A 144,179-nucleotide genomic window follows, 5' to 3' on the forward strand; every position below is an offset into this window, starting at 1 on the left:
GGACATCAGTAAAACTGTATATATATTTTTGGGTCCCAATTCTGCATGCTTTTTCCCACAGGACGATGAACTCGTCAGGAAGCTCACGGAGCTTGATTTACAACCAAAAGAACACACAATGTAAAGCTAATGTACTACTGCCATGGACACTACTGCGACAGCTCCATCATTTTCACCCCTACGCCTAGTTCAGATACAACTGCACATCTAAAAACAGGTCCTTCCTACTCAATGATTACCTTAACTGCAAGCCAGAAATCATCAAAGATGCAAGCAAGGAACCACAGATGCTAATGAAAGCACTGAGCCACTCCTACTACTATCTGCAGTGTTTGAGCACTATAGAGCCTAATAAATGCTACTTTCTTGCTATGAAAATAGAGCGCAAACAGAGAAACAGCAGTATCTGAAACTCAAACATTTCCTTGTATTTATATTATCACTACCACTTCTGTGAAGTTCTAAATGCTTTGAAAATCAGCATAAGCAACCACCATGCTTTAGAAGTTTAATAGCTTTGGTGATTTAATACATTTGGTGAAATTTTTCTAAAACACGAATCTCACCTTTTGTCATTAAAAGAACATCCAACCCAAATCAAAAAGGTGCACACACTCAGTCCACTATGAATCTTCAAAGGCTATTCAGATAATATTGAAAGTTTTGGACTAAATAATACAATTAATTGCAGGCAGACAGTTTATGTACCGTTTAGCTTACAGAGAGGTGGTTATGCTGAAGTTATAAATTCATTTGAATCAGAAAAAAATAATGGGGTGGAGCTATCATGAACAAAGCGTTAGTCCAACTGTGAAACACTGAAAAGGGTGACAGTGCAAGCACAAACTACTTATTTGCTAATACACTGTAGTCATCTGGAAACACTCCTCTCCTCGCTGTAGGACAGTGCTCTGCAGAGGTTATCATCGCTGACCAAGCCCTTTGTAACATTTTTGAGGCTATCGTAAAGGCAAGCAAGAAGCATGTGTTGATACAGAACTGATTTGAAATGTCAGCCTTATGGGAGAAGGTGCCAGCTGAGCTAGCTGGCTTTTTTGTGTGGTTTTTTTTTTTTTTTTCTTTCTTCTTTCACAAGTACAGGTGGATTAAAACCTTCCTGGTCAGGAAGCAAACCCTGAGGAAAAGAAGCCAAAAGTCTGACAGGGCTGTGAACCTCATAGCCATAGCAATAATTTTGCAAATGACTAATAATGAGTCGATAATCCAAAGGATGATCTCTGAAGTGAAGAGCACCAAATTACTTCTGGGAGAAAATCAATTATCTCCAACGCAGTTTTGTGGCTGCACAGCCTACAATATGCAAATGCACAGAAGTTACCATAGTCACAGAAACCTGAATATCAAACTTAAAAGAAAAAAATCCAAGGAATTTTACAAGAATCACTGAAAAAATGCCCTCCTCATGAATGGACGCATATCTGTTTTATTGACACAGATACAATGTTATTCTAATATTCTTCATCACAAAGGCTGACAGCCGTCTAGAGATGTCAGCATCTATGAAAGAGATGCTGCACCATGGTGAAAGCAGAACGGGGTGACTGGGTCTGGGAGGCAGTACAGAAATCAAATTATCATCAAATACTGTGCGCAGATTTTTAACATCTTTCAGCTTGCTGAGTGGTGTCTTACTCCATAACTGGGTCACTGAAATTAATGGAACTACTTGCAAGTAAAAGAGTACTCAAAGTGCCTTACAGCATCAGAGTCTGACCCACAGTACATATTCAAATGTCACCTTGTATTTTAATGTATCTCAGACTGGAGGGGTTTTTAAAATTATTATTAATTTAGAAATAGATTCCTTATTGGGATCAGACTCTTTTTTTTCACTAGAAGCACAAATGTCTTTAGAGGAGACGTCTGAACATTTGGCCACTTGTTACTAAAAATCCCATTTCCATGCGTGTGTAATCCACATTCCCTGAAGGTTTTGAGAGCAAGGAGCTTATTGTTGATGAAAAGGGAAAAGCGCAGCCTAAGGGGGGCTTGTGAACTCCAGATGGATGGAGGCCTCCAAGGGGAGGGTGCGTTCCTTAAGCATCTGCTGGTGAGCCAGGAAAATGACTGTATGGGACAGACCTCATTTACATTGCAGTTAAGCATTGGGTTTGGGCACTTTGGTTAAAACGCATTTAACCTTTGGATTTAAGGATCATAAAATACTATTATCCCTGTTGGGGGACAATTGGCAAAAGGACTGTATCAATTGTGCTTGGAATGAAGAGCTTCCCTAATTACAAGCACCGCCTTTACGACCACACGAGGGAAACCTCTGAAAAGACTGGGAAAGAAATGAGACAAAAAAAATTTCTTCCAGAACATCTTATTTAGGAGCAAGGATTTTTCTCAGCCTCAGTGTATCACTGGTATTTTCTAAAAATGGGAACAGGATGGTGTCACTTCTGAGATGACGAAAAGAGGTGAAAGTACTTGGACTCCAGCCATGGAGAGAGAGCAACCTAACTGAGGGACATGGATAAGGACCTCCTGGCCTTATTACACGAGCCGAGAGAAGTGACAGACAATCCTCTCAGGGTTAAAAAAAAAACCAAAAACAAAGGCAAGCAGTTATAGATCTTTGTGCCCCACACACGAATTTCCCCAATTCCAGACAACAAATTTTTAGGCATAACAGAGAAGACGGAAAGAGTATTTGCGAATTGCCTCAGTACTTACGGCTGTAAGAGAAGGACCGGGGTTGAGACTTCACTTGGAGGAGGAAGTCTCAACTGATACCATTTCACTGTTTCTCAAGCTTATTCTGTGACCCCTTTTATACGTGCCGATAATGGGCTCTTCAGAGACACTCACCAACATTGAACGTGTGGGGCTGAGGCTACCTTCAGAGGTAACTTCATTCAGTGTCCCAGGCTGCTGGCATAGGCCACTAAGCTGGAGTCATTTAAATATTCTTTTTTTAAAAAAGTAACTCCTAAAAACTTGAATACAGACCTTACTGTTACCTGTAGTACTTCGCGGAAAGCGCAGTGAGTTGCAAGAAGCTGCAAACTTGTCCAGTCCAAGATCCAGTCAAGTACATGTGCGCCCCAGGCCACATGCCATGAGACCAAAGATGCCTCCAAGGATGGTTTAGGTCAGCTCATGAAGTTCTGGGCTTTCAGACACCCTCCCTGCTGGGGTGTCATTGCTAAGTTAATTTTCAATCCCGAATTAAACTGACACTGCATCAGCATAAGCGCTAAATACCCACTGAGGGAACTCTTCTTTCTTCATTGGGTATGAATTATAGCTGACTGGTCCTCAAAATACACATTTATGGCAAAACCCAGTCAGTTGTGGCTGAGATAGCTGCATGGGAACTTACTGTGTAAGTAGTGCCTCAACTACACTCTTCACTCTTTTGGAGCAGCACTGAGTTATGCACACTTTCTTGCTACAGTATATGACGTGTTCCAATATTGAAAATATGTATATGGAAATAAATACTAACAGCAAGATGTAGAGACTACCCATCATACTCCATGCCTCTGCTTAGGCTCATTAGTAACAAGAATTACCATACTAGAGAAATATATTGGTCCGCCTAACACGGCAAGCAAAAAGAGCTGTCTCAGAAAGAGGTGCTATGAAATATTTACGTACATGAATTCTGTGAAGGCACTTATGGCATACATAGGCCTTAGAACAGTTTTGTCCTAACACCTATTTTGTACAAGTTGGACAATACTCTGCAACTTGAAAAACATTAGCCTTTCTATCAGCTTCTCTTCTTACTTTTATTGTCAATCCAAAAGTCCAGCCTGAGGCACCCACAACATTTAGCCTTTTATAAGGCAGATCTCATCAAGAATTCAGTTCATCAAATCTCAAAAAGAACTTTTTATTTCGAGTAGCATAGGGAGTACGTATATATATTTAACAATAACATTGGAGTTGGTTGCCTTAGTAACAGGATCTTTCAGCCATTGTGTTTAGTATTTACTCAGCACTGGAAATGTACACTATTGAGAAGAAATGTAGTATTTTTATTAGTCTACCCCTGTGTATATGCCCATCAGCAGCAAATGCGTGCTGTGTAGTTTGACTTTCCATTTCTGAGCTCTGTGAAACCTTTGAGAAGAGAGCATGCAGAAATGAAACCAGGGCACCTGGTGCAATGTATTTTTGTTACAAGTTATTTTGAGAGAAAAAAATGTTGTGAGAGTTTAAAGCACTGCACTGAAGACATTCCTTGTCTCACAATTACATCTCCAGCAGCAGAAGAGTGTAAAAGCATTTCTATTCCATGGTTTCATAGTCTTATGAAAAAATCTACAGAAAATAGTTATGAAAGAGGATATTTCTACAGTGCCAGTTTCTACAACTGTGTTACTGTGCAGTACAAATTTAACAAGCACCGTTAAATGCTGTTTTACCTGACATCTGGGGGGAGGAGTAAGGGAATATATATTCAAAGGGCTGTTTCAAAGCTTGCTTCAGTTTGGGAGAAGCAAGGCATCAGTTACAGCTGCATCAATTAAAATGCAGGAGAAATTAGATAGAACAGATCCATTTAATTTTGGGTCCAGCCAGGATACAAAAAGGTTTATATCCCTCCCTCTGCAAACATACCATGGGATTTTTCATCCTCCCAGAAAGACTTCAGAGTTGCCTTTAGATGCTAAGCAAAAATACACCACCTCCAGCTGCCCAGTGCCTCCTGCAAGGGTGCGGGGACGGAGGCCAGGCTGACTGGGGACAGAGTGCCACCTACCGCGGCACCAAGCCCTGTCCTTCCCTCCAGGGCTGTGCAGAGCCCTGGCATCAGTTTGCTCCGAAATCACAGGCAAAACTCCCCTCGGCTTTGAAGGATTTTGTTTCAAGAGCTAAGGACTGCATCAGCCCCTTCCCATTTGGCTAGTGAGAGCCGATGGGATCACAGCATGCTGCCGGTGATGCAGGAGCGGGTTGCTCGGAACCTTGCAATCCCAAACGCACAGGGATGACGCTGGAGAGGGCTTAACTGCATGAACTAACCCGGTGGTCTGTTCCTTGTAATATTCTGGGCATTACCTCTTGCTCCTAGGGTAACCCAGCTATTGCACCAACAAGAAATCCACTTCTGGGCTGCTCTCTCTCCTTATAATTTCAGATAGTGTAAAACTATGATATCCATTTAATATCTGATATGGCCTCTGTCACAGCATTATGTCATACCCCTACAGCATGATGGACTCCAGTCTAATACGGCTTTTCCTTCTCTAACTATTGCGATCCTCTATCCATTTTGGCATTCAGACGGAACAGAGCCTGCTCACACAGAAAAGCAGAATGTTACAGTCACATAGAATAATTTAAATGTAATGGTAGACAGAACATTTATTCTATATTAAAAAAATGAGAGCTTGAAAATAGACATGGAAAGGCACAACGGTGGTGAGAGCAGGTGGAATCAGACAGTTCAGCTGGTGAAAGCGCTAACCAACAAATGCAGCCTTTTCCTTTCATCGTGAACAGTTCTCTTCCCAATCCTGACTTTCTCGATTTTTTTTAACATAGATGGGTTTGCAATGGACTTTTTGGTTAACTGCTGAAAATGAGCCAGGAAGACGATGTTACTGGATGGCACTATTGGACTGTGTGCTCCCCCCAGAGGGGCAGGTACCTGATTCACCATGTTTTGTGTGCAGGGCTCTTCTGATGCTCCACGAGCTGGAAAAGCCGGCGATGCCACACAGCACGGGTGCAAGGGAGGTTGCAAAGCACCCAGCTGGGTGGAGATCAGCACCAGGAGCTGCAGAGAGGTGGATCAGTTTCCCAGCAACAATCACTTTCCCCAAGTCGTTGAAAATGTTTGTGTTTGAAAAGAAAACTGCTTTTTTTTCCCCCCATTTCTTTTGCCGTCCTTTAGAAAGGGTAGAGAAAGCTTCATGTTTCTGTCAAAAGAGAAGGAAAAAAAGATAGACAATACATGTTGTTTAAAAATGGCATAGAGATGGTAAGCTGATTTTCCTGACAGGCCCTCCATGAATTATCTCATTAAGATTATCATAGGCTGCAAACTAAACCACGTTTTCCTTAGGACTGTCTTTTACAGGAAGAGCTCTGCTCCTAACTGTTTATCACACATTTGGGCTAAAATCTATCAATCTATCTGCACTAAAAAAAATAAAGAGTTCTTCTGAGAACCAGGGCAAGGTTTAAGCTAGTGAAGCTTTTTGGCTAATGAACTTTCCTGAAAAAAATTAATAGGCTTTGCTTGTCCTGATCAGATTTTAGGGCCACACAATTCAAAACTAAAATACATAAACCAGTCACACAGAAACAGGCTTACCCATAGCATTCTTACCCACACACAGAAATCAGAACGTAGGAAGGGAATGGCAGTGAATTACTAGCCCTCAGTGACTGCAGGTAACAGTCAACTCAATGTTATTTTATGGAGATACACTGTACGAAATCAAATTACCAAAGAGGTTTAACTATTTGGCTCCCAATCACATACCCTTTGGAACTATCCAGACATACCATATTTTCCCTATATTCAGACCGAACGTGCAATCCAACTTCAAAAAGCTGCATATTACTAACTGTGTCCATACACAGCGTGATATACAACTATTGTTCTGTTCTAAACGAATGCCATAGCGACAAGAATGCAGGCACAGATCCTTCAATTTAAACTATTTACCACTGAAATGGCAAAACCTTTCTTAACATTTGTTTTTGTTTTATTTTGCTGATATACAAATATCGCAGGTGTTGTAGATGTGTAGCAGTTGCCTAACGATATTCTTTTAGAGTGGCACATCGTTACATATCTGTATCTATCCTACAGTTCTTCTGTCATACCTAACTGCTTCTGAAATGGAAGCATGGAAGACGGTTACCGTAGCATATGGCAGACAAAGAAGGACAGGTAGCACATTGCATTGTACCTTGGATCCTTTTCAGCAAAGTGAGAGTAAAGTATTGATGTTGCATGATACGAACCGAATCTACATCTCCTTGTACAGCTACGGTGGGAGTAAACAGGTAAGGAAAAAAAAAAAAAAAGGAATAGTTTTGTTATTCCTGCAGATGAAGCTGCCAAGGACCTTACGAAAGGGAAAATATGAAAGAATCAACATCTGTCAGCTCTGCTCACTTTGGAACTGACTGACAGCAAGGAAAGAGCTATTATACTGAGATGGGAAACATTTGGGGCTTCTCTAGAACATACGAAGGGATGTATTCTCTCTCCCAACAATTCAGCAGAAATTAATATACTTCTATTACATCTTTCCGAGATTGCAAAATCCTTCCCTCGCACTGTTGTTTAATTGCAATTATTGGTACCGTAGGAGCAGCTCAGCATGCTGACAGCCCCAGTCCCCTTTGTGCTATGTGCTAAGAACAGCAAAAAAAAAAGCAGTCCAGCCCAATGAGACTGTTTGCACATAGTCAGAAATGTTTCTTAGAACCACGACATAAACATACTGTTGTATTTTTATCAGTATTTTGTATTCGGTAAAAATATTCTGAAGCTTAAGGGCTCAGTGCCCACAAATATGCTGGCACGCAGATTTCACATATCTTGTAAAGTCTACTACTGTGCTGGTGTGTGCATATGCAATAGCTGATTTTTCAAATGGGCAAAAGCATGTAGTTGCATATCTGAGCAGCAGGACTGAGCCAAAAGCATGGCAACGAATTATTGGCTGCAAGAAGGTATTGATGCAGTCTAGCAGACCTATGCACAGCACAATCATTCAAGAAAGAGAGAGAAAGCTGGCATGGGACTTTTATTTCATTGTGATTGCACAGAAAGACTCATTTCTGCTTCGGTGGATGGATCATTTTCCCTAGCGGTGCACGCATCTTCTAGAATGGCTCTAACTTTACAGTATCTCCTTCCAACAAACTTCTCTCCAGGCTAAACAGACACTTGCTACTCACATGACAGTGCATGGGGGAATGATGCTGAGAAAAGAAGACACGCTGTGGCTAACATCTTTGCTTGTCTTGTAAGAATAATCTGACTAATGTCGGAATGATTCCATCAATATTGTCAGAAATAGGTTTAAGAACCCTCCAGGTACGTTGCAAGCCTTGGCACAGGAAAAGACTAATGCGAAGTGGATGCCAATTGACCAGGGGTTCTGGGAAGGTACGATGCAACACCAAGGACCTTGACTTAGGCTGATAAGCTCGAGTTTTCTTCTTCTGTGTTCTCAACATTTCCCTCCCTATTCCAGATGGACTAGAGTATACAAGAGGCATTGTGGGATATGCTGTCAAGTGCTATTGGTTTCACGTATCGCACTCAGAAATAAAACCAAACTGAGTTTGTATAATGCTAGATGAGCTTGCTCGCATCTTAGTCATATTTGAACTATGTCTCCATTAAACTGAAGTATGCTGGATATTCATACAATAATGACAACTCTCGTTCCTGCAGGACAGATATGTGCTATAAAAATCATTTGGAAATGCCACTACCACTTTGCCCAAACAGCAATTATAAATGAGGGCACTTCTCTCCCATCAGATTTTTGCTGACCCTCCTTAATACAGATTCCTTTCCTTAAAAGAATGGAAGAAGGCTGATGTTGTTGTGAGCTCTCTGGAATGGCGTTTGAGACATCTTGCTTCAAACTGTATTTGGCCTCCAGGCTTGTTTGTTCTTGAGTCGAGTCACTGAATTTCTGTGTTACTCTGCTTCACGCTAGGTAAAGAGGAATAATACATTCTCCTACCTATTATTCTCCTTTATATTTGGATTAGAAATAATCTGGGTCAGGACTAGCTCTTCTATGAAAATAGGCATGGCATAGTTGCTCCTAGAGTACCATAACACTATTTATAAGGGATAATTGAAATAGATCTTTTGTGTCATTGGAAAGAATCACCATAAAGGCCCAAAAGTTCTTATCCAGTGTACAAACCCACTGATGTACTCTAGGTGATACCTTCAGGAAAAGAACAATCGTAAAAGAGAGATTCTGAGACTTTAGACTCAGTACCCCACAAAAAGAAAAGCAGGACTTCTCTATCCACCCATATTGCAAAACCTCTTCTCCTTTGCCTGGGGAGCTCACTGTTCAGGCAACTATATTTGAGTGTATTCCTCCGTTTATCCTTTTGTTGTCATCCCTAATAGATAAAATTGACAAGCCTGACTGACATCCGTATGGATTTCATATACACAGCAACAACTTGAATGAGAAAATGGCCTCCTGGGAGACTGCTGGGACTCTTGTTCATCATCATTATCACTATCATGATTCATGCAGATGATGAGACTCCCAGCCATATCATCCTCCTTGTGCTCTACGCTGCACTTTGCAGCACCTTGCTGTCACTGAACAGTTGTACAAGCAATCAGTTTTCCTGTCACCCCCGGAGTTACTGCAGTATCGTTCTCCCTGCTTCCACATAGGATACCTGAGCTGAGCAGAAGGTGGATGATGTGGTCCTGACATCAGCACGAATCCAAGCCAAGACACGATTCAGCCCCGCTAAACCAGGCTGTCGGTGGCTGGGGAGAATTCAGCCAGTCTCACAACTGCCATTCAGCCACTGGCCTTGCAACACCTACACAAAATGGCATTTGGGTGAAGCAGGAAGAGAAGCTCTCAGGTACCAGACCAGTAAGTACCGAACCTGTTTCGTCTCTTCAATAAAAGGCCTCTGCTTCATTTTTCACACCACAGCAAGCTATATCAGCATGCAGACCAACTGAAAATCAAGCAGAGAAGTGGGAGAGAGACCAGTGAAAATCTCATTTCTCTTCCAGACTGTTTTTCCTGGACATCAACTGGGTTACATTACACTGCTATCACTGCAGCTGTATTCATGAAAGGGGAAATAGTAATTTCATTGTTAACCTCAGAATGATTTTATGAGGGTTCAGTGAAATGGCTGTGTTAAGGTAATTAAACAAACTGTAATGAAAAATGAGGCACCGTTTTCATGACTTATGTCTTTACAAGAATTTGGATAACGATTGCAAAAGGTTCATGTGCTTTACATGAATCTGCAGGTATCTGTCAAATACGGAAAGAGGTCCAGGGAAGCAACACTGCACGGCAGAGACATCTGCTGGAAGCTTCTCGCACTTGCCTCACGACTCGAGGTTCAGCTCTCCGGGGCTACGCAGCCTCTCAGCAGCCCCAAGCTGCTCCTGCTGTCTCCGGCTCGGGAGCGGGTTTCTGGCTAATGAAGAATTCAGCGCACACCTGCCTGGCGATGGCCAGTCAGCCACTCAACAGGAGCCAGAAATCTTTACGCTGGAATTTCAGTGGAAACTTTTGCATCTAAATTGAAGGTTGTACTTCTCTTCCAGCTGCCTGACATTGAACTGTCAGAGGAGGACTGGGCACTGGTTTAATCCTTCCCTTTCCCGACTGTATACAGTAAATCAATGTTTTAATTAGGGAAAGGAACTACCAGTGAAGTTCTCTGCAATTTTGATGATGTGATTACACACAGGCTAAGAATCTACTTTTACCTAAGTTAAAAACTGAAAATGAAGTTTCAGATTTTAGCATCTAAATAACTTGCCTCCCTTCACATGGAGACACTGACTACACTCTCCACCTAAGAATCAGATCCAAATCCTTCTCCCCTTTCCTCCTTCACAGTGGGAAAACACAGCTTGATCATACTGGGTTGCTGGGATCACGCTGTGCTTTGACCATATCCTGACACCCTGTGTTTCAGTTTTAGACATTGTCTGAAAAATGATTGAGACAGTGCAGAAAGCACTCACTGAGTAAACCCTAGGAAGAGGAAGCCCTGTTTGGTACAACGGCAGAAAAGAGGATGCTTTGCAAATTCAATTCCCTTTCCTCCAAGTGCAGGGATACAGCTGATGCAAAGCATCCTACAGGTGAAAATGAGCCGTATTTGATTCCACGCACACCAAATGCTTGAACTGTGTTTAGCACATCACAGGTCTACAGTCTGAGCAATACTCCCCAGTGTAGCAGGTTTCTTCCTGCAGACACCAGTTCACATCTGATGGGAGAGCATTTTAAAACCAGCCCCTACTCTTACATTGTAAGAACAACTCTCTCCCTCAAGCTACTCAGACAGAAACGTGTTTATCTCCACCTATCAAAGCACTGGGGAAAAACAACAGCCCCTTGAAGGAAATTAACGCCCCAAACCCTTTTGAAATGTTATAAGCTGCTTACTACCAGAGTAAATAGATGCACTAATAAGGATAAACAGCCACTTGTCCCCAACCCTCGGAGGGAGTTAGCTGCATGCCCACCTTCCACTCAAGCCAGTGGCAGGTGAGTGCTGAGGGCCTGGTGCGTGGTCGCCACAGGCTGGTTGATGCCACGCAGCCAGCACAGCCCAGGTACCCAAACCAGCAGATACCAGAAGCTGTTCAGTTCTAGTAGCCCATGTCACCACAGCACCTCGTTTCCCCTCATTCAGCTACATCCCAGGAAGCTTTATCACAGCAATGGGCTTTTCCAAAGGGGTTGTATGGGTCTGACCTTGCATTGCCCACCCTCAGGTGAGGATGTTCAACACAGCAGTACGATCCTTGCCTGCCATTACAGGGAAGCGGCTAAAGCACGTCGTTTCAGGAAAAGATGACCTGTCGTCCAGTGTCTGTCCCTAACTATGTCTACATATTTCCCACAAGGCAGCCTGTGGGGTGGGGGCTACCTATAGCTTTCCCCTCCCAGTCAAATAAGGCTCTCCCTCCATTGGCCAATGAATATTTAAATATTCTGTGCAAAATAAAGCAATTTTGTCCAGAAATACTGAATATTCGCTTCTGCTCCTGAACAACCCACTCCTGGGTGTAGCACCCCCTCAGATAACGGACGAAAGTGGAAACTGGTCTCATTCCCCTGGACAAAAGCTCTGTGAGGGTAGGTAAAAGAAGCTGATACAGAAGATACTCTAATAATGTCCCCCCCCCCAAAAAAAAAGAAAAAGGGCAAGCTCACTAGGATTAGTTCTGCCAATTTTGCAGATGCAAGAGAAGTCTGGCATGGCTGTGCAGAGCCTAAGAGTATCCACGAGCAGGTCCTGATAGGTCATGGAGAAGATGTGGGGAAAAAAATTAGGCACTTTCGGACATCATCTGAGCATGGGTGCTGGAGATCAAATGTTGCCTTCAAGGGACTACAGAGTATGTATGGTGGATCCAGCCTTCAAATGACACAAAAGCCAAAAACAGCTACAGGGAGGAAGGTGGCTTCTGAAGAAGTTTCTGGCACGATATACCTTTGCTGCAAGGCAGAAAGCCTGCTAAGATGCTCTCCTTGATTTGACTCCCAGGCAGGTGGCCTGTGCTGTGTAATTCTGCAGGGAACAGCCAGGCCTCTAGGGAGTCAGTCAGGTGGGGAGGCCTTGACTAATACACTGAATTCATTAAGCAGCTTTGTTTTGAAGAAATACAATGGAAGCTATATAGGAAAGGGCATTTGAATTCTGTCCTTCGGCAGGTATGTTATCAAGTGGTCCCAATGTCTTTCAGAGTTTTAACCTCCACAATGAAAAGCAGAGCCTGGCCTATGCTTTAAAAGGATGAAATCTCTGAAATAAAGTTTTGTATAAGTAGTTTTAAAAAACATCCCTATATATCTGCGTTCTGCAGAGTGACATTTCAAATGTTGCCTACGTATTAGAACATATGGTTGCTATTAAATATCAAAAGTATGAGCAAACCCCAGTTTAATTGTATGCCTTGTTTTCTTGTTTTCGCTAATCTTTTTTTTTTTTTATTCTGCTCACCATCCACTGCCAGTTGCATAAAATACACAGTGCCCGTGCTTGAGTTACACAAGTGAAGAAATACTGTAAACAACAGTTACGAATTTTCCCCCACTTGAATAACTTAAGAATGATCACAATTACAACAATGGCACTTCAAGAAACGTGATTAAAGTATTGAACTCCGATGTATGGAAAAGAATGTAGTCAGATATGTAATTAGAAATCAGTCAGATCATAAGTCATTAAGAAGGCTGAATGGCTTCTCTTCCCTTACCAAGGAGTTTCTACCTTCTCATGCAGGGAATGAACCACATCACTACATTAACAATAAATGGAGAATGCATACATTTTTTATGTGGTGGTGCTTTCTGCATAAAGCAGCATCTTAGAAGAAGCTCGCTCCTGGGAATTACTTTTGGGTTATGTGTCTTTCCATCAGAGGAGGAGTAGAGGTGCCAGAGATAGTAACTGCAGTAGAACACAGGAAGTTCCACCTAAACATGAGGAGGAACTTCTTTCCTTTGAGGGTGGCAGAGCACTGGAACAGGCTGCCCAGAGAGGTGGTGGAGTCTCCGTCTCTGGAGACGTTCAAAGCCCGCCTGGACGCGTTCCTGTGCAGCCTGCTCTGGGTGACCCTGCTCTGGCAGGGGGGTTGGACTAGATGATCTCCAGAGGTCCCATCCAACCCCTGCCATTCTGTGATTCTGTAACTCAGCCTAACTTTTCTTACACTACGCTATTTATTATTAGCTATTCATCTATCAATATTTTCTATTAAAAAAGCGTCTAACTTGAACCACATTAAGAGAACACCAGATTCTCACAATTCATTTCGGCCTGAAACAGACACCCAACCTGCAAGAACCTGAAAACCAGTCACTCCTCCCGAGAGCAGAGCTCGGCAGCAGACAAGGAGCCAACCCGCGCTGCGCTTCACGTCCCATTGATTGGATTAATTGCTAGTTCTGCTCCTCCCGGGTCCGCTTGAGGGGCAGGTTTCCTCCGCACTCTCCCTACTTGTCTAACCCTCAGGTGGGCCAGAAGGAATCCCCCCCTTCACCGCTGCCGATGCGGCACCGCCGCACCTGCGGTCTCTAACGCCTCACGCCGGCGGGAGGGAGCTAGGGGGAGGCGGCGACGGCGGTGGCGGCGACGACAGCCGGCCTCCCGGGCCGGGCCCCCGCAACCGCTCCCTGCCCGGCACAGCATCGTGCCGCCTGCCCCAGCCCCAGGAGCGGAGGACGCCAGAGGCGGGCGGGAAGCTGGGCGCCCTAACCGCCCCAGGCACCCCATCCTCACGTAGCCATGGCGGCCGGAACACTAACCGAACTACCGCTCCCAGCAGGCACCGCTACCCGGCCGGCCCGGATGTGCGCATGCGGCCGGAGGAGTTGGCGTGCATCCTCCCCAGGCTACCGCAAGCCTCTTCTCTCAGCCCCGTTGGCTGGTGCCCGCCGGAAATGCCCGCCCCGATGCCTCCTGGGAGTTGTGGTTCTCTCGCACACTTACAGTAGTCTCGCGTCAGCGGGGTGGCCGGGACGAGCGTACCACCGGTCCCGGCGTGCCCCGCGACCCGGCCCGGAAGGAGCCGTCAGCAGTCGGCGGTGGCGGGCGCTGGCGGAACCGGCGGGCGGCGATGGCGGGGCAGATGGCGGTGTTGGGTAAGCGGAGGCCCAGGGGGTCCAGGGGCCCGGACCATCCCTCAGGCTGCTGAGGGGACGGTCCCCGCGGCGGGACGGGCGGTGGGGGGGCCGGCGGAGTGCTGGGGAGCCTGCAGAGCGCTGGGGAGCCCCCGCCCCGCCGGTGGCCGCCTCCGCCTGGCAGGGCCTAGGCGCGCCTCGTCACCGCCGCTGGCTGGGGCTCTCCCCGGCCTTCTGCCAGTGTTACCGCCCCGGGGTGGCTGTTCGGGGTGGCACGGCTCCCTGTGGCGTGCTCGGTGTGCTCTGCTGTTTGGAAAGGTGAAGTCGCCTGTGGCAAAGAAATGCCTTGGGAGATTCATGGCCAAAAGTCAACCTGTTCTTTGTCACTGGTCTGTCTGAAGCACAGCTCTGACCATCCTTCCCTGATGGGGAAAAGAGCTTATCCAGGCTTTGAAACTTAAGCTAGTTAGATTCTTCTTGAGATTTTGTTTGTTTGTTGGTTCTTTTTCTCTTTTTTTTTTGCCCACCTCTGAGACGTTGCTTTATGTTAGATTTTTGGCTTTCTTGCTTTGTCCGTTGGTTACATGTAAAAGAAAATCCCACTACTCTGCACTTAAGCTAGTCTACCCCTTGATTTCAAGGTGTAGAAAAGCGTCAGAGCTGTGGGAAGATGCTCTTTGGGAGCTATGACTGAAATAGGAGTTAGCGTCTCCTCATTTTAGACTTCCAGTGAAGCTGGAGGAGATGTTTGAATCAGGAGTTTGTCATTTCACTGTAATTTTGTGTAGCCTCATTAGATGTCCCTTAGGGGTCATTCATAGGCAATTCCCCCAAAATACTAATTGGCCTATATTTGTGAAGTACCTTGGAGAGCGAAAAAGAATTATTACAGGGTGGTGATATTTTTGGTTTTGCTGTACCTCTTGGGCTTTTAAAAATCAATTTAGTTTTTAATGCCTGAGACTTTTGACTCTTCTAGCCACTTTTTATTGAATTAAGACACTCTTGAACTTGCTGGTGACCTTTGAAGAAACTGAAAACTAATTAGGTAGCTGACAGGCTTCAGAGCGTGAAATAAAACTGCATGAGGTGTAATGTGTAATACTGTGTAATTTGCATTGACTTCTAAGTTTGCAGCAGTAGATACTCTAACCCTGTTTTTTTTAAAATCTGTGTTCCAGGTTCGGCTGTTCTGGCTCTCTTGTTAGCTGGTTATCTAGCACAGCAATATTTACCAATGCCTACACCAAAAGTAATTGGGATTGACCTTGGCACCACTTACTGCTCGGTCGGTGTCTTTCTTCCTGGAACAGGGCAGGTGAAGGTTATTGCAGATGAAAATGGGCACAACAGCATACCAAGTATAGTCTCTTTCACAGACACGGATGTGTATGTAGGATATGATGGCCTAGAACTGGCTGATTCAAATCCTCAGAACACCATATATGATGCAAAAAGATTCATTGGGAAAATCTTCACTTCAGAAGAATTGAAAAGTGAAAGTAGCAGGTATCCCTTTAAGGTAAGTAGCCATCTTCTCCAGTTCTCCCCAAGCAGTAGGCTATAGGATTCTTTAAACATGTAATAGGTGAACACTTTGCCTCACCTTCAGTCATTTGGCTAAATCTGATATGCCTGAAAACTGTAGAGGGGGGAGGAGGAGGAGGACGCTGTTGTGGAAGTAACATACCTCTGCGTGAGAGCTGATAGTGATTTTCCAGAGGACCCTGTCCTCTACTGTGAAATGTGTTTCTGGGTAACCTTCCATCCCCTTCTCTTAAAATATAAATTTCAACTTGAAATTCTAACTCTGCTTTGCTGAAACTTCACTTTTTTCCTGAGATTAAAAAAAAGTCACCACTTCTCTGTCCCAGTGCATTTTTTTCCCTGGCACTTTTCTAGTTCTTGCTTGACCAGCAGCAGATCCTGAAAGCTGCCTTTTAAAAAAAGTATTGCATTAATTTAGCATGGTGCAGTATCTGTTGAAAAGAGATACATTTTCAGGTACTGGAAACAGTCTTTGAATTCTTTACTTGTTAAGAGAAGCTGTTCCAGTACCAACCTGTTTGCTTCCTTTCAGAAAGAAGAACCCGTGGGAAGCTTTATCAGTAGGATAAACGTAATGATTGAAAAGCGTTACTTTTATCTTTGAATGTGGTGTTAAAGTTGATTACACAGTTGCTAGGTCTTAACTTTTTTTAATGTGTTTTATCTGGGCACAGTGGGTATCAGTACTTTGGATATACTTGGACCCCTTAAGTGGCTTGTTTTGCATAATACTGGTAGTCAAGGAATAAAAGTGATTCAGGAAGTAGCAAAAGCACATTCATATTTTTCCAGAATAAACAGACTATATGCAAACAAAATGCTTGGTGGGAGCAGGGTGGGAAGCATAAGAAAAAGACTTCTCACCTGTGGGTTGTGTTGCTTTTTCCTCCTAGGTTTTCAATAACAATGGATCAGCTGAATTTTCTGTGACAACTAGTAAAACCTTTCATGTCACTCCAGAGCATATTGGCTCTCAGCTGCTACTGAAATTGAAGAGAATGGCAGAAAAGAATCTTGGCATGCGCATTTCGAAGGCGGTCATCTCTGTGCCAGCAGAGTTTGATGAAAGGCAACGGAATGCTACCATTAAGGCAGCTAACCTTGCAGGTGATGTCTCTTTATTCCAGTGTTTTTCTGTGAAACCTTCATGTCTCTGTCACTAACAGTGAACTCTTTGGGGAGGATGTAGAAACAATGAATCAGTGATAGTGAATCTTGGAATGGATTTATTTATTTTTTTTAACAAACCATTAACAATTGTGAGGAACAGCAGAGAACTCTTGGGTACTGACAGGTGCAGCTGACTGATGCAAACAGAGATAGCTAGAAGAAGTAAGTTTTACTTCAGGGAAAATAGTCTTTTTGATAATCTCCAAATAAAAAGACTATACAGAGCATCCTTGGACGATAATTTAAACATAAATAGAACATGTGAAATAAGTCTCCTTAGCAAGGTTTCTATGGAAGAAACGTGGGTAATCATGGTTCATGACTTCACCCTGATGCTGAAATATACTACTTTAGGCTTAAATAAGGAAAAGAGTTCATTGAGTATCACTGCCTAGAAAACTGTTTCCTTTAGATCTGACATTTTACTTAAGGTTAGTTAAAAAAAACCCAAAACAACAAACCCAACCAGCTAATTCTAAATGTCATTACGATGTGAGAGCTGCAGTGTTCTGAAGCGTACCTGACTGTTGCTTGGTATCTTTGCTCTTTGTAGGGCTAGAAATTTTGCGAGTAATCAATGAACCCACAGCTGCAGCTTTGGCTTATGGACTCCACAAAGCTGATGTGTTTAATGTTCTGGTGGTGGATTTGGGTGGAGGAACTTTGGATGTGTCTCTGTTGAACAAGCAGGGAGGGATGTTCCTCACACGAGCCATGGCAGGTGAGAAAAATGCTTTACTTCCTTAAGGAGTGGGGGGGAAGGAAAAGTGCACCTAGAGTCACCGTTAGAGGGACTGTGGAATAATTATCTTAGAAATTTCTCTAGAGAATCTCTACCCTACATTTATAGCCAGGCTGTATCGTTTATAATTTTGTCGCGCGTTTGTATACTTAGCAATATCTTTATTTGCACGTGCTTTGCAGACAGTGTATTTATCACCGGCAATCCAAAAGAACCTGTATATCTGTTGTTTAAATAAACTGCACTGTTTAAGTAGCTAGCCGTTTCGCTTTCTCACTGAACGCGACCAAAACTTGAGAGAGGCCGTGCTAGTTCAGGAGCACGACTAGACTGAAGGTGCAGTCCACTATTAGTGTATCCAAATCGTAATAGTTTAATACACATTAAACGCGATTGGACTGATAGTGCTGAATTGGGCATCACTCAGAACTTAAACCTAGCCGCACCTAGCCTCCCACCTCGGTGAGGAGTGTTAGAATGCAAGGGGGTTTATCTTCTGCCAAAACCGCTTGGCCCCGTTTCACGCAACAGGGACTTTTTAAAACATACCAACCTTGTCACAAAGTGTTATCCGAATGCGTTCTCAGCTGCCTTTCATACAAATTAAGATAAATTTACCGGTTTTGGCTGACTGAAACAAATAAGTTGTGGTTCCATTTTATCCACGGCTGTTTTGTGCCATGGTTAAAATTGTGGTGACATTTTGTGCTGGTGCATGTTACAGTTACTTCAACTGTAACACCCCCAGCCCTCAAAAGTCCAAATCTTTCTGTTACCTTTGTCCAAACTGGAAATACTTGCCAAATCATTGACTGGCGCTTTAGCGCATCCTTGCCTTCTGTTTGGCTACAGTTCAGTTGGGCAGGATTTGGGAATGCATATGCTGTTAATCTAGAAGTAAGTTTTGTGGTACATATATGCCAAAGTGATTCATCACTTGGCAAAGAGTTCTGGCAGCAACATTTAGTGAAACTGTAGTGAATACACAACTGCTTTTCAGGTGACCTGGATTCAGAGAGGTCTGAGAAGCAGCGCGAACTATCTGCGTTGCCTTCAATAAGTTTTGATTTGAGCTGATGCTCAGTCCAGTAAAAGCGGAACAGCAAGAAATATTCAGCAGCTTCATTCTGATTTATTTAGATAGAGGTCTAATCAGTGAATTCCTGGTTTCAGTCAAAACAAAGTGGTGGAAACGTTGAGAGTATTGTTCAACACACAGGAAAACCTGCAGGCCATTTTTTTATCTCTGTTGAATGGAAAGCATGAAGAATGTTTGAAAGGTTTGGAAAACGTGGTGCGAGAATAACCTTTCAGTAAAAATTGGTTATATATTATACTTTTTCTTTCCCGCTCTGTCTCTCTGAAGGCTAATATAAGATATACCTGTTAATAGAGCTTGAAGTTCACTGCTTGCACTTTATCACTTTCTTCCGCTTTCAGCAGGGTATATATATATACTTCAGTAGCGTGTATTTTTTTTGTGTGGGTGCAGCAAGAAGATCTTGAATACCTTGAAACTGTTAAAACAATAATCCCGATAAGCTGTACTGTGGAAGGGCTAAGAGAAAAATCCATTCTGGGCAGAGAATGGATTCCCATTGAAACTGGGAATTTTAGCTAGCAAAACAATTTGCTGTGAGAGATTGCACTTCGATTACAAGGGTTCCAGCTAGAAATGTATTGTTACATGTCTTCTTCTCTAGAGAATACCTCTGAGTTAACAACCACTGCTTTTTTTCTGTTACAGTGGTGCAGAGCCGTTCCAGAGGGAAAACACTGAGGGAGGGGGTAGATTCTAAAATAGTTGCTGAAAAAATACCTGGAGGTTACTATCCATCATGTGTTCTTCAGAGGACAGCAATTATGTCTATTTTCACAGCTTTGTGAGCTCTAGCGCTATGCCTACGGTCCTAGTATCACTGTTCTGGCCCTTGCACACGGTCTCCCCGTAAAAGAGAAGATGTGTGCTGCTTTCTGAAGCTGTGAAGGTGATGTGTCTCATGCCTTCTGTTCTGATGTTTCAGGTAACAACAAACTTGGAGGACAGGACTTTAATCAGAGGTTGATGCTGTATTTATATGATCAGCTCCATCAAATGTATGGTTCTCTGCCAACAAGAAAAGAAGAAATACATCGCCTCAGACAGGCTGTGGAAGCAGTTAAATTAAATCTGACTGTTCATGAGGCAGCTACACTAAGGGTGTTGTTGACTATGCCAGAAAGGAAGCTTACAAAAGAACTTCCAGAAAGTGAGGTGAAAACAAATGATGTGCTAAAAGGCAAGCCTTCACAGAAAACAGAAGATCTGAAAAATCCTGGAGATGCTTCAAAAGTAGAGAACAACTTTGTCACAGTTGTGTTTGAAACAGAAATCTCTAGGAAGCTATTTGAGATGTTAAATGAGGACCTTTTTGAGAAGATTCTTGTGCCCATTGAACAAGTGTTGAAGGAAGGTCACCTACACAGAGCAGAAGTGGATGAAATTGTGTTAGTTGGAGGCTCCACCCGGATTCCTCAAATACGCAAAGTTATTCGGGATTTCTTTGGAAAGGAACCTAACACCTCTGTAGATCCTGATCTAGCAGTTGTAATGGGGGTAGCTATCCAAGCAGGAATTGTTGGTGGGTCCTGGCCTCTTCAAGTCAGTGCAATAGAAATTCCTAATAAGAATTTACGGAAGACTAATTTTAACTGAAAAGAAACTCTTCCCCATTGCATTCCATCTCTCCAAAAGTGTACTCTGATGGTGCATACTTCTCTGACTGGCAGTGGAGCCTAATCTTAGCTGTATTATATTCATTTTTTTTATCTCTTCCTGTTAGGTGTTACTGGACATCTAACTGTGGTAAAGCTACGTGTTACTTTAAAGGTACGAGTGATTTTTGAAGTTCTGAAGTGCCCTGTATTTGCTTGTCGATTTGGATATTGGATGAAAATGCTAGTGATGACGCACCCGCGTTTTCTTGCTAAATTTTATTAGCAAATCCTGAAGAGATGTATGTTTAAAATACAAAGGGAGCGTGACCAAAGATTAGAGGTAATGTGGTATGCTACTGTAGGTATTCCCAGGTCCAATATATTTACTTTGAAAGAATGTGAAGCAGTATTAACGCACATAGCACTAGCAGTGTTGAGCTTAAATTTATTTATTAAATTGAGTCATTTGAGCATTTAAGCACCTTTCCAAAAGGCATGTTGCAGCTTGAATGAGACTTACGCATGCACTTGATTCTTCTGCTGTTCATAACAGCATAATGGTATTACTGAGGCTGTATGGCAAATTGTCTCATGTTTCAGCCGAACCATATTCAGAAACCTGTCTCTTGCCAATTTAGAGTTACTTGGTATGTCTCCAAGGGCTTACTTCCTCATCTGTTTTTTTACGGTGAACATACAGGTGCTGCTGTCATACCACTGATGTTCTCCACAGAGAGCAAGGGCATACCGCCAACTATCTATACGTCCCCCACCTTCTTTGAAAACTGCTGTAATTTTTTGTATCTTAAAGCCACACCTGAGTATCTTCCCTTGAATTTGGCCAACACATATTTCATTGTTGCGCATCTACGAGTGTGTGATGTCTTTCCCCTGGAGTACCCCAAGCCATACTGTTTTCAGGGAGAAAGTGTGGGACAGAAGGGACAGCCTGGATGAAGTCTAGTTCCTGTAGTCCTAGTAAATGAAAATTCACCCAGTTATTTTGTACTTTTGAGCTCGTATCTCTGGTTTAAGTTTTGTCATTATCCCCACTCTAAACCGAACATAGATCGGAGAACCTGGCTGTTCTTTTGCGAAGGAAGCAGTGTGTGGAACTCAAGATTTGAGGTAGCACTTTTTAGGACTTTATTTTAGGCAAACTGTTTGCTACCCAGATGTCTAGCAAATGCACGAGGAGAAAAAAAATTAAGGATTTGAAAAACAGACTAAAAATTGGTGACAGTTGTACTCTCTTTGGAGGGTTAAATCCATACTTAAAGGCCAGTTGAATTCTTTTATCTCTGTAGAACTTTCTACAATGAAAACACTTCATTCAGCTAAGACTGGCTTCTACATCCATCAACCCAGTCTTAGTCAGGTAAACTCTAGTAACAGGTGGTTCTAAGCATTTTCTTGTATTCTCCAGAACAATTTTGGTTTTATTAAGCTTGCCAAGATAAAGTGTGGGGCTTAGGTTTATTGTTTAACCTATGACTATATTAAAATAAGCTTATTATTCTCCTGGCAGTAGGCCTGATTTATGATGCTGCTGTAAATCAGTTGTGTTGATTCAGCTGTTTGCATAGCTATTGTCTAAACATATCTTTGAAGTAATCCAATTAAAAAACTCTTAAATTGAAGCATAGTTGCCCGCAATCATTCCATCAGCATTGTTTAACTTCACAGGGGATTCCCAAAATACTGCTAACACCTGTTTAAATTCCCTAAATTGAAAGCCAAAGTGATTTTTTTTATTTGAAGGATTTTCCTCCTTTGTACCTCTTTGAAAGCAACCCTCTTAAGTCTGTATGGAACTTCCAGTAACTAAAACTCCTGCGTTGAAAGAAGTGCCTCTTTAGTGAATTCATGGATGAATGCCAATATACAGTACAGCTCTCGTGCAGTTGCTATTTGGGGCCTTTGCTTTGCAGATATAAATGTATGTATTTAATTCAACGTATATTCCAGTGTCTTTGGAGTCATTGTGGCCTTTCCTTCTGCCCTGCTGTAAATTCATCTCAAAGTCTACTGGAGTTACAGGAGGTCTTTAGTCTTCATTTTCTTTAATGCACTGTGTAAAATGAGCAGACGTGTCTAAAAATAGAACCGCATTACAGTGAAGTGAAAGTATTAAAAGGTTTTTGCAGTCGTGCAAAAGGGTTGGAGGGACAGTTGGAGAAAATTTAAACTGTTAAACTTTCAATGCAAATAAATGAAGTACTTCCCCCCCCCCCTTTCTTTCTTTCATATACTCCCTCCCTCTGGAGGAGTTAAGTCTCCTTCAGTGTTAACCTGGGAATTGTAAGGGGAGGGTGGGTTTTCACTTGTTAAAAAAAAAAAAAAAAATTAAAAATTCACAAAAGGCTATTTATTCAGATTTCTGTACAGTTTGGGGTTTTTTGAGTAGAGAAGTTACTGTACATTGGATATCTCACAATGCATCCTTATTTATTAAATAACTTTTTTGAATTCTGCAATCAATTTATTTATTTTGGATTTTTGGATTTTAATACTGTATTTTGGCACAAACCGTTGAATTTTAAAGATGAGTCCACTGCACTACGTGGGTATTTCCCGGTATGCACATGACTGCTTTTCAAAAGTCTCTCTTTTAAACAATTTGTTATTTGAAGGCTGAAATCTTTCTACAACCAACCATTGAAATCTGAGTGTGGTTGCCTGTGGTGTCAGGTGTGTAACAAGTTTATACAGATAGCTAAAGCTTGTTTTGTGAGTTGAAATGCTGAAAGTATAAGTTGCCTCATGGATTCTATGTCCCTGAATTGTTTCCAAGTGCAGATTAAATGCATTTTATAAATAACCTTTTAGAATGTTTTTAATAAAAGCCATTTCTGTCCCTTGGACATGTCTTGTTTCAGTTTCTCACGGAAGTACTAACGGCACTATTTCCCCGTCTTCCTCAAATTCCTTTGGAGGTTAAAGGATGAGGTTGTAATCCCTCAAGTTGTCAAGGGGTTGCTGTACCCTGGAGAGACAGATCTTTTCTGGGAAGTGGCACAGAGGAGTGTTAGGAACTGGGGTGGGAGGGGAAAGAACCTTTTCTCCTCAAGCCACAGTTTGGGGTGGAAGAATGGAATGGAAAAGAGAAGTGCAAGTTGGTACAAGGAAAAGCAAGGAATAACTGGGAGGAAGGAGAAAACAACAACAGGGAGGGAAACCCTGGTCAAGGGGGTGGCAATGAAGTCCTTGCTCCTGAAGGGAGTGGGAGCAGTTCCAACCCCTTCTCTGCGTATGCTCCTTGTGCCCGGCCTGCTGGGTCACAGCGTATGGGGCAGGACCTTTCCTCCTGTTGGTCAACAGCTGCAGGAGGGACGTGGGGAAAGGAAAAACAGAGTCATGGTGCCCTTCTGGGCCTCATTCTTACTTTAGACTCTGCCCTGATACCCTGGCTCTCCCACCATTCCTTTCCCTAACCCAAGCAACCTAGCTGGAAAAGGAGGCTGTGCAGTAGCTCCTCAAGGGGATCCCTCATACTATCTCCAACCATGTGAAGGTCACCTGCCCAATCAGGTGGCCCTTTCAGAACAGCCCCAAGTGGCCCATATGGGGCACCGCCTTTCACAGGTGGTGGGTGCCTATGAGTAGCCTCATGGGATGAGGCTGGGACCTGATCCCCAAATGCCCTGGAGGCACTTGGTGTCTGGAAAAGAAAGTGCAGGAGTGGGGAGGTATGTGCTGAGCTGGCCTGCAGGGCTAGGACGTGGCTTTGTCTATGCTGTCAAGGGAGTTCACTGGTGACATTGTGTTTGGTGGGTTGTGCTGGGTACTGCAAAACCTGAATTAATATTGACTTTGAGGCAGCCAAGTAGTCCTTCTTTGTTTCTTAGAGTGAGTCTCTGATTCAGGCATGTGAGCAGAATAGAGGCTGCAGACCCTGAGTGATAGTCTTACTGCGAAGTTGCCTTTTCCTGCCTATGCTAAGCCTGTTAGATCATAGAATCATTTAGGTTGGAAAAGACCCTTGGGATCATTGAGTCCAACCATCAACCCCACTCTACAAAGCTCTCCCTTACACCATATCCCCTAACACCACAGCTAAATGACTCTTAGACACATTCAGGGATGGTGACTCCACCACCTCCCTGGGCAGCCTATTCCAGTGTCTGACCACTCTTTCTGTGAAGAATTTTTTCCTAATGTCCAGCCTAAACCTACCCTGCTGCAGTTTGAACCCATTCCCTCTTGTTCTACCGCTAATTACCTGTGAGAAGAGACCAGCACCAACCTTTCTACAGTGTCCTTTCAAGTAGTTGTAGAGAGTGATGAGGTCTCCCCTCAGCCTCCTCTTCCTCAAACTATTGCTTCATGAAAACATAGCAGGAGCATATCATGCTGCCTCTGCCTTCACTGCATCTCCTTTTTCAAAGTATGGCTATATACGAGGTCTATGGCTTGCTGAGAGAGAAGGAATGGCTACTTGGCTTCTGCTGACAGTAGGCCACCATTTTCTTTTCTCTCACACTTTGGAATTATTCAGTCTGCAGCTTTTCCCAACTGTGTTCTGAAGGTAATCTGAAGCTGAAAGACTATGTCAGACTACCAGAAAGCACAGAAACCCTTTCTCTCCACAAATAAATAAAAAAAGTAAAAATTACCATGCACTGATGCCAGTCCTCAGGTTATTGTCTCTGGATCTTGCGAAAGTGTTTGGTCTCTGAGGTACCAAAGTCTACCACCCCTAGCCTTACGCCTAAAACTTATTAATCAGTTTAGAAATGGCTTTTCCAGTCCTTAACAGTTCTGAAATACTTCCAGGTAAGGTGGGGCTTGGAGGGGAGCATGACGGTGGGTAAGGGATGGGGACAAGATTGGGGGAAGTGGAACCCCAGAAGGGCCTGCCTGTGGCACTTTGAATGTTGCAGGGAAATTAAATATTGGTATGAGAAGGTTCTGCACTGTTGGGAAGGTACTGTTGGCCTCACCTGGGGAAAGGAGAGGAAACCAGATGAAAAGCAGAAAGCTGTTCTCTCTCCTGAGAAACATCTGTCACACCAGTGTTTTCAGCACTTTCAGAAGATAATAGTTACTTGGGCAGGGTTGTCCTAGTCTAAAATCGTTAGATGCTTCTAATAGTTTTGTGCAAGTGATAGGGTATTTAGTTGGGTTTTGTAGTCAATTAAACTAGACAGTTTGTAGCATAGGAAGACAGGCGTTTTTTTTACCTTCAGGAAAGGGTAGAGAAATCATTCACCTTCACTGTAGCAGAATCACATCTTGGTGATTTTGCTTCGAGGAACTCTCTTCAGAGAGGCTCCATCACTTCTCACCACCTTTCTAAAACAGCAAATATGGTTTGCTTACTATCTGGCAAGAAATTAAGATCCTACTCAATATTAACCAGATGTCAATATTAAAGTAATGTAACAGGGCTGTAGCCTGAAACTTTAGTCATGTTCTTTGGGGTTTTTTTATTTTTTTTAAAGCAACTGATGAGGATCTTCTCTCTTTTTGAAAATAACTTTGCATTGATTGAGTTGATATTAAATTTGAGGAGTTTTAGGAACTGTAATAAAAATGAAAATTAATATTTATGAAGCCTACAGAAGCATAGGCATGTTTAATGGGCACTTTCAGTAAATGTACATAACTTGTCCTGCTGCTGTAATTAGTACTGAGGTTTGCATTAAAATTTAGTAGCAAAGAGACAGCCGTATCTGACTCCATTTTTCTGGGATTCTTTCACAATGTGATTTTGTAATACTCAATCAGGTACATAAGACATGGTTTTCGGTTATTTGAAATCATTTTTCAGTTATTCAGAAATCACAAGGTCAAATGGAAAATTAACTTTATGTGGCAAGTTTATTGCCTCAAGAATTACCTAAGTATACATGCAAATATGCATGTCCTAAAAATCAGCACCAAGTCCACACCACAAGCAGTTTTGTTGTTTTATGAATTTTGCAATTATAATAAGAAAGTATTAACAAAATGTGCATAATGCCAGAGCAACTTAATGAAGTACTAATTTTTAATTAAAAACAGTGTGTGAACAGCAAGATTTTTTTTCCATCAGTCTTTACCAGTGCAACAGTTAAAATATGCCATGAAAATTACTGCTTCATTGTGTTGTTCCAGTACCAATATGATGAAAATTTTTAAGTGATTTGCACAAAATCAGAAAGTTATGTTAAGAAACCTGATCAATATATGCAGATTGTAGTTTAGTAAACAGCAATGCTGAGAGAAGCTTTTGAGTCAGCTAGCTGTTTTATATGGAATATAAAATATTCCATGTATATGTGGAATGCCAGATATCCCTTGAGTGATTACTGGAGTAAGGAATTCTCGTCTTCATGAGGAATTCATTCATTAGTTTTCTTTATCTCCTTATCCCAGCCTCTGCAACCATTTCAGAAAAGGCACCTTTTACTTGTAACAAATTATGTGGTGTATCATATTCTAGAATCCTTCCTGCGTCCAGAACAAGCACTCTGTAACACAAAAGCAGAAAGATTACAGGAGAAGAAAAATCAGCTCTTCAACCATATTTTCCAGTCCTAATAGAGATATCTCTGGATAATGGGAACTCTTGTTCGGAAGAAATATCATCGCACTAGGTAATTCATTGGCTTCTAAAGCTAGGAACTCCTGTATTAAAGCCTTTTGAAAATGGCATTTTTTCTTTATTGGTAAAAATGCTACAGTATAGTCCATGTACTCTGGACAACTAAGCGGTCTTAATAGTACCTTATACCTGTATCCTAGCAGGAAAAATATTAAATTAATTCTGTAATTAGAAGGGGGAAACAGAACACAGGTTATCGATATTTAATTAATACCGACAATGAAGTCTTTTGTGATACCTTGGATTGTACAGATACAAAGATACTAAGGTAAAAAGTGTTGGAGTATAAAATTTAGTAAGTCTGAAAACTGTTGCCTTTAAAAGAAACCATTTACTTTTTAAAATGTCTTACCAAAACATACTTACCTCTCTGAATCCATGACTGTATGTAACCTGTGGGCTATAGTTAATATTGTGCAGTTGTAAAACTCTTTTTTGATGGTGGACTGCACCAAGTTATCTGTTTCCATGTCAACAGAAGCTGTTGCCTCATCTAGGACCAGGATTTTTGTCTTTCGTAGCAAAACACGGGCCAGACAGACCAGCTGTCTCTGCCCAACACTGTTAAAAATACATTTGAGAAGGTCAGGTCAGGCACATAGAAGAAGGGAGAACAACATACATCTGAGATTACTGCGGAGCCTATTTGTTCTGTCTTTCTTAACAACACTTTATGCTTCTGAAAAGATTAGTGAAATGTGTTCACCTTGTTTAGGAAGTTTTGATTTCTTCTTGCTCAGCATACTAATAATAGTTAAAGTGTGACTTTTAAACACCTGTGACTGAACTTTGTACCGTAAACCTAGCCTTGCCTTCAGTTTCTATATTCACATTATAATAGACAGATTGAATACTAAACCACTTTTTAACAATGTTCAGTGTAAAAGTTTGGATACTCCTGTATCCAAATGTTAGCTGTGGTGTATGCGTTCTAGAAACTTCCTCCTGAAAATGATCTGTCAAAAAAATTCAAGTTGATATTCAGTATACTCTATTTAAGACCTGCCCCTTTGCCGCTGAAAGCTTGAGTATTTGTCTCCGAGAGCTTAGAGTCCTTTTATTTTGAGTGTCACCCTCCTTACAAAACTATGGGTTAATGTTTTACAAGGAAAAAATCAGTAGCTTTGCCTAAGCAGATAAAGCAAAGAATAAGCTCTCTGCAGTTTTTCCGTCTTTCCAGGTTTGGAGGGGATTTTTTTGTTTGGTTTTACTTTGTTGCTTTGGTGGGGTTTTTTTATTTGTTTTGTGGTTTTTGTTTGTTTGTTTTGGGGGGGGTTGGCTTGGGTTTTTTTGTTTTTCTTTTGTTCTGTTTTGCTGTTGTTTTTTTAATTTCAATAAATGAGCACTTTTCTATCCAAATCTAATTAGGTGGTGCATGAGTTGCCTGTCCCCCCCGGCCCCCCTTTACACCTACTGATACACTTGAGCTGAAAACAGTCTACTTCCTTGGCTTCCCATACAGCACAGGCCATAGGACTTTATACAGTTGTGACACTTTATACAGTACACCCCAATGAAACTCGTACGACCAGAATAATTCTACTTAGAATGATGGGAGAAGCGTCATTTTTATACTGATACTTTCTGAAGTAAATTCTCTGGAAAGAATGCATAGTTTTACAGTACCAGAAAATAACTGCAATAGCATGTTCTTGTTTATATACCTGAGATTTTCACCACCTTCTGAAATCTCATGAAGGAGCTTCTTTGGGAGTGACTGGACAAAATCCTTTAAGTCACACAGTTCCAGTACTTCCCACAGTTCAAGATCAGTGTGTTTTCCAAGTGGATCCAAATTTGACTGCAGTGTCCCAGAAAACAAGATGGGGTCCTAAATAACAGCAGAATGTGAGTGCGCAGTTCCAACACAAACCTAAAAGTCTGCCATAAATCCTTACATTAACATAGGGAACTGGGACAGACAATTTTGAAAATAAAGTTTGCAAGGGAAATTGTGACATTTGGAAGCTGGTGGATGAAAAGACAAAAATCATGTGGGATGCGTGTGCTCAGTTCTTCATTAAGGTGAAATGTAAAGAGCAAAAGATTTCGTATGCATTCTCTGTGTTATGGGTTCTGTGACTGACTAAAGACCTGCCCAGCACCTGGCAACCGCAACAATGTATGAATTATTACTGTTTGTGAAGCACTGGATACTACGTTCATGAGCACCGTTAAGAAAAATTAGAAGGCTATGATTTTAAGTCAAATATTCTTCCTTTCCTACAGGAAAGGTGACACATTCAGCAATAACAACAAAAGCAATTATTGCATAAATGAGCATCATGAGCTTCTGTGCACTGAATACGTCAGGGAATGTCTGGAAAAGTACACGTAGACTAGTACGTGCCAGGATGCATATGGGTCACATCCAGCACTTATGATTATAGAAACAAGCGTTCAGTAGTTAAGTCTAAACACTTTTTTTGTATGCACACAAAAGCTTTTTTCTTAAAAAGGCAAATTTAAGAAGTCAGTTCTTGACAACATATGAATACCTGCACAGATTTATAAACAGAACTGATTCTACTGGAGCTTTATGCCTCTGTCTGTCTCTTGGAAGCCTATGGACTTCAGGGCTTAATTTCTCAAAAAGAAAAAAAAAAAAGGAGTGTCTTGTATTAGTCAAAAAAACCCTAAATAATTATCTCTAAAACACGTCTCACCTGTGGAATAATGTTAAGATTTCCACGTAGGTCATGGAGTCCAATAGTTGATATATCAATTCCATCAATAATTATTTTGCCTTCAGAACCCTCTAGAACTCTAAACAAGCAATTTGTGAGTGTTGATTTACCAGCTCCTGTTCTTCCAACAATTCCAACCTGAAACAGAAAGTTTTCTGGTAAAGACTATAACTTTCCATGCTGCACATTCTATATGAAAAATGATTAGTGAATTCAGTTTCAGCTTTCAGTTCAAAACTTCAGTTTCTTTCACCCACATGCAATCCTATAGGTGGATAAAACTTTAAAGCTCACTTTTGGAACACGTGACTCACAATCACAGCTCCCCCTCAGAAGCTGTAAAAGCCTATGCCTGATTGAGTGGGAATCCTTTCTGTTACCCCTCCGTTTTGTCTAGCACTCCTCAGTTCAAACCAATGACTCTAAACTGGGTCTTGCTTGGTGTTTCTTGATCCCAAACAAAAGTTGATTAGCACTAATCTGGCAGCTGATTTTTCTACATATATATTCAGCACAGTGGACAAGAGGTTTAATTTCAAATTTGGATCTTCCTTAAAACTGCCGAATTCATAAAACATTATTTCAGTTTCTTACAGGGATAAGAATTTCTATGAAGTAGGATAAAATACTTTTCCTTTTCCCATTTGTCTTTTCTTTAATGTCTTACCCACTCAACATCTTCCCTGTATGATATCATCTTGCTGTATCTAATATTGGAGACTCCTCATATGAAATCTTTTTGAAGTAGAAAGTTGGGAAACATAATTTTATACCTCTGATTCATTCTTATTATATACATTACCTTCTCTTTACTCTGTGTCTGAAAAGAGACATCATTCAGGGCTAAACCAAGATCCTTCCTGTACTGAGCCTTGTAGTTAACAAACTCTATTATTCCTCTATCAGGCCACCCCACTGGTGGTCTTTTTGACATTATCCATGGTTTCTGGAATTAAAACCATTGGTATTTCAGCATATAACAGTAAAAATATTACAAGTTAATACAAACATTAGGAAAATTATATATATCTCTTCAAAAATCCCAGCAGGTTTAGGATAATTCCAATGCAACATAAGGGAAGAGCATACTTTCATGAACGCTGGGCAGAAACATTCTAGCTGTGTTTGTTAGGGGTTTTGGTTTTAGGTTGTGGGTTTTTTTTAACATCTTATACACCCATTTAAAAAAGTGCACTCAGTTTAACTGGGTAGTTGCTAATAGTCTGGTAACTGTGCCATCAATTGGCAGGAATCGAATTTAATCTGATGCCTAATTTCCCACATATTTAAAATGCATATTTTATGAGAAACATTTTGTTTTGAGGAGTAGGAGAGAACAGAAAGATGTGAACACAGGTTAAGAAACATAAACGTCGGGGAAGGGTAAAAGAGAATGAAGAAGTATGAATGTTTCCGAGACAGACCAAGGCTCTTATGCCTGGACATGGGCACTACTTTCAGAAAAGCACAATAATCAAGGTAAATTGGTTTGAAACAAATGCCTCTCCAGACATGAGGTGAGCAACAGTTGGTGGTCTGACAGGCCTCTCTTGCCCTCTTAAAATGCTCCTCTTGGTTGCACATAGCATAGAGAGTTCACCTGAGCTGTAGCTGCATTAGTCTTACTACAAAATCTATTGCTAAGAAGGATGCCAAGAAAATTACTGGTCAAAATAGGAATAAAACTGCTATGACTATAACTGTAATGAAGATGCTACACATTATTCTCAATGTGGAAAAAAAAAAGTATTTAATAACAAATTATAACGTACTATTACCACTCACCAATATTAAAGTTAATTTAAGTTAGTCATTTTCTATGCACATAAATTAAATATTCAGGAAGAATGCTCACCATTTCAAGAAGAATGCTTACCTCTTTATCCATTTTTGCGTATTCACAAACTCTTTCAATTGAAACTGCATTTGTCTCGATTTCACACGCTTTACGCACCCAAAAATTTAGACTCTGAATTATCTGAGGAAATAGTAGCATCATAGAATGTAAAAAACTGACTCTACTAGCATACAGCATACTGATTTCAAAACTTACCCTGAATTTAATCATCTCATAAGCTGGATGCTTAATCACTGAAGCCAAAAAGTGGACAGAAAATGATGGCACGCTGAATTAACGGTCACTTAGAAAATGACTGATCTCAGCATTACTCTGAGCACTTCTTGTCTGCTTTCAGACTGCCCAGTGGGTATTGTGATTTTCACTAACTTAACAGCTCCAGAAAACTGAAACTACTTCAAGATCAAGAGAAAGTGCACAGTAATTGTATGACATGTTGAAAGGAAAAACATACGCTTCATATTGTGGACACATTATTACACTATTCCCTATGTAAAGTAAGCTAGCAATATAGAACAAAGAATTTGTAAAGGAGATATGTGTTTGATCTACCACGTCTGCCAAATTCGTCATCTTCAAGCACTGGGAATGCTTCTGCAGACAGAATTGGTACCACTTCCATACTTCCATGGTATCAATTCTGTGGTGAAACATTCCCACTTCCATAGGAAAAAAGCGAGCCAAAAGAATTCTTAGAATCAACCGTTTTGAGATGCTGTATGTAACTAAATAAAGAATGGTGTCAATTTGACACCAGATGAAGGTGAAAAACCGTTGAGTACTTGTGACTGTACCACCAAGTATATGATGATATAAGAGGAGATTGTTCTGTCTCTGAATAATAGAAAATGGAACTCTTGTGAGTTGGGGGTGGTGTGGATATGCCATGACAGGTAATTGTCTATACATTTTTTTGTATTTCTACTCATTAGTATTTGTCAGCTGTGTTTCCGAAGCACTTACCACAGTGAGAATCTGGACACCACTAGTCTCCTAAACATCACAAAACTAAAGGAACTTGGGTGCTTGGTGTATACATAATACTTAAGATTTATTTTAACCAGCAATTTATCAATACAGTTTACCTTACTTCAAGACACATTTCAAATGAGATTCTTACATACCACTTTTACAAGGATAATGTCAAAGTAAATGTAAAAGTAAATAAACTTTTAAGTAACATTCAGTAAGTGAACAAGAACAAGAAATCAAATATGAAGTATAGTTGTACATGACTAGGCTTCTTACTTGGTTTAACAAAACACAAATAAATCACACCTAGTTTCATTAACTTGATTTTTAAATATGTTTTAATAATTATTATTTCTCCTAATTTCAGAAATGGAAAATTAATGTGACATTTCCCAGTTTTAATGGAATTCAAAGGAAAACTCTGTTCTGCCCATGGGATTTAGTTTCCTTGATGCCACCTTGTATATTCACCTACTCAACTTCATTGTATGTATTCTTCCCTTTTCATAGGCAATGTGGTAGCAGAAAAAAATGTATACTATTACTTACATTTAGAGCATAGGATATCGATAAACCCACTGTAGAAGAACTCACTGTATTTCCAGCCAGTACTACAAACAGTGCAGCAAAGAACACCATTAAATTTCCCAGAAATTCAAGCCTGACAGACAGCCACCTTTAGTAAATCAAGGCAAAGAAAGAAGTTAATTACATAAAATGTTTTTCATAGTATAGTGAACATATTGCTAATATAATGACTCTTTGAGATTGTTATAGTAGCAATTTACCCATTTTAAAAAAGAGCTAAGTAGTATCATTCCCCGTTTACAGATGGACTGGGAAGGGAATATGACATATCTAGAACTGGCAGCACTGCTAAAAAAAAATGCAGGTCTTTCAGCTCCTGGCTAGTGCTCCCTTCACTCATACTGCCTTCCTACTCTTCCGATCTGGAAAAGATTCAGGTATATGACTGAAAACCAGAATTGAAAATCTTCTTGGTTATCTCTGCATGTAACTGAACTGAATCGTAAAGGAAGGAGAAGAAATGGATTTATTTCCTTAAACTCAAGTTTCTACTCTCAAGACGTACCTGGTTCCTCTGGGCACAGACACCAGGTTGCTTCCACATGAACTATTGAAATCAAAATGTGATTTGTCCATAAGCTTGTAAGAAGAACTGTTAGTTGAAATGTAGTACAGTCCCCACTCATGACCTATTGGTAAACCGTTTTTTTGTTTGTTTTTTTTTCAATATTCTTGTCCTAGGCAGCACATGCATATTTTCTATAAACCTGCCAGTTTCTAGTACATAAAGAAGAAATCATCCTAGTGCTTGGACATAATCTATGCATTCATTACAAAGAGTGGTGGGCAAATTGCTTTTGTCCTTCTGTTTCTCAATGGGTTTGCGCTGACTAAAGGTAAACAGTTGTGGAATTCTACAGAAGGCAGTCTTAGTCACAGATGCAGAACTGCTCTAAAGTACCTGTTTGAGATGACGTTGTTGTAGAAGTAAACCAAGTTCTCATACACAACATCATTATTTTTTCTAATGAATCTCTCTTGGTGGCCAAATGCTCGAATTGTTGATCGCCCTACAAGAGTCTCACTGAAGTGGGAGATCACAGGAGAATGCGATGCTCCTGCAAGCCGTCGAATTTGTCGTGAACTCGCTATGTAGTATCGCTAATAAAACAGTACAGACAAAACGGACATTTTAAGTTGCTACAGGTTTTTTTTATATTGTTTAAAATATCTGCCATATTTATTTCCAGTTATCTGTTAAGTAATCCCTGTATATTTTGAATACGAAAAAGTTGGAAGTGTTTACACAGGAAAAAAACCACTCACAAACAGTACAGAAAAAAAGAATCTGTCTCTGGGGACGCACCAACATTGTAATGATGACATAACTGCAATACATAAATTACTGGAAAGGTTAAAATAGGATAAGATTATTTCCAAATTCTACAGAAAATGTGCTATACCACAATTAAAACTTCTATGTAAACTTTCAAATTAGAGCGTCCTGCTGCTTTCTCAGGTGAAAGTCAGCCTTTATTTCTTCAATGTAATGATGTCTGTATTTAAATTCCTTAGCAGAGACTGAAGCCAGACACTCTCTTCCTTCCTTGATATTCTTATTTTAAGAATCTTTGAAGGTCTTTAATCACTTTGAGCATCAAGAAACACGAATGCAGCCATTAGTCTTTCTGAAACGTTATTTTTTGTGTTCTCAGTAGCATGACTGACACTCTAGACAAAAAATAGCACAGGTAGTTCAGGCGTCATTCTATTTTATGTCTGCTGTTTCAGGGTTACCCTTCAACTTTTAACTTTCACTATAATATACACCCCATTTTTTCAGATAACTTCATCAAATTTCTTGGTGGGATCTATATCAACATTGTATCTTCCTAAGAAAAAGGAAAATCTAAAGAGAAAAATATAAGTTAAAAGTTCCCATGCATTACAGGATATGTTCAAGAAGTGTTCTAATTTCCTTTCAAGAAACCTGAAGATTTTTTTCTGAAAGCAATTTCAGATGTGTTCTGTATATATAAATATATATATATGTATGTTGGCGGGGGTGGGGGAGAGCGTTCACAATAAGGAATAATTTAAGCCTGTATCCTTGATTGTTTTGGACATTTCATCCACATACATCTAGAAACTCTTATACAAGCTTAATGCACTTACTTGGATAGTAAAATAAAAGTATCCCAGGGGAACAACTACCACTATGAACAGTGGTGAGGCAGATGCAATAACTAGAATGGTTCCAATAACATCTAGTGTACAATTTAGCCAAGTTCGTAAGTAGTAATGGAAACGTATGTCCACTATAAATAAGTCCTGTAACAATGCACAGAATAATTGAGATTTTGTGAGTAAATTACACTAAAAACTTCAAGAAAGCATCCTTTAAAAATAGAATCAAACTAAAATACCTTCAATAAAAATTAGTAGGATCCACCCTGATTATATCCTAATGAAATGCATTCTTATATCATTATTATTTGTCTAAATGTGCAATAGACATAATAGCTTTCAGACTAGTCATGGTATGTCAGAAACAGGCTCTTGATATTTTGCTACTCAATACTATTTAGCCTATGTAAAGCATATCAGACTGAAAAGGAGGCTAGGAATTCAAATCCTACCTCTTGTATACTCCTGTTAATAATTCTAGAAGTGTACTGAAATATTCCTAATCCCTTACTGCACATGGTAAAGCTTTTTCAAACCCAGTTTATAACATATTGCTACCAAAGACTAGGGGCTTGAGTGAAACCTAAATCAACTGATCTTTTAGTGTATTACATAAACGCTCTTCTAGAGAACACAGCCATCAACAGTCACTGTATTTGAAGTAATCAGTAATGCATTGCAACGATCTAGTTACAATGAGAGTGGAAATACTAAATTCATAGCAAATAACACTTGTATGTGTATTAGGAGGTTCCAATTAAAGCCAGAACAGTACAAAAATAGAAAATAACATTCCCTTTATGTCTATATTCTTCTGAGAATGTGAATTTAATGTATTAATTGATTTCAACAATAACATTTGATTCTGATATGCAATATACCATCTAAGAAAAATGTTTGTTTTTTTTTTAAAAACAGATCAGGTTTAGGTCTGGTAAACTTACACTGCAGGAATGGTCTTTGAGGAATGGCCTCCTAATTATCTTGATAGGTTCTATACAGCTTCTACTAATAACATATTTTGATGATTTTGTCAGAAAATAGCTTGAGACAGTTCTTTTAAGTTTCTATGCACTGAAACAGCTTTATATTGCTAGATATTGTATTCACTTGCTTTGATATCTTTAACTTTTCAACAATACTAAATGCAATTAAATCTGTAGTCACTCAAGCTTCATTTTCATAAAATAGAAAAAATGCATGAGTTTTCCCTTTACCTTTGTGAATCTATTGATGATCTGACCAACTGGATTAGTTTCAAAATGCTGAAGAGGAAGGTGCAATACGTTGTCTAACAGCTGATGATGCAATGCCCGAGAAGCAGACAGGGATCCCTTGGTAAGCACATAAGCACCACAGCAAACGAGAAGACCTTGTGAATGGATAAATTAAAAGACAGTATGAATGGCTGGGGAGAAAAAGGAGCTGGAGCTTGTTTCTGTTACTGTTTTCTACCACAGTGAGCAATCCAACAGTCGCACTTCATATCTTAGTTTTGCAAATGTACGTATTTGTATTTTGTTGATATATCTCACTAGTTCATAAGCATGTTTTTCCTGCAATTAAGTCTCTTATGCTAGCATGCCACTACACATCAACAGTGGTTTCCTTCCTCACTGAGATGCCAACATAACTTCATTAGGTTACACTTGGATGTCCCAAGAATTCACAGAAGTATCATAAAATTAAACAGCGTTTTCTTCTACACATCTGTATATCTCTTCTCCTCTTCCCAGGTTAAACCATTACACTGTATTGCATACAATTCTGTTTATGAAACAACCAGCATTATTTCTTTACTGAAACACATTCAGGCAGATTAGACTTGGCAAATGGTGAGAAAAGAGTCATAAATGCTCATCCTTGCCTTGTATGAGTCCCAGAAGTCCATAGATATGAAGTTTATAGTTTTGTGATTGTTTCCATTCTGAGAAATCACGAACTTTTGCTGTTTCTGTGGTCCAGGTGCTAAGCCACAAATTTTGTCCAATGGCTAGTGCGTTTTGTCCTAGATAAGTAGCTATGGTTAGCCACATCCATCGCCACTTGAAGGCTTGGAGGTATTTCAAAACAACTGACATTTTCATCTAAATATATATTAAAAAAAAATAATACATAAAGAAAGGAGTTACTCTGAAAATCATTATAATTGTTGAAGGCAAATACACATTATATAATGGGAATTGGATACATTGAATTCAGAATAAATCTAAATAATTTCTTAATTATATCTGATAACTTAGGTATATAAAATCACACCGTAAAACGGTTTCCACTCTCACTACACTCTGCTCTTTAATGATACACATCATAGGCAACTGTGCTTGTGACACTTTCCAGTGTCAGATTTTTAAAATCTTATATATGTAGATTATGCAAAACAAACAAAAACAAAACAACAAACAAAAACAAACCAAAACCCCAACCAACCAAACAAACAGAAGTGCTATTTCTGGGAAGTTTGTATGAAGCAAATCTTACTCTAATCATCACTGGAGCAAGAAAGTTTAGAACTGTCATTCCGGGCTACTAGAACCAAGCAAATTATTGTCAGCAGGAGAAAGTTCTTATTCTTGGTGTACACAAGAACCGATGGGGCTAAACTCAGCTAGGCCGCTTGAAAGGAAGAACTGGTAGAAGCAGAATAGTGACAGATTCTTGGATTTCATTACAGGGTCTGGAGTGAAATAAACTCTAGTTGGCCCAAAGTTTTCTGTCTCTTCTGCAAACTCATTTTTTTCAAGCGCCTATTTTTACCATCTTGCTAGAAACTCATACCTTCTTTCCCTCTTCACCCCCCACCCCTTTTTATTATAATTCAACTATAGCTTCCCAGGAAGTTTTGTCATTATCCATACCCTGTTTCTTGTTCTTTTCCCTCTTCCTAACAACTGGCAGAATTTTTTAATGGAGACTGCAGAAAGTGTGCTTTTCACATAAAACAATACTGCAGCAGTATTACTATGCAAAATTTCTAGTCTCTGCTCCAGGACACAGGTATTTACACTTCCTAAAGTTAAGACAAACAGAATGTTTTTCTAATAGAAGAAAAAGCTTTTTTAATCTTCTTCTTTCTGAACTACGCAGAACAGGCTGGACCTAGGTGTAATATTAAAATACAGCCAGTAACACATCATCAAAATAGCAAATCTCAGACTGCATACTGAAAATTCGGTAAAAACCTGTAAGATTTATTTTTGATTCAGTAATGAGATGTCAGGCAACCTTAACAATAAACAGAAAACTGCAACTGCAAAATAATACATTTTTATAAAAACAAACGTCAAAGCCTTTTCTATTAGTGATATACTTACGCCACCAGTAGCAACTTTTTCTTTTTTGTTAGTCAGTATTTTCGATTGATCAAAGGAAGAACTGCAAATAAGAAACACTTTCAAATCCTCTTGTGAATCGTCATACAAAGAATATATCCATTATTCCCAAGCAAAAATGGATACTATAAAATCTTGTACATTTTTCCCATGGAGACGCAAACTGTCTTCAGCTGTTCTGTTTTTGTTCTTAGAATAAAATTACGGTCAGAAGACAACTCTAGGTATGTCCTTTTCATTTCTTGCATGAATATGTGTAGGTAAAACTGAACTTGCCTTGCATAGGCTTCAGCTAGCGATGTAAGACTGCCCTTTTCTGAGGCATATAAATGTGGTGCAACTTGGGTCTCAGCCCTTGTCTGGGCCCAGGATAAGGGCTTACTATTTGACACATCCAATTCTACTAATTCTTGAACAGGGTGGTTAATTTAACTGTCCTGCATTGTCTGAACTTGCTAGGTTGAGTGTATTCTACAGCATCTTTATGCTATCTTCCACAACTGCAAATATACCACTACGGTGCTTTACAAATTGATCTAGGAGGTCATTCAACTTTTTGAAAGCCCAGAAGTTTTCTTAAAGGTGGAAAAAGACAAATCAATGTTACACGGGAAAAACAAAGAGCATAAACCAGTTGTTAATACACTAAAAAGTCAAATTGCTGCCAGGGAATTGTGGGTACATCCACATCAGTGACTTCAGTTGCTCTTCTGAAAGTCCCCTTCATTCCTGCTTAGTGTACTTTTGCTCACACAGTGAAGCAGTCCATAAACTGAACCTCTTGAACTTGTGCAGCACTTTAACAGGATTTCTTTTGTATAAAGCGAAACCAGAAAATGATCTTCAGATGCATGTTCTCCAGGCAACTGCTAATGGGCATTCAGGCTTAACCCATGTTTACACAGTGAAGGACAGCAGCACAGCCTTCAGCTCTTAGGGTTGTTCTAGCATTGCATCAGTTAAGCAATGGCTATTCTTTTTTTAAAAAAATACTTACTCTTTATGCTTCAGCAGCTCTCTTTGTTGCAGACTCCTGCCCAGCTGGCCCTTTTCTTTTGAAGAACTCACTATAACAGAAAAAAAATGGAAAAATCTTTTCAATATTACACCATGAGTAGACAGGTACAGTACAAGAGTTAGAAATTAAAAATGGCGACAAGATGATGAACGGGGATACTTTAAATTATGAACTCCTTAAGTCGACCTAATCTTGGGACAGCTACTACACAAGACAGACACATTTAAGACCAAATGCTACAACTGTGACAGCAGGTATATCTCCCCTATGAGCCCAGAGTCGCTTTGGAATCGCATTCTTCCTTAGTGAAAGTATTAGTATCCCTGCAAACATTAACATTAGTGTTTATCTCAAAGTATTCTTGCATCATGGCTGGAAAACTGAGCTTGCTGTTCTTTGCATTTTAATGAAAGGATTCAAAACACTTTTCTTTCAGGAATGGATTTTTTTCCTCTTTTTCATATTCGATGTTATTTTTGTGAACAGATCTGTCAAGATAAAGATATGTTTTCTACAACCATCCATCTTGATGAATGTACCTCTGCTGTATAATTTTGTATTGCAACACATTTCGTGCTGTTTCTTCTCCTCATCACTTTGGTCCCCCTTCCCTCTCTTTATTACCCTTCATGAATAATAAAGGTCTCCTTACATGGCTACCTCACAGTTTCATCCCAACACAGCTACCTCAAGACTTCTCACTGCTGCCGTTTGCAAATTTGCCATTCTGTCCTTCCACTCCTCCCTGTCAACCCTAGAAATATTTGAGAGTGCTGGCTCCAGTATAGGGCCTGAATTAATAAGCCCCCCAGACTGCATTGTACTTACTAGAGGCTCAGTTTAGAGTTGCTAAGCTAACTGGAAACTAGCATTATAAACATCTGCAGTCATCTACCTGTTTTAGGACTCTTTTGTGTCATGTGGAGGGGTTCTTTCTCTCAAAATTCAATAACCACAATTAAACTACTCCTGAAGTATATGATGAAAACAGGTCAAACAGACTGCATTGTCAATGTACCTGTTTGTTTCCCACAACTCTATAAAGAGCACACATTGAACAACCCAGGTACAGAAGTAAGTTTGTTCCAAACCATGTGAATGTTTTGTAAGTATGCTTTTTTAAGGTACTATGCAGTATTTTTTTGTTTATGCTGTCTACTTGTTGGCTGGAAGTATTTCATAGGAGTATTAAAAGTTTCTTTTTTTTTTTCCTCCTACAAATGGACCATATTCTCCTACTAGTTCTGCTGTGCTCCTTGATTACAGCAGTCTAAGGTGATGGAACTAGGAAATATAAAACAAGACATAATCATTGACACTGCAAGATTAATTTGAAATATCCATAATTTTTGGACATTTCAAATGTCCATAATATCACCAATTATTTATTGGGTGATAAATCCTTAGCAGAATCAGGTAACTTTACCAGGTAATTAATACAGTATGTAAAATTAGAAAACAGTTCCATAAAGCACCTTTATCATACATCCATTAGTTGAAAGAGTAAACCATTTAATCTCAAGACATTAAAACCTGAGTTTTTTTCAGTTTACAACCTATAATTCTATACCAAAACATAGACAGGAATGCTCTACATTTTCCAGCAATTATTCTACTCATTCCCAGCAAGGGGAGCAGGAATATTTTGAGAAGCTTGCATGAAAAGAAAAACTACTAAGCAAACACAGTATACGAATTTTCTCACCTTCCATTGGGGTTGCGTCTTCCCTTGTGTGCTCTGCACTGAAGACTTGAATAAACTCAGCAAAATTAGCACTCTTTGAAATGAGTTCTTGGTAGGTCCCCATTTGACTGATTCTGCCCTCGTCCATTACTATTATAAGATCAGTGTGAGGCAGGAGCGTTAGGGTATGGGTCACCAATATTCGAGTCTGAAACACAATGTTTTCCATTTTACCATATATATACAAAGCTTATATTGAAAGTAGACATTATACTATGATAACTGGAATAGTGTAATGGAATTTTTCTGTGATTTTGTGCATTTATTTGTCTACTTTATTATTGTTATTGTTATTTGTTGCCTACTTTGCCACTTTACTCTTTTAATTGCTGATTGTAATTACTTTATGTTTATAGCTACTTGCTATTACTTGTACTTAACCTGTTTCTTAATGTGTATCTTCTGCTCAGGAATGGCTTAGATTAGGTTTTAAAGAGATGAGGTAGATACTACAGCTTTTAATGTACTGCATATAGTTTGATAGTCTCAATATTAAAATCTGCTTACAAGTGTACCATTACTAGAGTTCTTGCTTCTGCCAGATACTTATAACCCATGGGGCAGGTAAGTTAAGAAAAGGGAGAAGGGAGAGAGGGCGAGTGAAAGACATTTACTTCACAGTAAGTAACATATTCATAATAGTAAGTATTTCATAGCAATGCACGTGTTTTGCAGGCATTGGCCAGTGAGAATAATCGGTACTAATTCATAACACTGAGGAGAGATTTTTTACAAGCTATCTTACCTTCCCACATGAACAGTTTTTAAATGGGAGAATCTATTCCTTCTGATTCCACTTTCCCCTTCCTTTGTTCGACAAAACTACCGGCTGTAAGTTATTTACTGCAGTGAGGCATCAAGAGTGACCGTAAGGGCTCGACCCTGCCCTCCATATGCAGACCACAGCACTCCTCAAAAACTGGCAGTAAAGAAGAAATTAGCAAATATTACATGAATTTTTCAGACTCCCAGGTAAGTAAGGCCAGCTCTCAATCTTTTTTTCAGTCTGTGCTATGTATACCCAACAGGCTTTGAATTGGCACAATCAGCTGTGCTTTTTATTTAGCCTCTTTATTCAAAATGATTTTCATCAACACACTAGGTAACACATGAACTATTGCAGAATGACTGGGACTTTTACTGTGTCTGTTGTACTGTACAAAGCAGTTCATCCCCAAATTGAAAGGAAGCCACCCTACTTTACCTTGCTTTTTAGGAGACCTGAAGGCCCAATTAGCTTCTCAAAAAGGTGTTTCCCAACATGTACATCTACAGCAGACAGGGGGTCATCCAGAAGATACAAGTCAGCATTGCTGTACACAGCTCTAGCAAGACTCACTCTCTGCTTCTGCCCTCCACTTATATTGACACCCTAAGAAAAGAAAGCCAAAATAATCCACACTGAAATATAAAATACTAAAGAAGACCAGGGTATCACACTCAGTCTCATCATTATTTTTTTCAGGTAATCAAAGTAAATTTTATAGTAGAACTGAAAATAGAAAATTGGATTTTCAAGTAATTAGAGCAAAGTTTGAGCTCTGTTGATTAAATTCCCACTCCAAAACGGGCAAATGCAAGGTACTTCAGAAAATTAAAAAATAACTATTATTTACAGTCATACAGACATTTTTACAATATAGAGGAAACCCTTGGAGAACAAGACAGGGCTGACTCAAACCGCTGCATAGAAAAGAGCCTTTTTAAAAATGAGTAAGAGTTCGGAGCTTTAACAGAAGTTAAGTTCAAAGTAAGCTAGCTAAGTAGGGAGGTGGACTAGATGTACTTGGCTAAGAACTGATTAGTCGTCAGTGTAAATTACCAAATAGATAATATATAAAACATGAAAGACATAACTTATTGCATCATTTCTGACACCTTGAATTCTCACCCTTTCTCCAATCTCTGTTTGGTCTCCATTCGGTAACTGTTCCAAATCTGGCAGTAAAGCACAAGACTCTAAAACAAGTTCGTAGTATGGCCTATTTAGATTTGCACCAAAGAGAATATTTTCTTGTAAACTGTCATTTTGAATCCAAGCCTGCTGAGAAACGTATGCCACTGAACCCTAAAAAGAATTGTAAACATTTTTTTCACTTGTGCTTTCTGAATATAGAAAAAATAGCATTTAAATTACATTTGAAATTCCAGCTTTACCTCAAAGTAACCAGTAATTACTTCCAAAACTTAAGCATTATTAAACTGTTAAAATTTTGACTAAGTCAGGTAATAAAAACCTGTTGAATATTCCTTTATAACAGCTTGCCTATAATTATTATAAGAGGACAGACTTTGAATAAGACTGACAGAGCTGGGACATATATTGAGCAGTCTTTTCAGGGAAATACCTCAGTGACAAACAGCCATCCATTGTAAGATTTATATACAGCAAAATGAGTCTGTATGAGGTATAACAAAATACAGCTTGATTGTTTGTATTTTTACATAGTATGCTACAGAATGTGTCAGCCATTAGAAATTAAGGTTACAGGATAGGAATAATATCTAGAAATGCTCTTAGATATTTTCTTACATTAGGCTACATGCCCTGTGAAATCTATTAATTTTACAATAAATTTAAAGTATAGAGACACTGGTTGGGTATATGCCTTCCTTATTAGATTCTACACAGCTGATCATTTTCCTATTAATTACTACTCTCAGATTAAGGACACCTCAACTTCATATTCTTCCCCCATCCCCTAACAGTGACAGGATGTTGTACTAGATTTGTACAAGAGTGGATTCTAGTTCAGCACTTATTTTCAAGGCTGATACACTTTTTCAACATGGCCACATCCACTTGCAACAAGATTAACTGATATTGTGCTTATCCATTGGTATTTATTGTCTCAAGCACTGTAGTCTATCATCAGAGGTTAACTTTCTCCGTATCTATAATTTATAAACAAGTTCCCTAAACTCTGTTCTGTGATGGGGACTTTCATTGCTCTATGTAACTACAAGAAAAGTTAAGCTACAGGGTTTCCTATCACTAGGAGTGCCAGCATCTTTATTCCATGTCTGAATTATATAGATTATAAAAAAATGAAAATAGCTTGGCAATCACTTAGGTTGAAAAATTGTTACACTGTTAACAAAGTGTCACTGTGTTACTTTTCTTTGAAGACTTAAGAAGCTGGAGCTAGCCTTGACAGTATTTCTACATAAATAGCTGAGGAGGAAAAATGGCATTTTCAAAAGCACTTCTGCTAATCTAGGTATTGAGGAGTGGGGCAGGGTAGGAGGACACGGACAGACTATCTTACTCTTCTCTGAACTGTTCCTTCAAGTTTCTCCATTTCTCCGAGAATAGCAGAAAGAAAAGATGACTTTCCAGATCCAACCTGTCCCACAACAGCAACTAAAGAGCCTTCAGGAATGCTGACACTCAAGCTGGAAATATTGAGGAAGACAAATTAGTTATCTTCTTTGTAAATACTCCATGATGTATGGGTTGTGGTCACTGTAAGAAAGAAATGCTCTATTTTACCCTCAGAACGATGAGAAATTAGTACTTAAGTTTGCAATTATTTTGACTATGTACCGTTCAGAAACTTGCAATAATGGCTTTAAGTATAAATTTATTTTTCTGCAAGTTAAGAGGTTGTACTTTCATCTGGTCACAATAAAATCAAATGGGAGATAGTCTAACCAATAGTCAACCAGCGGTGTTATTGTATTCTTCTCAGGCCTGTGGTTCACATTTCATCTTACTCTGATCATCAACTGGTAGACTTCTCATGTAGCATCTACTGTAGCCAGGGTGTGAAAGGGAAGTGTGTCTTAAGGAAAAAAAATAGCTATTCTGGTAAATAAAAGCTGCCCTTCATTATCTGCATATTTTGCTGTCAAAATAAGTACAATATGTACTCGCAAACTTTAGCATACAGGGACAGCCACGTGAACTGATCACTATATCTGTACTCTATGCTATCTGGACCTAAGTGTGTTCTGATTTGAAGGCGCACTTCTAAGATATGCACGGTCCCTTCAGACTCAAGCTTGGAGCACAAATGAGGTAGAGAAAAACTGTACCCAGAGACTATACCAGACTTTAATGAAGTCTGTGTATGATGCTGAAAGCAGCTCATACCTGGATACTATACCGCAGGCTGCGACGGCTGAGATGTGAATACTCAATGTCACGTTATGGGAATCAACCCCCTCAGTCCTGAGAGGAACAGGGCAGCCAGTGTGGTGAGAGGGTTAGACTGGGTGGGTCGTAACATCTTAGTAAAATTTAACGGCTGTATAGAGCTTATCAATAGGTTCATCGTTCCACTCCAGAGCTTGGTTACTCCATTTCCTTACTAACCCTCCCATGTGTTCGCTGTGTAGCAGTTTAGCTTAATTTACACCTAAGAAATACCTTGTTAAGAAATGACAAACAAAAAGAGGGATGTTTTCAGGTAAGAGAGTCCACTATGAGAAAAGCAAAATTTTTGTTTGTTTGCTCTTTTGAAAGGAAGCCACAGCCCAATTTTAAGATCAGCATTCAATACAAGGCTGCATGAACTACCTTAACTTACTTGTAGGCAATATAAAATGCTACACTGACAAAAGGGCATCTTGCCAGTTAATGCTCCCCAAAATGCATTTCAGGAAAAAATAATATTGCAGTTAAATCTCCCTTGTGCAAACTGAGGAGGGAGGTGGGAAGGGAAGGAGGGAGGAAGAACACTGGCTTCCCATAGCACTTATACAGTGCTATGTTGGAGACCATGCACTTTTATATGGCCTCTCTTGGAGCATCAGGGATACCATGACAGGTTTGACTTTCCAGACTACACTGATCATATGGAATACTCTGTAAAGAATAACTGATGTTCCTTTTGATATGTAACATCATGAACTAGTCTGAATCAGAATACATTAAACCTGAACAAAATCTCTATATGCATCACATTCTGCGAAAGGAGCTCATAACGATAAGTAAGAAATATCTCACTTTTTTAAGACTGGTAGTCCATTTTTTTCCCAGCGGAAAGAAGCACCAATAAAGCCAACAGCATGATCTGTTGCAGTAAAGAAAAAAGAGCAAAAAGTTGCTAATCCATCCCCTCAGTTAAGTTTCTTAATGATCATCCATACAAACCCGTGACCAATTAAAAATGAATAATGACTGCTTACTTCCGCTATAGCTTGTATTGACATCCTCAGGGTCGAGATCCTCAGCACACAGAAAATCCTCTAAACGGCTCAGAGAAACTTTGGTCTGCAAGATGAACATATATATATATAAAAAAAAATATATAAAATATTTATAACATGCCTGTACTCCCTAATATGGAAAAATATATTATTTGTGTTATTTTAAGATAGACAAAAATGGTGTTTAGGTATTTAAAAAATATTTTCCTTAAGGTACTAAACAATCTAAAGTCATAAATAAGTGTATTTTTTTTCCTGAGGTAGTTACAAAGTAACAGAGCATGCTTGACATAGCCAATGTTGTAAAATATAGTAAATCCTTGAATGTCCGGTTCCCCTTACTCAATTAGTTTGTTTTCATAAACTTGTGATGAAAACACTTTAGCCCTCTTTTTTTAAAACAAAATGAAACAAAACAAAACAACTAGTGCACAGTGACTCTCTTCATATACAGAAGAAAGACAACATTTCACTGCGAGTGCATCATGAGATGTCCATCACTGTGCTGTGACAAAGTGAGATGAAATTATACTTCTGCTAATTTTTAAGCTATTACAAGTAAACCTTAGGAAAAGACAAGGTTTTGATCTTACAGTATGCTAACCATAAATGAAATCAAATTAGGATGAGTATCTGCTCACAGTGGTTCCCTTCTTTACAAAAAGTTGAGTTGTGTACAAGCTATGACAGAGTCCATTCGTGAGCAGCTCATATACCAATAACAGAGTGTTAAAAGCTAGAAGTTCCCAACTCATGGTAACCCCACTGGTGTACCATTAGGTTTGAAGGTTGCTGATAAAGTATCCTCAGTAGCTCTACTCCTTTTTTCTCTACTTCCTTCAGTGGTGACTTGAGAAAAACAGCATTGTAGAGTCCACAATGGGCGTCCCCTACTTGGTACCAAGGGTTCCAATATATAACAATGGCTGAGCGATTTAAACATGTGCAGCCCAAATTGTTCTTACTTTATCTTTGGTGGACTATGAAGAAGAGAAGTTGAGAGAGTAGGAGCAGAAGTTTAGTCTAGCCCACTGAAGGAAGAAAAGTGAGAAACAGAAAGCTCAGTCACAATTAGATGTGCTACCCAATTTTCATTCTACTTAAAAGACTGAGAGTCATCCTTTGAACCGCCTTCATGCTTCTCATTCCACAAAAATACTGTGTGGTTTCATCTCAATAAAATGTAACTTAAAATAATAAAATGACTGAATCACTCCTAAAAATAGATGAAACATGACAGAGTATAAACATCAGCCTTTTATAGCACTTGTTCATAATATGCTTACCTGGGCTACAGCAGAGATCACAGATGGTAAATCAAACAAAGGCAGTCGCAAAATGTTAAATAAAGAAATAGATGTAAAAGCTTTAGTTGCTGTTAAAACATTCTCTTTGTCCAGATGAAAGAAGACTCCAAATGTAACCAATGAGACCTTTTAAATAAAAAAAGAGAGATATATCCAGAAGCAAAATCACATTACAACTAAAATTTATACACAGATACTATTTTTGTTTGCATTTGAAAGGTGAAGAAACACATTTCTGCTCATGTATAAACTCTGTAACTACTGCACATGGAAATCATTGCATAGCTGCTATATTGAGTGAAGGAATACTATAATTTTAGTGAGCAAAAAACATGGCTACTGTGTTTGACCCAACCAGATACATATGAAACTGTATGAAGTAATCTTCCCATCTCAGCATATGGCCTTGTTGAACCTCATACCATTCTGAAGAGTTTATAGCCATCCAATGCAACGCTCCAGTTGTGAAAGTCACCTCAGCATGTTTCTGTGATTGCAACTAAATCATAGTTTTCCAGCTGCACAATGGCTTCCAACTCCTCCTCTTTGTTGCCCATGCTGTGTGCATTGCTGTAAATGCACTTCAGTTGAGCTATTGATCCCACCACTTTTTTGGAGGAAGAAGCCCTAATTCCTATGTGATTGTTCTCAGGAGCTTCCATGGTTTCTAACACATCAATAACCCTTTCATCTTTGCTGACGTATGGACCTCCATCCCTGCCTCCACTGAGATGGCAGAGCAAAGGACACCACTAGCACGCCATCCCTCAAATATTGGTGTGCTGCCCCCAGGCTTATCTCTACCGAGCCTGGCTTTACCCCTTTCCCCCTTCAAATCTAGTTTAAAGTTCTTCAGTGAGCCCTGCTAACTCCCATTCAAAGATCCTTTTCCCCCTTTGAGACAGGTGTACCCCATCTGTCACCAGCAGGTCTGGTGTTGTGTAGACCAACACCAGATCAAAAACCCCCAAATTCTGCCAGTCACACCAGGCTCAGAGACAGGTATTGATGTGCTGGCTCTTCCTCTCTCTCCCCTCATAATTTCCTGCAACTGAAAGGACAACCTTACCAGTCGTCCCAAGACCCCGAAGTCTCCATTTACTTTCCAACAGAGTTTAACAGAGGGATTTAAAGATTCAAGGATCTGAATGCATTCTTGATAGAATTCCACTGAAACAGGGCTAGGATGAATTTGGTTCCTATTTTTGGTTGTTTCTTTTTCATGTATTTAGAGGTTTGGTGTTTGAGAAAAGACAGCCAAAAACTACAGATAGAAAATGCATTCCCTTAAAACTTAAAAAAGGAGGAGCATAAAGAAGGTAGTTGATTTTTATGCAATAGAAACAGTATGATTAAAACAGTGAAATGAGATTCAGGAGCTTTGGATTTGATTTCTGACTTTCTAACAGAGGTCTTTAAAATCTTGGTCAATTCATAATCAATCTCATTCTTCTCCAGTCATATACATACTATTAGAACCTGAGAATTCAAATATATTGTGTTGATAAATTTAATGTTTTGAGATACTGTGAGGCAATATTTGTGAGCCACTCAGCTACTAAAGCAATAGTGAACATGAGAAACAGTCCTGTATGAATTAATGTTTTTATAAAACAAACCATAAAAGGAATACATGTCAACGTTAGCATGGAGTAAGTCATCAGATGCCCAGATGACTTCAAAACATCCACTTCCTGTTCTCTAATGCTTGTGACCTTCCTTTGATATGCAGGTTCCCATGCATAAAGTTTGAGGATCTAGACAATCAAACAAACATATTTTAATAAAAAAAAGAAGCAGTGACCATGTTTCAGAAAATAAGCTACAAATGTAATTTTCAAATATTTAGCAATGCCAAGCTACAAAAATTTGAATATTTTACAACTGAAAGCAAGACCTGAGATAACTCAAAATTAGCTTGTTTTTTATGGAAGATATACTCCAGTCACCCTTAATTCTTCAGATTTCAACTTTCTCTTATGTATCATAAATGATGAGCTGGTTTATTTCAAAATAGGACAAATAAGAAAAATGTGACAACTTTAAAAAGTGCTTTTCTTTTATGCTAAAATTTCACTCTGCTAAAGGTTTTTAGACATCTATTAACAGATTTTACATTCTCAGTGAAAATGTGGTAGTAAAATTAATGGATCATGGATAGTAAGTTTTTCAAATCAAATTAAACCAGTAAGTATTTTCCAAAAACCCTTATGTCAAACATTATATTAAAATATTTTCTCTTTAAGCTTTTATCATTATCAGCTGAAATATTACTCACAAAACCTTAGTTTTTAAAATAAATTTCTATCTTTACAACCTAACAAAAAGAAAACCCAAACCCCTTATTAGCCGTGTCATTACCTTTATTCCATGTAACATTTCACTTAGTAGCTTGACTCGTTGATCTGAATACGTCATTTGGCTTTTCTGGTTAAAAGACAGCAATGTTTTCATTTTTGAATGAGCAAAAAAGTTTGGAAAGTAAAATATGCAGTGTACTGTAGATAATAAATACATTTTACGCTATTTTTACCTTGATGAAAAACACACTAGCATTGCAGTTATACCATTTTCAGATATATATGTAGTAAAAAAAAATCATTAGATAGGATAAAGGATTAAATAGAATAAAATAACATTTTTCCCCTAAAATATCTTAAAGAGTGTATTTCAATTTTTGTCCTTTGTATTTTTCTTCACATTGAATTAAAATTGTAACAGGCTTCCAGTTTCCACAGTGTTCAGGAACGATAATATGATTTTAATCTTCAAAATCCCTAAGCAGGTTAATAGAGACAGTAAAAATATAGGATAACACTACATACACACATTTACAAACACATACATAACACTATATCACGGAATCACGGATGGATATGGATACAAAACACTGTATACATATATATGTATATATACAGGAGAAAGTTAGGAAGAAAGTTTCCTATGTTCAATGTTTCCTATGATCAATACATTCTTATTGAAAGAACCAAGCAAAGAAACACAGAAATTCTTCTCACTCCTATGCTATACTCAGCCTCTTCTGCCTCTCACATTTTTAAAATACTATTTAACGCCTCTTTAATGTTTTGAGTCTTATTCAAATACAACAACAAGTTGCCAACTTTTAGAAAGAATTATTTTGTTGTCCTTTGTATTTCTTCTCTATCTGTCATATCACAGTAGGGATCTAAGTGCATATGTAGCTGCTGCACCTCACCTGCAAGAGAGGTGAAAGGGGTTTTGGGTTTTTTTCGATCACCCTAAAGTGTCACAGCCTTACAAAAGAATCAGTGGAGACCCAGAGTCTTCACTGTACGTTGCACCATCAAAGGCAGAGTAAGACAGAGACAAATGATTGCCTTGATAGCAATGCAAAACTCAGGGTTGTAGTTTGTTGTTTTCTTTTCACTGGACCTCACAGAAATTGTCATAGTAACAGGCAAGACAGTACCAAGAGAACTGTAGCATCAGAGAAGCAGAAAAGAAGGCAGAACACATGCAGTACCTCTATGGGAATTCCCATAATCTCTGGAGAACGTGCTGTATTTGAGTAGAGCAGCTTAGCCTCAATAATTAAAGTGGAAGAGGGCCATAATCCTACAAAATCCCTTATTTAATAGAATTAACTCATGCAATATGAAAAAAACATAGCTGTTTCCTAAATTGAGTCATACAGTAATTTTTACTAATCAAAAGTATTGTTTCAGTATAATGAAAATTTAGGTATCCAACCTAAATACGAGTTTAGCCAGCAAACATATGTCTTTCTTACTGCAGTTATGTTTTCCCCCTCAACAAAACCAGCTGTGGCTTAGCATTGTTTCTTTGTTTTGGGTTTAATTAAGATGTACCAAGAGTATTCCTATACACGCATAATTTATCCCCCCCCCTTTATTCTTATATTATGACAACTTAACCTCTCCTTATTATGATTCTTTAAATATCTCACCTTCAGTCTTTTTACTTTGGCTGCAATTAGCGCGTTTATAGGTATAACCAGAAGCAGCACCGCAACACCTGCTAGAACTGAGGGCCCAAGTTCTTTCCAGAGAAAGACAACTGCCATGATGATCTGAAAAGGTGCTGACCACAACAGGTTGATGTTCACAGTTAGCTCCATGAGTTGCTGAGCATCTGCTGACATCAGGTTAACAATTTCCCCGGTTGTATAGTTTCGGCGTGAGGAATTTGCTAAAGTTAAGGCCTGCAACCAGAAAATACAGAGGTCACACACACACACACACACACACCTGCTTGCTCTCTCTCCCTGTTAGTACCTCACATTTTTCCACTGTGTTACCTGTATCTCCCACATGTAACAAGAGGTGCTGCAGCAGCTCGCTCCAGCATCCATCCCACGTGCAAAGCACAACCTGACCCAGCATTCACTAATCAACTCTACTCAGAAAGGGGAAGAAGCTGTATCTCTACCCTGTAGTTGTGGAAACTTGCCAGAAGACATGCCCACCCCACCTGGAGCCTCTATTTGCCTGTTTCATGATCTGGTGTACTGACACACCTTGACAGGTGACTTGAGAGAATGAAGTCCTTTATTTAACTGTTTTGCAATTTACAAGTAAAATTTTGTGTATGGTTCAGAAAATACTTGAGAGGTCTATGTCAAAAGACTGGTTTGACTCTCTTGAGAAAAGAGACTATATTTTAAATTATCAAAGAAGTAATTTATTTCGGATTTGCATTATTTTTTGCCTTCCTTACCTTGTGCTTAAGAGTTAAATACTGCAGTAAAAATACCAAGGTGCCATGTTCATAAAGTAAACTAAAAATGCAGCACTGAGAAACCAGCTTCATCTCATATGCTACATATTAACAGTATAGCAAACACCTTTATTTTTTGCAGGTCAGACAGCTACTTTTACTTCTACATTATTAGCACCTGCATTTCTTGTAGCTAACAATGCTGCCACCTCAGCATATTTTACGAAAGGCCGGGTAAGTCATAAACAGATTTCCACAGCAGTTAGCTATCTTTTAAACATCTGGAAAACAACAAACCTACGAGGTATTCAACTGAACAGAAAATCAATTTCACTAAAATCAGGAGTGAAATTTCAACTTCCAAAGGCAACAAGGTGGCAAACTTCTGCTTCTCATATTCACTACTATTATATAGTAAAAACAGTGATCACATATATCCTTCTTTTTCCCAGACATCCGACCTAAAAAGGCTTTCCCGATTCATACAGTAAATTTGGGAAATTAACCCATACTCAAAATAGGAAGAGTTCATTTTCCACATATATCTCCAATATTATGTCTGTACCAGTGGCTGGCAAAAGTATGTAATTTCAGGATTATAGTCTTATAATAGAAATGCTGCTGAAATTCCAAATTATTATAAATAAACAATCATCAAAATATAAAGCCAATGTGTTAGCCTGTCACCAGTGTATAAAGTTCTGGGTTTGATCATGCTGATAAGCATACTGTCTTTTAACAATGTTTATAGTTGTTTTTGTTTTGAAAGAAATGTAGAATACATGATTACCTTTTTGTATATCAGGCCAACAACTGCAGTCTTGATTTTGACTGCAGTAAGCATGTTGTTACGCTGGTATAACTGATGGAGAAGAGTTTGTGAGAGAACTACAAAAAACAGGGCAACAGCATAGCCATATCCACTCCCGTATGAACTAGGATTATTTTCACTGACCATTATCATTGCTCTGAAAAGGAGGAAAAACACATTTTAAATCCTGTGCATTAGGTTAACAACTGACAATAAGAAGTTCAATAAACTGACATACTGGCAACTTGTGTAAGTCCATTTTGGATCCAGCTATGGTGGAAGGCCATAAATACGATGTTAAAAAAGGCAGGTCTTACCTGTGTTTTCCAATTTGTTAGCTTAGAAAAAATTCTCGAATCCTATTCTAGACATGAATGTGCTATTGCTTACTTCACTGACAATGGAGTACAAATAAAAAATGGCATAAAATAAAAAAGAAAAAATTAGATATTTGAACTTAAAAAGGTTGTAACTACCAACCATGACAATGAGAGAGGAAAAAAAAAAGTCTAGTGGAAAATTCTTATTTTTGTGTTAATAAAAGGTTATCTTAAATAACCAGCAACTGTGATGTCTTCAAACAGATTTTATGGTTAACAATTTTGTTCAGGATTACACTGATTAAGAGTATGGTTTGGAGGTTAACAATAACTCTGTTAGTTTACTCTTTTCTTTATAAATACACAGGTATTTGATAAATTCTTAACACCTCTATGGTAAGCAAGATGTCTAAAACCCACTTCCATCAACCTCATGGTACCAAAAACATGATAACAATAGTGTCATTGCAGTTTTGCATTTTGCAGGGAAGTTAAATATCTTGGTACTCGCATTTTTCCTAACATTTGATTTTGTATATAAATATGTTAAATCCTTAAATACAATAGTGCGGAATTGAACTTCTGCTGATTTTGTCTCAGTCGTTAGACTAAGAAATTACTGATTTCTCTGAGCGTTCCTTCATTAAATCATTTTTAGATAATCAGGGGGCGGGGAGGGGAGCAGTGAATAAAATCTTTACACATCTAAGCTGTTGTTTAGTTTGGTTTTGATATTGGTAACCCTTTAGCTTTATAACTACTGTTACTCTCTGAACATAATGTGAAACACATTAAAAACTTACTTCATTATTTGTGGACTCATGAAAGCCAGAATGTCAGCTGTAACTTTCAGAAATGCAACTTTTATCAATACAAATTTAAATGTTTGCCATAATGGCAAAATCAAAGATGGTTTATGGAAACTTGTTTTCTTAAATAGCACTCTTTTGATGTAAGAAGCCTGCAAGATTACAAAAATATGTACAGAATTAAGAGAAAAAAAATATCTTTTAACTTCACACACATTTACAAATATAAAATATGCAAAATTAGAGTATCCCTCTAAAGCCACGACTGTACTTATGATCTGAAAAAGTGCATTTTCTACAGTTAGAAGAAAAGCTTTGAGGAAAGAAATGAAGTCTGGCTTTATTTAGCCTGGCTAGCAGTCTTTCAGGAACAGATAAGTATCATTTCTCAGGTTGCCCCAATTATCCACAAATATAATTAGAAAATAATTTAATCCTTAAAGGATTATCACAGGTCAAAAAAACTGTATCAGAAAAACAGAGATAAGCTTCAACATAAATGCATTATCATTTATAGCAGGCTTACAGCAACTTTATATTTAAGGTTGAACAACCCTTCTATTCTTCCAGAATATTTTCAGTTGTCAAGTAACTATTTTTTTCAGCTTGGATTTAGCTCAAGCAATTGCAAATATTTTTACAAAGTCTCAAAAAAAGTTAGCCTTTCTTAATTACCACAGTGATGAAGGACAGGATATTTTTTACAGAATAATTACGGATTTTTTTTACTTGAATAACAAAACCAATATCTGAATTAAAAATTATACTTATTGAAAAATACTTTTGAATGCTTTGGTAGAAAGGGTTTTGGTGTGTATACCATCAGTGAAAGAAAGGGCAAATCTACAAATAGATAAGAAAAATACTGAAGAGATGCAGTAGGTCAGACTCTGCAGGAGCCCTCTTCTCAGTAAGTTATTAAAAAAACAAAAGCTACACTCTTACTGGACTTATAGAGGGCTCTCTTCTAACTTCCTAGCACTACAGAGCTCCTAGTGCACTTCAACTACAAAAAAAAAAAAAAAAAACTGTGACTGAAAGCATCAAGGGTTCACATGAAAATCACACAGGATAACTCAAGCAAAAAACCCAAAATATCTGTAAAACTCAATATTGTTAAACTTAAAGAAAACTGAAGCCTATGTTGTGTGTTCTGTAAGCCAGAGCGTCTACTGATAAGCAAGCTGATAATAGACTTTTCTACCTATCTGAAAAATAGATGCAAAGATAAAACCCCAGAAAACAGACAAGTTCAGAGAGGAATTAGTCAGACAGTTTTAACAAAGATGGTAACTAATCACCAAAATAAAAGTCATGGTAGATTCCATATCACTTGAAGTATTAAGATGTAACTGGATAACTTTCTAAGAGGTAAGTTTGAACTTAAACAATGTAGAAAAATCCTGTAGCCACACTAGAGATCACCAATCACAACACTGAATGGCCTTTGTGATCAACAAAATGCAGGCTGTTCAACAAACAACAAGATCTTAAAAATCATCTCCACCTTCTAGAGTCCTCAAATTTAGAAAAATATATTGCTTATTGTCAGAATTATAACTACCGTTAATCCTGTGGTAGATTTCTGGATTTCTTTCCTCCATTGCTTTTCAAATTTAGGACACACACTGTACGGTGAATCGCTTTCATTCAGCTCAAAAAGGTCATCCCTCTCCAATGGCTTCTTGTAGCCTATAGATATTAGTCTGAAAGCAAGCGATGAATTTAGATAGCATGAAATACAGCAGAAAAAAAAAGCAGAACTTTGATATCATTTGATATCATTGATGATATCATTTAGTGTATATAAATGAACTCTATAATCAAAATAATGTATGTAATCCTATAAAGGGTACAGACTAAACAGTGGAACATACTTACAGTCACCTTAAATACACTGAAATTCACCTGAAGTAAAAAGAGCCCAAGCAGATTGTCACATCTGAACAGCAAATTATGCGGAACCTTTGTACCTCAGAACCGTTTTATATTTTTTATTGCATATTTCTTTATAGGAAAATATACTATTTCATTTAAAAAAAAAAGAAGGGTGTAGCATCATTACCCACTTATTCTTGAGATCTGGAATGAAATACCTTTTCTATCACAGGACTGCATTATGTTGTGACTTATCTTTAACACAGGTAACAACCTTAAACTACTGGGTTTCTGCACAACTACAACAGAAGTTTCCTTACAATAGATCTTCAGCTGTTAGGATTTTGTTTTAACAGTGCTTTTACCCACTTAAGCGTCAACAAAACCTAAAATTGGTCTTAAAATGGAAAAATAGGGCTGATGAATACAGTGAACCTACAGGAACTTTGAAAGAACAACAGAGGATTTGGAATTTTTGATGACTGTATCAGGTTTAGGGCAACTCAAAGCAAATCATGCTATACCACTTCTGAGGTGGGGATTAACGTTGACAATGTTGTCTAACTTAAAGTATGTCAGCGCTGGGCTTGAGGCTAATGTGTGTGCCATTATGCTTATCACACGACAGAAAATAAGACTCAGAAACACTTTTTTGTAGGTTGTAAAATTCTGATTGTGGGTGGACCTCACTATCCCCAAGGGCCACCCAAACATCTACGGAAGCTGCAACATTAATCCAAAGTGAATTTGCCTTAGGCTTGATAAGTGAAGGCAAAAATAACACAGCTTCTCTCTAAGAGAGACAGCTTTTGAGACCGGTGAGGAAAGCAGACCAATTGGTACTTGAGTGGGAACTGTTGTTTAAGAATTCTGCATAACTCATCTCAGTGCTAAAACTCACTGCTGCCAGAGGATAAATAGATTTACCAAATGCCCTTCACACTGTAATCTCCAGACTGCCTGAATTCTAAAGAAACATAATATAGCATTATGGGTTTATTATATAACAATTAATTCGAGACTTCCTCATTTAGATTGCAAGCACTTAAGGCAAGTATATATTAGCCATGATTTATTGTGTTTGCTTGTGACTGGAAAGAGGGAATATAGCTAATGTCAGAACATTAGTTTAATCGCATCCAGGTAGTTATTTCATAACTAAACAAGTTCTCACTGAGTAGAACTGAAATCCATTTTTTCCCCCCTCTTCTTTTGTTAAACATTATTGAATTGGTTAAAAAATACAAAGGACAGCCTAGCTTGAACGTTTGGGTGAGCACTGTGACATAACGAACAAATAAATGTCATATAGAAGCGCTGCACTTAGTATACTTCAAAACTTTCTTGAAAAACTGCAAATTTGTATTTATTGTATAGAATGTAAGGACTGGTAAAAACCGCAGCTACTCTAAAACTGATTGTGAACTCCTAACTTCAACAGGGCCAGAGTTTAACCAAATACTCTGAATCCTTGAAACAATCTGATTATTTTGTCTCAGTTTATTAATAGCAAATACTGTTTTCATTTTTTCCTTAAAATTAATAATATTGAATAAAGCAAGAAACAGTTACAATACTCTTAAAATGTTTTTCTCACTTTTAGATTTTTGAGGTGTATATGTATGACTCAAATGATTTTTAAAGAAGAAAAAAAATGTTAAAAATGAGTAACAGTCACAAGACATAACACATGAAATTGTTTGAAATAACATCCAAAATATTAAGTGACAGGAACCTGCATGACTTGAGATAGTTGAGCTTTCAGTTCCTATTTTTGAGTGGAAAATTTCCTCAGAGGCTGAGAGACTTTATTGGTGTTTATGAGCAGGTGATCTACAGTAATAACACACAGTCTGCCGTAGAAGATGGACAAAAACAAGCATGAAATTGGCTACTTGGAAAATACCTTAAATGTACTGTTGAATATTTATTCCTGGAGATCTAGCAAATTGTTCTATCACTACATGGAGTCTAAAGGAAATCTTATTTTAATTTTTGTCTATTGCCAAACTTTACACAGACAATAAATAAAAAAGGATAGCCTAATTTGGTCTATTATATCCCATTGTGTAAAAATATTGTCTATTGTGACAAGAACATTGTGTTTAGTTATTAAAATATTAATGTTTTAAATAATGCCACTAGATAATGCATAAAATGACTGTTACTATGTATAAAAAAAAATTTGAATGTAATCTCTAAAAGTTGTAAACTTTGATTTTTGTACAAACAGCTAACAGCAATCAGGCTCAGGGCCAAGCTAGAATGATGGCATGGAAAGTAAGCGTGTGCTCAGTAATTCTGTGAGCATCAATGAACATTAACAAGCAGTTTATTAAATTCTCACCTGCTAAACCAGGAATATGTCACTTTACTGAAGAAAAAAACATTTTCTTCAGGGCTGCATTTCTGTTTAAAAAAGACAAAAGGAAAAAGTATCAATGTTACTTGAAAGACTGAAGAAAGAGTTGGGTTTGGTTTTTTTTCTTTTACTAAACATGTAGTTTTTAGGAGCTATTTAATTCTGACCTATAATAAGGTCTATACTAACACTTCTTTATCTGTTACCTTCTCCTATACACTCTACCACAAGATATGAAGAATGAAAAAGATGTACAGTGTTGTGACTTACTAGAACAACTTAACTTGCTGTAAGATGATATTAGCCACCACCTCAGCTTGATTTTACACTGTTTACACATACCTATGAGTATGATCACACCAACAGTAAAGCATGGGAGTTGGACTCGATGATACTTTTGTGTCCCTTCCAACTTGAGATATTCTATGATTCTATGTCCAATACAAGCGAACCTTCCTTAAATCTTTGACAGTGAAAATCCTGTGGTTTTTTTCCCTGCATTTGAAAACCTAGCCATTGGAAGTTATTAACTGCTAATACCTAAAGAACAGCAAACTCCTTTCAGACTGTAAGAGACGAAGTACTACGAACATGTACTGTTCACATAAATGATAAGCATATGAGACTTGTGCACAATGCCAAGTCATTGGAGATAAACGTAACAGACGCAAATATGAACTTTCCCATACTTCTTAAGGAATGTGTATCCACACCCAAGAGTGACTTCAGCACACCTAGGGAGTAAATTCTGTCCCTTAGTAATTACGGTGTTAAAATAGTTTTTTTTACCAAACATGCAGTTACAGTTCTTTTCGGTAGGTGGTGTAAAAACCCCACCGATCAAAAACGTATGCTGCGGGTGCTCTGAGATCCTGCATATTTTCCACAACAGTTTTTCTTGTACTTTCAGTGAAAAGCCAAATTATTAGATGATAATCCAAGAAACAAACACGCAACAAGTAGGTGCGTAACAAACTTCTGTAATGAGTACATCTGCCTGTGCATCTGCTTGCCTTTCACTATCAGATGTAAACGTTTGCCACGGTCAATTACGATTTCTGAATTTTACCTACAAACAGCATCGTTTGTTTGAACTATGGCTTTTTAACTACTGAAGAACACTGTAGAAGTCTTGGGCACGAACATTCCCCACTCAAATCCGTGGCACAGCTCCTATTTCCTTAAGAATGACAAGAAATATCGAACGAAACCCCGGCCTAAAGATTCCTCCCTCCTCAGAAATGCGAAGGATACACCCCGCGACAGTATCAGTAGCCATCAGCTGCATTTCTTTTTGAGGTAGAACCCAGCACGAATCCTACATGAAATCCCACCAGGTTTAAAGCAGCCACCTGTGGCTGCCCCGGGAGGGAGCCGGTGGCTACCAGCGGGGCCCCTCGGTAGCCACCGGCTCCCTCCCGGGGCAGCCGTCACGCCCTGGCAGGGGGTCACCCTGCCCTCAGCCCCGTCCATAACGCCTCCTCCCCGCTCACCATCTCACCTTCTTGCCGGTGGGACTCGGGCGCTGGCAGAAGCCACCCTGCTTCCCTCCTGAGGCGGCCATGGCTGCCGAGAGCCCCCCCGGGCAGGCGTTGGAAGCGGCCGTCCGGAGGAGCGGGGAGGGCGGCGCTGCCTCAGCCTTCCCGCCAGCCTGGCTCCAGCAGGGCCCATCAGGTGCCTCAGCATTGCCGTGAAATGGGACTTTGTGCCCCAAAAAGGCCACCGGCAGCCCATCGTTCTGGTCTCCTCGGTGTCGTGTAATGCCAGGCCAGATGTGTCTTTTACCAGTGGGCAGGAGAGGGAACGGCCCGTGGTGGTGTCCCTAAATAAGGGCTCTTCACCTGGTGTGTAAAAAAAAAAAAAAGCAATCAGCACACTGACTCAAGATATTTGTCTTTATTTCAGTTCTGCCGAATTGGGTGCCGGGAGTTTAACAGCAGCAGCACACCACACGTTTCTGACAGTCCAGTATTTGTAGTGATAAGATGCAGGTGATTGGTGAGCTATATAGTTCCTTTACTATCCCGCATCATACTTACGCATTCAAGTTAATGTTTTAAATGTTTTGGGAGATCCCTTTAATTAGCGTGCTTATTATTTACAAAAGGCTGTGTGTTTTAATATTATAAGCTCCTAAGGCTTCTCTAGGACACAGTCTTATCTGGACTCCATTCCAAAGACTATACGTCTTGTCACCCTTTACTTAGACCAGGAGTGTACTCCCTCTGTGGGCCCTGTTCGCCTTCAGTAAGCTTTCGATATGGTAATCCTTCAACAATTCAATTTCTTTGATCTAAGTTCCAGTTAATTGTTTCTACATCTAGTCCAGCTGGATGTGCAAGGACACAATTAAGTTCACTTGTGCAAAAGTCCATGTGCAAAAGGCCAAATTAAATATTAATTTCAGGGGTTCAGCTAAAGTTCAATCAAATTTCTATTACAATTTTAACCATATTCTTTTGACATCAGTGGCGTGCGTGCATTGTATCTTGTGACTAAAAATAGGAAAAAAATTATTTTTTTTTTTTACTAGCTCTTAGCTGGATATCTGCTACCAGAAGTTCATTAGTGCATCAGAAAATTACAAACGACAACAGTACTTTTGTCTTAGAGTTGGGCCCACAGCATGAGCCACCTCGTGACACCCACTGTGCCTCCCACCTAGAGCAGGGCACTGCAGTGCCGCGGCTGCTGAATAAATCCAACTTAAAACTTTTGGATAAAATACCGAAAGCATGTGCTCGCTGTCGACTGAACTGCTCGCTCCACCTGGGACGGGCAGGTGAAAGGCCAGCTTGTCTCTGGAACCAGGCTGCTGCAGCACTGGGAACTCCATCAGAACCCACACCAGATAAGCAAGTTTTGACCTTTTTTACTGCTCAATACTTTCTGGTTTTGCTTTTTGGAAGCTTCGTACAGCTTGCTCACTAGCATTTAAATGTAAAGACAGGTAGGAGGGAAGCTAGAATAGTAATTTCCATTGCTGTGTTTTTTTCCTGGACATAAAGTTTTTCCAAAAGTTAGTAAAAATCTGGATCTTGATCTTACTCTATAATTAATACAGCACCTCCCCTTTGACTCTTGTTGACCTGGCACATTGCCAACTTAAATGAGAACGCATCACTCACTGTGACCCTGATTTGTCCAAAGTTTGGGAGATTGTAACGGAAATCACTATGCACTGCATTCCATATCATAAAATACAGAGAAACAAGTCTAAACGCAAGACCAATGTGACAGCAGAGAAAGCAAAATTTTGTGGCCAGATAGAGCGTGGGAACTGAAAGACCAGGAAAAAATAAGAATAATTTAGAATCAGAACTAGCATAGAAAACATTCATTCATATTCATACAGAATTTTAAAAAGTGGCTAAAACAGATAGGGGGTTGAATAAATACTTGGTCGAGAGCAAACTCAAGTGTTTTTTTTTTTTGTTTCCAGTATTTTATTTCTTAAACATGGTGACAATGTAATTAAAACAACAACAGGGCCCTGACTAAAGTGATATCTTAAGTTAACAGATGTAAACATGAAATTTATTTATGGCTAAAGTAATTTTAGCACATTCCCACATGCCCAGCTTTTCTTCTTTTAACACACTGATGAGTTTTAAGTAAGCGGATATTGAGAGGTATTAAAATCTGTACTTCCTTCAGGAAAAAAAAAGACTAGGAAGAGGGTAAGAAAAAATATTTCTGTAGAAGAATTGTATTGATATTTTATCAGCAATATGCAATATGATCCTCCTTGACATTCCTTTTGTAGAGTATAATTGCATAGAACAGATTATCTTATCTATCCACTGGGGAAGTCTGGCAAGGACACATAGACATGACTAAGCTTCTCTTTCTGTAGGCTAACTCTGGTTTAGGCATCCATCTGTTTTCTCTTTTGTCTGGTGACCGTCACTTCTAACTTAAGTTAGTGTTAACATATTCTTCCTCGACTCGATTATATTTAAATTTCTGTAACATACGGAACAGGTTGAAGGAAATCCACTGTATTTTATTTGTTAACTTTTTCCATTAGTGCGGCAGCTTTTGTGATCAGTGACTTACTGGTATAACGTCAGCACTCTCTTCCAACAGAAGTTAGATTACATTCACATAGCTTAGTCCTAAAGGTACTGGTGAGGGAAAAAAAAAAAAACAAACCAAAAGTATAAAGGGTCAAGTGTTTTCGTGGAAGGGTAGAGGAAAAAAGTGAAAGGGATTAGGCAGACTAAACAAGTTTCTGAAAACATTAGGCATAAATCTTATTTAAGGCACAGGCTTTTGTTATGTAAATTCTTTATAGAGAAGGTTGAATTCAGTCGCCAATGACATTTCAAGGGTGCCATACTGTGGCGTTATAGGGATGTCTCTTCGGCTCAAGAAGTAACCCCTTTGGGAAGTTAAAAGCAGTGTCTTGACAAAGTGTTTTTATTAGCTGTAATTTATCTTATCAGACAAAAGAGAAATCATTGCAAGCTAAATGTTCTTCCATTTCTGAAACTTATTTGGGTTTGTAAAACACACCACCTTTAAACCAGTAAACTTGGATATTCTTTCTCAATACCAGCATAAGGATGAAAAGTATTCCTTTCAAGCAACCCAACGTTATAACCAAGGAAACTGATTTTAACAAAACCAAAATCCTGTTTTATTGTCAGGTTCAACTTGAAGCCTACACCTAGTCTGAACAGAAGGCTTAACTTTAAACAATATTAAATAGCAGAAAACTGAGTGTTTTGCTTTCTCATATAACAGGATCTTAAGAGTGTTTTACCTGTACTGCATCATACCTCCATATCTGTCTATAGGTTGTTGGTGGCAGTTGTGAAAGACAGTAAATAGGTCATTTGACTTCTTCGATTCATCACAGTATGAGATAGTTTATTCTTCCTCTGCTAAACAAGGGAAAAACTTTTCTTCTTAAGAGGTAGTACTAACTCCACTGACTCATGCTGTTGTGCTGTCAATCAGATGAGATACTCATTGATTTTTTCATCCATTTGTTACAATGAACATTTAGATTCTCAAATAAGCAAATAAAACACTAGAGAGTAACTTTATATAAAGATGCATATATATGCATGTAGTTCTAGTCAATACATGCTGCAGCCATAAAGTATATACATTCAATTGAGTATTGACACATATGTAAGTCTTGTAGTTAGTGCAAATGCTCATATTTTACCTCATATTTACTACTGGAAAACAAAACCAGTTCCAATAACCATACAAGGTGATTCTAACCAAAAATAACAACAGAGCTAAGTCAGAAAAAAAAGTTATAGGCATTGATACTTCAGTGACGAGCACATCTCTGATGTTTCACTTAGAATTTCTAGCCCACTCACTTTCTTCAATGGCTCCAGAAAATTCTTACACCATTCACAAAACTACATTCCACATGTGATGGAATGCTTAATGAGTGGCTGAAATTATGCATTTTCATAAAGTTTCTATATCAGTGAAATAGTAGCCTTCCATGATTCGGGGGGGGGGGAGGGAAGGGGGGAGGGGGTGCGACGAACTAATTTTTTTTCTTTATTAACAAAACTTTATCTTCTTAAACTTTTCCTATACCTTAAATAGTACTTTCCTCTTTAAATAGGTTGAGATTAAATAAAGTATCAGTATACTTTATGCATAACATATTTCAAAAATAACATGAATCTTGAACATTCCTTTTTTAATAAAGTGCAAAGATGAAAGAATGAATTTCTCTCAAATAAAAATAGCAAATATAATAATAATAAAATATTAATCTAGTTACACAGTATTAATGTGTCTTTTTCTTGGCTTTGCACTTCTTGTATTTTTGGTCACGCTCTCTTTGCCTCATTTTGTCATCCTCAATACTAGTGTCACTGTCACAACTTTGCTGTTCCCTCTTTCTTTTAGAGGTCCTTTCATCCACCTGGTGCTCTTCAGAGTCACTTGAATGTGGCAGGGCCAATCCAAAAGAACTCTGTGCAGACTTAAAATTTGCAGCTTGATTCTGATAGGGAGAAAAGGAAAAATTTGAAGGCAGTGGCGGAGTCATCTGATAGTAAGGAAATTGTTGACCCATTGGACTCTCTACTGTGTACTGCTGTGCTAAAAAATGGTTCATCTAGAGAAATAGAAACTTGAGTTGTTAACACTGTAAAGAGGAAGTTCTGAAGAGTTTAATTTTGCATGCATTACAACTTCTACAATGAAAATACTGATAAATTATAAAACAACGTAACATAGAACATTTGAGAATAAAGCTTATATATTTTATTATATCAACTAGTATAGTTGGAAAAAGTAGACAATCTTTCATGGCAAAGTTAGAACAGAGACATAATCTGATGTAAGATTAAACTGCCAGTTAGTCTTTGTGTGAGGTAATCAAACATGGCATTCCGTTCATTTCTTCTATGTATTTTATAAACATTTGTAACTGTAATGCCTATCATTAACGTAAAGACATGCATATCTGCTTTTTTTAACCTCTTAAGTAATTTTAAGTTAACGCAGAACTAGGCATTCCAACAAGGCATAGTGAATCCATAGATCAAAGCACTTGGAACAATGCAGTAAGTGCCCAGTTTATTGCTACAGTCCCTAAAGTATCCCAAAAGTCCCTCATACAAAACATACAGTCCAAATACAGAAATAGAATCACAAAGGTCAGAAAAGAGCAGCTTTCTACTGACTGGCAGTAACCAGAAAAATAATGGGGAGCATGTTTGAGTATGTTATATGTGTAGACTGACTTCAAGTGAGTAACCTGCTTGGGTCAGCCAAGTAAAGGTGAGGCAGAAGTGTGATGGCCTACACGCAACTAGATCACTTTCTGCTGGAGCTGCAACAAAGAATCAGTGGAGACATACTGTAATTATCACCCCTTCTAGCAAGCAGAAAATGGGATGAAGCTGGTTGTGTGTGCTGGTCTGCTGAGTGTGATCTCTTGGTGTTTATGTACTGCATTGTTACTGAGGTGTGGGTTCATCAGCGAGCACAGTGTGGGAGATGGTACACTCCCAAGCCTTCCAACCACAATGGAGGAGATGGGAACGTTTGTCCAAGCACCAGCTCCTCTGAGGTCACAGCCTGGGAAGAAGGGAGGCAGGCCACCACCACATCTGTGCAACAGGGAACAGACCCTCTCTATATTCCTGTTCAGATTGCCAGTAGCAAGAGTAATCTAGCCAGACTTCACCCTTTCTACAGTTATAAAGGGCTGGCCATTCCCCAGTCAGACTGGGTGGCAGCAGTACTGTCCACAGTTGGTACCTCACATTAAATGCTGGGTTTCTTCAGTCCTACTGATGAGTCCATACTCATCAGATTCAGAAGATCCATGATATGTTTGGTGACTAGGGTTTGGCCCACAGGTCGCCATCTGAAGAGACCAGTTCCCTTGCCTTGGGGAGTATATCAGACAAAAGAGATTAGGACAAGAATGGCCCTGTGCATCAGACTCTGTTAGAGGGGAAGCGGAATACGGGTTCTCACTGTCTACTGCTGTGAAATAAATCATGAAAGTTAGAACTGCAGGGGCATGAAAAGTTTTAGGCCAGAAACCCTCAAACTGTTGCTGCCCTAACTTGGGCAGTGGCGATTTGTTGGGGGTGTTTTAGGTTTGGTTTTAGGACATTGCAAATTTCTGCTGAGCATTTCTACATTGAGTAGAAAAGCTAAGAAGTTCCCTGACTAAATTAGCTGTACAGAAAGAAGCTATTGCTTGCAGGGTTGTAACTTCACTAGGTCAGCTTGTATCACCAAGGGGATTTGATCTGGAACACAGTACAGGAAAAAGCTCAATCTGCACAGACATTTCTGGCCTCCCTAAGCTTTAAGACATTCTGCAGTAAAAAAACAGTTCGGTTTGGTAGACCGCTGTTATTATAGTACCCTTAAGTACTAAAATAAACAGATTTAATACAAAGTTAGCAGCCTAAAGCACATTTTGAGACATTAAATAAGCACTGTTTGCAGAAATACAGAACACCTTCAACTTCATAAAAAAGCTCCCGTATTTTTAACTTTAACACAAACTCACCATCTTTTGAAAGCCTGAGTATTCATGAAGTAAACTATTGTTCATTGGAAAAGGAGTAACAGGACATGGAGGATTTCCATAAGGCTCTTGATACCTATGAAAAACAAGCAAGTGTACAAAGACTAGATGTCCACCAATTACTGCTTACCAGAGTGCTGAGACTTAACTCTTGGGCTACAGTGAGTATACCCAAGAGGAGAATTGAGAAATTAAAAACTGGACTTTCATGAAAAAAACTGATAAAACAAGCCAAATACATTCAAAGGCTCAATTAATGAGTAATGATCACGTGTACTTAAGTACAGAGGCAAAGGAGTTCTGGATTTCACCATGGGAGTTTAGCTTCCACAGAGAGTTCTGCCACATTTGTAAATAAAAATGTAGAAACATTGAAAAATACTGAATCTGGGGCGTTCAGACTTACATTATAACAGGCTTATACCTGTGCATTCATACATGCAGATATAAATTCAGTGGGGTTTAAAAAGATTACTTCCATTGTCAGATTTTTTCCCCCCTAACAACTGCAAACATTACTAGTACAAACACCATATTTCAATATTTTCTCATGGTCCTGTACCTTGCAGAAACAAATAAAAAAATGGAAAATTCAAGCTAACTGAACCTTTGGCATGCTAAACAACAAAACGTTAAAATTAACTGATGCCCTCTGCAAGTCATCAGTAAGGATGTAATTAAAGCATGCAACAGCTGTTTTAATAAAAAGCCTAGAGATTGCTCTACCACGTCAACTAATTTTCTTAATAAGATTTTTTTTAAATTAATCATACAGTTCATTCACAGGTGATCTTTGTTACCTATATGAAGGTGAATATAAGTCAATACAGTTCTCAAAACCATGTGTAGGGCTGTTGAGTTCTGATGAGTAAGAACTCCCTGTAAATAAGACAAAAGCATAATGACTATTCAGTTACGACTACTCAATTAACAAGTTAAAAATACAGAAAGTGTTCTGTGTCATCTGTAGTGTGCTAGTATATCTAAGCTAGTATATAAAGTTAAGGTGCCATTTTATGGCAGATAATCTATAGCATCATTTTACTGCTTGAAAACGTTCATGTATCATTTACTCACTTAAGGAAGCATAAATCAGGGCTGTTGAAGTAAGCAAGAACAGAATAATCCCCATTCAGCTACAGACACAGGAGATGTTTCTGATTTTAGGAACCTCAGCCCTTCTACTTAAACCCAGCAACTGCTCTGTACAGCCTTTGAAGGACGGACTGGCACAGCGCAGAGTGGGAACACGAGTCCTTAATGTTGGGGTTGCAAATGCCGCCTAATCATTAGCTTTCTAGGTTTATTTTCATAAATATAAAATGAAGAATGTGATGTTTATTTGACTATATTCTTCAAACTACAATCCCTTCCACTTAAAAGCAAAGCTCTGGTAAGTCTGTGGCTTTAGTATGAAAACTATCAAAGAGCTTGACAGTTTGTTGCAATTACTGAATCAACTTTTCCTGCCAGACTGCAAGTTAAAGTCACACCCCAATTCATAAATGTAATCCAGCGTGAAAACCTGTGCTGCTATGTTTTCCATACAGTACGGTCTGAGCTGGCTTGCAAGTTATGCTGTCCTGAACCAACCTATTGTATTCTCTTAGTAAACAAAAAATACAAAGACTGAATCCTTCCCAAAAGCCAGAGTATAATTTATTCAACTATAAATCGTTGACTTTGTAAAAGACTGTGGGATTCAAAAATAGTAATTTAAAAAAAAAATTACAAAGGATTAATCATTGAGACTAATAAACATACCAAACCGATACTGCACTTTAATTGGTCTTCCATACAAACGGATTCCATTCAGCAAAGCTATTGCATAAGGCACTGATTCTTTGTGCTTAAAGCAGACAAATCCAAAAGACTTAGGTCTTCCCTCTTTGTCCTTACAAATCGTCACTTTGGTTAATGGTCCAGCCTGAAAGAAATTTATATTATTTTCTCACAGAAATTAAGAGACTGACTCTTCATTCTGTTTTGAATATGTATTTCATAATGATGTATATTTTGCCATAGTCAGAAATTGTGGGAGTTTCTCAGTGTAAGAATCTCTACTTAATTTTGAAAATGTGTGCCCACATTCCCCAAGCTCAAATTTTGAGCCTTCTACAAACAAAAATCAGCTCCACAAATGTTAGAAAGGAACCAAGCATCACTCCATGGGTGATGTTTAGTCTTTAAAAATCAGATTTTTTGATTATTTTTAAAATATACTAACAGCTGCTGCAAGGGGGAAGACTGATTTACTGACTCCGTAGCAAAAGTTATCTTATGCGTGTACAGCTGCTAGTACAATTATAACTAAGCACATTGATAGTATCAGCTATGTAAAAGTGACCTACTCCATTAATATGCTTCTACTTTACTCTTGCTTAAATTCATAAAATGGGTAGCATCGACACTGTGGGAAAGCAAACCTGAATAAAGAGTAGTGCTTCTGGAACCAACACAAAACAGTTTTCTGTATTGCCTAAACCTCATCACAACTGCACGGCAAGAAATCAAGAGACACTATCATCTCATCTGAGATAACATACTGTTTCTGCACCTCCCTAACCCAGAGCCCCCCAATAAAACAAAACCCCAAACTACTCCCTGTGGCTGAAATGTCTTTATTGAAAAGTTTAATCTCTGCCTATAAGTACCATTTTAATCCTTGCATAGTACTTCTAGAACCAAATTAAAGCAGTGATGTTTCATAAATACTGGCTTCATTTTTAAATAAATTGTCATTTTTATAATAAATAGCAAAGATGATGAATCTTCTCAACACAAGACTGAATCAGTATATTAGTCACGAAATTAACAGTTTCTCATAAAAACAAACTCTGCATCTACAGAGCTGATTTAGCAGAGGGAAAAGAAACGGCCAACAGCAATCTCCTGCCACAGCTCAGGAGTGTTAAAGATGCAACGACTTAACTTTAGGAGGATATAATACCCAGATGAGCAATGAAGTGAATATAAGTTAAAAAAAAAAATCCATCAGTAAAAAAAAAAAATCACTGAATGTCCAAATTACTGTAGTAGACGGAGAATTCATTGTTCTGAAGCAAAAAACAGCGCTCATCAGTAGAACTGGCTTCTACTACTACTAGTGATACAGTATGTACTTTTCAGTCAAAGTCACTCACAAGCCATCTATAGCTTCAGGCAAACACAAGTTTACTTATACCAGCTTTACAGCAATTAAACTGCATAAACAGTTAAACATTCAAAATGAACACACATCATATGCTCAGACGAAGAAAATAAGCCAACGAAAGTAATTTACTTTATTATTCTGCGTTTTCAATGATTACTGTCAAGCAACAAATCTGCAATGTCTGCTGTGCGCATTTAGAGTGATGATGTGGAGCCATCTCCCTTATTATACCCTCCATGTCGTCAGACTGAAGATATTAAGGTTGTCATCTGTGATAATAATGTCTGACCGCTGTATGCTTTTGCCAGCTGTGTATAAACTACTCCTCACATAAATAAGACGCTTTTGCTGAAAAATGAAACACCCCCATCCCTGGTGAAAGTAGGCAAGTCATATAGACAAAACCAAAGGATTAAAAATAATGTACTATTTTTTACTACTGGTGCACAGGGTGATCAGGCTGTAGAGCAATAAATATTACCTAGGTTGTCCTGTGCAGGGAATCTTCAAAACGGTGATCTCATCTGTCCAAACATCTTGAAGTTTGATGAGTTTTTTTGTTTGTTTTTTTGTTGTTGTTTGGATGGTTTGTTTTTAAAGAAGGTATTTCAGGAAGATTCTGAACATGTTTATTTTTGCTTGAATTGGCTCCTTAAGACATTTTTGTTGTTGTTCTGCACTACACTGCAGCTTTAAAAAAAATTACATATATCCAGTCTTCTGATTATTATTTATTATTTGCCTAACAAAGAGGATCTGGTTCTTCAAGAACTAGAAGCGAGAAACTCAAGTCGTTTGCAGGTCAGTCTTTTAAATACGTAGTCTTCCTGTTCATAAATAAAAATATTAATAGTTTAGAAGTAATAATAGATACTTGCTCATAATTTGATGGGGGAAAAGCTACAGGTCAGGACTGCATCTTCAGGACCATGCCACAGCAGGAATATTGAACTGTATATTTTCCAAGAAAGTACAATACTGCAATGAGAAGCATATGCTGTTGCAGCAAAAGATAGAGAAACCTGAGTCAGAACAAGATGAAGACAAGAAAAAAAGATAAGTAGATGTTATTGGGATGACCTAAAGACCCAGATAAAAGTCATCAGTTGGATGACTGCTGCAGATTATGCACAAGAGTCATGCATAATGAGAGCATCTGCTTATTTTTATCACTTTTGTACCAGAATTTGTATGGTATTACTCACGTTCTCTGGTGAAACAAGCTTTCTTACCCTAACGTTTATAACAGACTACTGTCTAGTATTGGAAACAGTTAGAATTCTGCACAGAAAATAAGGAAGAATAAAAAAAAAGAAGAAACAACAGTTTCTTGGCTAATTTTAGGGAAAAGTTAAAAACTGAAAGTTAGAAGAGATGGGAATAGCTAAAAACCCAAAGGGCTTTCAATGCAAACAGGGCAGCATGCTGAGGTCTTGCCTAGTTAACAAGACAAATACCAGATTAATCAGCAGAATAGAACTGGTGAGTAGAAATAGTTCTGATTAGCAATGAAACAGCAAGAGAACAGACCATTCTGCCCACCTCTTATTTTGCAAACACACCAGAAGGAAGCAAGGTTCATTCTGAGACTGGGGGCAATTAGTAGACCAGAAGAAGCAAGTTTATCACCAAGCTGTTGCCTGAACTGTCCAGAGCCTGGGGCCTTTTAGCTTGACAGAGGGTGACTGGATCACACCAGGAGGAAGAACACAAAACAAAACAACCACAAGCACAAAACAAAACACACCACAAACAAATTCAGAAAAAGTGCATCATCAGCAACTATTGTCAATCCACCTTGAAATGTGACGCTTGTATTAGTGATATAACGCTCCCTCCTCTCCATATCTTTCCCCCCTCCTTTCCTTATTAATTACTTTCAGGTTAACAAGCCTGGCTTAGCCCGAGATGCTGCCAACGTGGGATCAAAACTGAAGCCAAGTCAGCGTCTTAACATCTTCAGTCTTTGCCATTTGCTTTCCTCCTTGGCATAATTGATTTCCAAAGGTTTGAAACAGGTCCAGCTACTTAGTACGTTCCCACCACCTCCCTGAAAATCCCAGCGACAGAATTTTTAATATCTTCTCAAGCGTTAAAACATTTTGATAGAAAGGTCATTTACAGGTGGAAATCCAGAGTCCCACCTGCGGATCATTCCTATTGCCTCCCACACTCCATTAGCAGTTTTAATCTTGCTCAAGGCATTTTCAGGTTTTGATCGATAATTTGATCAAGAAAACTCAGTGCAAAGATTTATTGCTCATAATATATATAAAAAAAAAGTGTAAGAGAGATTTTTTTTTTTTCCCCCTTGGGGATTTTTAAAACATCTTTAAAACACTTAACCTCCTCACTAAGGCGGGGCCCATCTGTGGCCCCCACACCTGCACAGCCGAGAGGAGACAAAGCCGAGGAAAGGGAGACGGCCGGGACCGGGACCATCCGCAGCACACCGGGGCTCACGGAGCGGCAGTGTCCAACGGGGGAAGGCGAGAAGGACTTCTGCCCCCGCCCGGTGCCTTGCGGGCGGCAGCCCCAGCCGCCGCCCCCCGCTGCCGGCAGGCACCGGCCCCTCACGACCGGCGGCTCCGCGCTTCGCGGCCGCTCGCAGCCCTTCGCTCCTGCGGCGGTGGCTGCCGTGGCCGCGCCCCAGCCGCAGCCCGAGGCCTCGCCTCGGCCCTGCCCGGCTCCCGGGGACAGCGCGGCACTCGCGCCCGCCTGGGGCCCGCCGAGGCCTCCGCCCCGCGGCCCCGTCCCGCCCCCGGAGGCCCGTCCTCCACCTGCAGGAAGAGCTCGTAGAGGATCTCCTCCCGCACGCGGCTCTCCAGGTTCCCCACGAACAGCGTCCGGTCCGCCTCCTCGGACCGCCCCGGACAGGACATGGCGGCACTGCCGCCGCGGGGTCCCGCCGAGAGAAGGGGGCGGGAGAAGCACCCCCCGCTGCCGTAAAGCGCCGCGCGTTGCTAGAGGGCGGGCCCGGTGTCCTAGCAACGCGGGAGCGCCGCCGGGCGGGCTGCCGGCTGAGGGGAAGAGCGTCGTGCGGGCGGGGTCTGAGGGAACAGGCGCTGCGGCGGGGCCGGCCCTGTGTTGAATATAGCTTGTGAGGGACGCTACGTGCGCGGAGTGTTGGTGCCAGGCGGGGCAGGCGCTCGCGGGCGCCGTTACTCTGTGGGGAACGTCAACGTTTTGAGATGCTTCTTTCGTTATGTTTTTTTTTTCTTTTCTGGGAATTTTTCATTCTCGCCTGTGTGAAGGTGCAAGCATGCAGTGATGAGCCAGAAAAAGATGGCCTAACCGTACAGGAACAGCTCTGGCAAGCTGCCTTCTGCCCTTGCCCGCCTGGCCTTGAACACTTCCAGGGATGGGCCATCCACAACTTCTCTGGGCAACCTGTTCCAGTGCCTCACCACCCTCACAGTAAAGAATTTCTTCCTGATACCCAATCTAAATCTCTGCTCTTTCAGTTTGAAACCTTTACCCTTTGTCCTATCATTACACTCCTTGATCAAGAGTCCCTCCCCATCTCTCCTGTAGGCCCCCTTCAGGTACTGGAAGGCTGCTATAAGGTCTCCTCTGAGCCTTCTCTTCTCCAGGCTGAACAACCCCAACTCCTTCAGCCTGTCCTCATAGCAGAGGTGCTCCAGCCCTCTCATCATCTTCATGGCCCTCCTCTGGACCCGCTCCAACAGGTCCATGTCCTCATGCTGAGGACTCCACAGCTGGATGCAGTACTCCAGGTGGGGTCTCACCAAAGCAGAAAAAAAACCTTTAAAGCCCTCAAGTGTTTTAGTCATCGGCATGACGAAGCATCGTGATAGTAATAAAATACACATATAAGGTGTCGGGTGTTGTACATATCTCAAGATTTAAAAACAACTGGAATATGATTGCTGTCTTTAAAGCTGAAGTGATACCTGCCTTATAACCCGTTGTTGCATAGTTGCTACAAACAGGTTTCAAGCACATCACACATTTAACATTCAGTATATGTTTCAAAAGAGTTATTTTACAAAGGAGTATATTTTCAGAAGTCGTCCTAATGACAGCAATGTGAAAAATATTATTGAAGTTTTTTTTTTTTCCCCCAAGCATAGGTAGTGTGCTTTGCCTCAGTGCCCATTATTTTCTAGTGGTGGCTTAGTTACTGTCATGTCAAGTCTATTTAGAAAGGGATTATCAATTTACAGGAATTACAAGCCTCAATGTAGAATACGTAATGAGTCCTAAATTTCTTCCAACTAGTCAGGGTTTTTCCCTTTATAATCTTTAGACAGCTTTTTTTTTTTTTTCATAGTTAAACACGCTGCATTGCAAAAGCCATGTTGTGATTTCGTGTTCCCTGAAAGGGAGCAGCACTCTTAAATCAGTGGTTGGAGAGGAATTTTTCTGGAGAAGTGGCTTGATTCATATGAAAAATGAGAATTGTTATGAGAATGGGATTTACCAAGATTACGAAACCCTTGGGGGTAGAGAGAAGATTAGAAGGGGAAATACATTTACATATAACCACAGATCACAATATCAAGGCTTGCGTAAGAATTTGATCTTAATCTCGAAACCACGCTGTAATGTTTTTAGCTGTTGTTTTATCAGAGATTTTTTTGGGTAAACAGAAGTGTCATTCTGTTACCAGTAAATCATAGTAATCTTCTACTGTAATAAAATGAAGTTTTTATATGGTTTTTTTTCAACTTGGAGACTTGGCCAATCTCAAGGGTTTTTTAATAGCTGGTGGATTGTGGGATCTCTCCAGAGCATCAGAGTTCATTCAGGAGGTACAACTCCTGCAGTCCTGAGCACTGTGGGACACGGAGTGCTGGAGAGACAGTGCGGGCATCCTCCACTGGTTTGCATAAGGCACTGTCGGAGCAGGTTACTCTGAATTTCAGTGCAAGAAGTGTACCCTTGTGAGAAAAGCAGTGGACAGAACAATATGCAGCGAAGAGGGATGGGCAGTAGCTGAACTTTGACGGTCTCACACATGTTTGTGACAGTGTACCTGAAATTCAGAGTCGCCTTGAAGGATTTACCTGACAGTGGGATGTCAGTAGAAACTACTGTGTAAGCAGTAACAGTAGTTTAGATTTCTAAGTGGCATAAGTGCCAATGTTGGTGAACAAAGTCTCCTTGTCATACGACAGAGAGGTGAGTCCAACAAGCCCTAGTTCAACATCCTGATTAATACCACAAAACTTTCTGGGCGTTGATTTAGTAAAGGAGTCCTTTCCAGAAACTGATTACAGAGGGCTTTAAATGTTTTATGGGTTGTTATGTCGACATGGGTAGCACAGTACTTTACTTCCATGTGAGCTGGGCTTACTGTTTTTCAGTTCAAGAGGGAAATTAAAATTTCCTTTCTTTTCCCCATTCATGTGTAAAAGAACAAGTGTTAATTTATTCACAACTAGTGGCATTAGGTACGTGTAAAGGTACATACATAAGATTTTCTTCTAAGATCAGGTTATTGGTCCTTGGGTAAGCATGGCAGATATTTTTACTAGGGCTATTACAAGTTCGTTTTCAGTGGTGTTGATCTCTCCGTGCTTTGACTTGTATACGAATGCGTACTGCACGCTGAGTGCATGCTGGGGCTCCCTAACAGGTGATTGCTTGGGTGCGCTAAGTTTTGTTGTAACAATAATCTGTATTAAAAAGTAGAGAGGGGAAAGAGCCAAATTAACACTATACCATTACTTGTTCTAAGTAATATGTAACGTCAGCAGGGCTGTGCTTTTATAGTAATAGTTGGACAAAGTGTCAAAGATTTGAGATGAATCGGGAATGCAAAGGAATAATGCCTTAGTGAACTTTACTGAGAACAGGGTGACAGATTTGAGAAATGGAAGCGAACATATAATAAAAGGTTGCTGGCTAAACTGAGTTGATTTTTGTATGAGTGGACATCCTCCATCATCTTCTCCTTGTGGCTGCATTCAAAGGGGAAAAGACTTTGCAGAGATTTCCTAACGGCTGTTTGCTGCAGGAGCTTGCGTAGCACAGCTTTGTTGAGCTGCTCGGAATCACAAAGCCAGCTGAAGAGACTGATCACTTACAAGTAAATAATGAAACACACAGACACCCCGTTAACTGTTGTGGATGGAAAAGAAGGCAACATAGACCTTATGTTTAGAAGCACCGTGAAGGATACACTATGCAAAAAACCATTTCTGGGATGCATCTCTGGTATTTGAGTGGCTTTGGTTTGTTTTTCTTTCTCCTGCAGTGAAAATAATTGGGGGCCAGATATAGGCAAACTGAGCACCCAGATGTCTCACTTGAATAATGCAGAGTTTACCTGCCTCTTTGCCTCACTGTGAACCTCAAGAAACTGAAGTCTGTCCTCTTATATTTACCCAGTGAATTGGCCTGTAAATAAATGAGCTTCACAAAAATAAATGTTTCTCCACCTGTTTTGTAGTTGCGGACCCAGAGGGGATGAAATTAAGTTACATACCCAAAGCACCCAGCAAGTCAGTGTCTGGGTGAGATTTGTGGGACTCTAAGTTCCATCTCTCTCCCATATGAGCGCTTTCACAGACCTCCTCTGGATTTAGATTAGAGAATGACTCCTTGGAAAAAGCTCAGAAAATAATTTTGTGCAAAAATAATCCACGGAGATAGAGTTCTCAGAATTATTTTCAAGTTCTTACAGAAAAATCCTTCTGTCACCAGAATGACTTTTTGTTCTAAGTTTCTTTTGCCCATCTCAGTGCCTCTAATCGCAATTGAGTGAAACACTTTAAAAAAGACAGATCATGGATCTCTAATGTGATGTACCTCTAGTTACTCTGCTTCCTAAGTTCCACGTAACAGAGTTGTTAGTAATATATAACATCAGTTGCTTACGTGTAAATCTGCTGATAGCCAAAGAGAGAGGGAAATAGATTAAAAACAAATCCCAACCCTTAAAGACCAGAAACCACCCTACCTACTGAAGTCATTCAATAGGAGGAGTCATGAATTGCAGAAGCTTGAGTACAGCTTCGCTTTCTGCTTCCTACTCTACATGTCACTTACTTTGTTAGTGGCATTCAGTCAGGTCAGAAATCTAGCATACTGTAAGGAAACAGCAAATTTGCCACTTGTCTGTGGATATTACGTATTGCTTTTCTCCATTTCCACATGCTGAAATTGTGTTTCTTCATCTGTTTGATATACTGGGTGAAATCAGGTAAGAACCATTAGCTTACTATTTGTGATGTAGTCTCTTGGCTTTATTCCAGCATAAAAAATTAATATTCCTTCATTTAAACTGGACGAAAGATTAAACCTTGTGAATTATGTCTAATGGAGCAGGTGATTAGTAAAGAGAATTTGGTCACTTTGAAGCTGAGACGTAAGTTTTCGTTTAAAAGTAAATAGAACAAAGCCTGATACTTTATCTCTGGCTGTACTTTGCACAGAGAGACACTCAGGTACGTGCACTTTGTACAAAGTAAAGAGGAAATTGTGAAATAGTTTTAAAGTATTAATGTAAGTTTATTGTTTATTGCTGATTTGATAGGCTGACAGGTTTTCAAGTTATGCATTATGCATTCAATAGCAAAATTTAGTTAAAAAAAGTCAGTGTGCACTTTATATTTTCCCCTTTTCAACCACAGAAGATACTTGAAACGCTTACAAACGTACAGAGGAAAGTTAAAATTGTATATTAACTGAGTTAAACTGCATATGTAACTGCCCAACACTTACCTGTTTGTTCTGAATGTATAAAAAAGTGTGTATGAGTACTCCCACAAGCGTGCACAAAGGGCAGCTGGGTATCCCTTCTGGTAATCAACCAGAAATAGGAGTTTGGAAAACTTCCCCTCAATGACTCCTCACTACACAATTCAAAGTATTAAATCTATAAATCTATTTATGGTACTTATCTAATTCCACGGTAAAGACATCATCTTTTCTTTTTTTTTTCTATTTACTTTTCAAAGAATAACTGCTGTCATTTCACAGCCATAAGTAAATGAGTTGTTTACCTTTGACATTTGCCAGCTAGCAAATAGGTTTCGTCAATTAATTTCCTTGTGATAGATTTCTCACTTCCGTGGACTAGACTGTGTCTCTGTTTGATGTCACTGCCATTCCAGTGGCTTTAGAAGAATTAATTCTTATTTCTACCAATCACATGATAAGAAATCAAAACATTTAAATGGACATGGAGGAACAATTCAACAATATCTTAGCATGAATCTTTTATACGTTAGATACGTAGGAGTGAATTGTAAGGATCAGTGGTTAAACTTAGATTTAAGAACAATATTAGGCAAAATTGAAAAAGTTTCATGTTGTAGCTTTGAATCTGAATAGCAAAGGTGTAATCAAGTGGCTGTTTATAATCGTTTAGCTTTATATATGACATTTCTGTAATAGAATTTTTATTCTAGTTGTATTGCCATATATCATTATATGAAAACTAGAGATTAAGTGTGACACGTTCTCTAATGTCTCAGTATCATGTCACATGTATGACATTTTACCAGGTTCTTGAATATTATTGTCATTAAATTCAAGGCAACTGCAGCTGAAGAGCTCTTAATTTCAGAACTACTTCTTGGATAAGTCTCAGCAATGAAACTGTATCAGTAGTTGGTTAATAACTTTTCCAGTAATCTCAGTAAAAGTTACTTAAATTATTCAGTGTCTAAATGAGGAGAACGGTGATATTTATTTTGAAATATAAGTAATTCTAACTTTTCCCAGATGTAATAATTGTACCTATTGTCATAAGGTGATGATAGGCATGGAAGTTTTGTCTGGATGATTTGAGACAGGAAGTTTCAGGGCATTTCTAACACTCTGTAACTTCAACTCTGCTCCACTTTGGAAATATCCATTATTTTTTGTGATGTCCAGTCCAGAGGTGACTGGTCTAGTCATTGTAGATACATTGTTTGGCCTAGAGGCGATTGGTTTATTTCCCTAAGTGAATTAGCGTCTTTACCGTATTAAGTGCTGTACTTCACATAGTGTAGCTTTGTTTAGGTCTGAACTATAGTATCAAATACTTTTTCAGATACCTTATAACCCCCCTGCACTTGCCCTTTGCAGCTTTATAAACTGGTCCATCTCAGATGTGCAAATGTGGTGGATTTGGTTCTGCCTGCTAGCCACTTGCTGGGAAAAAGAGAAGAGATAGAACTGTCTCTCCTATAACTCAAATATTCAGAGAAATTCAGGTTACTTTTTAAATTATTTTTTAAGGAACTGAGAAGGGGCTATGCCTCTTCCTACTTTTGTTTTCTAGAAGTTGACTGATTCTTGTTTTCCGAAGTTGTTAATGACAGAAAAATTGAGAAACATGCCATCAAATATCAGACAAAAGCCTTGTGTAAAGTAGCGTAGCCCACTAGAAGTCAAGAGATTGGCCCAAATTTCTTTGGCCATACACCAGCTAACACCATAGCGAAGGTGAAGAGGCCATACAGAAGAACTGTGGCAGGCATCGGCATTGTGCCCAGAATCCTGAAGTGGCTTGTCTACACAATGTGACCTCAGCAGCCAAAGGGTACTTCTCAAAGCATTAACTTTTGACACTGATAAGCACACAGGGGAAAAAAATAAGTCTTTTTAGACTCTTGAAAATATCCATCCTCTTGTTGATCCTGACTGACCTACAGCTTAACCTTGTATACCATAACTGTCTGAGTACAGAAATGCTAAACACTACAGTTTTTCTTGTGCAATTATGTACATTGACCTTACAGATTCTTATTTTTTTCAAACTCAGAACAGGATCCTTTGTTTCTTCTTTCTTTGTTTCTTGGTAATGGTGTCTTTATGGTGATCTAAAACTGGGGAAGGGTTCTGGGTCATCCTGTACTGTCAGACTACTGTTTCTTATTGCTAGATCAAACAATAAGGCCTGAGAATTGGCAATTTTGACACCCTGGCCAAAAGAGGAAGAAACAACCACAGCAGTCTTGCTGTTTATATACAACACACACTAGTTGTGAAAAAATTCTGAGAACCTAAATTTAATGGTTAAGCAAAGGATCTTATCAACACTGATCACTAGTTTGTATTCGTTATGGAGAAAATATGTGGTTCAGGAACAATTAGAAGCGTTAACTTTGTATGTGAAGGGTTCAGAGGAGCATAGTCATATCTGCAGAGTCATTAATTAAACCGTGTCTCCTCATTGTTAAGGCCATGTTCTGGCACTTCATTGCAAATGTCTCGAGTAAATAAAATGGAAGTTCTTCACTTTTACTGGAAAAATGTGGAAAGAGGTGGTATTTCAGGTGGTCTAACTCATCAAATGACTGTCTAACATTTTCATCTTTTTCAGATGAGGAGAAAAAATGTCCTGAATTTACAGATCTTAATATAGGCAATGCTTTGTCTGGAACAGAACTGCAAGTCCAGCTACTGCTATACACAAGAGAAAATCCAAATTGTTCTGAGAGACTCATTGAACATAATGTTACTGCATCTGAGTACCTTAATACATCCAAGAAAATTGTCTTTGTTATTCACGGCTTCAGACCAACAGGATCTCCACCGGCATGGCTGGGTGACATAAGGGAGCTTTTACTGTCTGCAGAGGATATGAATCTCATTATAGTTGATTGGAATCGTGGTGCTACAACTGTGAATTATATAACTGCTGTAGAAAACTGCAGAAAAGTTGCAGAAATACTGAAGAACTATATTGACCAGATGCTGGTAAGGCAGAGAGTTGCATCTGTTCTGAATAAGTTTAAATAGCATAGCTTGGGTGGGAATGGATATTTAAAACATGTCTAAAGAGAAGCCCAGTGAATAATATCAAATGACATTTCTTTACCTAAGTATTTCCTAAGTTTGCAGGCAGTAATTACTACATATATTTAACTCCACCTGAGTTCTTATTTCCCTTTCACTGAAGGATGTCTAAGAGTGCATCTGATTTCTTTAGCCAGATGGAATTTTTAGGTCTTCTGGAATGACTGAATGCACCAGTGGGGGGCGAAATGAGAGATGGTCAAATAGCATGCAGCATTAAAATTTTACAAAAACATTACATTACTCTTTCCACTATTAAACTACTGTAGCTAAAAAAAGAAAAAGAAATCACTGACAGACATATAAATAAATATTTGTTCCAAAAATTATATAAACTTCGTGATTCTAGAGGGAGCTGCTGAAACAATTGTTGATGCCAGTGGTCTTAACTGGGCTTTAGATTTATTCCTTAATCGAATGAGCAAAACGTTATAATCTCATCTATGGCATTGTTACTTGTCACTTGATTTTTCTTCTATTCTCACCACTTGTTTTACCAGCCATTCTCAGAAATTTTGAATGCTGTACGATAAGAAAATATTCATGTGGAATTTGGGTAAAAAACCCAACATTTTAAGAAAGGATGAGATGAAAGAAGAGAGACCCTATGAGAATATGCCCTCTGGGACTAGATATATTGATAATAATTTGTAATTATGACAGTAACTTTATCGTTATGAAATAGAAAAACAAAATAGGACTATAAGAACAATCTCCACTCCAGAGTGGGTTAAAAAGGTGTATTTTGCAGATTTCTTGATGCAGATTTTTGGTTAATTGCTGGTTGCAGATCTGCCTGGCAAAGCAATGACTGCAGGGCATGCTTGGGCCGATCTTGTGCAAGTCATCAAAGTGATGGTGGTGGGGTATGTTGTGTCCCACAGCTATCAGTTTCATATTTGCAAGCTGTCATGAGGCCTTTGTCAATTCATTTTAAGATGCATTAGTATTTCAGATCCCACATATCATACCATCACTTTGCAGAGATTCTAATAGGTCTGCTGATACTCTTTCAGAGTTCTTTGGTAGTTTTTTTAGAAAGAATACCACCTGCTTTATAGAATGGGCATCTTAAGGCTTTTCTGCAGGTGTGCATTTGGCACCATTATTCAGCGGATCTGTGGCATAAGTGTTAATAGTATTATGTTTTAAATTTATTTTATTGGAAATATAAGGCGGGTGAAAAAGATGTGGGTTTTTTTTCCTAGTTCATAGTTTTGGTTCATCTTTCTTGTATCTGGTAAATATCTTCCTCTTCCCACCCCATGCTCCCCCTTCTAACTAGTGTGACAGTTTGGAAGAAATATGACTCAAGCTTCCTTTTTACATTTTTCTAGTCAAAGAATTTCATAATTACTACACTGTTTTTAACTCATGCAGAATGTCAAACTGAAAACAACCTTGTAATTCCCATTTGTTTTTAAAGTTAGAGAGTTAGAAATATAACTTAGAGTACTAAGAAAAAGTGAAAACTAAATCAGTCTACTGATGTCTGTTCAGTTAACCATGTGTGTGGTTGTGGCTTTGTTTTTTTGTTTTCCCCTGACAGGTAGGTGGAGCTTCTCTTGATACTATGTATATGATTGGTGTTAGTCTTGGGGCTCATATAGCTGGTTTTGTTGGCCAGAAGTATAACGGCAAAATTGGCAGAATTACAGGTAAGGCTTTTAAACCCAATCCGCATATTCTAATGTACCTTGTATTGTTGCCATAACTGCAAGTCACATAGATGCTAGCACTGAAACATCAACAAATGAGAACCGATTATTTAGTAGCATACACAAGGAAAAATGTGCGCCTGATTGATAGAAGTTCAGAAAATTGCAAAAATTACAGCTGAAAATTTCCAACTTGTTTACGCCTAGTCTCTCAGATGAAAATTGAGTGCTACATCCAAATGCCACTGAAGTTAAATGACATACTACCTGAGTTTCTGTCTAGTTGATGGAGTAAGTCATGTCCTTTTGAAGGGAAGTTCAGACCACAGGAATCAGGCACAAATATTTAGTTTCGGTTTGAGGTATCTGAACGTGGAGCAGGCTTTAGTGGGTTGAGCTATCTGCTACAGGGAGCTTAAATTGGGTGTCCAGCCTGTGTATGGATACTGCAAATCTTACCTCATACTTGTTACGTCATCAGCATCGTCATCTGTGGGAGCGGTGCATACAGGGAAGATCAGAATAGCCTCCTGTGGGTACATCTTTCAGGACTAGGGTTGCATGAAGTTTAGGATTAATTTTTAGATGCTGGTTCCTAGGGCAGAATCCACAGTGCTAATTTGGGTGCACAGGCTCCAGGTACTTCTCTTGGTGAAAGAGCAAAAATCACCACAGCTAGCATGCTGAGAAGAAAGCTGACTAAGCTAGCTATCAGAAAGTTGTTAAGGAGAGAAGGGACTGGTGGATCCTGAGTGTTTAGGATTTAAAAGAGCAACCATTTTCAGGCTGGAAGGAGGCAGTTATCTTTCCTTGAGATTCATAGCTCCAAACCCTCTCTTCAGAGTACTTAAATAATTTTTTTCCCAAAATGTAAGAGGAGCCAGTAGCCAGCCTTAAGAAAGGGAATTAGAGAGTCCTCCCCTTTCCATACAGTAATCTGAAAGTCAGGGCATTTTCTAAGTGTGTGATGGGCTCCATTTGTATTCCTTTGATTAAGAACGCTCATTTCCACTTTACACAATCCCTAGAGTTTGTTGGCGTCAATGGTTGGGAACAGTCTTGATTGCAATGTTAGGCTAGCAGGTCTGTGTCCTCTCTATGCACTAACTGGGAGCTAGTAGATCCATGTAATTTCTGAACTCCGATGTTCACAGTTAAAAGGAATTATATGAAATGTTTCAATCACTTTCTTATAGTTACAGATATGGATCAATATAGGCAAAGATGTTTGAAGGTTTCTGGAATATAAAACTAACCAGTGCACATCTTTCAGTTAAATCATAATACAAATTTGGATAATCTAAGGTCATACACTATCCCTGTCTCCCAGTCAGTGAGAATGTAATTAGGAGTCAGTTAAATGTAGGAATATGCTTTGCCTTGACAGTTGTATTTTCCATCTTTTTCTTTTCCACTCTTCGTCTATGCTTTTGTTGTCAAGAAAATAGGAGCGGAGCAAACCTCAGCTAACAATTTTGCTTTCCTGTGAAGGACAGAAATTACCATCTTGAAAATTATCAGGCTTCAGGGCTGCACAACACTAATTCCCTATCCCTAAAAAAAAATTAGAATATGCAGTGTTTAAACTTCAAATACTTTGCCACCCAAATCCCCCCATCCTTGATACAAAGTGCTTTTTGTGGATCTCAGTTGGAATCTCTTTTGTCATAGTTGAGTTTTGATTTGAGTGTAAGATTTCTAAACTTCCTTCAGGTGAAAATGTGGTTGAGAACTAGTATTTCACTTTGTTGTATGTAGGAATTTTTTTTCTATAAGTAATTTCAACACCAAGTGATAAAATAATTGAGGCATGTTTGAAATTGTATCCATCCAAAATGTCTTCATCTTGTTCTCTGGTGGTGAGAGTAGTCATATAGTGCATTTTGTTTTTGTGAAGTACACAGTAGGTATGGTACTTTCTGGGGAAAAGGACAAAATTAATTCTCCTGATTTGATCCCTAATGCTGTTGGTTTATAATTCATCTGGAGATCTGGGAGATGCGCACAATTAATTATGGGAAAAGAGAAATTCAAAGATACCGGTTGATCAGTCTTGTGGTAGGAACCCTTGTTTTGCTTAACAATTTGAAAAATGGAAACTTGGGAAGAATTTTGCTGGTTTTTATTTTTGTTATTATCCCAGGAAAATGAAGAGTCATTGATGAATAATGCCTAAATGTCAGTCTTGTTTATAACTGTAGAAACAGATTCCTGGATTTGTAATGCTAGTGTTATTTTCGTGTAGGTCTTGATCCAGCAGGCCCTTCGTTCACTCGAGAACCACCAGAGCAGAGACTGGATCATACTGATGCACAATTTGTTGATGTAATCCATTCGGATACTGATGGTAATGACATAGCCTTAACTTCCCTATTTCAACTTGAGGAAATGCAGGAAAGCAAAAGAGAAGGGATAAGATATTTCAGTAACATCCAAATAGTGCTGCAGAAGTATATTTTGTGTTACCAGATGGATTCCTATGCTGTTGCTTTCTAACCATGTCTATACTTTTGAAATCATACTGTATGTTATTATGCCTATTCATCAAAAAATTGAAACTCAACTTTGCTAATGACTTAAGCAATGATGGGCTGTTTTGTTCAGTTCTGACACGAGTAGCCATGTTATTGAGTGAGTGAAGTTTCATGACTGAACTTGAAAATATTGAAATAATGTTTATGTCCAACAGCTAACTGAAGGCATATGCAGGTAACTATATAGTCACGAGTCCATTTAATGTCATGCAAAAGTAGTGATTACACCACTGTCATTTTTCTTGTTTGTTATAGTGTATTCCTTCTGAATACAAAAAAAACCCCAAGTCTGTACATTGAATAAAGCATGTTTATTGCATTAATTTATGATACTATTTGCAAAATAGTTTAGCATTAACATTCTTTTGCTGTGGTAGTGTGTATGAACATAGAGGTTGTAAGGACGTGATTATCACTGAATTAGTCCCTTCTGAGACAGTTAGTCTCAGCTGTATCACATTAGTGCACTACAGATCCACTGCTTAAAATTCCAAGTCACGTTATTGTAAGGTTAAAATGAAGAACATTGTAAAGTCTGCTTCATCCGTGCTATAATCTGGTTTAATTTTTTTCTCAAAACCATAAGTAAACCTTTCAAACCTACCACACTCGTCCCGTTAGTTGTATAGTTTCATATCAGTTTCTTTAACAATATTAAAAATTAAACACTTCTTCACTATACAAATGTATATGTGAAGCTGTAAAATACCAATTTTTGTATTGTTCCAATTATGTGCATAAAGATAATATGTGGTGAAAAGGAAAATGGGTCAGATTGAGTTAAATCTTACTCAAGGTCTTTTATAAGACAGATACAGATTTTTCTGCTTTGATACATTGCTGATATTAGCGTAGCTCAGAACTCAGTGTCATATGAAAGAAATGGAAAATCTTACTCCAATGAAGATTACATTGGGAAAGAATTTTGTTTGCTGGAGATAACATGAGTGTCATAAACGTCTTTGTGCAAATAATGTCTCAGCTATAGCACTAAGTAGTTATTTCTTTTCTTTCCTTTTTCTTTTGTGGCAGTAGGAATCTTACACAAATTTGTATATATTTGTGTACAGCATTTTACATGTGTATAATTTTCTTAAAAAGAAAAAACCCATGGATTTTAACTCATAATGTGACTTCCATTTACAGAACAAAAGAACAGTACAATCGCAGAAATTTTCTTAAGACCTTCCTTATTCTCTAATGAATGTAATGATAAATGATTGACCGCATAATTCTGTTTATATTTTTTTGATTCATTATGTTTTTACTTTAGCACTAGGTTTCAAGAAGCCTTTGGGAACCATTGATTTCTATCCAAATGGAGGAAAGGATCAGCCTGGTTGTCCACAAACATTATTCAGTGGTAAATAAAAATGTGTTCAATTCATGAGAAAAGAATTTGAGATCAGACCAAAAAAGGTTAAACTGAATTCAATAGACACTGCACATATTCAGTAATACAGGAGCTAAGGGCATTGTATTCTGTCTTTTCCATCCCCACTCAGCAAATGAGAAATAACAAACACATTTGATAATTTGATATCTTTTTTTTTTTTTTAAATAAAAATCTTCCTATAAGCATGCATATTCCACCATACCATTATTGGTATAATGGAATTATATTATTATATTATATATATAATCTGCATATAGTGATCATTATTTTTCTGTGTTTATACATGGCTAGGCATGGGAAAAGATGTTTGTGCCCAAGTGGTTTGGACAGGATCACTTGCAGGTGACATGGAAGACAAGGCTTTCAAGTCTTCACAGTGTCGTAGGTTCCTCCTGATTGGCAATGATGAACTAGGTTTTGGACAGGTCTTTTAAGCTCTAGGATGAAACAGTTTTATGACATGATCTTTTGCTGCAGAATTTTGCTTATTTCATCCTCTATAAATCTTAGGCGAGGTTCCTGCCCATTGTTTTTATTTACTCTTTTTTGTATATGTTTACGTCTGTCTACTTTTCTATTACTAAACCGCATGCTGCTGCTATGAATTAGAGCTGCTGCAAAAGCACAGGGCTTCCACTTGTGTGTCTGCGAGTATGGGAGAATTTCTTAAGACTCAATATCATCTTAATCTGTACAATTCTCCTAGTTTGTCTTGCTAGGCGAGGAAGGAATTTATTACACAAAAAAAGAGAGAGGAATCTCTGAAGTATTCCTCACGATAAATTTTCTGCCAAAGCATTCTGCACTGGATGCAACAAGGTGAATTGTAACTCAGACTCATGCATTATAACACAAATTCTGTAAACTTTATAGCACTTAGTAGACTATTTCTTGCATATAAATTCCTGTAGACTTTTGTCTGTACCTGTAATATTCAAAACAGTCTTCAATTTCTTCTTCTTGTGCGTGTGCATCCATTTTTTACACTTGGTGGTCAACTAACCATAGAAGAAAAGCATGGCTAACTAAAAATGACTCAGCTAAATGGGATTACTTCGATAACAACTTTTCTTTCACAAAGAAAAATGATGAAATATTCTTTGCATATTTTGGTTTTTCTTTCCTGAAGGACTTCAGTATTTTAAGTGTGACCATCAAAGATCTGTCTTCCTCTTTTTATCATCTTTGAGAAGAAGGTGCAACATAATAACATATCCTTGCAACTCTTACTTGGATTACAAGAGAGGAAAATGTGTTGATTGCGGAGCTTTCCAGCCAATGTCCTGCCCAGTACTGGGTAAGCGTTATGGTATCTGCTCTGGGCTGGGTGAGGTTTTCCAGGAAATCCAGACTAGCTCTTTCTGAGGCTACTCCAGAGATCTGTGGTGTCTTGTTAAAGGGTCTGTAGAGATTGATCACGTGCAGAACTGCACACTGTTTAAAGTAATTTATGGCTTTTTTTTAGAATTTTCTCTGTTAGACACAGGTGACGAATGTTCCTAATCTTTGATTATTGTGCCTTCCAGCCTGGAATGCATTCACAGGGTGTTTCCTCTCTACAGAGAAACTGCTTCTACTTAGTCGATCACTTTAGACATACATAGTGTGTTATCATCCCTGGAGTACCTGTGTTTTTTATTTAAAAGTAATAAAGTTTATAGCAACTTCATGGTTTCTCTGACTGTTCTTTTAGAATCAAGCTTTTATTTGGAGGGATTTTTAGTTGTTTGAGAGTTTATTGCTTTTAGAGAGGATCTGGGGACAACTTGAAAACAGCTACAATAGTGTGAACATTTCCCGGTTGGCAGGGTTTTCTTAAGAATGAAATTTTAAAAATATTTAAATAGAAATTAAGTTTCAGTTCATACCTTGTCTTCTTTACATCCTTCTGTTGGGATGTACACCCTACATACATTAGTTAGATCATGTCTGAGGAAAAGCATAGACAGACAGATCTGTATAATATTTTATAATAAAACCCAACAACAACAGGACCTTGTAGTAGGGCAGAAAGACTCCAGGGCTTCCCCAGCATGGTTATTAGCCATGCCTGATGCATTTACACAGAATGCTCAAGCTAGAGGTAGTGAATTATTTGACCAGTCAGCTGCCACCTTTTTTTTTTTTTTAATAACCGTACAACCTATGAGGAAATGGCAGGCAGATGAATTTGGGAACTGGGCGGAGAAACAGCATCATTCTACTGCAAGCTTTCCTGCTTACTGCCTTGCAGTGGCATCTCTGCATCTAGGAATCAGCTCTCATTGTCCAGTCCAAATAAAGAAATCAAGCGGGAGAGGATAGGATCAGCCGCTTTAGAAACAAGGGCTGTAATCAAGCCCCAAAGACAATGCATATAACAAAAATGCTTTCTACATTACATCCAAGAGCTCAGGAGGTTTAAAGAGTATCTAACATTTTATTAAATAATATCCACAATTATAGACTAGAGGGTTTAAAAATATTTACTTTAATGATTCAAGAAAGAAATGAAAAAAAATTACCTAATGCGAAGCTGTTAGTGTTCTCCCGACTTTGTCAGGAAAATTTTCTTCACTGAAAGGATTGTCAAGCATTGGAAAATGCTGCCCAGGGAAGTGGTTCAATCCCTATCCCTGGAGGTATTTAAAAGTCATGGGGTACTTAGGGACATGGCTTAGTGGTGGAGTTGGCAGTGCTAGGTTAATGGTTGGACTTGATGACTCCAAGGGCCTTTTGCAACCTAAATGATTCTACGATTCGATGATTCTATTATTTTATGGTTCTGTAAATATGTGGGCTACTTTTTTTGGTTTGTTTTTATTACTTCTGCAGGAGTTTATTAGCAGTATTTTTTCGAGTCAGTACTCTAGACTAAATAGATTCCAACATTATGACAATTTTACTGATACTAATATATTAGAAGAATTAAATACTTGCATACTGCATTCTGTTATACTCAGGGGATTCTTGCATTTTCCAAGTCAATTTACTTTCTCAGAGAACGTTTAAGAAAATTAAAGCCAAATCTTTCAGTTTGAGTGAGGGGTTTTTTTGTGTAATTATATGTGTAACAGGATTTTGCTAACCATCTGAAATTAAATATTTAAACTTTGGATTTCAGGTTATTATGCTGATAGATGGAAAAAATTTTTAATCCCAATGAGTTCACCAATGAAAACTTATTTTGATACCTCGGACCAAGACCCATTCTGCAGTGAGTGGCTGAGTACATTTATAAAAAACTCTTTATGAAATGTTATGGCTGTTATTTGTTAACTGATCTGGAGTGAAAGCATATTAAAAGTAGAAAGTTATTGTTAGCTGCTGTGTAAAATGGTGTAATAAGCCATGAACTGTCAGTTTGCAGACTGGAGGAAGAAGGAGAATGATTGTGGCAGAAGAGTAAGCGATACGTGAACTGAGAGAGAAATGTGACTTTAAAAGCAACGGGATGGGCTGGCAAGAGGATGAAGTAAGGTAGAAAATGAGAATCAAGTGACAGCGAAAAAGGTGGACTGAGAGAACCTGCTTAGATTGGATCAGTGCTGCCGTTTTAGGAGAGCAAAAATGGGAAGTGAGACCGCCCTGGCTCAAGGATGGAAAAGAGAGACCTCTATGTTCCAGCCCAGGAGGGGTTGCCCCACAGTCAACTAAAGCTACTCCAGCTTTTAAAAGTCCATGTTTCCCTAGGAATAAAACAGTGAAGGGGAAACAGATGACTGTTTCAGTTTTATGCTGTATGGGAATGAACTCTCCAGGCATGCGCTTTAGCTGCAACAGTTTAGATATCTACCTATCCATGTAGAGGTCCAGTTTAGATTCTTGTCTAATTTCTATTCTTATTAACAGACTTAACCACCATAAGCAAATCTTAGCACAATTTTCTAATTGGTTATTTTTAAGGTTCTTTGATTTGGAGCATGGGGATTGGCTTACAGGGAATTCAAGTTAAATCATGTTTTCCCATTAGTTTTTTCTATCATCTTGGCAAGTTTTGTGACTAGGGACTGCATGTCTCTTGTTATAGTGGTAATCATGCTTACTTACATCACCGTTTCTTCCAAAGGGCCAAGGAGAGATTAACGAAGATGTGATGGATTTTTATGTAAAATAACTGCCATTCCCAGTCATCTTTCAGCTCAACCCAAACCTGCTACCACTGTTCTCCCTTGCTCCTGTCTGCTTGGGCTTTGCTCTTCCATGCTCTCAAGGCTGCACAAGCTGCTAATCTGTCTCCTCATTGATTCTTCCTGCAGAAAAATAAGGCTTTGCTTTTGCTCTCACACATATTAAAATCTGGGCATTCATCAAAAGTTCAACCAGGCAGAATCCTGATGATGGAAAGAGTGCATTGCAGAAGGAAAAGATTATGTACAGTATTCTGGGACAGGGGTGCTAGAAGAGATAAAAGAGGTGGAGAAATACTACTAAACATAGGAGGAGGCACATGGAGAGGAATAAGAAACGTTGTAATGACAGCACAAATGTAAGTGAAAATATGCAAAGTCAAGAAGAAAAATGAGTCTACTAAACCAGTCTGAAAAAGTAGGTTTTTATTAACTAAGGCCTTATTTTAATTCTTAGATATTTGAAAACATGAGGAAATAGGAATAAACAAGAGGTCTTAAAACTGAGTGAAACTGTAAACCTCAGCAGCAAAAGTTTTTCATGTGAGGTGAGGCTTGGCCTTTTAGGTGGGAGTGTTAAAAAGCAACATGCCAAAAAACCAAAAGTTTGAAATGGCTTTCTTACTTTGGGAGTAGTAAAGTTGTGCTTCCTCTGGGTAGCCATAGCATGGTTACAACATTGGTGATGGTTACAGAAGTGCGGTAGAAGGCCAGGTCAGGGTTTCTGAGGGCACAGTGGAGCAGGTCATCTCCCTACCAGTGTAGAGAGGGTGCCAGCCCCAAGTACCCAGCCTGTTTTCCTGAGGCTGTGGGCCCTCCAGGGGAGGGGGAGAAGGGACTGGATCATGGGAAAGCAATCAGATCCCTCTCCTCTTCCTTGGTCTTCCCCATGAAGTTTTTCTAGTATCCACACAGAGGTTTTGTCAGGTTGACTTTGCTGAAGGAAGGGTGTTTGGAGGACCTCTACTGCTACACCTGCTCAGGCTGGGCAAGCAAAGCATAGGAATAATGTCTCTCTTCAGCTTTTACCACCTGATTAACCTGCTCACCTAGTGAACTGCCCACTTTGCTTATACATAAAGCTTGTGCCAATGCTGTTCCTCCCCTCCTCCTGATAGTGTACCTCAGCTGTTTTCTGGACATGTCACTTTTGTGGGTAATGTGATAGTGTTGCTACACGAATAGCTCAAATATCCCCTTTGCAGAGCTTGCCAAAACATGAAGGTGTTAGTTAGAGCTTGATTTTCCATTTTTTCCTTAGGCAGGTCAAACTCTTCATGCTAATTCTGATGGTAGCTTTTAGACGCAAATCTTCCATGTAAGAACTGGAGGAAATGACACACTAATTACACAGAACTCCATTTGGTAGAACCTAATTTTTGTCAATAGCCTTCTTACTCTGCTTTGAGCTGGTAACTTGAAAGTAAAGAGTCACTATTGCTATCATCAACAAGTGAATATTTTTAACAGAGTGATAATAGCAACTGTATCCTGTTGGGGTCATTCTTTGAATCTTATCATTTCCTATTTCTTTTTGCAGTGTATAACTACTTACTGGATATTACTACATGGAATAAAAACATTAGGAGAGGTTTCATTAAAGTTAAAATAACAGATTATAGTGGAAACACAGTAGAATCAGAGATGAATAGGTATGTTGTGCTTTGTCTCTTAATCTTTTTTATCACTTTATAGGACTAATTTTCTAAGCTTCCTAAACATTTTAACTTGTTAACTTGTAAGTCAAAATAGTATCACAAGGTTGTTAAGACTTGGCTGTGGCTTCTTTTCCTGGATATGGCTTAGTGTCAGAGGCAATGCTTCTCTCACTGAAATGATCCTCTCTCCATTTATGAACTAGCCCAGGCCCTTACATGGTACTGGTTTGAATCCAGTTCTGATTGCCCTTGTTCTGAATGCTCAGAGTCGATATATCTTACAAGATTTCTGATCTTAATAATAATGCTTAGCAATAATGAATATTACTCAGCTAACAAAACGCTGACTAGAAATAATATTTTTCTTTAGTGAAGCTTCAACATTTCAGCAATATAAAAGAGTCAAAATACTAACTGGATTTAACCAAGACCTTGACAAAATATCAAAAATTTCCTTGACATTTTCTACGAAGACTTTAATAGGCCCAAAACTCAAGCTTAGGATTCTCCAGATGAAGCTGAAATCTCTTAATAATCCAGAAAGGTAAGTGTTTGTCACATATCAAAGTTGTGTATCAACTAAAGTGCTCAGGATGATTCCTCAGAAATTTCCCTGTATAGATTTTTTTAATCACATATTCCTAGATGCATGAATATCCTTCTCATCCTACCTAGGACCAAATTTATCATGTGGAAGAGCTGCTCTGTACATTAACATTTAGTGCACAGCACCCTTCTACATGTAAATGTTGTGCACGCTGCTTGGTACAGCAGGCTGCTGCTGCTGTCTGGCCACAATGGGTTTTCAAGGACCACTCACTATAAACCAGCCTGACTTTCACCTGCATGGTTAAGTTCTCTTCCAGAAGATAAAATTTATTAAGCACTTTTCTGATTTTAATCATGTGTCCGTACACAGCTTCTCACACTCAGATATGAAATGGACCACTTCAGCTACTTGTGTGACTGGAACAGATTTTTGGTCTTGTTGCTGAAGTTAAAGACCTTCCAAGACCAAAACACAGTCTATGCTTGCCTACACTTCAAATGAAAACATCTGCATTTTTAAATTAATAATTAAGTGTAATTACTAAGCTTTTATTAATTATTTCTTGTTTTAAGTACTTCAGCAGTATTGCCATATGCTCCTTTTTTAGATCTACAGAGTTACTTGTACAATAGCACTAGCAATTAAATTTTGCATTGACATCTTGTGCAAATAACATATTACACGGACTAGGTAAGAAATTTCCAGGAGTAGCAAGAGTACTTTATTTTAGAGTTGTTACGTTTATTTCCTTACTGTGAATGGCAGATTCAACAAAGTCAGAATTTAAAATAAAACCTAATGATGGTTATCAAATAAGTAATGACTAGGAAGAATATTGCAATATGAGTAAGTCTTAAGTCAGTATATTTTGTTAACTTGAGAAACAACATTAGAGCTTTCTGATTTGGTATGTGATGATAGTGCAGTAGGAATTGGGTATGATACTTTGTAAAAGTTATGAAACCTTGTTAAATTAATCTACTATTTCACATTTACTGGGAAAGAGGAGGAGATGGGTGGGAGAGACTTAGGAAGAAACAGAACACTCAGTAATCAAAATAGTACTCCAGAATGTATATACATTAGACTTTATTAACTTGTTGAAGACGATAAGTCTCACGCTGTCGGGTGAACTGGCATGATTTTATTTAAAAGCATTTGCTGATGAGAGATAGTCAAAGCTCTAAACCATATTGCAATTATTTTTTCTCAGCCCAATGGTGATAAATCAGACGATACATTTCATGCAAGCCTATCAGCATTCAGGACTTTTTCAGATAATGATCTAGCAAATAAGGAAGATTTTTAGTGAACAGCCCTTATTGGTTTTGAGTTTTCATTCCTGTTACTCTGACTCTTGTTAGTTTTAAAGTAAGATGCACTTGATTTGCTTTAGTATAGGATCCACTGAAGTCCTTCGTCAAGCCTCATCAGGTGGCAGTCATATCGGCATTTTGATAGTTTTAGATAGCAATGGAAAATAGTGCATTGAATCTGCACGTGAAGGTAATTTAAATGCAGATGTTACCACACTATTGGTTGGTATAATTACATAATTGCTCATTGTAATTATAACTACCTATATTTACCTTATTTAGTTACATATAATTACAACAATTACTTGAATACAGGGTAATCAACTAGAAACTTCATTAAAAATATTTAAATTATTCATATAACAAAGTAGTAGGTAAAAACCAGGGGACAGGTGCAGGGATAAAAGACAATAAGAGTCTCAGCCTCCCCTGATATGGATTAAGAGCAGACAGTGGGAGTTGGCGGAATATCACTGACAATTGTCTGCTGGGATAGTCCATTATTCACACAGATGGTGTGCGAATGTGGGAGTGCTAAAAGGTACATATAATTTTCAGGCTCTTCTTCTGGTCTCTGAGATATACCATTCCTGCTTATCCGCAAAACCAGAAAGCTTTCCTAACTTGTGTGTGTCCAGGTGTCAATTCTTTCGCAAAGCTTTCGAACCTGCCAGTCAATTTGAACCCAATTGATGGGGAAGGTGAATATTTCAAAGATATTTACCCCAGCCACCTTTGGTTTTTTTAACTTAAACAAGAACAGGAGTAACAAAAGAGATGACCTTATTAATACCTCTCCTGAACAAAAGAGTGTGGCATGCCCTTGCTTTTGAGTAGTCAGCTGAGAAGCCACTGTGAGAGATTATGAAAGCCTCACCTCACAAAAAAATTATTTGTGTTTTGCTCCTTGTCGGTGAACTGGAGAACCTGCTCCTAGCTCAGGGATACTCTCCCATAAGGCATTCCTGCTACTCGACAATCACAAGCTTAGATTAATTGCACTTCAAACGAGATACAATATGTTGGAAACCATATGTTTTTATTTCTAGTATTCATCATTATGATTTGCCTAAGCATTGTGTCCCCTGTGGTTAGATAGAGCCCTTCCCAGGTGACAACTGCTGTTGGAGAACTGGCTGTGCTAACCCATTGTGCTGCTCTGTTGCAAATAGTGTTGCAAATGTGCTAAAATACAGTATGGATTTGTTATGGGAGATACTGTAAGTCAACTCAGGAAACGGATGCATGTAATAATCTTACATTGTTCTGGTTGAAAATTTGTCCTGTGAATTCTTTCATGGTGTTTTATAAGGACTTTAAAAACTGCTTTTAAAAGCAGTTTCTGTTCTTTTATGTCTTTTTTTTCCCCTCCTTCTACAAAAATAATGCAACAGTAAACCATTAAATTCAAATCAAAACAAATTGTGGAGGAAGGACTGGATGAAATTGTATGCTTTGCGTTATATAGAATACCAGAATTTGTCTTGAACTTGTGAGTCATAAAATCTACTGACTTAGCTTTGTGGGGTTCTTAAAAGGCCTCAAATTCTTATATAGAAGTCTGGCAGTCCTTTCACATATAGACAGGTGGAGCCTTGACTGGTTGGAAATCTCACACGAATGGGCAACGACAGAAGTGCTTGGTGGGATGTTCTTTCTCAGGCTTTGTCCTTTAGCTCTTTCATTGTACGCTATATCCCAGGCTGAGGTGGATTGTGTTGTATAGCCACATCTGTGAGTTCAGAGCAATACAGAAGATAATTTTAAATAAGTATCATACTTTGTATGCTCTTAGAGGTGCCATCAGAGGGTGTGCTAGTCATTTGCCTGTTCAAACCAGCTCTCACTGTCTGTCTATAGTAGCGCATGAAGAGCAGAGCTATGACCTGCCTCTGCCCTGAAAAGCAGAACATCTATGTTGACCTCAAAAAGTAAGATTTTGTGTGTGTGACTCCCTTTGTGACCTCTGTATGTATTCATGTAGTATTATGCAGTTCTGCGTTTTCTAGGTGTTTAGATGACAAATTACTCTCTTGCATGAAACTTTCTTACACGTGCTGTCATTGCGACTGAAAGACTTAGAAGATATGATGTGGTTTTCTACTTTCGTCTGTGGAATGAAAGCAGAGAAACTTTCATTCGTAGGGAACTCAAAATAAATTATTCAGGCCCAGTATTAACAGGAACTGGGCTGTTCTTGGACCATTGTTCTAAAGAATTAATTTGAATGCAGATTAATAGCTTTAATGGATGAAGTATTGTGTTTTCGTATTTTAGACTACTGTGATATGTTTCTTACTCATGCCACTTTGCACCATCCAGCTGATGTCCTGGTTGTTGTGCACAGTCTGGCAAAACTACTCGAGTGATGCATAAAATCGGGTGTAAACGTAGACAAGAAGATATTTCTTATTGTCCTGAGTGCCGTCTCTAAGAGGTGGTAAATACTGGAGGTTTAATGATTCCAATACTGAAATAGTTTTCTATTAATGTTAACTTTGTCTGTTATGCACATTATTTTCTTTATCTACTTTTGTAGGCTGCAGCTGTGCAGATATGATTTTGTGCTGATGGAGAACACTGAACTGACCTTCAAACCTATCGCTTGCCCAGAGAGGAGTACATGAAGAGTGAGCTTCTACTAACTTAATTTCTCTTACAGCAGTGACATTTTGATTCTTCCTCAGGATAAAGACTGCAATGAGAAAGGAAATGAGATAAGCTAGATTTATTTTCAAGAGTCTACCTGGTAATATGTGTTACTTGCTTTGAGTGCCTTAGGGTGAAAGTAATAGAAAAGTTCAGATATCTATGTATTTGTGAAATTTGAATAAAGTAAATGTATCATGGTAGAGAACATGCAATGGTCTATTCCTTATTATTTGTTAGCAGTGAAGCAACTACTGAATTAAATATGAATTATCTGCATAATCCTGGCACATTATTTGTCAAGTCATACATATATTTAATTATTTATTATTTGTAATGGGTTTTACATGGAAACATAATTATCTGTCTACTAAGTGAATTTAATATACTGTACATGTGATCTACAGATCTAATACACAGCAGTTTTGCTGTGCTCTGTTCATTGGAAAAATGAAGTCACATTTGCTCATTATATAGTATCTCAGTCTGAGAACTGGAACAATAAGATCTGTGGACACGTATGTAAATTTGCTATTTACATGAATTATCTTTATACTTTTTGTAGATGAATATTATTGCAACCATTCAGATTTTTTTCTATTAAGCCTATGGACAGGGCAGTGATATTTCAGATATGAAGCAATTCTAAAGTCTATTCTGAAGAGAATAGCTTAAAGATGAAATAAATGCATTTTCATTCTGTTTCTGTTTGAGCCTCTTGGAATTAGAGCTGCTGCTCAGGCTGAGACTGATGACAGCTTTTCACTTACTGCAACGTGAGCAGGAATAAGCGCTATATAAAGATGTCCCCCTCCAGTTCAGAAACAGGTTTTCCAATGCCAGACTGCTTTTCCTGATAGTACTGATTGAAGAATAGATATGTAGATTTTTCTTCTTTAAGGTTGTTTTATGTATTTAACCCTGTTTTCTCATGTAAATGAGTCCTATGCATGTTATCCTTTATTTTCATATGCCCCCACTGTCCATGCTCTTGACAGCAATACTTGGTTGAAACTATTGACCAATTTCATCTGAATGTCAGAATGAGATGTCCAAAACCTATGAATTTGAAAGTCAACAGCTAGGTTAGAAGGAAGATGGAAGATAGTGTCCTAAGGAAAGGAAAACAAGTTATAACTTTGTCCTTTTCATTGCAAGAGGCAGCTCCAGCATACTGGTCATAGAATCATAGAATCATAGAATCATAGAGTTGCCTGGGTTGGAAGGGACCTTTCAGATCATCTAGTCCAACCATCAATGTAACACTGACAAAAACTATCACTAAACCATATATCTAAGCACACATCTACCTGTCTTTTAAATACCCCCAGGGATGGCCACTAAACCACTTCCCTGGGCAGCCTGTTCCAATGCTTAATAATCCTTTCAGTGAAGAAATTTTTCCTAAAATCCAGTCTAAACCTCCCCTGGCACAACTTGAAGCCATTTCCTCTTGTCCTATTGCCTGTTACTTGGGATGAGGGACCAACTCCCACCTCTCTACAACCTCCTTTCGGGTAGTTGTAGAGAGCAATAAGGTCTCTCCTCAGCCTCCTTTTCTCTAGGCTAACCAATCACAGTTCCCTCAGCCGCTCCTCATCAGACTTGTTCTCCAGACCCCTCACCAGCTTCATTGCCCTTCTCTGGACACACTCCAGCACCTCAATGTCTTTCTTAAAGTGAGGGGCCTAAAACTGAACACAGTATTTGAGGTGTGTCCTCACCAGTGCTGAGTACAGACATACAATCACTTCCCTAGACCTGCTGGCCACTGGCACCTCAATGTCTTTCTTAAAGTGAGGGGCCTAAAACTGAACACAGTATTTGAGGTGTGTCCTCACCAGTGCTGAGTACAGACATACAATCACTTCCCTAGACCTGCTGGCCACACTATTCCTGATACAGGCCAGGATGCTATTGGCCTTCTTGGCCACCTGGGCACACTGCCGGCTCATATTCAGCTGGCAGTTGACCAACACTCCCAGGTTCTTTTCTGCCAGGCAGCTCTCCAGCCACTCGTCCCCAAGCTTGTAATGCTGCATGGGGTTGTTGTGACCCAAGTGCAGGACCTGGCAGTTGGCCTTGTTGAACCTCATACCATTGGCCTCAACCCATCAATCCAGCCTGTCCAGATCCCTCTGCAAAGCCTTTCTACCCTCAAGCAGGTTGACGTTCCCACATAACTTGGTGTCTACTCCAAACTCACTGAGGGTGCACTCAATCCCCTTGTCCAGATCAACGATAAAGATATTAAAGAGAACTGGCCCCAGTGCCGAGCCCTGCAGAATACCACTTGTGATTGTCCACCAACTGGATTTAACTCCATTTACCACCACTCTCTGGGCCCGGTCATAGAATCATAGAATCATAGAGTAGCCTGGGTTGGAAGGGACCTTTCAGATCATCTAGTCCAACCATCAATATAACACTGACAAAACTCCAGCCAGTTTTTTACCCAGCAAAGAGTACTCCCGTCCAAGCCATGGGCAGCCAGTTTCTCCAGGAGAATGCTGTGGGAAACTGTATCAAAGGCCTTACTAAAAGTCCAGGTAAACAACATGCACAGCCTTTCCCTCATCCACCAAGTGGGTCACTTTGTCCTAGAAGGAGATCAGGTTTGTCAAGCAGGGCCTGCCTTTCAAGAATCCATGCTGACTGGACCTAATCATCTAGTTGTCCTTCATGTGCTGCATAATGGCATTCAGGATGATCTGTTCCACGACCTTCCCAGGCACCAAGGTCAGACTGACAGGCCTGTAGTTTCCCGGATCCTCCTTCCAGCCCTTCTTGTGGATGGGCGTCACATTTGCTAGACGCCAGTCAACTGGGACCTCCCCAGTTTGCCAGGACCGCTGGTAAATGATAGAAAGTGGCTTAGTGAGCACTTCTGCCAGCTCCCTCAGTACCCTCAGGTGGATCCCATCCGGCCCCATAGATTTGTGTATGTCTAGGTGCTGGAGCAGGTCAGTCCCTCACCATCTCCCTTTGGATTATGGGGGCTTCATTCTTCTTCCCGCCCATGTCTACTAGCTCAGGGTTCTGGGTACTCAGGGAACAACTGATGGTCAGTATGTGCGAAGCTCTGAACCGGCCATTGCACAGGCTTTTATTTGTCTAGACAAGCAAATGCTTGGACACACCAAAAAAATACAGAACTGTAGACAAACTTGCTCATAGACCGACTTTTTAATAAAATTATTTATTCTATAGAAATGGTAATTATGTTACCATAGATTTTCTCAGGTGGTGTCTTTCTCAGCTTTATCATTTTATTGTATACTTCTTTGTTCCTTTCCTCTGAGGGAGTCATTAGGAGATACACAGGGAAAGATGCTTTTATCTGATTATGTGCTTGAGTATGGAGGGGTGGGTTTTGTGTTTTTTTTTCTCCTCACCCTTTTTTTTTAAACTGCTATTATTCTGCTCATTTCGTTCTGCGTTTTTTTGTTCAGCCTTGCTCTCATCACCCATAGCTTCCCTTTTAGAGGTCTCTGAGCCTCCTTTCTTTCAGCACCTTGCCTGTTTCTCATATCACTTCAAAAAAACATAAGGACTTGAGAGTAAATTTCAAATGTCTTGAACTAGAATCTTTCAATGGGTGACACAGATGTTCAGGCATAGAAATGTATCAGATGCCCCCTTAAATTTCCTTTTAATGTGGTTTCTACAACTTCTCTGAAGTTTTATATTTTTATATGTTTTTAATTTTTTTTTAATGTTTTATATCCTCAATCTTTTTTCATCAATTTTATGTCCTGCTGAGAAGAATTGAAGTACAGAGGTACGAATACGATTTTTGACTATAAACTTTTATTTTGCTTGAGATATTCAGTTGCAAGTTAATATCTGGAAAAATTAATGAAATTGTATTAGCTCTAAAGTGGCAACATAAAGCGTAGATATACTGCTCTTTCCAGTAATGGAACTGAGTGCTTGTTTATTACTATTATTGATGTGGTTGTCAAACAAGTGCTTTTTTTCCCCTATTTTGTGGATTGTTTATGCTTACAAGCTTGACTGTCAACAGCTTACTCTATTTAAAGACGGAGAGACATAAAATTTTACCATTTCAGCATTTTCGGTTGGCATGGGGTTGGCATTTTCGCTATGAACTATATTCTTTGCCATTTACTTGCTCCCAAAATTAGGATGGAACTCTGGTATTGCAGCCCTTGGAAAGGTCAGCTTGCAGTAATATATGTTTTTAGTCAGTAGTCACAATTCACATGCAACAGACTACCAGCCTCATGCATCCTTTATCTAACATGTAAACATACTGCCGAAATGGTGGCTATGCAAGCAGTCACGATGAGTTGTGGGGTAAAGCGTAAGACATGAGGAAGAAAATGTGAAGAATCAAGGACTGAGATACCTTCCTAGAAATTTTCCATTATAAATGCGTGAAAAAAATGTGAAGCAAGGTGCAGTTGAAAAGATAAAAGGAGACATACAGACATGTCTAACAATGTTGCACAGTGGTGTGGTATAAAGGTAATAATGATATTTTCACACATTTTAAGCATACCTATAAAAAGGGTAGGACAGGAATAGTGATTTCTGCCTTGATTTCAGTGAACTTTGGGTAAAAAGGAAAGAAGCAGCAGGGTTGGTAAGGAGGTTCTAATAAACCATGTGAGACAGGAACTTTTTTTTTCCTAATTTCCCATTTTAGTTGGTAATTTCCATTTCGTAAGAGGGATTGTTCCAGGAAGTGCATTTCCAGTGCATAATTGCACTTCTCAAGTGGCTAAACACTTGGAATGTAGCCTTGTGTCTCCCACCACCAACAAAAATGTGCTGTAATTGCTTTTTATGGCTCACTGCCACATGGTACTTTGTACTAATTCTGTCAGTTCCCTTAAGCTCAGCAGAGGATACCATGGTCAAGCAGAAAATTAAAATCTTCCAAGGAGTTCCCTGTTCTGAAACAAGCGGTGATGATAGTTCAGTGGAGCACGCTTCTTCTGCACCCGAGCTGAGAAAGGTTGGACACATTGCAGGACTGTTTTGGATTCTCTGTTAGAGTACAGAATATCCACTAAAATTTTTGTTTTGCTATATATGTTTTCATTGGGAAAATTCAGAATGAGCTGAAAACCCCAAATCAATTTCCATTGAGAAAATCTAAAATGGAGAAATAGGTCATTTCAGACTAGTTTGACTTGGAATGGAATGAAATATTTGCTTCATAGAACTACCCTAAATGCTCTGATATCCAGTCAAGAAACTTCCTAGTTTGTAATAATAAATTTTCTTAACTTTATTTTAGAACTTTGCTTGTAGCTAGTGTGTTTAACCATACGGAACAATCTCTATATATGTGAAGAAAGATATATCCCAAGAGTAAATGTAGGCTCTGTAATTAACCAGCATATTTTAGTAATACCAAAGGGATCTCGTTAGTGTATACTTGTAGTAATGAACTCTAAATTATTTCTAGCAAATGCAACAAGCTTGGGAGATCTAATGCAGTATTTGTATTTAGTGCTTAGTCCCAGGGAGATGAAATTGTTAATTGACAAGTATATAAAACTAATATAAGCTTGTTTTTCCTGTTTATGGTAGACCTGGTTTGTATTTGATAATTTCATCTTTTCTTTTAACTGTACTATTTCAAATGACATTACAGTGAGGATATGTCAAGAAACTCATTAAGCACTAGTAGTCGCTGGAGTAAGCAGTAGCTTACTTAGATAAAAGACAATGTATATACAGGAGATGTTCACTACATCATTCTCTTAATTCACAATAGGTTGAAATGGTCTAGATTAAAGATATGTAAAACAAGACCATCTGCCAGTTTAATTTGGGATGGCTTTATTGATTTCAGTGATGCTATATACAGTTAAGGCTGTGGTTTATGATCTCTGCCTCAGATAAAGATTGATTTCACATTGGGATTACTTATTTGTATAAGGTAAAGTGCAGATATATGTTGGTGGAATTAATGGCTTAGTTTATATACAGCTAAGTGGAAAGCAATTTAGTAAGCAGATGCTGAAAGGAGGTCAGGTATCCTTTTAGGAAGAGGAAAGCCCTGTGAGAATGTCTGCTCTTTGTATGTGATTTTGGTAGAGTTATGGGTTACTTCTAAAGGATCATTTCAGGATAATTAATAATTACATGAGATATTAATGTCTGGATGGCAAGTGATGGAACAATACAGTGGAGCTGATATGAGTGAGAAAAGAAGGATTCAGACATAGGGACATAAAGGTACTAAATCAGGTTTTATGCTAAATCCAGAGTCACCTACTGCATTTGACGGCTGCTACTGACAGCACTCAGTGGGTACCTCAACTTTGAAGTTTCCAAGATTTCTTCTGAGCATATCCAGATGTGTCCATCAGTCTTAGTCCTGAACAGTTTGATGGTGCCTCCTAGCTAATCAATATCCCAAGTCTAAGCACACTTACACCTCCCCCTTCAGTCTGGTGAGCAAGCCTGGCACACATCTAATACTTTGAACTACAGTCCACACAGAAAATAGAGACAGACTCTGCCTTCTCTTAAAAAAGTGTTAGGAAAACTATATGCTGCTGCTCCCTAGCAGACACAGTTCATGGTTAAGGGACCCTGTTTGGAAGTTAGTTGTCCATGGCATCAGGGAGGTTTATGTTTACATCTAAGGATCTCCAAGGGACTGCTGGTGCCCTCATTCATGGTCTAAGCCCTCCTGGGCTGGGCATGCTTTTACCCCTCTTCTTGAAGGCACGACAATGTGCAGAAGGGGAGTACTCAATGGGACAGGGACTCCTGGGTGACAGGCCTTATTTCAGGGGCTTGTAAATGGTCAACGTGTAAAATGGGCTGACTCTTAGAAGTGTGTGCTCAGTTGCTCTCAATTCCAACTGAACTGTCTGTCCTTTCTCACAAGGTGAAGAAGCCACCTGTATGTCTACTGCTGCAGAGCCCTGGGTTCACTGCAGCTGCCAAAGAGGCTCTGCACTGTGGCATCAAAATCCAGTTTTATTTTCAGCCCTTACATTCTTCTGCGTACTGTAGGAGTGTAGGAGAGGAGCACTGATTAAGAGATTTATGACCTAAAAAAGTAATGTTGTAGCTTTTAGATAAGCTCAGCTCTTAGGCCCCTGACCTGCTGTGACTCCAGTGCAGCTGGAGGCACGGGTCGTGGTCAACAAGTAGCACAATCCATCAGCAGAAGATTGGTAGCCTTAACTATTGATGTGAGACTTGATTACTCGCCATATGCTCTAGATCTAGCAAGTCCTCAGACAAGCTCTGTTCTGGCCCCGTACCGATCAGAGTGCATTAGGTGTGCTTCTGGAAGGCATCTTTGAGTTGAATTTCATTAGAAAGCAACGCACTCAGCATGCTCTGAGACCGCTCTGCAATGTGAACTAGGATGCGGTAAGTCAGGATGGTCCTGATTCAAACTAAAAAGCTTATGCGGATACTGCCAAAATGCTGTGGATAAAGGTATCCATATACAATATATGTCTCAGAAAAATGGGATGACACCTGTTTAAAAAGTGGAAGTGTGACACCTGTGGCAGTTAATATTTCTACCATACCTCAGAATACTAGACATCCACTTGCTTCCTGCTTGACTGTTTGAGTAATGGAGGGGTGGTGTTTTTTATCATGTTTATCAACTGCATGTAGTTCACACATTAATTGCATAGTGTATTTAACCTTCTCATATCTATGTTTCTTATATTGTTCTGAATATGAGTGTAAGGAAAAAGGATAATGCTCCTACCAATAAAATCTATACAGAGAAACAAAGGATAAAATATAGGGATGAGAAAAATGTGTTAAGATTTTAGAAGAAATGAAAAAATTGTCAGAAGAGGGCAGCCTTTTCACATAAACTATAAACCAACGATACAGAAAACATCTTAAATTATTCCTTTCACTATAGTTAAGCGTGCCACTGGGGGGTTAACCTTGTTAAGGAAACTGCAAAATGCGGAAAACTTGATCACAACAAAAATGCTCCTCTTTTGTGCCACCTTCAAAGGACAGAGGCCTGGCTTTGTAGTAGCAGTTTTTTCCTCTTATGTTCAGACAATAGAGTTAGAAATGATTTTAAGATGAGTCAACAAAGGGAAATGTGATCATATTTTTTTTTTTTTGGTAGTTAAAGGCAAATGAACTGTGAATACTTTGGATATTCAGGGAAAAATACACTTGCTTAAATATTATTGCAGAGAGGTAAGCCAATATTTTGACTAACAAAGCACTAGTAAATTAAATGGATGATGCTTTATTAATGTATTCTTAATCATATCAATCTGTCTCAGTATTTATTCAAATACAATATGTAGTCATGAAGACTGTTTTAAATAGTGAAATTTATATCATAAGCAATTGGCAGACTCCAGCTACAACTAGTCTGTAACTATTCCAGTGAATATACCACTGCAGTGGAAAAAAAAAAAAAAAACAAACTGAAATTTGAGTGAAAGTCATTTGTGAACCGATACAAGAGATTAAAAAAATGTATTTGTTTTAACTTCTGATTCCTGAGTGGAAGGAGTAGCCTCATGGCTGCCTCTTTGCAAGTAATTTAGCCCGGAGTAGGTGAGGGCAATGGAGCAGGAACTCCCAAACCGTCTAGGTAAGGCTTTATAAAGATAACCACCAGTGTAAGCAGGAACATTTCACAAAAATTTAACGCAAACATGACAGTTACATGCATTATATATCAGTATTTATTGGAACTTTTCCACATTAAGACCTTTCCTCAAAACTCAAATCAAAATGTCCAACATCTCAGCAAAGCTTATTAAATTAGCTATTGTTGCCAAGTGACTTCAAGACCAAAGGCATCTCATGGCCAGCAGCTCAGAGCAGCAGTGGAGGAAGCTCTCGTATCATCTACCTGAAGGTACTCAATCTGATGTCTGTGGAAAGGGTAAAATGTGAAAGATACAGGCCAAAGAGGAAGGCTATAGTCAGTTCTGTAACTACACCTTAAATCGGCAGAGTTCCTTGAACATTCAGGGATTTACACTGGTAAAAAGTAACTCAAGTGTCTTTGGACCCCCTGTTCCAAACAGCGTATGAAGAATATATGTCTGTTGTGTTCTAAGAATGGGAACCTCACCTGCTAGCTGTGCAAGACATTGCAATTGGAACACATTTTGTCTGTTCAAAACCAGAAAGGTATGGAAAAGCAAAGCAACTGGAGGATTAGGAGTCTTGACTTTCCAGAGACTTAATATGCTGGTGTATATTTAAGATGGGAACTTTGCCCATTTTGAAGTGCTTCTAACTCAGGTTGTTATTTCCTTTTAACTGATATGTCAATGAATCCCTGCAAGATATAAGATAACACAGATTTCAAAAATCTTTAGTGAATTAGATTCTGCAGCATTTTAACAACACAGTCTGAAATTAGGAGAATTAGGCTGCAGTAATTTTTTTATTTTTCTTTTTAAGAACTGACAAGCAATAGCTCCTGCTCAATGTGGTATTAGGTTTTTTCCTGTGTGCAAGAGGAATCTATTGCACTTACCACAGAAATAATCTCTTAATATAGATTTTTAAGTTGCACAAACTAGGAGTCTAATGGAACTGGCTTGATGTTAAAACTTTCTTTCCACATCAGAATATTTTCTTTGTCAATTAGGAGGAAAGTTTCATGAATTGAAGTAGATTCTTGTGGCCTTCTGATAGGCAAGAGGGCATGGCAAGTGATTTTCAAGAATAAACTAAAACCCCCTAGGTAGCTGAAATAAAGAAATGTATGATATCAAAGCAAAGCTAATTTGGCTTTCTCAGTGTTTCAAAGCAAAATCAGATGTCGGCCAAGTCAATGTGATGTACCCCAAACCTGTCACTTTAAAAAAATATAAATCAGAAATATCTCCAGTGAAGGAAATTATAACCCTAGAATTATGTTGCTGGAAAGGCAGTGGGAATGAAGGAGGTGAAATGAGAAGAATCATCAGCCTTATAACTGAATACCTACTGATGTAATTCTGTAACTCCAAGTTTATTTTAGTATGTGTTAAATATCAAAAAAAAGTCCCAAAATTTCCTTAAGGTTTGGAAATCTAGGTAGACTGTAAATTTGGGCCTAGGCACTTGGCTGAGGGAGGACTCAACTACAGTTAATGAAGTTTTTAGACCTTGATTCAGTAAAGCACTTAAACTCAAATGATTGTTTAAGATGAGAATTAAGTAAGCACTTAAACAGGAGTCTACCTAATTGCAGTCTCAAGCAATTAAATATTTTTTGCTCAAAGATCAAAGATTTTCTTAGCATTCAAAACTGTCATAAGATATTTAGTTTGTGTATAATATGCATATTATGCATTTGTTCCAATTAAGAAACAAATATACAGCATAAGGAAGGAGCAAAGGGTGTCTAAAGGCTCTACCAGTCTTCTCCCTCCCATCCGTTTACTCCGTGCTCATGGATGCTTTTAGTGTGTGGTTTCCACCCTTCAGGCAAGTCTAAGGGGAAGGCAGGGAGTAAATCATAGCATGGCATACTGCTCAACATGAGGTGCATGCATTGTCATGTACTGGATGCCAAGACACTCCCCTATTCCTATAAAATATAGCAAGGCATCTTCACTGTGGATGCAGAGCAGATGGGCTTTAGCTTTTCAGTTCTCATTCAAAATAATTCTTTCACTTTAAAGTGTTTGATTTCCAGCTGATTTTCCTTAAAGGAACAGAGGGCTGTATGAAAGGTGTCAGGAGCTGTGCTTATGGTTTGAAGGTGTTGTGGTATATATAATGCACATTATCGTATTTTAAGATAACTGAATTTTGGATATTTCCCAATGTTTTGACTAACAAAACACATGGGATCCTTGTAGGTCCACATTATTGAAGAGACACATATAAATTGGAAATTTTCCAGAAACAGTATTACTCTGCCTGTCTGTTAAGATCTGTCTCCTTCTGAGCCTGGTTGAATTGGAGGTAGTAGACTTGTATACTTGTCTATGTATATACATGCAATAAAAGGTTCAACCTTTATTGTTCACTTGTCAATAGGATCCCTAGGCCACCTTTGATTGTCAATATCTGGATCTAACTTTAAAAAGTGGGCTTTTTTTCCCTTTCTCATTTTTGCATTCCTTTCTTTCTGAAATAAAAGAAGAGAAAGCTGTTCTGGTCAGCAAAATTGCCAGATTTACTTTGAAATCATATGTCCTTATTGTTGAATGTATACTTTAAAAAATGTCTTAACCTAGAACCAGTTTTTAAGCAAATATAATAAACATATAACATATAATGGTATAGTATATAGATAGCTCTATCAAGTGAAGGGCTTGTGCTGATTTATATTCTGGTCCATCTGGTCCATCTGCCCTAATGTCTGCAATGAAAATGTACATATATATATATATATATATATAATGTCTCTGAATCAAACTTTTTTCCTCCTTGCTATTACTATCTTTCTGTTTCGTCTTTGAAGTTCCTACATCTATATTTTATAAAATACCGTGAACTGAGGAAAGAAAAGGAATATCATTGAATGAAATGAGGCCAAAAGTTTCATCAACTGTTCAGCAACCCACACAAAAAGATTGTGCGCTGATGGGGTTTGTTTTGAGTGGGAAGGCTCGGAGAGGTCAGTGGGGCAGGGAATATGCAGATAAGCATCTTTATTGAAAAAACTAAAAAGCGAGGCTTTATCCAATATGTGTGTTGTGGTTTGGGCTGAACTGGCCACTGAAAAGAATGACAGGCACTCTCCCCCACCTCTCTCTCCAAGGAGAAGAGGGAGAGAGAGAAAAAGGCTTACGAATTTAGAAGAAACTAAACTAGAAGTAGTTAATGGAGTAAAATATTAGTAAAATAATAAAAATAAAATAATGAAATATATACAATATATACAAAACTGTATCAAGCTTCCAGGATGGCAATCATATCACCAGCAGTCACTGAGAAAGTCCCAGGCTGGACTCAGTGACAGGTGGGAACTGGATGCCAGATCTGGATTTAGGAGCACACAGATCGGGATCAGAGGCAGACGAACAGACAGAGTCCTCCTCAGATGCTGGCCTTTGAAGGAAGTGGGGTGACCTTTTGATCCCTCAGCTTTTATACTGAGTGTGGGGCAGATGGGATGGAATACGCCTGTTGGTCAGTTTTGTGTCACCTGTCCTGTCCGCTCTTCCCTGCAGATGCGACCCCTCTACTCTCTTCTGCTTCTGAACCTCCAATGGGGCAAATAATGAAGTTAGCTGACCTTGGTTGTTATAGCAATGTGTAAGAGCCTCTCTGTATACCATTCCTTGGCATAAACTATAACAAATCAGGTGTTATCACTCTGAAAGCGAACAGTTTCTGCACAATATGCTGTTAATTTCAGAGAGTTCAGTTAGTTAGAAGAAGCTTAGCTACAAAGTAAAATTACTGAACAGAAAATTGGTTCTGTTTTACTTCAAATCAGGACACTGTGCAGATAGGTGTCGAGACTTAGGTGTCGAAACAGGTGTCGACCTAAACATGAGGAGGAACTTCTTTCCTTTGAGGGTGGCAGAGCACTGGAACAGGCTGCCCAGAGAGGTGGTGGAGTCTCCGTCTCTGGAGACATTCAAAACCTGCCTGGATGCGTTCCTGTGCAACCTGCTGTAGGTGACCCTGCTCTGGCAGGGGGGTTAGACTAGATGATCTCCAGAGGTCCCTTCCAACCCTATGATTCTATAATCCTATGACTTGAACAGAAGCTGACCTCAAGTGCTCCCCTGAGAACTGATAGACAATGCAGAGCGACGTGGACAAAGTGCAATCAAGTCACTGGAAGAACTGGCAGATCCCTGCTGGTAATCCTTTGGGCTTTTGCCTTTCCTGAAAATGTAATTGCTACCCAATCTGTCCCAGTCTGTTTTGACTGGTATCAAAGACCTACTCTTTAAATTACTCCAGCTAAACTGTGTCACCTTTATTGGGATAGGTTAGGAAGCTTGTAGGTTTGAGGACATAGTACTACCAGAAGGAGAGTGGTGACAAATCTCAAAGAATTAAGACAGAAAATAATGCAAATCTTCAACCTGATCATCAGTGTAAAGTGAGAGAAATAAAGAAAAATCTAGGAATTCTTTCAGAAGGAGAGACAATCAAAATAATGACAAAAACAAGCTCTGGAACGTGCCCACAGAAAAGGAGGGAGATTTTTTGGGTACAGTGTTATCTGGGAAAAGAACTTTCAATTGCTAAGAAGGAGCCTGTCCACTGGGGGCACTTTGTTCATAGACATAATTGCATCCTGGGCCAAGCCAGATGTGATTTGTTCTAGCTCAGATGAGTGGCTTTTAAAGTGAGAGCTGGATATTGAATTGCTTGTCAGCTGAAAAAGTGCTGCCTCCAGTAAGGGCTGCTCTCCACCCTGGTACACTCTTTACTGGGAGCCATGCCACCGAAACTTGGCTCAGCGGGCAGCTCCCTCTTCCCCTGCCCACTCAAGCACAGAACACGAAGTCCCCATCCCTGGAACTGCCTGTGAGTCTGGCAGCTCACCCATTCCTGCACCTCCCTCCAGCAGCAATTTTTCCTCCCAACAAAAACAACCCACAGGACCACAAATGTTAGTTTACTGCATGGTTCTTAAAGGTGACAGAAGCAGCTTTGTGCTTAAAAAAAAAAGTGTCCATCTCACAAAAACAGTCCCACTGAAAAAGAACATTATTGACATTCTTCAAAGGACAAAGTCTGAAAAGAGAAAAAATGAAGTATTACAATATCTACTCCTGAATGGCTTTCAGGTCACAGTTGAAGGACTGGAGCAGTGTGATAGCTAGTGCCAATACGCCTCACTCCATGCCTTCTCTGCATATTACACAGAAAGCTCTGAGTTTGTTAGATTGCAAGGTACTGTGCCTTTTTTTGTTTACTAGGTCTTGAAGTATTCAGCAGTGTCAGTGGAAAGATTCCTGCTGACTGTAATAGGCTTGGATCAGGCCCCCCAAGAAAAATAAAAAGAAAAAAAGAAGAGATTATATCAACATCAAATCTAAAGCCAGTGAAGGGGAAAAATCTATAAATGCTTACCTACATCAGGTACAATGTTATCAAACTTTGAAAATGCAATCCCTTAAAATAAGTAAATATTACTAGAGTTCTCTTTCAGTAGTTTTATCCCATTATCTACAGGGCCATAAACATTGTACTTGGTTTCCATCTCATGCAAGACTGAAGCAGAGATAGTGCTTTGCAGCATACAAATCAGTAGAAAAAAGATGCAAGATTGAATAAAACAGGCTTGAAATGATTCTCTAGATGGAGATGCAGCTTTTGCCTACAGCGTTAATATATTGCAGTTTGGCATCTCTAAAATATAGCTGTGAAGAATGCTGTGAACCTGCTAATTAATAAGACTCTCTTCCTCAGACATTTCATTAACCTAAACTTTTTAGTTTTCTGTAGATTGAATGCATGCTTGCCTGTTTTTAACCTTTGTACAATGGCTTCTAATGTTATAATTAATTTATTCCCACTAACAAGAGGAGAATATTTGGTCATAGAAGTAATTCAAAATGAGTTATGCATAATTTATACTGATCAATATTGTTGAGTATGATATTTTATTTTCTCTGATGACTTTTCATTTTATAGAAATAATGTATTGCCAAAAATACAGAACTTCAACATTTAATTTATCATCTAGCTTTAAACAATACACAGGGAAATATCTGGAAGGGTCCACAGGGGACATGAACATAAAGAGTTAGAAATATCTTGCTTGCCAGGTAAAATCTCAAATTACCCAGACTATGTCCAGTATCTTTTAATAGCACCCTATGTGAACACCTGAGTCTGGGGTTTTCTTTAGAGAGGTCACTTCTGAATCCTCCTGTTGCACATATGCCTGGAAGGTGAGAATAATCAGCTGAGAATATTACCTAAGAGCTGGAAAAAGTCACATCATGTGCATGGTGGGAATGGAGTAATGACTACATCCAGTTCCTTTTGACCCTGACACTCCATTGCTGCTAAACGCCAGTTTCACTCCTCACTTTCCCCACCTATTGGATCAGAAGAGGAGTACGTCTGATGATTCACGCTGAAGACTGTTGAACTCTGTGGGGGACTGAAAGGGAGAAAGGGGGAAGTTTACTCTTCCCACAACTCTGAGCTGGTCAAGCTTCCTTGTTTTGTTCTGCGTTGATTTTTCTCCAGCTGTATCCACAGTAGAGGAAGAACCACAAGGGTTTGGTTATCCAATTAACCAGTACGGAAATGGGCTGGCAGGAAGAGGGTGTAGGACACCAAAATACCTAGTCTCTGGGAGGCCGCAGGATAACAAATAACTGTCATCATCTCTCCTTTCATTTTTAGCCAAGAAGGGACTGAAGGACTGCTACCCTGTCTGTGGGCTGATGAACACCCTCTGAAATAGGTTGGGGCAATCATGGAAGGAATGACTTACTGCTGAGAAACGATCCCAGATTTAATGAAGCTGCAGCCTAATTAAACTATATCCCTTGCATCATGTCCTTCTTCCCTCTTACCTTATTTTCTTCCTTCTTGGTGTTATTGCTGTTGCCATCACTTTGCAGAGCTTGAGGTGGGGAATTTGCTAGTTCGTTGGCTACCTGCATTCACAGGCACCCAAAGGTTGTATATCGGGTTGCAACGCTGATGCTAGATGAAACAGAAGAAGTACTGTTCTGTAAATAACTCACCTGTGAAAAGCATCAGTTAATTCACACATTTTTCATTAATGGTTAAGGTTTTGTTTCCTGTGACAGATGCAGTACTAAATATAACTAGCTGTGTACTTCTTCAGCACAAATATCAGTTGATGTGAATTTTACTAGTGATTTAATTTCTTGTGAAATCGGATTTATATTCTTGTGAGAATGAGATCTTTATTTAACAGATAAAGGAGGCAAAACCACATTGTGTTTGGGGAAAACAAACAAACAAACAACTTCTTTAGCAGGTAATTGGTTTAGATATGGTAATTAGGAACTTAATATGTTAGTAAAAAGGAATGTGAAGGAGGTGGCTTGATACTGGTTAGAAAGAGAATTCAGTAACTGTTATTGATGGAGGTTGTTGCTCTCCGTGGTTTGCATGTCTATCATCAGGTGAGACACAGAAAGAAGACACTCAATAGACCTCTATAAGCAAAATAGTTTTTCTTCTTAATGTATCAGGTTAATATTAAGGTATTTGTATTCAATCTTGGCAGTGAGAAGACCTAAATTTCTTATTTTAAACAACTGATTGTAGGTTCTCTTGCCCTCTTTTTTTTTTTTTTTCTTTTTTTCTTTTCTATAGTGTCTTTTGTGAAGCAGTTTCTCATGTAGTGGCTACGTATTAATGTCATCACAGTTGGAGAATTTTATAACAAGAATGTTGTTGTTGAGGCATTGTTTCCCCCTCATTCTTCCCAGCTTGGTAATAAATGGTTTTTCAGGTATTCAGTTTTGCCCAGACTGTTTTGAATTCATGGTATTTTTCTTTGTGCAGATGGCTTTGGTTTTCCTGCTTTAGTATTCATTTTGTTATTCCCCCTGTGATTGTTCTGGCTTAATTGGTGTTTATTATATAGCACTCTCCTAATTATATGCTTGCATATTACAAAGTTTAGGGGTTTGAATTCCTATTATGTGCCTAGTGTGCAGTTCTTCATAAATTATTTTCAATACGCTTTGACACTGCAGTCATTCTAGAGAATATCATTAAAACTATCCTTAATGTCTTTAAACTTGTTAAGGGTGGCACTTCAAGTTTGTTTTCCATGTTATTCCTATTCCATATTTTCTTGCCTAGCACTTGGGCAAAGTGAAATGAAAATTGCAGAATGGCAAGAAGAGTAAGCAAGCCAGTAATTATCTGCTTTGTATGCTTACATTGTTAAGTATTCTATCCTGAGTGTTTTGAAGACTTATGCTTTTTCAGAAGTACATAGGATTACAAAGTTTTTTTTCTCAAGAAATGGTCTTGTGCCTCAATCGATTTGCTCACTTCAGATCTTGTCTCACCTATTTCTTTTTTTTAGTTATTAAAAATGAAAGAAGCTGAAACTCTGCCTAAGTGATGCTCAAATGATGGTTTCATAACATGGCCAAATTGCAGTGGGAAACAGACTGGCTTGAAAATAATAGCAACAAAAGCAGAAAAGAGCTTTTGCAGACCCAGCTTAATTCCTAGATGTAGTTCATAGCATACACTCAAACCCAATCATTCCAGCTTAGTTGAGCCCCTGGCTGCTGTGGCTACAATTACCCGTCCCAACGCTGGCAAGTTTCAAGGTCAAGCTATCACAGCTGTTGAATGCACTCTGAGCCTCCTTTGAGTTTGGAAATCTCTGCTGGGCTTGGAGCAGTTTGCAGTCTTAACAGTTGAGTTCAAGCTTTCTGTAAATCAGTCTCTTCAGCAGTTGAGCTTTCTCGTCCAGCTGCTTTTCTTAAGAAGCTGATCTGAAATATCCCATCTCTACTTTTCTATGTAAGTTGTAGTCTTATGACACTTCTCCAGGCCCAGGGCATTGCAGCTACTAGAGATGGCAGTAGATTTACTTCTCCATGAATTTCACCCTTTACGGTTGGATTCCTTATTAGGTGCTTTACTTATTAAATAAATAGCCTCCATTCCTGTGTCCATGCCTTCCATATGTGAAAGCTTTCAGTATCAAAGGGCTCTACCCTTCTGCAAACTTCCATTAAATCAAGTAGGAACTTTGATTGCAAAGTACTGGGGAAGGCCTTATCTGAATGCTGCATAACAGCTCTCCTTATCTTTCAGACTTCCCAGATTGATTTGCTCTGCAAGAGTTTTCTTTTTTCTGTTAAAAATGAGCACATAATTTTAATTTTTCAATTATCTGTAATACATTGGAAGAGTTTTAATTTCTGAAAGAAGATGAAGGCAGAAAACATTTTTTTTTAAGTAGGCATTCCTTTTATCTTATTAGAACCATACAGACAGTTAAAACAAAAGGCTCAGATAATATAAAACAAATTCCAAGAGACTGATCATTATAATCAGGTTTTTTGAAGTGCTAAAACTATCAATGCAAGCAATGACTAGCTCTGATTACATCCACTTGTACTAAGAAATCATAAGCAGTACAGATTTATGAACATGAACAGTTTAACTAAAGAAGTTCACATTAGAAATAATGCCGTTGATTCCTTAAATTTATGTTTTTGTTTTATCTGTGAGAAAGACTTTTTAAAAAAGAAAATATTTTAAACTAGAGACAAGGAGAATAGATAATAAAGTATGCGGCAGAGCTGGAGAAGTGTTCAGAATTTGTGAGTGTAGGAAAAATACGATCTTTGCAGATACACTATAGATATGCATGTATATGTGTCTGTGGAGAACACCATTCAATAAAAAAATCCTGCAGGAAAAGTCAGTGGAAAAGTCAGAAAAGTTTCATTTGTGCAATATTCTTGTATTATTTTCTTCTATAGAGGAAAAAATTCTCCTGTATTCTGGAATGAGGTAGTACATGTTTAGAAGGAGGAAGGAATTCAGGGTTATTTACAGAAGGCCAGAAAAAAATAATCGGCATTTTGGGAACGTATTCTGATTCTGCCTACTGCCTGGTGACAAGTTTCCTTTGATACTGATGGCATAAGAGAGTAGGGCCATGGAAACCATAAGTAACTAAGGGTTTGTAGCGTTTCCAAGGGCAATAAAGCTGGTGAGGGGTCTAGAGCACAAGTGTTACGAGGAGCAGCTGAGGGAGCTGGGGTTGTTTATCCTGGAGAAAAGGAGGCTGAGGGGAGACCTTATTGCTCTCTACAACTACCTGAAAGAAGATTGTAGTGAGGTGGGGATCAATCTCTTCTCACAAGTAACAGGCTGTAGGACAAGAGGAAATGGCCTCAGGTTGCACCACGGGAGGTTTAGAATAGATACTAGGAAAAATTTCTTCACCGAAAGGGTTATCAAGCATTGCAACAGGCTGCCCAGGGAAGTGGTTAAGTTGCCATCCATGAGGGTATTTAAAAGACGTGTAGATGTGGTGATGAGGGACATGGTTTGGTGGTAACTTGGCAGCACTAGGTTAACGGTTGGACTTGATCTTAAAGGTCTCTTCCAACCATAAGGATTCTGTGATTCTTCAGGCTGCTCCCTAGGATAGCTTTGTGGAAAATCCTGCAGAACAAATCTCCGCTGACTCTGTTCCTTCCTCATGGTGATGCGTGTCAGCAGCAAAAAAAATGATGTGATTTAGAGGTGCTGAGACACCTGTTGTTGCAAGAGGTGTTGTTTTATGGGATCAGGATGATCATGGGGAAAAGAGGCAAGGACGTTAAAGGTGTTCACTAATAAGCATATAATATATATGTATAATTAAATGTAATAAGCTGTAAGCTGTTTGCTTCCTTTTGTGAATTAATGCACCTGCTCACTGATTTGACTGAGTCCAGCCCTTGGCCAGGTCTTGTCCCTTCAAGGGAAAAGGTGCAATCTTGATGGATGTTTTTTCTGTCTGCCTTGCAAATAGGCTATTATAGTTTATAATATTAGTGACGTGGTGCCTGCGTGCTGCCTCCCATCATTTTCATATGGTCTGTTACACATTACAGTAGAAGCTACACGTATTTGATAAGAGCATGAAATCATCCTGATTTCAGGTCCTTGTGCTACTTTCATGTAATAGCTTTCTTATCAAGTGTAACTATATTTCATCAAGCTATTAATATATCTGGAAATATCAGATTCATGTATAATATATATCAGCAAAAGAGTCTGCAGAAGTGCAGTTACCAGTAAAACAAAAAATGAGGTTGCGTATGGGTGAGTGACAGGCTTCTGTGTGTCAGCCCAAGTTAAAGCATAGGCCTCTGTTAACATATGTATGTGTGCCTATAGCAAGGCTTTGGTAGTCATTTATCTGGTTTCAGTGATGCTTATATCTCAGGTATCACTTTGTTTGGCAGCACTGGGGAAAACCTTTCACCCTCCTAGCCCTGTATCCCTATGTCTGACAGTTGCTTTAGCTACCTGAGTGAGGAGACTAGATCAAAACCATGTTCAAGAGGTACCCTATTTCTATCTTTCATTGCTGAAATTGTTTGCCTTGGGGAGCCTCTTCAGCTGCCAATATTTACAGAACAGGTTTTTGGATCTCTGCTAGGGTGATACAGAGCAGAAAATCCTGAAATCAGTTCAAGAGTTAATTAATAATTTAATTAATACTACACTATCACCTAGTCTTTTTACGGAACAGGGGAAGATCTCAGTATTGGTTCCTCAAGGGAGGAAGCAAGTGTCCCCTGCTTTTTTTTTTTTATGAAATGCCGTCAGTGCTTCTATCTAGGACTATCCGTAATCGGAGGAGAAAAAATAATGCTACTGGTAGAAAGCATTGTCCAGTACTTAGGACAGTGGCCCAGGCATCTAGAAATGAAGATTCAAACTGACAGCCATGGACACAATGTTCCCCTTCCTCTGCCTCAGCTCTCCATCTGTAAAATGAAAAACAATGACACTCCCTTACCTCCCAAAAATGTTATAAATCCATTAAGGCTTGTGAAGTACTTGTTATTTAGTGATGGGGAATGCAAAAGTACTGAAGACAGAGTTCCTTGTGAAAAAAGCTTTTTGCTATTAAGGAATTCTCCATAGCATTTATTTTACTCCTAACAATCAGTTTTAGCTGACAGTGTTTAAGTACTAGAGCTTTCAGACATGTCTCCTTTTCTTTTTTTTTAATTACAAGTGCTATCAACGTTTCCAAGTTAGACCAAGCTGTGCTAGGCCCTGTCAAATTAAAACTTTAACCTTATACAATTCCTCTGTGTTCTCTGCATTTTGCAGTGATAAAACTTATAACTGGACACACTGTTAATGTAGATGACTTACCCCAAAATAAAGATTGTGAAAGGAACCCCCTGTCTTCCCCTTGCTCCTGCAAACTTGCCAGCTTTCTTGTTGCTTGATTGTTCATATCTTATGGGGAAATACTTTCATGGTTTTACTAAGAGGAAGTTAATCAGCACTGGTGATTGGGAAATCAGGCCATTCCCTCCTCTGAGGAGAGAGCGGCTGGACTCAGACCAGCCCTGCTGAGCTGGGAGGAGAGCTCTGCAATTCCTCACCACCTCTGCTAATGGACTGCTGTGTTGGGGAGCGTAGTGTTATTAAGCTGTCACGGGCAACACAGAATCAAAGCTTTAAAAGCCTAATGAAATACTGTACATGAGCTGCTTTCACTTGGGCGAAAAAGCGGTGTCCAGGCCCCGAGCGTCTTGGGGGCTGCTATTGACCCTGCCTCTGGGCCTTGCTGGGCTGGCACCACCCTCACCCTGATGCCGTCCCCTCACAGGGGCTGCTTTCCCAGCAGGACTGAAGCGGTGCTTGGGGATAGCTGGGCTGCAGCTGACCTTCGCCAGCCTGGCTGGCCTCGCTGGAGGCAGAGGCATGGGTCTGGTTGAGCGGGCGGAGAGCACCACAGCCCCTGCCCCCATGTTGCCTGGCACAGTTTGATCCACCATGCTTTATCCTCTTCCTGTGAACAGTAATGTCACAAACTTCTTTGCAAATAGTGCTCCCAAGGGTTTGGCAATTTCAGAAGGATATATTCAGGCTGCTTCCTAGGTAGCAGTGCCTTGATTTTTTTTTTTTTTTTTAATATGTTTCTGAACAGGGGGGAGTTGGCAGCTGGCAGGTGATGAGCAGCTCTCCTGACCCTGTGGGCCTGTGGCTGGTAGGAGAGATGTGTAGTTCCTGCCACGAGACATCGGTGCACCGATGCCGGGAGCAGCACGTCGCGAGGTGTGAACAGCCTGCCTCCCAGCTCTGGCAGAGACAGCAGCTGAGAGTGAGGCCATCTCAGCTCCTTGCCGTGATAACACTTCATGGCACGTTCACTTTCCAAATCCTTTTGTGAAGAAATATTCTCTACGCAAGATAAGAATTGGAAGCAAGAACTTTTCTGTACCTCTGTGCAATTATGGAGCTGCTTCTGTAAACAGGTGTAGCAGAAACGATTCTGGTGCTTGCAGGATTTGATGGGTACTCTGGTGGCTTCTCACCCAAAATCTTTGTGATGGGACATTCTCCATCAGGAATATTGAAGGAGTAAAGCTGTCAGGGTTCGGTCTGGTACCATGTAGATTTAAAAGCTAAATTGTACAATCTAATAATGGCTTAAGGCAGGAGGAAATGTTTTGAGAGGATTGTTTTGGGCCATAGAGCCTGGCTTGTTTTTGTCTTTTATTTTAAGATTGTTTGGTAAACTATTTCACACACACGAGACTTTGTACTGCAATGGAGCTCATTGTTTACATGATTAAATAAATAGATCAGAGATCCAAATATGCTGAAATGCTGCTCCAAACAATATACAGTCTAATACTTCCTATGGAATTAAATAAATGTAAGCCTGTCACTTTAAATATATGGAAATCTCTTGACTTTAATGATACAATTGCAAGACTTTCCTACAGCCGCAAAGCACATGACTAATCTGGAGTGAGTCTTTGAAGTGCAAATTGTACTTTTCCCACCAAACACTTGAAGTAAAAGATGGCAAACATCAATTCACACTACTGACAAAAAAAGACTCCAGTTTGTCACAAGAAGAAAGGTTTTAAATTTGCAATTTTCATCTACAAGATAGGGTGTTAATGAATTTTATATTTTATCCAGATGGGTATGTATATTTCTTCTGAACTTTGTTACAGAGGATCTATTGTGCAGCTACTGAAAAGGGTGGAGACTGTAGTCAGTTGAGGGGAAAAACATCTGATTTACCTTGTTGTGTTTTTTTTTTTCTAGGTTTTTCATGGATTCTGACATGGGAGACTTGTCCAATGCTGTGACTGAAATCAGTGGAAATACATCTTTCTTTTTTTTTTTTTTTTTTTTTTTTTAAATACGTTTCAGATCAGGCCAGTGTTGGAAGAGGCAGAAAATCTCCTCTTGAGTTTAGTCAGAGTAGACAATGTCCAACACTCTTACCAATTCAGTTTTCTTTAGATAATAAACCACATTCAATAAATTAAAAGGCATTTCTTGGGGGAGAGGTGGAGAGTTCCATATAAATGACTTTGATCCTGTGATATCAATTGCCACCAGTGGCAAACAGTGAGTGTTCATCAGCTTTCTCTGTAGAAGCAGAATAAGAGCTGTAGAGCAAGAGTTAATTCCCTAAAGACACATCTATTTTAACAACAACAAAAAACCCCAAACTGTTGAACTATGATGTACAAAAGATTTTGTTATTAAGGTCTGACTTCTACAGAAGCTGAAATACTGCTTTACATGGAGAGAGCTGAGTAATTTGCAACAGCCTCATAGAAATCTTAAACTATCCACAGTTAGAAGTTTCCACTTACGCACAAGTGAAATACCTTGTACTTCAATTTGCACTGCCTGTTGCCTCTTGTAATGTCACTGGATACCCCTAAGAAGAGCCTGACTTGGTCTTCTTTCCATTCATAATGCCTATGTACTTATGATGAAAGTGTTTTAAGTATTTGTATCTCCAGATTTGAGTAAGGTGACCAGCTGATTTTCTTCTGGATTTATTCCATTTCCTCCTTCAAATCTGTCTCTTAGATTACGACTTCTGTTTTGGTGTATGAAGTTGTATTGCAGATACAGGAATTATGCAACATGAAGTTGAAGTCTTTGTTAAAATGTGAGGAGCAATCAGCTTTACAGAACTATTCCTTACAGTTAAGTCCTGAGAACTATTTCATATCTGAAACATGCACACTTTAAGTCATAGATGGCTGCATACATCTGTCTATTCATAGTAATCCAATCCCTGAAGTGTTTAAAAAATTTTGCTCTGGAAACACTCCCCAACCATGAATTCTGTCTCCAATTACTAGGAATTTTTCAAGTACAGACCATTTTCTAAGTGCAGAACTGAGTCCAACCTAGATCTATCTCATCTATGGAATAAATCACTAGGACGAATTTCATGCTTGGCTACAGCAGCGTAAATGTAAAGTAGATTCATTGAAGTCAACTGGGTAACTGCAGATTTATGCTGCCATTAGCGAGAAGTGATTTGCTGGAAATGTTTGCTTTTTCACTCCCTCGTTGCTACGGTTTCTATACCAGTAAAATGTGTAATAGTTGTTATTGGGCCTTAGCAGCATTTTAGCAATTGAATTGCAAAGAGGTAAAACTTGCCCAAATCAGGCTTAAACAGTTATTTTAAGTGTTTCCTTCGTATAGGTAGCAGGAAACCTGTGTTTCCTAGGAGGATGTAGGTTATGGTGTCAGGCTGCTTCTCTATCGAACAATTCCTTTGAAAATTAGTTCTTCTGTTAACAAATATGCTATGATTGTAGAGACGGTAGCTTCTGCATTTTGTGATGGTAGGTGCCACAGAATAGAGAGATACTACTGGCTCAACCCAAGGGAAAGAAAGGCTGTGGCATGAACTTAATCCTTACTAAGTACCAGAGAAGCCATGAGGTAGAAAGATGTTACCAATGTCCCACTCGCAGGAAGACTTCTTCCAGAATTCAGATGTAGTTATTATACATCAGAGAGACCAAATATGAAACATCATACAATGCTTGGTTTCATGAGCTTCATTGTTCCTGTAAATCAGCAGATTGGTAATTAGTAGCCTCTCTGAGTTAATGTTGTCTTCTTTGTGTAGCTGGTGGAAAACAAAAGCGTATCAGAGAGACAGTAGATCACTGCAAATTGCAAAAGGACTGTTTGGGTAATCCATTCTTGCAAAATTATTCTCCCTATTCTAATAATATGCACAAACAGTAGGTTTCCTAGCTGCCAGCAGCACTGAATTTAGGGATCTGTTGCAGGATGGGGTAGTGGGGGAAGAATCCTAATAAACTTCAGCCTTCACCTCTTTTTCAGACCCACATTGATGGCAGTGGCCATTAATGACAGAGTCCGTTGGAAGAAAAGGGCAATGGAAAAATATTTTTCAGGCCCACCTGAAATAAGTTAGGTATCAACTTTGACATGGGCATCTCAAGAATAGCCTTGTCCATTATTATTTATCACTGTAAAGCTGTGGTAACGCTATATCAAGCCTGGTAACGCTATACTTTTTCTGTGACAACTGCTATCTGTATTACAACAAATACAATGGATCAACCCCCCTGCATTAATTTAGCAGATTGATAGTGTACTTTAGTTTATTGCAATCTTACTGGTTTGCAATGTATATCTGCCCCTCTGGCTACATTCTCTTCTTTGGAAAAACACTTTCAATCTAGCAATTTATTGCCCAATGCACTTCTTAAAATGTCATATTAAATTGAATTTTAATAGACACAGTTGGTAATAATCAATGACCTTTTAGAAGCTATTGTGCCAATAAGTGCTTACAGACTATCTCGCCCGAAATATCTGCAATGATCCTATTTTTTCTCCAAATATCTCAATAATTCCTCCAGGAATTTATTGAAAACTTCACAGGCTAGTAGATAGGGTAAATAGTTTCTCTTGCTTTGTGATTGTGCTATCTGGAAAGAAGGTTTTTGCAAACAGAGCAAATGTGTACACTAAACTGTATAATTTTGTGTTATGAGAGACCACATACAGAGTCATCACATCTAATATAGATTGTGGCTGCACTGAAATTTTTAAAGTGAAATTTCCCATACCCCAGCCACCTTGTGGGGGGTTTGTCTGGCTACACTGAGTAGAGTTACAGGTTTGCCTGGCTGAGCACCTCCCTTGAGGTCCTGGGTAAATTACTACCGCTAAAGCTTGTCTGCTTTGCTATGGTTAGATTGTTACAAATACCCGAATCAACTAGATTAAAGTTACACGTGGTGCAATTACTGTTTGGTTTGTGTTTCAGGTTGACACTGAAACAAGGATTTTCCTCTAGGTATCTGTGCTAGAAATATCAGTTTAAGTGGAACTCATTGTGTGAATTTAGCAGTTGGTAACTGCCTTTCTCAGGGAAACAATTCCATTAGCTTAAAACCTGTTTACTAAAAAGGTGACACTAGGATCAATTTATGTCATAAGCTGCCAGCTGCAAAATGTTAAGCTTCATTAAAAGCTCAGCGTCCCGTGTAGCACATTTAACTTATTTGAATGGTGTACTATGAGACAAGCGAGTGGGGAATTGCCCTCCATGTGACGTCCTTCAATTCTATCCCTAAGCAAGGACCTTGGCTGAGGCTGGGGAACAGGTTACTGGGCAGGCAAGAAAGGATACAGGAAAAGAGAAAATGCATAGAATAACTTAGCAGGTGCTGTGGGTTGACCCCAGCCAGCAGTCAAGCACCCACACTACTGCTCACTCACTCTCTGCTCCCCCATGATGGCACAGGGGAGAGAATAAAAAGAGGAAAAAGTGAGAAAACACATGGGTCAACAGAAAAACAGTTTAATAGGTGAAGAGGGGAATATAAACAAATAAAACATGATGAAAAAGCAGTCATGAACTACCTCCTGCCAGCAGGCTGGTGCTCAGACAATTTCTGAGAAATGGCTACCTAGAAAACAAGCTCTCCCCACCCCTCTCATCCCCTGCCCCAGCCCCTTCTTCCTGTACCCCAGGATGTTATGGGGCATGGAATAACCCTTTGGCCAATTCAGATCAGCTGTCCCAGCTGTGTTCCCCCTCCCAATTTCTTGCCCAACTCCAGCTTACTCCCTATGGGGACAGAGTGGGGAAAAAGAGAAAGGCTTGACTCTGCGGAAGCCCTGCTCAGCAATAACCGAAATATTTGTGTGCTATCAACACTGCTTTAGTCACAAACCCAAAATGCAGCACCATACAGGCTGCTGTGAAGAAAGTTAACTCCATCCCAGCCAGACCCAGTACAGCAAGAGAACATGGTCAGGGTAAAGAGAAAAGATGAGTATCTATGGTGAGTTTTTGATGTTCCTAAAGTAGGAGAAACTGAGTGATATTTGTCCCTAATTGAGTGCTGTATAAATAAAAGAGAAGTTCTTGATGTTTTCTAACTCAAAAGTATGAAGCATCCAGAATTTTAATTGTCAAATGTTCGAGTGAAGATGACATTGAAAAGCACCCGTAAGATGCTTTTGGAAAGAGTTTCAATACTTTTCTGAATATATTTAGGTTTTATCTGCAGAGATCATTCTTCATGTTCAACATAAAGTAAAACATTAGCTACAGATGCAAACTGTTAAGTATGCCTAAGAAGGTAAAGATTTTTTGTTTTAAAGGAAAGAGGCAAATACATAACAGTGTGCAAGTCCAGAAAAAGGCACCTAAAAATCCTTTTTTACACAGGACATGTAGGTTTTCTGTTTACGATTGTGGAACAAATTCTTCAATGGGAAAGATGGTCAGTATATTTTTTGCTGTTTAATTATAAAATGTGTTTATCGTGTTACACCACTTCTTATGACAGTCTAACACAAATAATTGTGTGATAATTAATGGCTTGCCAAAAAGCTTTTCTTTTTTTTTTTTTTTAACAAAAAATATTCAAAGGGAATTTTAAGCAGGCACTTTCAATGTTCAACTGAAAGTATATCTTGGCAGACACTATTTATCTGCCCCACTATTTGAAATATAATGAACAAAGTTTGATAGACTGCAGAGAGAGAATTGAAAAGGAAGTGCAAAACACTAAATGGAAGTGTCAAAATGCACTGAACTCACAGAAATGCATTGAAATACATCATATTACCAAGAAGATGACAGTGGGGGGAGAGTTTCCTAAACCAGCAGCAGTACATTTATAGCCAATACCGATTTTCTGTTGGAGACATGATCATGCACTTCAGGAGAGTGACATAAATCCAGATGAGACTGTCTTTTCTAACCATAGACACTTGCGAATAAGGGGGTTTTGTCTAAATGTACTCCAAACGTCAAGCCCTTGCAGTTATTTTTAGTGAAGTTGAATCTTGGTGTAGAGTTGAGGTTGATTTATTTATTTATTTCTGTGATGAAATAACATTGATGTTTAAGGACTCTATCAAATTACATTTGATATGCATGGTAGCCATGACCAGACAGTAATGGTTTGGTCCCGCAGCCCACTGAAGGACTAGATTTCTCTTACTTTAATTACAATGAGGGATGAAAACAATTAGCAGGATCAATTCTGTCTACTTCTTTGCTTACATAGATTATAAACTTCTGGACTTCTGCCTTTTGGGTAAATATCACTCCTACTATCACTGACAACTGGAGAATGTCCTTCTTTGTTTTCTCCATTTTTATTGAGATCAGTTGCTGTTTGTTAAGTGGCAGGTTAGCTATCAGAAATTCTATGTTCCCTGACAGCTTTTGCTATTATTGGCTGTGGGTTGCTTTGTTTAGCTGTTTTGGGTTTTTTTTTCCTTAAGTTTCACTGTAACTCAGCAGCTCTGTATTTTACTTTCTTGCTTAATAACATACACCCGTCAGGACTGTTTAAGGTTGAAATCTTTAACATTCATAAAGCTTTTTGTTACATTGGTAAAACAATGGAAATTATTTTACGTTAGTATAATAATGAAAGTAATATCATCGTAGAAATAGAAGCCTCATTATTCAGTTGGATTGCCGAGTCTTTGGAAAGAGCTCGGACAGTCTATATTTGACCCTCACGTATATGAAACTGAAATGTCACAGTCAGAGGAACTGAACCTGTATATGAAAGAGCTAGAGAAGTTGCTTAACAAACATGTCTCTTTGACCCTGCCCTACTCTAATAGCAGAAAGACACCAAGGTGAAAGAGGAACTGTTGCTAGGAGTGTAAAACAAATTGCACAGCTCCTTAAGAAAAGGAGCAAAAGCTTTAACATATATACCACCATGTGTCTTCTGTAAAGAATAGTAACAGGCTTCCTTTTCCCAGCATGTAGTAAGAAGATAGATGCAAATAATAGAAGTGATGGTTACATCCTCCACCACTGCTGGTTTGATTATTTTTATATTATTTTTTTAAATTAATAGATTAATGTGACTAAGCGGTATGGACACTGCCATCCCATCAGTTGCTACAGTGGGTTACTTGCTGAACTGCAATTAACTTGTACTACTCATTCAGTTGCATTTTCAACCAATGCCTTCACGTTCTGTCTCTCTTACTAGCTGTAGTTTTCAGGACATGTTTTCCTTGCATGGCCTTCACTCTACTTTTCCAAAGCTGGGCTAATGACATGCAGAAAAGGACCCTCTGTGAGTATTTGCTGCTAAAGCCCGTAGCCCTTTAAAATGTCTGTAAAATATAGGCAGTGAGAGTTAGAGAGCATACTTGAGTCAAACTGAGTTAATATTGCTTCACAAGAGGCAGAAGTTAGTAAAATAGAGGTTTGTCTGTCTCTGTAAAATCCTTTTCTCCACACTAGCGTTCTAGTATTACTATGAGCCTTGCATTAAAATGATAGCATACTTGAAATGGAAAGATTAGTTCCTTACCAGTCATAACCTCAGTACAGCATCTTTAATAATAAACCATTCCTAATCATTGGAATATACTACCATTCTGTCATTAGTAGTTCTCTTTTTGTAGGGCTGTTCCCAGGTTACTGTTGAATGAACACTGTTTTGAATACAGACTTTGGGAAGGCTTATGTGTCTTACATGTGTTTGTCCTACAAAAACAAGTGCACCTGTCTCCTACTTTGGCTTTGTATTATTTTCATACTTTCATTTGTATTGGAAATAGTCATGTCCATCCATACGCACCTACCATTCCTGTAATTTATACAACAAAATAAGAATTTGGCTATGTTTTTGGACACAGATAGCAAAATTACTGTAGCAGCTTTTGTGCAGCTGAGAGAGTTGCAGGAGCCTGTCCAATCTAATTTCAGACTTTCAGCTGCTCTGAGGTCAAGGAGGACGATGAGTGAGATGGAAACAACAGCAACAGCAGCAGAAAGTAGGAAACCATTAACTAATTGGAAGAGAGAGGTGTCCATCCTTTGGTCAGAGAGAAACACTGATTAAAATATTTCAAGGGTACAGCTGAGAAGTTGTTGAGAAAAGAAAAGTAAAATACTTTCCCTTTCACATCACAGTGTTTGAGAAGGTTAGAAAAATTGCCTGAGGCACTACAGAATTATTTTGACACAAGGGGAGGCAATATCGTAGGCTTATGCAATATAGCTGAATACTAGCTATAAACAGTGATATTCGTATAGTTATAGACCAATGTTAGAAGATGAAAAGAAACTGTGAGAGTATCTTACATAGCGGACTAGAGAACTGGAGAAACAGTATTTGTGTTTTCCCTGCTCAGTCTGGAAAAATGTGGCTATTTTCACAAGGCTTCCATAAAGATTCCTCCAGCTTTAATCTTTCATAGGTATATACTCATAAGAAGGAAGGATGAAATCCAAAGACCCTATGGTTCTTCTCTTTGCTTGTCCAGAAGCTTTTCTTCATGAAAAAAGAATGGAATTAACTCAAACGACTCAAAAATATGCTGAGTGGATTGTGAGGTGCAAAGTGATTCTAACCTAAGTGGCTGCTGGGTAGGGCTGAGAATGTAAGCACCGCAAAGACCAGAGGATGAACGTTCGTTCTCTGGTTCATTCTCAAAATTTTTCACAAACAGTTATGCTCTGTCCTTTCCCAGAGCAAAATATGAAATTCCAATTCTTTGTCCTTCAAGGATGAAACAGACAGATGCAAGAAGAAGGTCAGACAAGCAAGGGAAAATTCAGGAAGAGGAAGATATAACTATCATGCATATAAAGCATGGATCCTCTACACTGGAATTTTTGAAAAAGCCATTTAAGATTCAAAAAGGTATAGATACTGCTGAGCGTGTGATCCCATGGTACTTTCCATGGTGCATGTGTTCTAATTTTTCCTTTTGGAGGCTTCCTTGTCCAGTATAATTTTAACTGCTCAAATTACAATGTACAGTCACTGAAAGGCTACCATGCCAGGCAAGAGCTGCTGGAGAGCAGTTGTTCCAGACTGGGGAATGCCCAGTTAGTTGTTTATATTCATGGCTGTCCAGCTCATTTGTCCTTATATAGAGACAGAGCATAGGCACTACAGGACTAAATCTAGCTCAGGACATTCTTGTTCAGGTAGCCAGTCCAGTAGTCTAGTCACGCCTGTCCTGACAGTGAGCTAGTTCAAAGCAAGAATAACACTCTGCCTTTGTTTGTTAACATTGAGGCAAAGGTTGAGACACTCTCGCACAGAAACCAAAGTCATTGAAGTGATTTTTACATGCCTTTTGCAGTCCTCTGATGTGCAACAGAAGGAAACTTTCAGAAAAAGTCTTGCTATATTTGTGCTTGTCTACTCTTAACATGAACTCGCAAGAATATATAAAAGAGGATCTAAAGTACATTCTACCCAGTTGTCTCTTAAAAAACAAAATGAAAAAATAGAAATAAAAATAGGAAACAAACCAAAAAAACAACCCATCCTATCTCATTGAATCCCATTAGAAGAATATATTCACTGGAACTTATATCTATTTTAAACATTATTACCAACACATGAAATCTCCTCTTCCATACTAGCTGTATAGTTTGGGAAATGGCAGCTCTATGCAGCACAAATATAATCAGGAACAGGAACAAAATAATGGAAAACTCTTGGTTAAATAACGATCACTTAATCTTAAGGCTCTTCATCCTGAGCTATGGAATGGAAGGTACGTTGCTTAAATCTAAGGAGAGCAAATGGACTGATCTCCACTTTATCCTAATCTCCCTAACCAGTATATTCATGCTTGGTAGTAGAAATTTCCTTTGGAATTCAAAGAAGTTGTATTCACAAAACTTTCTGTGAAGTTGCATAAAAGGAATCATTTTGAATCATCATTTTCAAATCAGAAAGTGTGTTTTGGTAGCTATGTGACCAATTCTGTCTCAATATGTTTTCAATGACACATTTCTATTGGTAAAAAAGTAGTTAACAAATATGAAAGCTACAGTATTTATCACTGTCTCTCTTTCATTTATAAGGAGGCATGCTTTTAAGTTATCAGTAGTTTGTAGGTAATAAGCTATATTTAATGTACAGGATAAAGTAAATGCTATCACAGCTGCACAAAATTCTACCTAATTAAGTGAGATGTAAATTCTCTGCAGCCAGCTTCTTCCTATCAAGGTCATTACAAAGTGTTATGGGATGTGATGTTATTTTCCATTTCATGAGGACTGGTTCCATTGGTTTTGTCTGCCACGCACAAAACATTAATCTTTCTGGAGTATATATTCATCTATTCCTATGGTACCTTCTTCAAAGCTTTCTATTGATTTATGCTTTTCATCTGCCACTTACAAGTTACTGTTCCAGCCCTTGTGATTTTTTTGAATCTATTCCCTAGATTCCTGTTGCTATTGACTTTTTTTTTTTTTACTTCTGTGTGCTATTTTCCAGAATTAGTTCATTTTGCAGCTTTTCTTTTTTCAATATGTATTATAAGAAAACCTGGAGCAGTCACTTGTCTTTCTAATAAAGGACATAACCAATAACTGTGGTGCTATATTTCCAACTCTCCATCTTTCAGAAAGATATTAATGATTTTTGAGTACATGTATTACTGAACAGTAGCAACAGTGACTGAAGTTTTTTTGAATAGACTAGCTCATTCTCTTTTTTGCCCTGACCTAAAAATGGTTTATAAAAATAATTAAAAACCTAGTTTCACTTTTGGAGAGACTCTTCCTCCCCAGTTATATTCCCTTCCTCCTCTTCATTGTCTTTTAAAATACCTATTTTTACTCCTCTTTAATTCTGAAAGCAGGTGGATGTCCTGCAGTATCTGTGACGGAATACCACACTTAAATCTGTGCATAATGTGCCAGGAAAGACAATTGCAGGTCTGTAAGGGTTCGAGTCAGTTGCAGGTATTTTGCTGGTTTAGAAGCCAACAGAAATACCTCAGAAATACCTCAAAAATTGGTTCTTTATTAAGTTAGGTAAGCTGGGAACAATAATTATTACTTTTATTTTCCAATAAACACAAGTAATGTCGAGATACAGAGCACTATGCTCATCTTGCTCTAAAATACACCTGGAAGTTTTTTCTCTTCATACACAACAAAAAAACCAGACGATTGGGGGGTGTGAAATCTGAGGCACACAAATGTTATTCTTTCTATTATTTCCTGTCCTTGAAATGAGGTATCTAGCATATTAGGTACATGAAATAACTTGCTCTGCACTGAAGGAAGAAAGTCGACTTCAGCAGCCTAACATCTAAACTGAAAAACCCTCCATCTCCTAGAAATGTGGTTTAACGTATCTGGAATTGTAAGCAGTGCATCTAGTAACAGTCTGATGTTTTTTAAAAAAAGAAAAAAACAACAACAAATAAAAAAACCAACTAAATAAAAAAAAAATCCCAAACCAAACCCAAATCTATTTCAACTCTCTCTACTCAGTCTTCTAGTTGCCCTTAGGTGTGTGAATCTGGTCCTAGCAACATTATTGAAGTTTCAAAAGACCCCTTTGAAAATAAAGAGATAAAACCCAGGGGTTTTCGTTATTGTTTAAGTGCCAGAATCCCAATTGCTATTTTGGGGGTGATTTTTTTTTTTTCTCCTCCAAATCCATTTTCAACTAGGCTACAATATACCCAGTGAATAGTTACCTTCATTGAGCGCCACGTACTGGAAAAGATCAGAAACAGCATGGCTTCCTTACTTTCTCTTCTTGATGCATCTTCATATTTTACATATTACGTTGTAAGGGTGTAATATTTTCTTAAACAACCCTTTTATTAGGAACAATCATCAGTCTTTTTGGTTGTTATGATTTTCCCCACCTGTCCATCTGTTCCCTGCAATGTGTGTTCCCAGCACAACGGGACCTCCACACCTGGGAGAAGCCCTCAGGTTCTCTCCCTTGCAGTGCAGCAGCCACTTGCATTTGCTCCAGCACTGTGCTCTGTCACTCAACCTAAAACAGCCATGCTGGTGACAGTTGTGCCCTGAAGAAGGCATGGGAGAGGTGTTCTTTCAAAAGGAACCAAAGGCTTGCTTCTGCTTTGCTGCTCAATGTTTTTTGCCTCTGAGGCAGTAGAGGAAATATTTGGTGTTTTGTTTGTTTGTTTGTTTGTTGATTTTAAAGGAAAAGTATCCAAATATTCATTTAGTCACTGTCAGATTTAGGGTCAGATTACTGGCTGATACAAAACCAGCACTGATTTTTGATCATTTTTTTAAAGGATTTTTGCTATTAAAGAGCTGAAAAGATGAGCAATGGCTTTCAATTCAGTTGTTAGAATGCTCATTGTTTTCAGGAATAGGAAATGAGAAATAGAGCTTATTTATGAATGTTGCTGGTCAAAAGAGATAAAACTAAACCTTTGTTATTCTAAATTCTAAAAGAAACCTTATGTACTGACTCACTGTTTGAAGTTATGAACAAAGTGTTCAGAAGCAACAAAAGACAGGTAGATGCTGTGATATCCCCCTGGAAATAAGATTCCCTCAAGCAGCAAAATGCTTTTAATGCTCAGTGGAGGGGGGGTGAGGTGGAGAGTGCTTTTTCATGAGGGGGAAAAAAAAAATCCACAGTCTCAACTTCACATTTAACAGCCTTGCTTTTGGTATGAAAGGCATTTGACAAGTGAACCCATTACGATAATCAGGAGTGCTGCTCTAACAACTGCTGTCAGGCAAAGAGCTTCTGTTCTCTCTCTCCTCTCTTCCTACTCCTTTACTTAACAGCTAAATTCAGTGAACAGACTTAAGCTGTAAATAAATAACTCTTAAATAAACTGGAACTTTGGGGCCTGACTTTCAACTTCTATGCTTTCCTGTCCCTTCTGAAATAAAAGGAAAAAAAGGGAAGTTTTCTATAGATTCTGATTTTGCATTACAAGAAACAGCTACATGAATAAAAAAAGGCATTACAGCTAAACATAAGCTTACTGCTTTAAATGGCAGGGTACGGTAGGGTGAAAAATGCCTATCCAGTGTTAATGCAGCTGTATCACCATAGTTTAATCTTACATAGTAATGAAATAACCTATCCTGTGTTGCATGTGTGTTTGTTAGGCTTATACCAGCCAAGCAGTATACTGACAGAACTATTTTGGCAAGAAAACCATGCTCTAACCAAAATAGTTGGGCTGCTCTAGTAAGTATGTACAGATTCACTTATGTGTTTGAACTCTGTCCGTTTACAGACTATGGGGTTATTCAACATGTGGGTTTTGGTTAAGTGCTGATTCCAAAACTGGTAACTGTAAGAGTGATTGAGATCATTATCTTACTAGTGAACATTTTCAAAACAAGGTAATTGAGACCAAAATTTGATTTCTTTATTCCCTGCAGTTTTATTTGTGGTTTTGCTTTCGACTTGAAAGCAGAGCCAAGGTCACAGAATATTTCAATAACCTACAGTCAATGGCTGCTAAATGTCATTCCCTTGAATACAATTACAACTTCAAAAAAGAAGTGCATTGTCCATTTGCTCTAAATGCATCTTTGATGGATGCTTCTGTATCTTTGTGATAGATTCCCCCTCCCCCATAACTCAATTGGATGAAGACTTACATTGTTGTAATAATCGAAGGTGATATAAAATCAATTAGAAATTGGTCTGGCATTATGAAACTGAGATTTTTGGATCAGATTCTAGGTACAAAGCAATCAAAGTGCTTAATCTCCCAGACTATAAGAGTTTTAGGGGTTAATTTTCACTCAAAATCATGATTATATTTGTAATTAGGCAACATTGTTGTTAGTAGTATAACTACTTTTGACACAACTCAAATCAAATTATCATTCAAAGTCGTAATTGTTAAGCTGAGTAATTGGAAAAAAGGTAAGTGACCTCTTAGTTCATCGTGGTAAGCCAATAGTTTATTTCGTTCTGATGTGACTGATATTACAATGATGGGTTTGTTCTTATTTGTCCCATCAGTTTTCTGTCTGGTGTATCAGATGGCCTTCAAAACGGGCTCTGCCTTTGGGCAAGTAGAATGTAAATCTGGCTTTTAAGTTCAGTCTAACTGGGGGGAAAGAAAGCAATTAGTAGACCACTTCCGAAAAGAAAACATGAATCACAGCAGTGACGGTAGCAATTTGCATATATTTCTTTATAGATTTATTTAGAGATATTGTTACATATATGGACCATTCTCCATCCTCTTCTCATTCTGTTGAAACATTCCTACCTCATGCCTACTAAAAATTGGTCAATAGAATTATAATCCTGATGAAATCACTGACAAAATATCAATTATTTCAATGTGTCAAATGTTCATACATGAAGGTCAGGCTTCATGGGACTGATACAGATAAACATGCATTAGCTTATTGAGAGGAAATACAGCTGTAGCTGATATTCCTATTTTGACTACAGGAGGTGACTTTCTGCTCTTTTTTGCAACCTATAAGTAATACTTTTTTTTTTTTGAAAAAAAAAACCCCAAAACCAAAACCAAAAAAACAAAAAAAAGAAAACCACAAACCAACAACAACAAAAAACCACACATCACCCCAAAAAACCCAAAACAAACCAAAAAACCCCAAAACCAACAATCAAAAAACCAACCCAAAAAAACCCCACCGTCTGTCCAGAAAGATTCACTTCACAACAGGACTAGGATGACTCTTACAAGAACGTTATTGAATAGACTATATGTGTTTAAAAAGGCTATGTAGAACACAACTGGTACATGAAGGCAAGCATTTCCTCTTTGCTCTGAACAGTCAGCTAGACAGAACTGTCTAAACCTATCATGTTTAGACCCTTATCCTCTGAGAAGACCTGAGCAATAAATGCCACTGATCCTGAGTGCCTGGGTCACAATGATAGTAATTGTCTAGCTTTTATTTCCCTTTCTTTCTGCTTCAGGTATATCCAGTTCTATTTTGTTTCAGCAAAATGGATTAAAAAAAAAAAGATGCAGGCCATCTACTTAACACTGTTTAGGTGATAGGATTAGAAATGTACGTTTTTTTGTATAGTCGATGGAGACAAGATTTTCCTAGGCAGTAATTCAGGTGACATCAGTTAGAAGGTATGAATACACACTTGGATGTTTACATTTTAGATACTTTGTACCCCTTTAGTGAAACACGTAGCAAAGGAAATTCATCGTGCCCTATAGAAACTAATATTTTGGAGCCTGGATTGCTACTAGGAACATATCATAAAGTTGGTATTGCTTGGAGAATATTTTTAGGAGGGAGCTGATAACTTTGTATGTGCGGACAAATAGCTGCATTACTTTGGTGCCTTTCTCCCTCAGGCTTTTTCTTTTCTTATTTTATTCACATTGAAATCTTTTGCATCTGTTTATATCATTCCAAAACCTGTTCAAAGCCAAGATTTGATTTTGAGTTTTATTCTTGGCTCTTCCACCAATCTGTTTAACCATTTATTAAGTGTCTATCACAGAAGTCTCTTTCTTACCCTGTACACATATTAGGAATCATTAAATTTGTCACTAGAGGATAAGCATCACATGGAAAAGCTCTGTAATGCACACAAGGTGCAGTCTATTGACATTACATCATATGCCTTGTTATATTACCAAAACAATTAAGTTATCTGAGTACCAACACTGCATGTACACATCACATCATTTTTAAATCAAAGCACTTAGAAGCAAAGAAATGAATAATTAAGAACACATAAAACTTATGCTGCCCACACAGTAAGTACATTATTCTTATCAAGACTTTTACCTTAATAGACTATAAGCTCTTCAGTGAAGGAAGATTTTTGCTGTTGCTGTTCCATGCTTGTCTGCTGTCTAACATAAGAGGACTCGGTCTGGTCTATAGCAAAAGTGGAGGAAACCAAGGAATATCCCTTGTCTTAAAAAATAATATGCAGTTCAGCTAGTAATTTTAATTCTGCTCCAAGGTGATCATTATTCAGTCTGTAATAATTTTTGAGGATAACTGCTTGGCCATTGTTTAACTTTGCGGTTTGTTTTTTTTTTTTTTTCTACCTGAGCAAAAATTTTCTCCTGTGGAAACTGCACTGTGAGCACAGATGCCAAGAACTCATGCCATAACAGAGCAATCTTACCTGAACTGCCAAATGTTAACCATAAGAATGTTTTTGATTGTCCTGTAAAATGAGCATACCAAACTAATCTCTACCCTAAACAAGCCGCCTGACTGGGAATTAGTGGTTAGCGCAGGGAAGGAAAGAAACTCTTCTCTGCCACAGCAGGATGTGTCATACATTGCTTCGTGCAGTTGGCCCCATTCAGTTCATGACTTCTGCCACTAGCATTTTAGCTTTCTTCTTCCATGCTTCATCTCTCAGACCATCTGTATAGCAAGGTGACTTACGAGTCTGAAGTCATAGCAGCCTGGTTTTTGACACAATCCTATCCATAGTCGTGTACCAGTACTGGATATGCTCCAAGACACTTTCACTAAAGAGGCCTGTGTCTTCACTGCACAATCTGTGATGAGCCTAACTGGCACACCTGCTTTCAGGCTGTTGTTGGGAAAACTTGCATGATGCGATTTTAAGTGTGTTACTACTCTGAAAACCTTTTTCTAAGCTTATGTTACTGTCTACATCCCAAATCTTACAAATTCTTTTTTTTTTCCTCTGGTTTTGCTCCATTTTGCAAAATGTTGTAAATGCCTGGCATTAGGTTTTGTCATATATGTGTGTGTATATATATACACATATATATATATAATTTCTTAGCTAACAAAAAGAAGCTCAGGAGAAAAAATAGACATTTTAGAATACACTTTAGACAGTAAAAATAGTGGGAAGGCTGTGAGGAATTGCATATATAATAAAAAAATAATAAAAATTCCATATATAATAAGAAAAAAATATCTAAAATACATATAATTGCTTATGTCATAAAAAATAATAAAAAAATCTGCTCAACCTTTCAGTTCTCAGAGTCCCTTTACTTTAAGATTAGGCAGAAAGTGCATGAGCTATCACAGTTTAGTAGTTATTTAGACATTTGAGGTTTTTTTTTAATAGGATTTCCATCAATTCATCCTTCCATACTGCCTTCCATTTCACAGCTGTAATTTGTATTCTCATGTCATACATATATTTAGAAAAGGTATGCACATAAATAGATCATATAAATGTTGACGAACTGAAGAGTCATGCAGTATTGTTTTTAAGATTTACTGTATCTACCTCTTGTCTGTCTGGATCTTTGATGAACTTTCCCCAAGCCTGTCTTTAGTTTTTTTCCAATCTCTATTTCCAGCAGTGGGTTCTGTTTGTTTACTCTTTATATTAATTTAGTACTGAAGATTTCCTTTCTCACTGTAACATATCATTATTTTTTTTTCCAAAATAACTTAGCTCCACCCCTGTAGCAACACTTATTCTGCAATGCTGAAACAAAGCTTGTTTGTTGTCCTGGAATGCTTATTTAATATTTCATGAACTCTGGAGATAATAAAAAGTATTTAATTTCTGGAAAATTTTGTTTGCTGAGATTTAGAAAAGATGAATTCTCTCCCTTCTGCTTAAGAGACATTAAAATGTGTATTCTTATCCCACTTGATAAAAGCTCTAGTTCTAATCTCATGCTCCTTATTGACTGTTCCTCACAAAAATATGCTTCTTTGTTTTGGGGTATTACCTTCACAATAGCAACTTTCTGAATTTGGAGGACCTCAAATCATATTCCAGTGCTCAGGTGAGGTCTTTTAAAAGCTTCTGGAGTTGATGGACAAGCTATTGCTTGTAGTGCCATTTAGGCACTACACTTACATGCAAGGAGGAGGGACAGAAATGATCTGAGGAGGAAGATGAACCAACAGGTTAGGTACACTCAGAGATGGAGTCATGTAAGGATCTGGCTTTATGTATGTAATCTTGACTATTTCTTGATCTCTCTGTTCCAATGTCCTCAGCAGCGGAATAAGATCAATCATATTTATCAACCAGTGGTAGTGGATCACTAATCAGTCAGAATGCGTGCAATTAAATATAATTTATGTGTATTGGTAGCATATCAGTGATTCTGCAGGCAATCATGACTTGATGCCTATTTTCAGCTGGCAATGGCTGGCAGAAGCCCCTTGGCAAACTCCCCGGAGGGGTAACGTGCAACCTTCGAAGGGTGATAACAATTTACTATTGGAACAGTTTGCCTAGGAGCATGGTAGGTTTTCCACCATTCAAAGTACTGACGTCCAGAAGGCATGTTTTTGCCTAATATGTATGTTAGCCGGACCCTCCAGCGAGGGCCGGGCGGCTCCGCCTGCCCTTGCCTGCGGGCGCCCCTCGGGCCGGGCCGGGCCGGGCCCGCTGCCGCTGTCCGCGGTGCTCAAGCGCGGCTGCCGCTGTCCGCGGTGCTCAAGCGCGGTGGCAGCTGCCGCCGGAGCGCGGCAACTTTCCGACTCCGCCCGTGCGTGCGTCCGCTCGGGCACATTTGCCGGGAGCGCGGCCTGTAATTAAACTAACTCCTCCCTTCAGCTGCAATAATTGCACCGCCAGAAGCCGGTAGGAACGGGTGCCTTCCTCTTGCTCTCCATCCCCACTCCTTTTTTTTTTTTTTTAATTTATTTTCTTTAACAGAGCTAGTAAGCTTGCTGCGCCTGGACTGTGAAAACTACTGACCGTGCCCTCCGTGGGATTAAATGCCAGCGGGATCTGCCCGCCGCCCTTCCCCGACAAACTTCGTTCACGCCTCCCGCATCTCCTGGGACTGCGTTTCGGGGCTCCCGGTGCCCCCCTCCCGCCCCCCAGGTAAGAGAAAAAAGGAAGAGGGAGGAGGGGAAGGTGAAACCCTGCGTTTTATCCTCCCCTCAAGGCGGGGGAACGAGACGGGGGCTGGGCGGGGCAGCCCCGCCCAGCCCCTGTCTCGCCCGCCCAGCCTCCCCCCGGGATGCGTGGTGAAGCGGCCGCCTCTCCACGGTGCCTTCCCGGTGCGTCCGGCACCAGGTGGTCCCTCGCCAGGAGCCTTCCGCCAGGTAACTTCCCGAAGTTTTGCTGGGGTTGGAGCAGCGGTTGGGGGGGGGTCTGAGGTGGGGAAGTTCGCGGGGGCGGGAGAGCTGTGCGGAGCCCAGGGGCAAAATATATCACGGGGTAGTGGGTAATGCCTGGAGCAAAACTGCGCTTTGCTTCCAGTTGGGCTTGTTCTGGGCATCCCTCAAAATCTTAATGGCAAAGCTAAGCGAGGAATCAGTAAAACGCTGGTATGAATAAAAGGCATAGGAGTTTTGCTCATTTATCCTCTTTTACCTACAGCTTAATGCATAAAAATGCCAAAGTTTCTTATTTCAAGTTATGGATTACAATACACAAAGCAGTTTAGCTCATAAAAGGTATTAGAGTATAGTATGTAAATTGGAAATTGCAGACTTCCTTTATTAATCTGGGACTAGTGTAATATATTAAATTTTGTTGATGTTAATAGTAAGAAAGTTAGGCAATAAAAATAGTTGTAATTAGCTTTGGGAGAAGTAGTACAAATGCAAATGAGTTTGGCACTTCAGTACAGGCACGTTTCACCAAAGAAAATCCAACCTTATAAATTTAAGCCCTCTGCAACCAACACAGTAGGAGGCCTTTCCTTTGCAGTTTTCATAACTTTGGATAAGAGGAAAGATATCCATTGCATACATATGTGTATAGATAAATAATTTATAGTCATGAAGGAACGTTAATACTCAAGATAGGTTGTTACACAGGCCTTTAAGATTGCAGAAATAGTCTCTAATTTTATTGTTCAAAAACTCGGGTTAAGAATAACCAGGGTACAAGCTGTAAATCAGGGGAAATAACTATCCTGCTAGACAAAGATATGACTCGTTATTTAAAGTTGTTCATAGTGGGTCACTTATTTCAGATTTAACCTGCAATATATATATATATATATATATATATATATATATATATATATATATATACACACACTCCATGAAATAAGATACTTGTGTAAAAGAAACCCTATTTTATTCCTACTGTTATGGAAATTAAGAATGGAAATTAATTGTGGAGTTACATGTTATGCATTACATTTCAGGTACCTCTTTGCAGATGGTACATGTTTCACTACTTCTCTGGCATTTTTATAAAGCTGGAGATAGCAAACGCCCAGGTGGTTGCATTTGGTCATTACACAAAGTGTAAACCAGAAGTACGGAGACGAATTTTTTTTAAAAGGATTAATTCACTTGTTTCATGTCTCATGCTGAGCAATGAGAAGTGGGTGTACTCTACTGCAGTTCAAATCTGATGTAAGTAGGTGTTTACCTGCATTGGCCCATCCTAGACTCCATTAATATGAGTCAGAGAAATAAGAATAATTAACATAGACACAGTATTTTCATTAGGATATCACTGTAACTCACAGTTACAATTTACTGTCAGTAAGCTGTCAGTCTTACTTGGTAACATTAGTAACCCACGAGCAATTGAAGAAAACTCAAAACAACAGATGTATAGGTTTCTTTTTAGTTAATGTGTAGAAATTGGGTGTAAATGTGTGGTTTTTCTCTCTTAAATGACCTTTACCTGTATGCAGAGGACTGTCACCTGATCTAGGTGCTGCTCAAGCCTCTTATACGTTAGTTATGGTGCACTGTTTCTCTGAGTAGCTCTCAAAATCAACAGAGAAAAATGTTTGTACTGAGGATTCCTTTATTCCAAAATTCCTAAACTAAGCAGGTTATAAACAAACTTCAGAATGAATATGAAAAAAACCCATCAATCCTAAATGCAGTCATATAGAAATGAGAAGGAAAAGAAATAACTTTGTGAACGAGAGCCATTTTTTAATATGTTTTTACTAAAATTCAGTGGGATTAACGTTTCCAATGTAAATTTTCATGCAGATGCAAGTACTAGGTGATTATTATTACCTTCCTTTGTCCCTCATTGACTACTTCTTGCTTGTGATAAAATGAAGGTTCCCAACTGCAAGAGGTCATCAGGCTTTTTCACGAGAAGCAATTGAAATTGCCTGACTTGCCTACAAAACTGGAAGCCAAGTCATCTGTTTAAAGAATGTCTGGAACTGGTGTTTTCCTTTGTCGGTTATCTGAGCAGTGGAGAAATGGTTTATCTGACATCAATTCCCTTGGAATGTGTGGGTTTTTCTGTGGAATAACTGATCTTAATGAACATGGGAAATTGGCATCAGATTAAATATTTATCCATGGTTCAGTTTATTGGAAAAACTTAAGAGTGCCTTCATCTCAAGAGCTTTGCCTTTAAATATTGAAGGCAGAGAACCTGTTCCAGGGTCAGCTAGAAATTATAAGGAACAACAAATGACCATTATGAAGCCTCTACTGGTGAAAAATTTTGTAAGGACAAAGCAGCCTGCACCTTTTTGGGGAAAAAAAGACCTGGACCCCAAATACGTATTCATCTGAGTATCACAGTCACAATATTTAATTAGTCTCTGATATCCTGCTAAAACATATTTAGCTTACTATAAGTGAGGGAAAAATATTTGCAGAAAATAGTAGTAGCATTTATGAAAGAGAGAAACAAGCAATGTGGCTACAATTGGAGCCGAGGCAGAAGTCACCCATACCGGACAACATGAAAAAGCCTAACTTGACATCAGGGGTTAAACTTAGGTGAAAGTGGGAAAAATAATGGTAATCCTTGTCCAAAACACACTCAGTCAAGGTGTCAAAATGAGATATTGCTTTTATTACACTGTACTGATGCTCAGGCATTGATTTTTCTTTTATCTGCTGGCCCACTTCTCAATCAGCAGAATTTCTTCATCAGCACCACTTGGCACCTCACTACTGCATGGGGTTTGACTGGGAGTTGTGGCTGGGCCTCTGGAACGTAACATGCCCTTGGCTGTGGGGAAAACATGATATTACATTCACAATAAATATGCTGATTTTCACAGTGTAATGGTTTCTCCTTTTCTTACCCATTTTAAAACGTGATGTGGAAAGTAGCTTTGCTTTCTTCATTAGGATAGCTTCTAAAACTCAAGGCCTCCAAGAATGTTAAAGTTTTTCTTTACAACATGAGACAAATGTCCCACAGCAATAAATCCAAACCAACATCTGCAGAAGCTTTTCCTTCCCTGTTCTCCCCATAAACAAGACATTTCTGTCACAGAAATACACTAGCTAGAGCCTAGAATCAATGATATAAAATATTGGATGAATGATGGATTTAAGGTAACGTTCTCAGGAAGCTTGATCAGAATAAAGACTCTTCAGCTCACAGATAGCAAGCATCTGCCCTCAAAGTTAGGTCTGTCTAGCCCTGGTGGATCAGGTATTTTAAATCACTAGATACAGTGTTGTTATGTACAGCAAAGTTATTCAAAGAATTTCTTGAGGTTTTTAAAATTTACTAGCTATCGTACTTTTTATCTTATAGAAGCCCAGGCAGATAAACTCCAGAGAGATCCTTTAAAAGAGATATGTGTAATTCCAATAAATATTAAAAGCTTCTAGACTACTCTTGGAACACTTTTTGGTAAATTATGCACTCTCTGAATATGTGAAAGTGTGATTACTGGTATGGGTGGAATATTAACTATCTCATTCCCCTGGGGTTTATGGCTACTTGTATTTTACGTGCTCAATGTAACAGGAAAAAAACCCTAATCAACCATTTTTTTATCTGTTGGTACTCCCACTCAAAAAACTAGGTGAATTTTTGATCTTTCCCATTCTTCAGAGTTATTCTGCCCTGGAATTTTTTTTCAAGTCCATCCAGCTTATTTTATGTTAGGCAAGGGGAATTTAGAAGAACAATTATGCCAATATTCCTTGGTAGTGGTAATTATGTAAAAATATGTAGTATATAAACATTGTAATTTAGTAAGTTAATAAATCATAATCAGATATCTTAACTATACTATGTGATGCCTCACTGCAATATATTCAATAGATCAGCTTCCAGCTAATTCAGTTTTTCTAAACAGTCCTGTACAATATTATTATGTACATTTGTAACTGTACAAAAAAAAAAAAAAGCAAAAGCCAGTAGAGACTAAACTTGCCCTCAGCCACACTTGGAAATCCTATGCATATCAAAAAGCACAACCAGGATGTATTTATTCATATGTTGGTGGTTAGGAAAGGTGGTGGTCTTGAACCTAATCAGACTTTATCGTGCTGCTTGCACGCACCTGAGCTGCTCCATAAATCAGACTGCGATCTCCTGTCCCTTATCTGCTTTCCATTAAGACTTGCAAGTATTTTGACTGCTGCAAGAGACTGAATAGTTGATTTATGCAGCCATGCTCCCATGTTGGGGAAGCTGTAGTGTAGTTCTGCTTCTGCATTCCCAGGAGTGCATGGGGCTGCGTGGGTTCCTGTGCAAGTTCTAGCAGTGATTTACCATTCCTGTTTGTGTATGACACATCCAGATATTTCAGAATGGTTTCCAGTCATTAAATATACATTATGACACTTGTGCAGATAGTTATTATGCTTGCTTTTCTGATGGGATCAGGGATATTTTTCCCCTTGTTATTTCTCGTTGAGTCAGAGCAAAGTGCGCACCCTGAAAATTCTTGACTTCCCCTGCTAAATTCCACCTCTGAAGAGATGAAATTAGGGTTAGAGCTTGTTAGCTGAGCCATAGTAACTGCCTTCACCTGCCTAACCTAGGCATCAGGTTAACATGTGTCAGCATAAACACACTCTCATTGAAATGTCCTTCCATTTCTTTGGTCACCTTAGGGGGTTTGGAAGACCTGCTTCCAGTCTCAGCAGACTAAAAGGTGCTGGTGGAGAGTCTCTATGCTAACTTTACTTTCTCTCTCCACTAAAAAAAGTGAAGAGATGCTTTAGCCAAAACGTTTAACAACCCAGGGGAAAACAAACATAAGTTACATCAACCTCTGTGCACTTTTGATTTGTATTAGAGATGAAACAGACCACAGTAGCATGGCATGTCCAGGTTGCGAGAGGCAGGCAGGTGATACACAACACCTTTTATTCCTTCCTTTTACATAAATTTAATAGTTTTATCTAGTGTAGTACCCCCCCTTTCTCCTTCAAAGCGTAACAAAAGAAAACACATCTTAAACCTCACCACTTTCTAATCTATATGTAGAGTGGGGAAAAGAAATCAGAATAATGGACACTTCAGAAAGGCGCTTGTGTTTAAGCGGTGCATTTTGTCCCTACTCCTTTTTCTCTGCTCTTTGTTTCTTGTGGACCCTCTTCATAGAAATGAGTATTTCTCACAGCTTTTTTGTTCTAACCTTTCAGTATTTTCTCCATGTGTGTCTGAGATCAAAGTTGTTATCATCTGAATTTAATTTAGCACCCCTTTCTCTTTGTGATGGGCTGCTATTTCAGAGGGTACAATGCCATTATTAATCATCATAAAGAAAATGCATGAAAACAGTCCAAAATACATGTCAAGCACTTCAGTGTGATGGATGCACAATAGATGGCACCATTATTATCACTCAGCAACTTGAAAACTTTTTGGTCCTCATATTTTCTCCCTTGCAAACATCATTAACTTGTTCATGGGATCCAATACTTCGTGAAAAATATATTACTCTTCTACTCACTTTTTCCTCATCTTTCATGCTGTAACTGACAGAAGCAGTTATCTGAAATTTCTTAATGCATTGTAAGATTACTTCTTAGTGTATGAGAGAATGAAGAAAACCAAAACAAATGGTTTTATGGAACAGAAGTCAATTATATTGATTGTGATCTGTTAATGCAAAAGCAGATTGTATGAATGATTGTAATTAGGTAACATGTTTATTGGTCACAGTTTTATTTACTCCTTCATTTTGCTCTCTTTGTGAATCAGAAACACTTAAAGACTAAAATACCGTAGTGTCAACTGAATGTGGATAATATTCTTCTTCTTTTAGGATTGTTACATAAGTGATGCACTGTCCAGGTCCAGCAAAGCTTACAATGCTTGGAATAAACTGGATCGAATTTTGGGTGATGGGGGACATCTTAGAACTGATGAGAAGTGTTCATATAGCTTAGGTGTAAACTTACAGCATGCCAAGTACCTGTGGGTAAATGGTGTTACCTGATTATGGATGCTGTTGTCTGGTAGTAGGTAATGACAGCTGTATTCGTGTTTTAGAGAGGGGTGGGTGGAGTAGGGCTGGATGCAGCCCAATGCAGAGTGGAGAGCATTATGTGACTTTGGAGTCCTTCTCTCATATGCCAGGCAATGCAAACAGTATCAGATGCTTGGCAATGGTGGTAGGAGGACCTTCCCTTTCTGGTATGTTTAGCCCTAGGGTTGTTGCATGAAGTGGTGTATATGTGGAAGGTATAGTAAGAAGGAGGCTTACCTTGTGCGCTGGCAGCACAGTGACACTTGCTTTCTGCCCCTCTGTAAAGCCAGACACCAGGGTCTTGCTGGAAGACCTATGAGCTGCCCATTGCCTGTGCCTGGAGTCTTAGGAAGACGCAGTATTTCACTGCTATGGCCATGATACCACAGCTCCTTCCCATTTGTGCAACCCGGACTGCACATGAGCAGCAACTACCTATCCCTGGTGTGCAAATCTAGTGAGACAGGTGACTGCAGATTTTCCCACATTCACATGATATCTCTTAACCATAACCTTCAGGAGACTATACACAAGGATGTGTTTTGAATGTGGAAATTGAGGTTTATAAATAAATAGGGCTGCAAGCAAGACTTCTGCAAGTTTGGTGTACTTGGCTATTTCAAACTTATCCAAAGCCTGTTGATACTGTGTAACTTGTTATATACATACGTTTGAAAGGGTTTTTTTGGTTTGGGAAAAAAATAAAGGGAACTAAGTGGTAACTTCACATTTCAGCATGCTGCATTTCATTTTCTTGCAAGAAAGAATATATGTGGTTTAAGAGCTTTCTTTTTGTTTCTTTATGAGATCTTAGATGTTGTGTATTTTTTTTTAAA

General features: G+C 38.9%; 4 protein-coding genes across 7 annotated transcripts; 2 read left to right on the forward strand and 2 right to left on the reverse strand.

The window, feature by feature from the left end:
• The first annotated feature begins 14,269 nt into the window (after nt 1-14,269).
• HSPA13 (heat shock protein family A (Hsp70) member 13) lies at nt 14,270-24,718 on the forward strand. Its single transcript, XM_063347519.1, has 5 exons — nt 14,270-14,351; nt 15,512-15,852; nt 16,772-16,985; nt 17,602-17,769; nt 19,815-24,718. The coding sequence occupies exons 1-5, from the start codon at nt 14,327-14,329 to the stop codon at nt 20,483-20,485; spliced, it is 1,419 nt and encodes a 472-aa protein (XP_063203589.1). The 5' UTR covers nt 14,270-14,326; the 3' UTR covers nt 20,486-24,718.
• A 1,661-nt stretch (nt 24,719-26,379) lies between these two features.
• LOC134521293 (multidrug resistance-associated protein 1-like) lies at nt 26,380-64,246 on the reverse strand. Of its 3 annotated transcripts, XM_063347520.1 has the most exons (30): nt 63,547-64,246; nt 60,264-60,603; nt 58,748-58,809; nt 56,087-56,228; nt 54,517-54,674; nt 53,373-53,550; nt 51,813-52,067; nt 50,225-50,290; nt 49,483-49,620; nt 47,843-47,989; nt 46,536-46,620; nt 46,354-46,420; nt 45,499-45,576; nt 44,672-44,798; nt 43,294-43,470; nt 42,607-42,774; nt 41,364-41,550; nt 39,638-39,707; nt 38,623-38,683; nt 37,176-37,395; nt 36,526-36,680; nt 35,297-35,452; nt 34,083-34,282; nt 33,143-33,269; nt 31,640-31,741; nt 30,566-30,709; nt 29,743-29,901; nt 28,741-28,907; nt 27,443-27,637; nt 26,380-26,942 (listed from the first exon to the last, which is right to left on the reverse strand). In XM_063347520.1, the coding sequence occupies exons 2-30, from the start codon at nt 60,324-60,326 to the stop codon at nt 26,831-26,833; spliced, it is 3,966 nt and encodes a 1,321-aa protein (XP_063203590.1). In that variant the 5' UTR covers nt 60,327-60,603; nt 63,547-64,246; the 3' UTR covers nt 26,380-26,830. The 3 variants fall into 3 exon arrangements, with proteins under 3 accessions (XP_063203590.1, XP_063203595.1, XP_063203606.1); XM_063347525.1 differs by lacking the exon at nt 45,499-45,576; XM_063347536.1 differs by lacking the exon at nt 35,297-35,452.
• On the reverse strand, nt 63,688-72,887 carry RBM11 (RNA binding motif protein 11). Its single transcript, XM_063347552.1, has 6 exons — nt 72,735-72,887; nt 68,565-68,727; nt 67,601-67,679; nt 66,783-66,876; nt 64,524-64,862; nt 63,688-63,716 (listed from the first exon to the last, which is right to left on the reverse strand). Exons 1-5 carry the CDS (start codon nt 72,834-72,836, stop codon nt 64,530-64,532), a joined length of 771 nt encoding a protein of 256 aa, XP_063203622.1. The 5' UTR covers nt 72,837-72,887; the 3' UTR covers nt 63,688-63,716; nt 64,524-64,529.
• Nucleotides 72,888-76,970: 4,083 nt separating this feature from the next.
• Nucleotides 76,971-97,194, forward strand: LIPI (lipase I). 2 transcript variants are annotated; one of them, XM_063356684.1, is made up of 10 exons: nt 76,971-77,125; nt 80,240-80,616; nt 82,265-82,373; nt 84,619-84,720; nt 86,181-86,270; nt 87,433-87,600; nt 89,407-89,499; nt 91,953-92,064; nt 92,441-92,614; nt 96,476-97,194. In XM_063356684.1, exons 1-10 carry the CDS (start codon nt 77,077-77,079, stop codon nt 96,561-96,563), a joined length of 1,362 nt encoding a protein of 453 aa, XP_063212754.1. In that variant the 5' UTR covers nt 76,971-77,076; the 3' UTR covers nt 96,564-97,194. The 2 variants fall into 2 exon arrangements, with proteins under 2 accessions (XP_063212754.1, XP_063212846.1); XM_063356776.1 differs by lacking the exon at nt 92,441-92,614.
• Nucleotides 97,195-144,179: the final 46,985 nt, after the last annotated feature.

This window comes from Chroicocephalus ridibundus, chromosome 1 (assembly GCF_963924245.1).
Source record: "Chroicocephalus ridibundus chromosome 1, bChrRid1.1, whole genome shotgun sequence".
NCBI lineage: Eukaryota > Metazoa > Chordata > Aves > Charadriiformes > Laridae > Chroicocephalus > Chroicocephalus ridibundus.

Excerpts from the sequence above, each read along its gene's own strand:
- HSPA13 (XM_063347519.1), top strand. The coding sequence starts at position 14,327 with ATGGCGGGGCAGATGGCGGTGTTGG. Across the intron at positions 14,352-15,511 it reads GGGGCAGATGGCGGTGTTGG|GTTCGGCTGTTCTGGCTCTC; the intron begins GTAAGCGGAGGC and ends TCTGTGTTCCAG. Across the intron at positions 16,986-17,601 it reads TAAGGCAGCTAACCTTGCAG|GGCTAGAAATTTTGCGAGTA; the intron begins GTGATGTCTCTT and ends TGCTCTTTGTAG.
- LOC134521293 (XM_063347520.1), bottom strand. The coding sequence starts at position 60,326 with ATGGCCGCCTCAGGAGGGAAGCAGGGTGGCTTCTGCCAGCGCCCGAGT. Across the intron at positions 43,471-44,671 it reads AAGGAACAGTTCAGAGAAGA|GGTTCAGTGGCATACGTTTC; the intron begins GTAAGATAGTCT and ends AATTCTTTTTAG. Across the intron at positions 38,684-39,637 it reads GAGCTGCTGAAGCATAAAGA|TTCTTCCTTTGATCAATCGA; the intron begins GTAAGTATTTTT and ends TCTTATTTGCAG.
- RBM11 (XM_063347552.1), bottom strand. The coding sequence starts at position 72,836 with ATGTCCTGTCCGGGGCGGTCCGAGGAGGCGGACCGGACGCTGTTCGTG. Across the intron at positions 67,680-68,564 it reads TAAAGTGCAGTATCGGTTTG|GGAGTTCTTACTCATCAGAA; the intron begins GTATGTTTATTA and ends TCTTATTTACAG. Across the intron at positions 64,863-66,782 it reads ACTCAGGCTTTCAAAAGATG|ATGAACCATTTTTTAGCACA; the intron begins GTGAGTTTGTGT and ends CTATTTCTCTAG.
- LIPI (XM_063356684.1), top strand. The coding sequence starts at position 77,077 with ATGCTGAAATTGTGTTTCTTCATCTGTTTGATATACTGGGTGAAATCA. Across the intron at positions 77,126-80,239 it reads GATATACTGGGTGAAATCAG|ATGAGGAGAAAAAATGTCCT; the intron begins GTAAGAACCATT and ends CATCTTTTTCAG. Across the intron at positions 82,374-84,618 it reads CAAAATTGGCAGAATTACAG|GTCTTGATCCAGCAGGCCCT; the intron begins GTAAGGCTTTTA and ends ATTTTCGTGTAG.